At 45.2% G+C, this 143,044-nt stretch overlaps 2 protein-coding genes and 1 long non-coding RNA gene across 6 annotated transcripts; 1 reads left to right on the plus strand and 2 right to left on the minus strand.

Moving 5' to 3' along the window:
* Window positions 1–11,722: 11,722 nt before the first annotated feature.
* LOC109143756 lies at window positions 11,723–18,504 on the minus strand. Of its 2 annotated transcripts, XR_002044109.3 has the most exons (4): window positions 16,952–18,504; window positions 15,147–15,289; window positions 13,559–13,603; window positions 11,723–12,818 (listed from the first exon to the last, which is right to left on the minus strand). It is a non-coding gene; the product is annotated as an uncharacterized LOC109143756 (long non-coding RNA). The 2 variants fall into 2 exon arrangements; XR_002044108.3 differs by lacking the exon at window positions 16,952–18,504 and having other exon boundaries at window positions 15,147–15,584.
* A 109-nt stretch (window positions 18,505–18,613) lies between these two features.
* HPCAL1 (hippocalcin like 1) lies at window positions 18,614–84,923 on the plus strand. 2 transcript variants are annotated; one of them, XM_039569428.1, is made up of 5 exons: window positions 18,614–18,868; window positions 36,557–36,603; window positions 79,004–79,406; window positions 80,425–80,530; window positions 83,700–84,923. In XM_039569428.1, exons 3-5 carry the CDS (start codon window positions 79,029–79,031, stop codon window positions 83,795–83,797), a joined length of 582 nt encoding a protein of 193 aa, XP_039425362.1. In that variant the 5' UTR covers window positions 18,614–18,868; window positions 36,557–36,603; window positions 79,004–79,028; the 3' UTR covers window positions 83,798–84,923. The 2 variants fall into 2 exon arrangements, with proteins under 2 accessions (XP_039425362.1, XP_019137769.1); XM_019282224.3 differs by lacking the exons at window positions 18,614–18,868; window positions 36,557–36,603 and adding an exon at window positions 58,657–58,718.
* A 19,142-nt stretch (window positions 84,924–104,065) lies between these two features.
* Window positions 104,066–113,342, minus strand: ODC1 (ornithine decarboxylase 1). 2 transcript variants are annotated; one of them, XM_039569739.1, is made up of 11 exons: window positions 113,070–113,342; window positions 111,016–111,161; window positions 110,676–110,849; window positions 110,350–110,522; window positions 109,927–110,061; window positions 109,705–109,786; window positions 109,451–109,534; window positions 108,042–108,204; window positions 107,842–107,954; window positions 107,345–107,559; window positions 104,066–104,547 (listed from the first exon to the last, which is right to left on the minus strand). In XM_039569739.1, exons 2-11 carry the CDS (start codon window positions 111,115–111,117, stop codon window positions 104,406–104,408), a joined length of 1,383 nt encoding a protein of 460 aa, XP_039425673.1. In that variant the 5' UTR covers window positions 111,118–111,161; window positions 113,070–113,342; the 3' UTR covers window positions 104,066–104,405. The 2 variants fall into 2 exon arrangements, with proteins under 2 accessions (XP_039425673.1, XP_039425672.1); XM_039569738.1 differs by having other exon boundaries at window positions 111,016–111,164.
* Between the last annotated feature and the right edge of the window lie 29,702 nt (window positions 113,343–143,044).

A 143,044-nucleotide genomic window follows, 5' to 3' on the forward strand; every position in this document is an offset into this window, starting at 1 on the left:
AAATGGACAGAAATAGCATCAAGTAAAATGTGAATGTCCTATACAGAAGGCAAGGGTTTGCTCTCAACTCCATGAGCTGAGTTTGAAGGTATTCACAGATCAAAGCAGCCCAGGGGGGTAAGGACTGCTTTGGGGAGGAGTATAGAGGCAATTGAGGTGCCTCATACACACAAGAGACAACAGGCTAGCGCATGAGAGGGCAGCAGAAAAACGCTGGGACATGTCAGTGCGAGGTCTCCTCAGTCACTGTGTGGGACAAGCCACCACTGAGGAACACTGCTGCCACATTAAGCAGACTAGTCTCTGGTGATAGCGTTTGAACAATACCATCAAAATGCTGGCAGACATGTTTCAGAACACTCTAATACCTTATATAACATCAGCTAAGGGATGAATTGCTTTTCCAAGCTTCATCGAGAGAACTGGGACAGATTGGCAGAGCACATCATACTGCAGGATGCGTGACACTTCGAGGGAGAGAAGTACAGGAGACACTGAATTTAATACCTTTTGTATTAATGCTGACAGCAGAAAATAGAGCTCTGTATGTTTCTATGCTAAATCTGAAGTGATCCATTCACCATATATGGTAAACCCTAGCACTTATTGCCATCTGTGTTAAGGGTCTGCTTTTCTCCTCGAGGAAAGGACTGTGAAGCAGGGTTGATGTAGAGACACAATTAAAGGACAAGGCAGGTATTAAAATTAGTGCGTAGCCACAGGGCACTGATCGCAGGAAAGTGACAGTCCTACAGCTGGAGCACAGACTGAGTGTGATACCTTGGCTGGGAGAAGAAGTGAAAAACTGACTAAGTAGTGAGGGATGCAGCTGAGTCATGAAGGAAGGAGGATGGGGGGATGTGTGTGGGGTGCCTTGTGCTTCCATTCAGTGCCAGGGAGATGTGAGCGGCAGTATTTCAGTTGTGAATGACTGATGCAGGCTTGGTTTGAAGAAGCAGCCTTGAATCTCTGTGAAGTATTTGTTGGAGGTAATATTTGCAAGAGCAACACATTTCCAGTACGAGATCAGTGCTCTTGAATCCAGCTGAGGAGTCTTTTGTGAAAGATGATTCGTCTTGCAGGGAGATCAGGTGCACCTTTGTTGGGGAACGAGGGCCAGGAGACCACTGAGCAGTGTCAGCAGGCCCGCTGAGCAGCAGTCGAGGGGCTGTTGGCTCTCAGACCTCTCCTGAGTGCTGTCATGATATTCATACAAGGAAGGAACCTCCCCTGTGCTCCCAGTTACATCCTGAGTTTGACCACCTTGACGGGATGCAATATGGAGCATCCCATGGTCACTGAACGGTTGTTTGTAGACTGTTAGAAAAAAAATAATGAATTTGGAAGGGCAAACTCAGTTAATTGAACTTACTCATTTGGAAATTTTTCCTGAAGCCATGTTTGAGATCTGCATGCATTTAGCATATGCATGTCTTGTAATATGCCAGAAGAAATTGAATATGCAGGTCATGAAACAGACCTTTGGATGGCCCCTCAGGGAAATGCAGGGATATTTCAGACAAGACTGAAAAGTTTCCCTCCAGGGCAATGCTTTTCTCGTAGACATGGCCTAAACTGCCCTTTTTGATCACCGTATCAATACAAAGAAGTGTGCTGGGGCTCTTACTTTTAAAACTGGGCAGGTTTCAAAACTCTCAAATACTGGATTTAGCATAAACATGTAATTTAACGATTTCATGTTAAAAATATATTAATGTAAATTTCATATTGAGTGCTGCCTCACCTGCACTTGGACTGAGACTAAAATGGAGCAGTTCCTTTGCCCTGTCCCCTTCAGTCTCAGTCCCCAGGCTGGGGCCAAGCTCAGGGTTTCCCTCCTGCAGAGTGAAGGGAGAAGTTAGCATGGACCAGAGTCCTGACAGAGACCTGGACAATATCTTGGTCTCTCTACATCCAGCAGAGCCTAACAGATATTGTGTGTAGCACAACAGGCTGCTTCTTGCCTTGCAAAGGTCTGCATTAGAGAAACCAACCTTGAGACACATTTTCGGTGAAGGAATAATGTGCTTAACATGCTCAGAGAGCTTGGGATTCATACCTAAGTAACACTTTCCTGAAGACAGTTTCCACAGGACAGACTTTTCTGTGAGTACTAATGATCTACCTTGGAAATATGATTCTACAGATTTACTGATGTTCTTCATATAACTAAAAGAACATAAATTATGAGCTTCAGAGTGAGTCAGGGCAGACAGGTAACACTTGAGAGGGTTTGCAAACTGGTTCTGCTGGTGGCTGCATCCTATTTCTATAAATGCTGGTTTCAGTGCTGATACCATCAACATAGGCCTAATGAAGCAGCATTGTGTCTCCAGAAGGAAAAAAAAGAGAGAAGGAAAAAAAGCTTCAGTTTGAATATGAAATTTACTTTTCTTTCTTCTTCTAGGCTCATGGTTTTTGTATTACTCATTTAATTATGTGGTCACTTTTCAAGAGCTCCTGCAGGGGATTGTGCCTCCTCCTCTTCCCTGGGAAGAAGGTTATGTAGGAATTTTCCAGCTGTGTTCAAGTACTGAGCAAATATGAAATTTAAAAGTGAAAAATCTGTCTTTTTAAAAGGTGAGAGCCAGACATCTTTGCACAGAGTTGTAGAAAATGATGGATGAAGTTTGGAAGGTTGTTATGAACATGAGTGGTGCTGCTACCTGATCTATTTGTTATGTACTTAATTGTGCCTTAGGTTTAAATGAAGCTAAATGCCAGAGCTGTCAGTCTAACTCAGAAATGGTACAAAACTGGGAATTTGGTTGCAAAACTCCTGTTGCTCAAGGCAACCTGCATTAATAGTCTAAGGTAGCCCATCTTGCTTTTCCTGCAACACAGTCAGCCATTTGGGTGATGAATATGCTGCTGTCTACTGTAAGTGTTGGTGATACTTTCCGCATAGAAAATGTCATCAGTGTAACAGATATTCACTGCCAACACATCAAAATGGAAAGCCTGCTGCAATTCAAATGGAATATCCTGGGAGAAGCTCAGCTATGTTGAATTAAGGAAGGAATAATAGATCAAATGGTTTTTTCTAAGCTCAGTTAACTCCATGAGAACAGGACACAGCTGTGAGTCCCTTCAAGGCAGTACACATTGTCTGCCAAGTTGGAAGGCAATTATTCTTCACAAATCTGTCTTTTTAAATTCAAGCAGATCGATTGTCTCGTCCATCCTGTGCCTATGCAAGCACCCGGAAAGGCTCTTTTAGCATCACCTACGACTGAGCACCCCTCTTTTCAGGAGAGCCACACCATGGAGGGGATGGAAGCCCTGTCAGTCCTGCATATTCCTTTACAATGGTGGATGTAAAGGTACGTTCATTTTGGTCACATTTTCAGTGCTTTAATCAAGAATTCTCTGTGCTGGTTTTAAACATCATCTTGGCTTTAGATATCTGATGTCTATGCAAAGAAATAGAATACTCCTAAAAATTTATTGTCCAGCTAATAGGCAGAAAAGTGTTGCAAGAAGACAGGGTAATTTCTTTATGTATACTGTCATGGTTGCATCAGTGTAGAGCTTCCAGAGCTGCACTAAAATTGGCTTGGTTACAAGACAGTCATCTTCTAATAGCCCTATTTTGCCACATCACCCAGGCTCTGAAAGTCAAAATGGCTTTTGCCCTTCCTGGTGACCTGTAATTACAGATAGACATCCAGCAGATACAGTGAAGGCAAAAACTGTTTGGTGCAGTTGTGAGCAAAGCCTGCGTAAAAATATGTGCTCATTTTGATCTGAGTAACATGCTGGTGATATTCACTTTTTTTTTTTTTCTATTCTTTCAGGTAGGGAGAATGCTTTTCAGTATTTGCAAAGTGCATTTTGAGATTGTTCTGACTACAGCCATTACTGCTAAGGTGTGTCTTCTCTGGCTGACATTTGGTGGATTTACTGAGGCCCTAAAACCTCAACAAATGCTATAAGAAAGTGAGAGGAGATGGCATAAATTGTTCTCTCCCATGCTGCAGTGGCACACCAATAAAAGAAAGAGAGTTAATTTTTCTTTTCTTTAAATTTTATTTTAGAGACCACATAGACACACGTACCTCTTCCATTATCATGAAACAAAGCAAGCAAATGAGATGTTTGTGCTTATTAACAGGCCTCCAGACAAAATCCAGCAGGAGAAGTGAGCTGAGAAGAGATGAGGGATGGGATGTGGTGTGGAACAGACTGAGCAGCATGCCCTGGGTCGGCTGCTTGGTGGCCCTAGGTGTGACTGGGGCAGCCTGGAGACACACCCTAACCACTGGCAACTTATATACAGGGGAAAAGTATGTTCTGGGTATGAAAAAGTATGGGAAATTCTGCTGGCATTCAGGAAATTTCTGGTTTACCTCTGTTGGCATCATAGAACAGTCCTCTAGGTCTTAATCCCACTCTGATCACTATGACCAACTTCAAAGTTAGGTGAGATTGTCCACTCCCTCATTCCACTGAGTTTTGAAATTCCAGGATGGAGAAAACATTGCTTCCCTGGGTAACATATCCCATGCTTGACTATTCACCCTCATGATGAAAATGTCTTGCTTGATTCCCTTGCTGTGTCTCTGATCACTCTTCCTTGTCCTTTTGAGGTCCACATCTGTGAAGAGGTGAAGCACCTTTTGAGGTGCTTTGTCCTTCCCTGTAACCCACCATGCTATTAAGCAGCTTCCCTCAAAAATAGCAAATGAAGGAATTAGAACTGAGCCTATATATTCCTAATAGCTTCTGGGAGACTGAAAGGCCATGTGAATCTCAATTTATGAATCATTTCTGCTGCAAAAGCAGAACGAATCAAAAAAAAGTGAACAGCTTGGCATTGGCACTTCCAGGACAGGAATTTGAGGGGATTTTCTTTAACCATGACTTTGAAGAGACTTAGAGACTGATAAGGAATGATGGAAGAGAGAAGAGTTAAACAACCTGGAAGCTGAACTGAAACACTGCCCTTATTTTGACCCATCTGTAATTTGTTGTTGATATTTCAGTGCCATGAAAATGGAGAGAAAAGCCATGAGCATTCCTTTCTCAGCTCCAAAGGAGACCAGAGCAAAGCCTGCTGGTGGCTTCATGGGGGCTTTGCTCCAAAAGGGGTGAGGTGTCACTGGGCTTAGACAAGAGGTCTTCCACTTTCTCCTGGCATCTCCACTGCTGTGTTGGCCAGTGGAACTAGATTTTTAAACTGTAAAAATGTGGAAAACTGCAGCTGTGAATGCTCTGATAAATCACAGAAAAACAGGGCTAGAAAGATTCACAAGGGCTCATTTAATTTTTTCTCCAGCCTCAAGGCAGGCTGTACCTCTTTATCAATTCTAACCACCCCCGTCTGACCTGTTTGTAGGATGATGGAAATTTCAATCTCCCTAACTGCTGTCCTTACCTGCAGGATTTTTTTTCCCATGCATGTTCCGAATTTTACTTGCTTTAATTCAAGCTCATTGCTCCTGTTTATGGTAGACAATCCATTTATGACAACACTTCACATAGATGGAGGATTATGTTTCCCTACAGGCTTTACATACTATTCAGTCAGCCTCTGCTCCCAGGGTGTTTTCAGCCCCTGCTGAAGAGCAGCTGGGCTCTCTGCAAGCTCCACTCCTCAAGCCACAGCACATCACTCTGTCTGGTGTGGAAGGGTAATTTCCCATTGTATGGATTCTTCTCCTACTATATCCACACCAGAACATCTAGGCTCTGCACAACAATGAATCAACAATGTCATGTTCACTCTGCAATCCACAACCACCCTCTCATCTCTTTTTTTGGCAGCTGAACCCAGGCTGTGTTTGCACAGCTGATTGTTCCTGCCTACCTCACATGTGTCTCTACTGAACCGCATCCTTTTCCCAGGCCTTTTCCCCATCTTGTCATCATTGCTTCGAACTGTCATTCTGTCCTTATCCTGCCCACAGCTCCCACCTGCTTTGCTTTATCCATGAGCTGATAGACATACTCTCCATTTCTCCATCATCTGAACCCTTAACAGATGCTCTTCTCTTTAATTGACCCTAACGTTTTTGGACACAAGGGAAATACATGATGCTTTACTTGCTACCCACTTTAGAGCTCTAAAGAGCTGAGTTTCAGAGAAATGGATTTTGTTCCCCTTGAAGCAGGAACCCCACAGCAGAGCTGGATGCATTTTTGACTGATACAGTGATGCTTGCTTCCTCTCTCCAGTTGCTTTCATGTTGTGTCAAACAGCTCCTGCACTTGCAAATGAAGGAGAGGGTATCTGCTTAATAATACATACCCCTCTGATGCACACTCAATAGCAATGGCATATAGGAGAGCCTTTTGCTTTGGAAGATGCCAATGCTCTTAATAAATGAAGCCTCTAGAAAACCATAGTTCACCACTATGAAAAAAGCCCTTGTTTGATAGTGAGCTATGGCTGTGCCAAATAATTTCATACTGCTAATGAATAATGCCATAACAGGGAGCTAGTGGAAACAGGAGCTGACACAGGACAGACCCCCTCTGTCAATTCACATATGTCTTCAGTCAGGAAGTATGACTGGAAGTGCCTGGTCCTGTGCCAAACAGGACACTGGACATTAAAATAGCTCCTCTGAAGTAGTGATAATCTCCTTGTTGTCAGTAGCCTGCCACTTCTGTCTTGCATAAAACTGAATTCTCAGGTGATCCACTGCTGTTACTAAGAAAAAGCAATAAACTCCTGCCTCTCTGTGGGTATGCTCTTTTACCAGAAAACAACAAAGGCAGAGTTGGTCTGGGGGATCTTGTGCAGCGTCTTGTGGAGCCCTCTGAGATGCTGAGGGCACTGGGATTGCATGATGTCTTCCATAAACCAGTCGCCCAACACTGGCTCCTCCAGCACTCAATTAAAACATGCCCAGTACACAGCCTGACTGCATGTCTTAGCACATAAACTATAAAAATCCCACATGTCCCTGCCTGAGAGGGGTGAGTTAAATGGACAGTCCCAAGGATTCAACATCTAACTGGGCACAGTAATGACTGGCTTTAAACTTAGGAAAATGAAAGAAAACTGTGTTTGCTTGCTGGTGACTCAGGGCTCAGGGTTAATGTTTTCAAACTTGCCATGAAATATGACTAGAAATATGACTGGTTAGGAAATTGAAGGTCTGTGTCTGCAAGCAACACATGAATTCCAGCATCTGGGGCTTTGAAAAAAAGCCTAAATGTGATATGGTCTGCAAACAAACTGGGATTTTATGAACCAGTGGTAACACAGTAGACATGGCAGTGAAACCAAGATAGAAGGGAAACAGGTTAAACTAGCATAAACCAAAATATTTCAGAAAATATCACTCCCTATTTACACCTGGGGCATGAATGCTAACCTGAAACAATTGTACTCCTTTCTTTTATGCCTTCTCTACTAAGAGGGTTATTTTAGATTTCCAATCACTTTATCAAGTTATCTGTAGGGGCTGCTTTCTCTCCCTGGGCTGAATCCACCCCGGGAGGAGCTGTCTACAAGACAATGCAGTTCTGCCGAGTCTGAATTTGATCCACTATGCTCAGTTGTCCTACTAATGCATCTGTCTTGGGTCCAAGTGCTCTTCTGGTTTGAACTATAATTATCCTAAAACTAGATTTTTCTAAATTTCATTCCCTTGTAGCTTTTTATAGTTCTGTGAATTAATTATTCAGAGCTGTGGAGGTTCTCAGCAGTGCTTTTCCATAGCTTTTATGGACACGGATGCATTTCACTCATGTAGAGCAGAGCAGGCACTAGAACTTCAGATGGGGACAAGGGAAAGTCTGTCCAAATGTTAAACACGCTGAGTTCAGCGTATCCTCCTCTGACACCATCTTCTTGAATCTTTTGAGGCATACATAATCTCTGAGCCTAAAAGTGTCTGTATCCCCTCCCTGGCTTTTGTAGGCTTTAAAGCCTCTCTTTTCCTGTTACAGGTTGATGCCACCTGTAGCACTGTGGGGCCAGTGGGGCTGCTGCGAGCATGAGGACCAGTGTGGCTGCAGAGCTGAGCACTGCCAAAAATACCTCCACATTTTGGCTGGGATGGGGGTGAGGTGCAGCTGGGGTGCAGTGGAGACTGGAGGACACAGACTTCTAGTCTGGAACCTGAAGCTGGGGAGAAGTCAGCAATCTCATTTTCTGCTGGAAGCGAGCGGATGTACATTTGGGATGGCTGGGCTCTTGGGGACATGCGAGAGGGGTGTCCCTGTGATGCAGCCTGGGGAAGATGTGTCCAAATAAAGCATAAAGCTTTGTTTGAATTTCACTTGAGCTGGAAGTTAGTAGGAATATTTGGAGGGCATGGAGGTGCCAAATCACAGATCTATGGGGCTGCTATGGGCACAGCTCTTCTGGCTTGCTCAGCTGGGCCTGAGCAATCTCCAAAATAGGTGGGGGGGGGAAGATATCCACATTGAGATGTTGCTCCTGCCCTCACCAGACTCACCCCACCTTCCCAGGGAGTTACAGCCCCTTCTTTCACTGAAGCCTTTCCCCTGGAAAGGCCACTCATGCACTGGGGATTTCCATTACACAGAGCAGTGAAGGGAAAGGTCTGTGCTGCAGCTGCCAGGCTCTGAGTAGGACCCTGGTTCCCCTGCATTTGGCTCTGCAGAGGCAATACAGCAGCAGCAGCAAATGAGATTGAGCCTCTTCTGCCTCCCACATCCTCCTTTGGGTAAGTGCAGAGTGTGTACTTTAATTAGTGATGATACATGAGGGAGACAGGAGATGAAGCAACATTCAAATTAAGTATCTGCAGAGCTGGTAAGAAGGTAAATGAGCTCCCAGACGTGGGGGGATGTTTTTAGTCCATTGATTTGCAGCAACAGTTTGAGTTTTAATTCAAAAAGCAAACAAATCACTGTTGCAACGCTTTTTCCCACCAAAAGCCACCTTTGAGGTCCACTTTCACAGGCCTCTGAGCTTTATGGAACTGCTAAGGCCAGGGTGGGTTAGTGGGGCTCCCACTGTAGCTGGGGGCCAGGCCATTCCCAGGCACAGTGTTCCATCAGGCAAAGGGTTGTTGCTTCCACTCTGCAAACCCACAGTGAGGGTGGTGGACTGACACCCACACGATACCACAAATCCTCCTGCAGCAGATCACCCTTTGACAGAAGCAAACCACAGCAGGTTTGGAGTTTTTCCTCAGGAGTGGAGGCTTCAGTGACTTGCCAACTAGCCTGACTCCTCTCCCATCCCTTTGCACTGTCAGGGGGACTGTGAGGACACATCTGCCCCCACCCCTGCATGTATTTCTGCTCCCATGATCAGGAGTCACTGCTCACAGTTGTGTACTTTGTACTGCTGCTCATCCTGGGACATCTGAACAGCTCATACTTCACACTGAGCATCCTCTTTCCTGCTGTCATGGATGGGGCTTCAGACTGAAAGCAGGTGGGATGCTGAACACAAATATTACACATGTGCCAGAAGGATAAATGAAGGTTTATTGAAGAATAAATTAACCTTAAATTTAATTTTTTTTCCCTAAGTGCTAAACTTCCTCTGAGCCGTATATGACAGATTTTTGTTTGCTTTTGTAAATAAGACAGTATTTAATTATTGGACAAAGCACGCTTCATAGCAAAATATGGTTTTTAAAGCATTTTGAACTGATAAACGCCACATATTCACACCCCCTTTGCTACGATTTCACTTTAATAATGATTTTGGTGTTTCAGTATGAGTCAGGCAACAACAGAGGAATTGCTGAAGAAATTTTGCTAAAGACCTCTCTGAAAAAACAGTTATGAGTCAGAAGAAACACAACTGAATTTTACTGGTTCAGGACTGGCTTGGTTGGATCTGTAATTTCAGAAACCAAATTCCACATCTGGAATTGTCTACAGTTTCGCTATTAATAGGATGTCTGTGTTTTTATTTCAATGCCACCACTGCGAGATAGGACCTGCCCTGAGGAAGGGGTGGCTGCCAGTGGCCACCAATGCCTGGCAGAGGGAACCCTACTAGAACAGGGGATTTCCTGCAGTGATGACTCAAAAGAAGCAGCCTTTTTTCCAATGGAAAAATGCATTGTCAGTGTGAAAGAAAAACAATTAGCAGAAGCCAGGAAAGGAAGACACTGGAAAGACCCCAAAAACTCCAGAGTCCCTACTTTTGCTTTCTGTCCCTGCCAGTGTAATTTGTTTACCTATCTTTTTGTTACCAAAAATTAAATTTAAGTGCCATTAAAGGCTGGTTGTTCCTGACAGGATCTCAAAGAAAAGCAGCCGTTTTTTCATTCTTGGGAGTCCAGGTGTGGAAGGGCAGAAACATGCTGTTTGCAGGGTTGAAGCCAAACTGTACTTTAATTAATCAGTGCTGAAACTCTTACATGGAAGTAACCCAGTCCAGCATTTTTAGGAATACATCTGGTTTAGAAAATCATTGAGTGCTCTTTACTCTTTCTCAGTCTCTGTCAGCATAAAGGCACGTACCTAAAACCTCTGTCAGAATAAATTTTGCTCAGATACCACCAGCATGGAGTAAGTAACTGAATTTCTCTAAGTTGCCTGGATATAACTTGATATAAAACAGGACACCTGGTATCATGATAATATAAAAAATCTGGTGGTATTTGCATGGCAATCTGAGCTCAGACGAGTTGCTGTGGCTCAGATAAGCTGTGCCTTTGAACGCTGTCAGGAGGATCAGCTGAGTGTGGCCATACCTTGCCAGAACACCAATGGGATGCTGATAATAACACAGTGTCACACATTGTCCAGGATCCTGCTAGTGGGCTCTTTTATTGGATTATTGTCTGCTTGGAGAAGAGAATATGTCCTCTGCTTGAAGCAAATTGCCTCATGGTTTGTGTTGTGATAAAAGGTGATCAAACATCCATGGAAACTGTGAGCCTTTTTAGCTGCAAAGTTGCTGCCCCTCTCTCTGTTGGTTTTATAAAAAAAGTGTGTGTTTTGGTAGTGCTGTGGCAAAGGTAGCGCAGGATGCTTGGCAAGGCTGGAAAGCAGCCTGCCCTGGGGAGGACTCCTGCCATTCCAGCAGGAGTCCTCTACACTTGGCTGTGATATCCCACTGGGTGAGCAGCCACAGTCAGGGGATCTGCTCCCCGGTGTGCCTGCCACAAACTGGCCCCTGTGGCTTTGTGGGATCGCATGTTGGGTGCTCCAGTTTATGAGAAACACACATGGATTTTTCAGGCCAGTGAGTGACCATGGTTGTCTGTGTGCTTGGAATTAGGTGTGTTTTTCACTACTTGAAGTCAAAGCTTGAGGCAAGAGAATTGGGACATGCCTGCAAGAGCATGGAGGATCTGGTAATTATCTAAATGCATAATCAATATCCCCATTTACTTATTAGTGTGCATTTGTCAAATGTCCAACAGAGTGATTACACTATTTAAGTATTTTCTTCAGGCATAAAGCAGCCTTTCCAAAATTACTAACTTTTTTCTCATTGAAAATGTTGTTAATTAATACTTTTAGTGTCCTCCCCTGTGATTTGCTTTCTCTTAATTACCAACAGGAGCAATACAAGAGTGCTCCACTGCCAGTGCCAAAATTAAACTGACTTCCTCCAAATTGCACTGAATGAGACACATGGCTGTGCCTTCAGGTACTGAGCAGAAGACCTCAATCCTATGGGAAATGCTGCTTTATGAGGCACTCTGTTTTCAAAGAGCCACAGATTGATTTGGTTTGGAAGGGACCTTTAAAAGTCATCTAATCAAATCCTCTGCAATAAGCAGGGACATCTTCAACTAGCTCAGGTTGCTCAGAGCCCCATTCAACCTGCCCTTGAAAGTTTATTGGGATGGGGCATCCACCAGCTCTCTGGTGGATATTCCAGTGTTTCACCATTCTTGCTGTAAAACATGTTTTCCTTGTATCTAGTCTGAACATGCCCTCTCTTAGTTTAAAACCATTACCCCAACTCCTACTGCAACAGGCCCTGCTGAAAAGTGTCCCCATATTTCTATAAGTCCACTTTAAGGATGGAAATTAATTTCAATAAAAAGTATTTCAGGGTGGTTTCATGCAGATGAGAGCGGTATGGGGATGTGGGTGTCCCAGCAGTAAGGTTTGAGCCCTGGATGAGAAACGCAAACACGGTGCAAAGTCCCTTAACCCCAGGCTGCTGGGGAAGCAGCATCCTGATGCCAGTGTGTGGAGTACCCTGGCTTTTGCAGGGCTCTGGAAGGCATCCCAGAGCATGCAGGCTGCAAGAGCACTACAGTATCATCTTGTTGGCTCCAACATCCCAGGAAGCACTGTCAGATTTCTTTATCTTTCTCTTTTGTTCAGCCGTATGAAAAAAAGTGGTCTCAGCAAAACCGAAAGTTGCTGTGGGGGTATACCAGGCTTAGAATATTATTTTTCATTGCCCTTATTGAACAAAAACACTTGGCATTACAAAAGCTTTGCAAGGCAAAAACTGATTTTCATTTAGGCACACCAGTATTTTTTTCATACTGATTTTCTGACTTTTGCATTCTCCTGTCATGTTTCAGAATAGAAACAAGTAACAGCATTGATATTTTCTGCTGCACTGAAACACTTGAGTCTTCTTACTCTTTTCCCCTGTTCTCAGCATAAATTTGCCATGTTGAACCACAAAACCAGAGTTCACTCTGTTATATCTCACAGAAACGAGTTCTTCAATGGCTACTTCTCTCTGTGGGAACTCATCCGTTTCAAGGGCTCTCTGTTATTTTCTGCTCAGACAAATTAGACATACCATTTTGTGTTTTGAAATTGCTGCTGCTGCCAGCATGAGGAAATAACCTGGATGGGAATGCCAAGCCCAGGTGGGAATGCCACGGGATCACAGGCAGACACCCAAGGCCCTGCTGCTCTGCCCTGATGGTGGATATCCTTGTGCAGAGATCCTGTGGAACAAGAGGGTTATTGGTAGATGCAACTGGAAATAATCATGAGCAGGCTATAGAGTGTAAGAAATTCCATTTTTTTGCTAATAGATACAGCTAAAAATGCCCCTGGCCCCAAATATTGTTTGATGATGAATCTCAGCAAATGTCGTAGCAAACCCCAGAGTGAAAAACTATAGCAAAGCACCATAGAGAGAAATGAGGCTTTTAAATTTTCCTTATTTAGCAAAGTCTTTCTCTTTTTGCGTAAGAAACTTTAATATAAAAATCTTGTCTAAAACACCTAACTTTAGCATCTGACATAGCAACTGCAGCCTGGGAAGCAAAATCAGGTCCTTTTTAGGTTTCCATGTAATAAATGGGTAGACAACAGTAAATGAAATGAAAACGTGTCAGTTTAATTCATAAATTCTTCACCTCTGTCAAGCCTAATTTTTTTTTAATATCTCCACCCTCAGTCTTTCTATTATGGGAGAGAAAAACCACGCAGCCAATTTTCCTTTATGTTGCTTTAATTGTTGCTCCTTTTGACTTTGAAAAGGATACCAAGTGTTCTCATATATGTAAATGTGCCTGATGGCTTTGGCTGTTCAAATATTAAGGCCCCCCTGTAGGCACTGGGGTATCCCTGGGGCAACTTTAATACAAATGTAGGTAGAAAGTACATTTTTGTATTTGTCCAGCTGTATAGGCTCACATCTGCTGTTCTCAGGCTTGCTGCCAATCATTGCAGCTCTTACCATTTATTTTTCCTCACAGGGGAAGAAAGCACCCAAGACAATCTCCTGCTAAGAGAAAGAAGAGCAATCATGAAAAGGTGGACTATTTACACTATTTTTGTTACTTTCTTTTTTCATCTATCTGATGTTACTGGCACAGTGGCAGGCATAGCAAGTAGGTTGGAGATGAAAAACATGCAAAAATTACATTAAATATTGTGTTGTAGCTACATTCTCTGAACACTCATTTTCCCTTGCTCTATGTTACATTATTCAAAGTAGACAAAGAGCCTTTGGAGGTAGCTAGCAGATTCCCTCCTCCTGCCTCTCCCCATCTTACAAGGTCATCTAAAACAGGCCAGGGAAGTACACTAGAAAATACTGCAGGGAGCAATCTTGCTTTGGCAGGAAAATGCATTGTAAAAGTCTACCTGCTCTTTTTCACTTCCAGTTTCTGTGATCCAGATGACTGGCAAAACCCCTTGGCATATTTGGTTTGGTAGTACATTAAATACTAGGTCTGTCTGTTCAGGTGATGCTGCTTGCCCATAAGAACCATGGATGCAGCTGGAATTTCCCGAGTTCTGTTTGCCTGGTTAGTCTGACTTGGAAATGCAAAGGAGCGCAAAGAGGGGTTAAACCAATGCAGTCAAAGGTTCAAGCCCCAGCATCTGGTAGCAAAAATAGGAGGCTTTATAGATGAGCATCCAGAGGTTTATCACTGGAATTCAAAATTTAACAAAGAATATAGTTCTGATACATAATTTTCCCTCTTATTTCCCCAAGCACCTGCCAACCACCTTGGTTTTATCAAAGGCAAATAATACTGGCTCATGTCTCCATTACTGTTCTCATTTGAATTTCCCTAAAGTGATCCCTCATTGAGGGATTTCCAAAAACAAGATTAAAAGAGGATTTAAAAAAAAAAAATTACATTGTTTTTTGAAACATTGCTTTCTTCTTCATCAAATGTACATTGTGAGGAACCTCAGCAATGGAGGGGGTCTCAGGGGTGCTCCTCCACTCTCTCCTGCAGGGCTGTTCTGCAAATGGCCTGGCCAGGCAGGAGCTCCTTCTCAGGCAAAATTGCTGGCCACCAGCTTCCCTGGGGAAGGGCCAAGTGCCTCCAGGATGACAGTGTGGGGATGACCAGGATGACCATGGCCCAGCTCAAAGCCAGAAGGTGTGCTTTTGCTGTCACTGCTTGCAGAGGAGGCAAGTCCTGGCTCTTCTGGGAGAGTCAGATCAGAGCCAGCCTGACCCACAGCAATCTCCTTGCCAGACACCTGGCCTGGACTCGTCTGGAGCAATTGGTCACCTTCAAGGACCCCACCAGCACTTTCCATCACAACAATCTAGACAGATATCAGAAAACCAGTGGGGAAAGAGTGGCCTGAATACTTAATCCTTGCCAGAATTTTCTTCCTTTGTTTTTTGGTGCTGGGCTGGCCAGGTCAAGTCGATAAACTGCTCAAAAAAGGTAAATACCACTTTATTCTCTTCCTCCAGTTAATCATGGCAAACCACAGGAAGCCAGATAGTAATTCAAGATTAGCAATAGCCTTATGAAGCTCACATTATTACGGAAGAAATTTAAAAAGCCACACACCTCAAATACCTTCGTTTCCATCTAATCTCTTGATGATTAAACCCCAGACAGCAAAAGGAACTTCACACATTATCTTCAAATTCAGCATAGTTGGAATGATGCAGATGAATCTAATTTAATTCCTCTTTGTTTTGTACTCCTGACTACAGAACCAGAATGAAAAGCAGAAAGGAAAATCAAACAAAAGGTGAGATGCCAGAGTGGTTGTGGATTTAAGTTTGTGAAGGTCTGTGCTAGGTCATCATAGGATTATTACAGACAGGCTTAACAAACATACACCATCAAAAGGAGAACTTCCAATAAGCCAGATATACCCAGTGGGACCAATTTTGCAAACACCTTCATAGAATCAGAGGATCATTTATGTTAGAAAATACCTCTAAGATCATGAAGTACAACAATTAACCTAACCAGTGCCAAGTCCACCACTAAACCATGTCCCTAAGTGCTACATCTACGCATCTTTTAAATACCTCCAGGGATGGTGACTCCAACACTCCACCCAGGGCAGCCCATTCCAGTGCTTGACAATGCTTTGTGTGAAGAATTTTTTCCTAATATCCAATCTAAACCTTCCCTAGCACAGCTTGAGGCCATTTCCTCTTACCCTACCACTTGTTATCCTGGAGATCGACCTCCACCTGGCTACAACCTCCTTTCAGGTAGTTGCAGGAAGTGATAAGGTCCCCTGTGCCCTGTGATCCTCCTTTTCTCCAGGCTGAACACCTCCAGCTCCCTCAGCTGCTCCTCATAAGATATATTTTCTAGACCCTTCACCGGCTCCATTACCCATCTGGGAGGGGAGCAGCAGCCCTCACAAACGCATTGCAGGAGTGAATCTGCAGCCTCTTTTCATCTCAGATTGTTTGTGAGCAGTTGTCAGCTTTCTACATCCATTTTTCTTCATTTCCCCAGGGATTTCTGTAACTTAGGAATTGCTCATTAGTAAGCATTAGGACTCTAGATCATCTGACATCTTGGTGGTATTTCTCTGGTTGGCCATCTATCTGAATTGAACCATCTTGTATGCTGGAAAGGTGCATTTCTTGAAGAAAGAAGTTGGGCATAAATGACAGCAACACCTCATTTGGATCTTGTTGTGTGTTCCCCAATAACTGTTGAACACAGAACTATTTTCTGTGTTTATGCAATTTCTTGTGCGATAATACACAGAGTACTAGAGGGCTCAAAGAGAGCAGCAGCCACGGGCACTGCTCAAGTAAGTACCCACCGACCACAGAATGTCTCTGAGCCTCCCAACACAGGCAGTTCCGGACAGACACGTTCAGAGCCGTGCTGAGCAGGGCGCAGAGCAGCACAAAGAGACCCATCTGAGGATCACCCCAAACAGAACACAGTACTCACAGCTGCCAATCCTCACTGGAACCTGGGCATCCTGGAGACGAGCCACTGCAGCCTCAGAAACGGCTGCAGGTCTCATCTCAAAGCCTGTCCACCACAGGACACAGGGCAGTGCCGCTCAGAGGAAAACCTGCTGCTCTTGGGGCTACCAGGTGACAGCCACGTTAAAAATGAAAGTGGGGTTGAGTGCCATAAACTGTTTTCTCTCGCCAAACCTGAGCCCCGAGGGCTGTAAATCTTGGAGGAGGCCTAAAGTAGGTACTTGCTCTGTTGCCACCTATTCCTGGGCGGAGTGGTGCCGTCACCTGTGCCACCGCCCTCCCTGGCAGAGCAGCCGGAGAGGCACGGCGGGAGCCACAGCCCCATCCTTGCGTCCGGCCGCGCTTACGTCGGCAATGCTTACACAGGGAAGGATTAGCTGGGAAATCAAGGGGATTACTCACATATCTCCTGCCAGGAGAACCCGGCTTCAGGCAGGTGAAGTTGGCAGCGATGGTGGTTGCATAGAGTTTTCCATTATATGTTGTCCATTATATGTCCCTGGTTGAGTTGCTTCTAGTTTAAACTGTTCAGGTTGTTTATTTTCCAAGTTTGTTCTTTTCCTTGGGCTGATATTTTTATTAATTTCTTCTTAAGCTGGCAAAATGGTTCAACTATTTTTGAAGGGCCTTGGAGAAAGTGGCTATTGTTAAGTAACATTTTAAACTCAGTAACATTTTCTTCTCTTTGCATCAATGTATCCAGTTTCAAGGTATTACAGCTTTGGAGTACATGGGAAAGGTTTGGTTTCTCTGGTTTTGGTTTGTGGGGGTTTTTTTTGTTGTTTTGTTTTTGGGTTTTTTTGCTTGGTTGGTTTTTTTGGGTTTTTTTGTGGGTTGCTGTTGTTTTCTTTTTTTCCCTGTCCCTATGCAAATCTGTTGGACTTAATGCAGATAAGCTTTGAAAAACTGCTGCTTTGTTGGTGGTGAAATGTTTCTGTTTGTTTCCCCCCCCCCCCCAAGGTTTGTCGCTTAAATCTTTTAGTATATTTTTCCTGGTGTGGCCTTGATTTCAGCTCTATTCAGTTCTTATCTCACGACAGCACTGAATGTGCTCATGGAGTCTCCTATAAGGGGACGCAGAATGAAAGCTACCGATAAGGCACAGTGACAACTACATTAAATTCTCCATATATTTTTGACTTGAAAATGTGCTGGGCAGGAGCTGGGGGTAGGGGTGGGGAAGAATATCCTAACAGGAAGATTCACTTCTTTGTGCTACATGCCATATTTCTGAGCAACGCTTCCAATCATCTCCCTCAGGAAGCAGACTAGCATCAATCCGTAAATCCCCTCCATTTTGTGATGGGGTACGCGGAGAGGCTCTGCAAGTTCATATCTTGCGCAGAACAGTGAGCGAAGGGTGGGCGCCCGTCCACAGACTCAGCCGACGGCACCAAGTTCACCTGTGCCGCTCTCCGCCCTGCTGGGGGCCACTGCCGACACGGGACGAGGGCACTGCGGGTGGTAGGGGGGCTTGTCCCATTGCCCTCTTCAGAGGGAAGCGTGGGGTCCATGTGTTGGGAGGCGTCTGCTCTCGCTTCCAGCGGCCACTGCTGCCGCCGTCCTCCCTCCGTCCCCGCGCACCCAGCGCGGGGCACTTTCAGCCGCGCCAGCGGATGCGTGCAGGGCCTGGGGCGAGCTGAGGCCGCAGGAGAGGTCCCTGCCCGGCGTTCCCTTAGTTGTTTTGGAGGTAAAAACCACATACACAAACACACAAACAAAAAAAAAAAAAAAAGGAAAAATCCCCCAGCATCAAAAATCAGAACTTTTCCCGCCCCGCTACCCATGCACGCGCCCGCGGTGCCGGTGGGACCGGCAGCGAGTGCCAGCGGGGGAGGCGCAGCCCCTCGCGGGCGCGCAGCCCCGCGGAGCTGCTTCTCCGCGCTGCCCCCCCGGCCCCGCACTTCCTGCCCGCGGCGGCCCTGGCGGGGCCGGGCAGGGCGATACCAAGTGTCCGGCGCGGCGGGAGCGGCGGCGGCGGGCGGCCCCTGCGCGGGGCTCGGCGCTGCGCACGCCGCGGGGCGGCCGCGGAGCGGCGGTACGGTGCGCTCCGCCCCCCGGCGCGCCCGCTGCCCCGCCGGGGAAGTTGCGCTCTGTCCCTCGCTCTCCCTGGTCCCTCGGCGACGGCTCCTTCCTCCCCCTCCCTCCCTCCAATGCGCCTCCCGCTCATTTCCTCTTTTCCTCCCCGCTCGCCGCCGCTCCGCAGGCGCGCGGCTCGCCCGGGCGCCGCCGCGGAGTTGTAGCTCCCAGGAAGCCGCCGCGCCCCCGCGCAGCCGCCGCCGCTTCCAGGCCGCCCCGGGACCCCGCTCCACCAGCCGGGTAAGAAGCTGGAGCTCCTCCGCCGCCGCCCGCGGAGCGGCGCGGAAACTTCGGTGGGGCTGCGGGAGGTCCGCGCTCTCTCTCCTGCCGCGGGGGCTGTCGGAGAGCGAAGCTGGAGGGAGGGGGCAGATTTCTGGGTTTTGGCGGGGTATTTTTAGGGAGAGAGGGCTCAAAATATCCTGTCTGGATTGCGGGCGTGGAGTGCTCCGCGCATCTCTTACATCCCCGCGGGGCGCGGAGCCGAGGCGGCTGCTCCCTTCGCCGCCAGGGTATGCGGAGCGGATCCGGGTGCCCTCTTCGCGTCCGCGGGATGCGAGCGGATCCCCCCCTCTACCGCCGCGGGGCTGCGGTGTCAGCGCTCGCCTCGCCCCGAGCAGAGGGAATTGCCAGTGTTTCCCCTGCCCTCAGAAAACCCCAAGCTGTGTGTGCGTATCTGCGTCCTTGTATGTCTGTGCGTGTGTGGCTATCTGTACCTCTGTGTGTGCACATCCCCGTGCAGCCCGCGTGTGTTCGGGTGTGCGTGAGCCTCCCCGGTGGTGAGGGGCGTTTCGCAGCTCTGCTTTATGGTGGTTAATGGTTTACCCGGAGAAGTTCCCGCCGCATGAATGTTGCAGGGCGCTTTGAGTCAACTCCTACAGACCCGGACTTCCTATTGCCAACCTTCCCAAACGGCCTTTAATGGCGTTTGCCTCTGGTGAGTTGGCTTTTTTGGCTGTCTCCTCGCCTGGGAGATGTCTGGGGCTGTGCTGGAGGACGGATGGCTGCGGCCAAGGTCACCCTAGCTCCCTGAAAGCCGAGCAAGGGGGGACACCCTATTCCTGTGAGGTTGTGGCAGCAAAGGCGTCTGCCAGCCCTGATTTTCATCAGGCTGTTGGGGGACCTGCTGGAGCACATGGCTCCAGCACACACTAGCTGCCGAAGTAAGGAGAATTACAAGAAATAAGAAATAAAACAAGGCAAGTGTGTTTACAAGTAAGTTTCTATGTAAATAAGTTCCTGCTCGGTTTGGGAAAAGGTCATCTAGTGCATCATCGGGAACGAAAGGTTCGCTGAGAAAAACAGCTGGGTGCTCAGTAGGTCTGTGTCTCCTGCTCATAGCTGGGTGATTTATACCTATGTGACAAAATCCTGAGCTTTTTCACAGGAATACTTGTAGGCAAGCACTGTAGCTGAGCATTGTCCTGTAATCCCATTCACAAATGAAAATCTGGTAGGAAGATCAAATTTTCTCTGTGGGAGGAAGAAAGGAGGAAACAATCACTCCCTCCCCAAAATATTTCCCGTTTTTCCTAATGGGTGCTATTTGTCGTAGTTTCAGTTCAAAAGCTCTTCTTGCCTGCGATGAAATTTGAGCAAAGACTGGGGGACTATTTCAGCAGCCACTGATATCACTGGTATGATATGCGATGTTGCACAGGGTCCACCAGCATTGTTGGGTACTTTTGGCCAGGGAGCAGAGCCAGGAGGAGCATTGCTTGTTTCAGGGCCAAGTATCTGCCTCACTCCTGACCCCTCAATTCTTCTCAGGTGCTTGCATTGGGAACCCTTTGATTCAGGCAAAAGGATCTTAGAGCTGAGTGTGCGTGATTTCATGTAGTGTGGAGGGGCTCAGAGAAGAAGGCAGATAATCTCCTCACATTTTCCTTAGGTTAGATGAGGAGGTGCTGGCCAGCCAGCAGGACACGCATCACCTTGTCCTGACACCTATTCTCTGCATTTCTTTGTTTCTTGCCTTTCTCTGTGTTGGGGTGAAAGTGTAGGAAACTGTGAGGGGAAAAAAAGGGTGCCACTCTAGAGTGGCTGTCGCAACACTGTCAGGAGCTCTGCTGAGGAGTCAGCTCTGCTGGCAAAAAAAGTGCTTTTGTTGGCATAGCTTCATCTGTTCAGGGAATTGCAATGGTGCTGGAGTGGGGTTTGCTCTTGCAGCTGGCTGCTTGCACCGACAGGAACTTGTGTAGACAAACCTTTCTAGTTCTCAGATGAGGCTGTCGCTCTGTCGGTGCAGGCGATGCTTCGCTCACAGTGTGTTGCAGCTGGCACTGTGATGCCCCCATTCTACCACCCTAGCTCATGGGCATGGCAGTGACATGGGCCAGTTGTTGGGAGCTGGGGATAGAGATTAATTTGTAGCCTAAGCAACATTAAACTTGGATTATCACTCCACAAAAACAAAAAAAAAAAAGCATGTGATCTGGGTTTAGAAATGTTGCAATTAAAAATACTCATGCAATGTGATTTTATTTTTTTTTAGAAGCAAGGCAGCATTCTTTTGAGTATTGATTACTTTGACATGGGTGAGAAAAGAATGCTGGTAGACCAAGGGGCAGTGTGAATTAAAATTCTATATCATTGGGTTTTTTACTTCCTTTTAGTGATGTGAAACTGTCATCAGTGATGTTGTACAGTTTTCATGTGTAAGATGCACAGATACTCATGGGAAGACGATCTCACACATTTCCAAAGAACTGCTGGAATTTCCTTCAAGCATGACTTTTAGGTCAGATTCAGGAAAAAATGCTATGTCTTTTCCAGTTTATGGAAGAACTACAGAGGTTTTTTTTTTAGGTGTATTTTCCCTCATGTTCCTAGGATGCTTTCCATAATGTCTATATGTGGGATCAGTTTCTTTGTTCACTATCTGTATTAGAAAATTGTTTGTGTCCAACATCTACATCTTCATTGAGCTTAACTTGGGCTGAAGTTAAATTTCTTTTGGCAAGAGGTTTATCTTATCTTGTGTTAACTGTGTTACTGTATTGTGTGGGAACCTACCCATGGATAGTGAAAAGATTTGCTCTTGCAAAACTGTTGAAGTTTAGCTTTAATGAACAGAAATTGTTTTGAATCAGTGCCTGAAATTTCCATTGTTCCAATAATCCTCTACCAGCTGGAGAGTATAACAAATGCAGTTATCTTCATTTCATCAGTCTTTTGCTGTATAAAAGCTTCCACAAGTCGGTTTTGTTTTGCTAACCTGCTAATTAACCCATTGATTTCTGCATTTCTCGGCTTACCCAGATAAATATCCTCTGCCTGTTGTCATGCTCTGCTAGCAAAGTAATTGTGAATCCTTGAACAGTAGGGGCAAATACTACATGAGGAGCTCCTTACTTTACCTCTCAGAGTCTTTCAGTGGATAGGAGAGAATCTTCAGCTGAATCTCCTGGAAATATGACCTTTCTGGAAGTTTGGTGTTATGTTGCTTAATGACTGTGAGACCTACAGGGTCGACCACAGGATGAATTATGCATTCTCCTGCTCTGATTGTGCTGGAATTAGAAGGCAGGAACTGGGGGAGGGGGGGCCGGGGGGGAGGGGTGGGCAGGGCAGATCAGTCTTGTAATCTAAGAAATATTGCAGTTCTTCTGGATTGCACTGCATGAAAGATGCCTTTATTATTATTAAGAAATGCTGCTTATCATTTGCACAGTAGGTTTATAGACACCTGTGAGTAACTAGTGTGAAAGAAATGGCAGTGGTATTTGGGTTGTTTCAGTGTTTCTTGTCCTGTAGATGTGTATCTATTTCAAATCAGAGAAAGCAGCAAGTAGTTTAAAGAATTTTCCCTGGTGATCCATGTCAGTTGAGATACTTGGAAACCCATGCCAAGCAGCATTCTGTTCAAAAGATGCCAGTTACAACCTGGCCAGCCTTTTTCTTCCCTTGCATGCAACGTATTTCCCAGTGATTGAGCCGCTTGTCTCAAGCGGCACAATCTACTTAAGCAGCAAGAAAACTTAGACATAGCTGTAGTTACAAACAGTTCAGGCATCAGCCTTTGAGACCTTCTGACAGTTTTTTTGGTGACTCCTTCAAATATGTTTTAACCTTTTTTTCTTATTCTGCCCTCTGTTTTTAAAGGAAATCAGACTCTCTGATGGGGAAGAGTGCAGCTGCATTAATTGCACATTTAACAGCTGGTGGGGGGGAAAGAATGCTTGCTAGTATTTCAGTTGCTGTAATCTTAGTGTATTCAGAGAGGTGTTTGAGCTGATGGTATCCCTTTAAATATCCACTTGGGTTGAAAAACACTGGATTTGGTGACAGGGACACTCAGAGACTTTAAGGGTGGAAGGCATGGCTTGCATCTACAGAGATACTTGCTGAAAAACAGGCGTACTGAGATCCTGGTATGTTTGCCAAGAGCAACAGCTAAACTTGGGCAGCTGGTTTAGCAATTAAATAATGTTTTTGTTTTGGACAATGGGTTTATCATAATGAATTAACCGGTGGACTGGTCAGAGTGGCAAAGGGGTTTGTTTCTGATTCCCCAACCATGCAGCATACCAGCACCGGGGGACGTACTTCCCAGCAATGGAAGTGCAAGAAGCATTCCACACGAATTGTCTGGGAGTGGGAGCATGTACACTTGTGTCTCCCTTGTGTGTCCCTTGTATGCAAACACCAGATTCTTGTAATCTCTTGAAAATACAAACGTGATGGATGGTATAGCTTGGGCATGGAACAAGGAAATGCATGGTGCCTGTGCTTAGAAGTTGACGCGTGGCTCATGCAAAGTCGTTTTAGAATAGTCGGGGGCGGCGGTGGGAGGAGGGAGGAAAAGAAATGCCTTCAGGGGGCTGGGAGCCAGCGTGTGGGCGTGCTGCAAGCCGGCCTCGCCAGCCTTCCGCGCCGCGCTTCTCATTCACCTCTGCTCCACACAGCCTGGCCTGTCTGTGCAGAAAGCAGCTTTTCCTTGCTCGGAGGTTAGCAGGAATTTTTTTCAGGTTTCTTTTTTTCTTTCAAAAGGGTATTGTGCGCAGGATGCTCGGTTCTTGGCAGCTCGCCCACTGTGTGAGGGGAGAGAGCTCGCTGGTTAGGTCACAATGCAGATAGCCGCTGTCAAAGCCAGTTAGCATTTGCAGGGCATCCTTTCCTATTTCTCTTAAATAAAGAGGGGTTTTTTTAGCAGGTAAATTTTGTTTCTCCAAACACAGTCACTTTCTCTTTCTTAAAACTTATCTGGGGAGAAGCAGACTTTTCTTTGTAGAGCAGTTCAGGGCTGCTGGATGAAAGATGCTTGTGTGTGAGAGGAGAGTGGGAGTTACATGGGAAGATGTTGTGGATGCATAACCATTAACACCAACTTTAATTATGAAATGTGTGTTCAAGAAATAAAAGCAAGCATACTTTGCAGGGCTTAGGAAAGGGCCTAGAAGCAACATCTGTTCAATATGTTAGAAGACGCTTGAAAATCCTGTATTTCCCTCGCCAGAGCTGAAGGGAAGGCACCAGCTTGAAACCTAGGCTTGGGAGCAGGGGCCTGGCAGGAGCTGCCTGGCCGGTGGGTATCACAGGCAGCTGCCTTTTGTCGTCCTCTGCAGAGTGATCAAAGCACCGTCCTGGAACAAGTTGGGGTTTCTGCTCTTCCTTTTAGTTTCCAATTCAAGATTCTTTTTCAACAGTCAATACCCCTGTGTCTTGTGTCACCTCTCTGATCTCCCCTCCCTGGTGTCCATCCTCCTAAAGCTCTTGTACTGACAGAGCTGGAATCACTGTACAGAGGACGGGGGGAGGTAAGAAAGTGGGGTCAGCATATCATGGTTGATCTCCATGATTTTTGCTGGGCTGAGTTTTGTTGCTCTTGAAGCTCATGGATGTCAGCTTTGCTTCAGAGGGATTCTGGCAGGCTTTCCACAAAATGGGTGTTCCTGTGTGTAAGAGTTTATTAAAGGAGGCACTTTGCCAAATAAAACGTGGGCTGGAAGCACAGATATTTGACAGTTGTGGAATCACGTGTTTCTGAAAGTCAGAACCATTTAAATGGGAATGAGCATGTGCTTGTGTCCATCCTGTCTAGTGGCTTTGTGCAATGAACCATGTATGGTTGCATCCAGGTGGAGGATGCAGACCAAGACCACCCCCAGTGTAAGAAGCTTGATTCCCCCAAATCCCATGGCAAATTATTTCCCTTGGCTTAGGTTTGATGAGAAGCAAACCGACTGAAATACATTGTGGGAGACCTTTTCATGTCAGGTGGTTCCCCTGCTCATTGGCTGGGGATGGTTCACTGAGGGTGCTGCACTCCCAGTGATGGCTGAAGCCCCTGCTCTGGGTGTCAAGAGTTTGGTCACTGCACGTGCCTGTCCCTTCTGGGGAGCACAGTGTGAACCTGAGGTGCTACATTCCTCCATGCCAGGCTCGTCCCAGGAGCAGCAGCTCTGCCAGGACCAGTCAGGGTTTCTTCTAGGGTTGTCAGAAGATGCATCAAAAGATAATTTTTTTTAATGGAAATTAGATTTCATTCCAGCTGAGGGTAATTTGAGCTGTGGTAATGGTCTGAAAGTAAATGAGATTCAGCTCTGTAGACTGCAGCCACAACTTTCTGTTCTGCTCATGTCATGCTTCTTAAAATGGCATTCATTCCTAAATCTGGCCCTAAAGCTCTGTGTCCCAGGTTTGTCCTCATGGGAAGCTTCCTGAACCCGATGGGACTTGCAAGGGAGCAAAGAGTCCATTTCATCCTGTTCAGGTGGAACAGCCCTCCTAAGCAGCTTGCAGTTTCAGGGGGAATAATCTGTGGCTCCAGCAATGTGTCCCTACGAGTCACAAAGAAGAGAGGAATCTTTGCAGGGGAAAATTCCATTGCTGACACCTGATGAAGTACTGCTGGACTGTCCAGAGTGGAGGACGGATGCAATTGCTGAGCCTGTCACAGGAGGGGATCTCTCTGTCTCTCTTCTGACAAAACGTCTTGGTATACACAGGGTTTGCCAGATCTGATCTGCTCAGTCACGCCAACTGTGATCTCTCTTCTCTCAGATCTCCTGGTGTTTGACTCTGTCTTTCCTGGCCCCTGCTGGGGGCTGTTGGCAGGCTGTGCACATGGTGTGTGCTGTAGCTTTCCAGAAGCCCTGTCCCTTAAGTGAGGCAAGCTGTTCCGAACTGATAGCACCAGAAACAGCTGAATTTACTGAGTGCTTGCTTTTATTCAGAAGCCACAGTTTGGAAATGAAGGTGCACTTGCTGGCTATTTCCAGAGCTCTGATTTGTTGCAGGACACATTCAAGGATGATCTTCCTCAGCATTTGGCTGAGCCATCACCTTCTGGGCACCAGGGGCTTCACGGCCAGGCATTGGTTAATCCAATTTGTGTTGGGACATTTTGAATTAGCTGCACCTTGGTGCCGAGCTTTGTTTTCAGATGCTTGATGCCCGTTGCTGGTGCTGAGGTCTTGTATGAATCACTAATGGATTTGATGGCTTTTTATGCTTGATAGGGAGACATGTTTCTAACAAAAATGCTCTGCATTGCTTGCTCAGTTCCAGGAAAGCATTGCAAAAACATTTTGGTGGAAGTTTTGATATTCTTGAGCTGTATGCATGCAAAAGTCCAGGCTGACTATTGAATATTAATGGCTCTTCAGGGGCTTGTGAGAAGTGTGTCTTGAGGTGGAGTAGCCTTGACAGAAAGATGAACTGTCAGTGGCGTGTGAGTTCCACAAGGGGTTTAATGCTGTGCCCGCTGCTTTCCACACGAGTGCACTCCCTGTGTTGTGCCTGGTGTTCAAATGCAGCCGGGCCTGAGGAAGATGTGCAGGTGCTGGGTCAGAGCGGTGCCACAGGCTGAGCTACTCAAGGCTGGCCACCACTGCCATCTCTGTCTGTGACTGTGACAACCCTGTCCCAGGTTCTGTGTCTGTGGCTGGTGTGCCGTGGGGCTTGCAGGGTGCCCGTTTGTCATTACTTGTCTCCTGTCCTTACCCTGCTGCCCACATCAAGCCATGGAGATGCCAGGCAGCTGCTCGTGATATCAGCCTCCATTTAAACCCATTTCTTAATTGTTAGTCAGAAGTGGGTGAAAGAAGAGGGAAAAATCCCTAACTGGAGTAGCAACAGTGACAGGTCACAAAGACGTCAGGGTGGTCACCATCAGACTTCTCCAGGTGCTTGGTTTCTCTCAGGTCATGGCTCCCACCAAGTACAAAGACAAGGGCACTTCCAGCACTGTCACCCACGTGTCCCTGTGGCTCCTGAGGGAGAGCCAGCTGTGTTCCAGACAGCCCTGCTGCTGGCTGAACCCATCTGCACATGCTGTGGTTGTGTCGGGACAGCCTGTGCCAAGGTAAGCTGCAGGCGGGCTGCCTGTGAGGAAGTGGCAGCCTGTCCTGGCAGAGCAGGGAAGACCCCTCAGCTCAGAAAAATCTTTGTCACCTGAGGCTGATATTTTACAGCCTCTGAAGCCATGATTGATGTGTGCTGGAAGTTTTGCACTTAACATTGCTTTTCCAGATCTCTCGAGGTTAAAAAGACACTGGTGCATCTGGTTTTTGCTTCACTTCCAAGGTGGTTTTCCCCTAATAAAGATGAGAGTGTGTAGATTTTTCTAAATGAATAAATGATCTGCCCAGGAGCACTAGTTTGTGATAAACTTAATTTAAATGCAGCTGCATATTCTGCAGCTGGAGTGTGGTTTTACACAGCATAAAATAGCCTCAATATGCAGAGAGGATTAAGGCTATGTGAAGCACCTAGGCTCTGCCATAACAGCTTATATCACTATAATTTGGATTTTGAATTAATTCAGGCTTCATTCAGTCCTTGGAAAGTTTTTGAGCTATTTTAACTACTGCTCTCTTATGTCCCTCCATCTGGTAGCTTAGCTAATATAAATTACAGTCTCCTTTAATAAAAGGCAATTGACACTAGGTCCTGTGTAGCTGCTTAGCAAATCTTGTTTTAGCAGATACCTCCCTTCCCATGACCTTCCTCATTCATTCTATCCCTCCCAAATCTTTATTGTGTAACTTGAATGTAATGTTTAGTTTAGAGCATCCTGTGAAGCAGGGAAACACAACTGAAAAGGAGGCTAAAAAGGGGAAGAGAGAAACTTCCTGGCCAATGAATGTGTAATTGCACAATTTAGTTAATTGTATTGGAAAAAAGTTTAAGAGGAAATAGAGTAAATGACTGGCACTGTTCTGTCCCCACCTGCCAGTACCCTGTTTAGCTGTAGGCTGATTGCTTGTGTGCAAGTCAGACTAGGCAGTATGTGGCCTTTTTCAATAGTCTTCTTGGGGAAAAAAAACCAACCCAACATCCGAATAACTCTGCAATTCAGTAAGGGAAGTCGGGAGGGACAGGAGCCAAAACTGATACATAATGCAGAAATGCAATCTGGAACTTTGGGTTGGGGGAATTGCTTCTTCCTTCACCAAGATGCATCTGTGGTGGAGTAGCCCATGACGTATTTCATGAGAGGCCTGGTTGACATGCAGGTTTCTCCTTTGCACAAGCTTCTGGCTTCTGGTGATTTCCCTGCTGTTTCCCTGAATCTGGCAGGGATAATTGCTTGTTATGATAGCATCAGTCAGAGATAAGATTCTTGTACAGAAGGCTTCAGGCTGTCAATAGTTTAACTACCATGTTGCAGCCGTGTTCAGTAAATAAACCTTTGGGAATGCTCAGAATGCGGTTTTTGGAGGTGTGGAACAACAGCTAGTCACTGCAGACCTAAGCTACTAATGTTGATCCTACCTTTTTGGCGTGTACTCCAAGTGTTTCTGCGCTGTAAGGAGAGCTCCAGCACAGCATATATGCAAAGAACATGTACAGGGCAGCATGGAGCATTTTCTAAAATTCCACAGGAAAAATCTAAGGCAATAGATGTGTTCATTTGGTAGGCTTTCTATGGCTCCTGTGAGCCCAGCTCCAATGTCTCACAGCTAAGGCATGATGTTCCTGCTTGGGGAGGAGCATAAGTCATAGCCTTCCAGAAAAAGACATTGGTCTCTTATTCACTTGGAGAGTTTAATTTAAGCTCCCAGGTGAGTATCTTGTTGTGCTCTCAAGAACTTGCTGACTTCCCTGATAGACTGAGTGCCAAGGGAAACTGAAGGAAAACAGGGTAGAGATTATCCCACCATCCCTGCAACACCCAGCAAACCCACTCTCCTTTGTTTTAAACTGGGGGTTTTTTTGTAGAATGAGATTGTTTTGTTTGATTGTTTTTTCAATGGCACAATATGGGGTAATGGTTTTAAACCGAAGGAAGGTTGATTTAAACTAGATGTAAGGAAGAAGTTTTCTACTGTAAGAGTGGTGAAACACGGTTGCGCAGAGAGGTGATAGATGCCCCATCCCTGGGAACGCTCTGGGGGCTCTGAGCAACCCGATCTAGTTGAAGATATCCCTGCTCATTGCAGGGGTGTTGGACTATATCACCTTTAAAGGTGCCTTCCAACCTAAACTATTCTATGATGCTATATCCACAATTCTTTGTTCTTTCTTCCCTGCTGAGGGGAGAACATGGCTTTGCATTTCACTTCATTGTTAAAGGTTAAATTCACCAAGCACTGTTGGGGTGGCTTTGTGAGCAGATGTAAGTACCAGTGATACAGCAACAGGGTTCAGGTTGCAAAAATTTATGTTGGAAGGTTGTCTAAGTAAACTGCAGAAGGGAAACCCTGGAGGCGGAGAGCTGGCAGGAGTTGGACACCTTCTAAAAATGCAGGCTGCATTACAACATGTGAAATCAAAGCAGCCTGGGAGCCTGTTGAAGCTGCTCAGTCAATAGATGTAGAAGGTGTTCCAAATAAGCATACGTGGCCTCTGAGGAATGTTTTGAACTCCTCCCTGTTGCTGCTTCCTGATACTGTCAGTGCTTGGTGTTTCCTTTATGCTCTGGCATTATTACTATTATTGTAGGTATTAGGGGTGTTGCAAGCACATTGCTTAGGTGAAATGGTAACGGGAGAGGTGCCACTAGAGGAATCTGAGGAAGAAAAAGGAGGGGCAGCAGTTTATGCTGTGGACCCATCATCAATCTCTCTTAGCAGTACCAGCCTCTCAGGTGACGCACAGTCTGAGGTGTTTCTGCACTGCAGCCACAGCGGGCTATTGAGGAGAACACTTGAATTACCTTTTACATTAGCCAGTGTCTAATTTTCTAATTGTAGCACCCTGGAGGTCAGGAAGAGCTGGAAAACCTGCCCAGGAGCCTGTGCTGGGATGTGATGGCATCTGGGCTCTCTTGAGTCAGGTTAGCCGTGCTCTTAGGTAGTGCCCATCCTTTGATGGCCAGAGTGAACTGACCAACAGCTCTTCTGGAATGTGGGGACCTAGAGGCCTCTGGGAGTTTCCTTGCATTGTGGGTTGAATCATATGTCGAGATGGGCTCCAGGCATGGTGGCTTATGGGCCTGGTGTGAAAGATGGGGAGGAGAAGGGCACAAGAGGTGAGTGGGAAGAGACTGTGCATTAGAGGAAGGGGTGAGTGGACACAATCCAGAGCGGCCGGTCAGCCAGTACAAGTGTTGGCATGGCTGCCTGTGCTGTCTGGATGCATCCACAGGCATGTGCAGAAGTGAACAGCCAAAGCTGAGGTGCGTTGGTGGGTGATGAGTGAGCTGGCTGGGGGGGACTGGAGTAAATTTAGAATAGAGCAGTTGAGTTGTAAAGGTCCTACAGTGATCATTGAGCCCAACTGCAAAGAAAGTGACAGGACAATTAGTTCTTGGCTGTCTGTGGAGTATTGCTACCCACACGTGAAGGGGATGGCAAAATTGTGTGTCCTACAAGCCTTCATCAGTTCGCATTTGCAAGAAAAAGAGAAAAAAACCCCACCCCATATTTATAAAATGGCAGAGTCAAATTGAAAAAGGAATTGCAAATAAGGGAGTGGAGAGACTTAATGTAGTCCTGGGAGTATCTCCCCTGCTGCATGCTGCGTCTGCAGGCAGGTCACGCCATCTACAAATGTGGCAATATTAATAACAGTATTGATTTGTCTTAATGCAGTTATGAAAGCTGAACCTCAGAGGTGTAGGAGGGCCTTATTGGTAATTTGCATCGAGATTGATGAAGGATAGTATCAGCAAAAGGAGAGCAAATGGAGGCTAGAGCCGGGCAGGGTAAAATGGTGACCATTAAAGAAAGAAAAGTACCCACAGCACTTGAGGCTTCTCCATCAAATAGAAAGAAATATGTTGGGGTCTCCTCCCCTGCTGTGTAGCCCTGGGAGAGGGGCCCTGAGGGCACAGACACGGGGATTCCCTGCCCCTGCTCAGCCTCGTTCCCATGGGTTGGTTTGTGTTCCCTGCGCGGGCAGAAGGACCCTTGGTCCCGTGACTGGAACAGTTCCTCAGCAGAGCTCCGGCCATGCGGCTGGAGAAATAAACATCTCTGAAACAGCTAGCAAGAATCTGTCTGTCCATATATATTTCCTTTCCACGGGACTCCTGGTTTGGTATATGCGTGTTGCAGTATCCCCACTGCAACAAATGGTGGAGAATTGAGAGCAGAACGATCCCCGATCCCTAAGCGACTGATTTGTGTGAGTAAACCCTGGAAACTTTGGATTCCTCTTCTTGGTTTTGCTTTGCTATTCCGTATCTAAACTATGGAGGAACGGTGGGAAGACTCTTGGCTCTCAGAGCCGCATATGGACATTTATCTTAAACTTAAAATGATTCTTGAACAACGATTTGTAAATTTTAGCTTGATTCAAGCTCAAAAAGAACTGAAACAGTTCCTGGCATGGTTGTTTAAGAACTTTTTCTATGTTTCTTGGGATTTAATTCTTACCAAGGGCTTTTGGAAAACCGTTTGGACACAGTTAATACTGGAGTCAAAATATATGCCGATGGAAGAATATTTTCGTGAATATTACTTAATTACCGAGACTGTTGAGCAATGTCAGCTGTGTGCTGGCGAAGGGAAGCCTGGCGCAGGGACCGTGCGGCCCAGGCCACGTGCACCGAGCGCTCTGTGAGCAGCAGCGAGGCAGTTCCCGCGCGCAGGCGGAGCCACGCGAGCCGCAGTGTCGGTGGCGGAGCGAGGCGCGGCGGGACCCGGCGGGACCCGGCGGTGCCCGCCCGGCCCCGCGCAGTGTGTGGTGGAGTGAGCCCCGGGAACGCCCGACCGAGAGGGGCGGCGCGCGGGCGGCGGCAGGCGACGATGGCGGTGGAGCGGAGCCGCGCCCAGCCGAGACGCGCGCTGGAGCAGGGCGCGGGGGGGTCGTCGCTCAGGGGCCCGGCCGAGATGTGGGTGCAGCGCCTGGCATCGGCAGCGAAACTGCGACCAGAGGAGGCGACGCACGGAGAACTGAGCGGCGCAGCCCGGCCCGGCCCGCGCAGCCCCGAACACGACCCCGGGAAGAGCGCGCAGGCACCAGCAGCCCCAACAATTCCAACACGGGAGCGACCGAAGGAGAGAGCAAAGACGCAGCGAGACAGAAAACAGCAGCCACTCGGAAAAAGGAAAAGATCATAGTAACTAAGACCTTAGGGATAGTAAAATGGTATAATGTTAAGCAAAATTATGGTTTTATAACAAGGTGTGACAACCAGCAAGACATATTCGTGCATAGAACTGCTATTAAAAAGAATAACCCTGAAAAATGCATCCCAAGCTTGGGAGATGGAGAAGTCGTGGAATTCAAAATTATACGAGGTAGAAAAGGGTTACAAGCATCGCAGGTCTCTGGGCCTGATGGTGTTCCTGTAAAAGGCAGTATATATGCAAAAAATCGTAGTCATGTTAGACAGTATCTCTATTGTAAGTCCCCCCTACAGTCTCCCTTTCCTAATCCCACCTTTCCCTTTTACCCTATGTCCTATTACCCCCAGTGTATTCCCAATCCGTGTTTTCACCCATGGTTTCCCTCACAAAACCATGCTTTTGCCAATTGTTTCCCCAAAAATCCCTTTCCAATGCCGAGTGGGGGATGAAAAGGGGGAGGGAAGAAGTTAAACCCTCTCCTGCCTCAGTTTCCCACAAAGCATGCTCAGAGAGTTCTGTCTCCCTTCTGTCAGCCCTAAGATGTTCCACAGAATCTGATTGGACATTTAAAGACTCAGGAGGGTGGTTTGTTTTGTCTTGAAACTGTTCTTGTTATGTTTATCCAGTTGTTTTCATTCTCCTTTTATTAAAATAAAACGGGTGAGGTGTTGGGGTCCCTCCCCTGCCATGTATCCCTGGGAGAGGGGCCCTGAGGGCACAGACACGGGGTTTCCCTGCCCCTGCTCAGCCTCGTTCCCATGGGTTGGTTTGTGTTCCCTGCGCGGGCAGAAGGACCCTTGGTCCCGTGATTGAGCAGTTCCTTGGCAGAGCCCCGGCCATGCGGCTGGAGAAATAAACATCTCTGAAACATCTAGCAAGAATCTGTCTGTCCATATATATTTCCTTTCCACGGGACTCCTGGTTTGGTATATGCGTGTTGCAGTATCCCCACTGCAACAGAAATCTGCTTAAAATATAATGCCTATGACTCAAAGAAAAGGAATGGGGTTAAAATTGTTTGAAAAACAAGACAAAAGAAAAGTAAAGGTGTCTGCAATGTCTTTGCTGCAAGCCAAGGCCTGTCCAAGGACTCTGCAGGACGTGGCAGAGCTGCAATGCTTGCGGGGCAGGCAGGGGTGGGTGATGTCTAACCACTCAGGGGGAGTTTTACCCTTGTCAGATAGATCAAAATGGGGTCTGAAAAAATAATTTGTCACCTTAGTTTCTCTGGTGTCTCAATGAAGCTCTTTTTGTAAGTAGGATCTTTACACATGATTATTTGGAGCATGCATCTTAAGCTTTTTGCTAGCAGCTCTGAAAATAGTAGACTGATGCACTCACCTCTTCCCGCCCAGCCTCCAAAAGTTTCTGGCATCTCTTCCTTTAATTCTGCTTTGTAATTGAATTTCTGCCATGAGTTTCTTCTGCTAATTCTTTTATAGCACACTTTTAATTGTCAGTGAATTTGAATATTGCATGAACTGTAAACATAGAAATTAATGTGTGCTATCCAGTTACCCTCTACTCCTGCAGTTTGGAGCAAAGGTTTTGTATGATTTCAGACATCCCCAAAAGTCTTTTGGGATGCCAAAATCTAGCATCTGGACTGTGAAATTCCATTTACTTTGAGCATATAAATATGGCCTAATAATATTGCACTATTTGGTTTGTTGGATGGGGAAGGCACAACAGTTTTTTAGCAGCAACACAGAAGAGAAATTAAAACAGTTTGTGGGTTGTGTTTCCTATTTTGCCATTGACCAAGTTCAATCCTTACCTTGTCTTTCCATTGGGGTTCATTTGTTTTGCAGCTTGGAGAAATAACATCCATCACTCTGTATGATGAGGATACTAAGTTTTGTCATAAAAAGATGTTGAATCCAATACAATTTGCTTAAATGTTTTTGTTGCTGCCAGGTTGCAACATTTATGAGTGTCTGCCCAGGGATGTCAAGAGTAATAGAAAATTCCATGGTAACAGAAAATTTCTTGGAATTTACTTCCTGGGAGCAGAAGACTGATGTAGTTAAAACCTGCACTGATGAGGGAAGCTACCAGGATAAAATAAGAACGCGGTCATTTAGGGGGCACACACTTAAGGGGTTTTCTCTTTATTTTTCCTTCCAGGCTCTTCAGGCTTTAGGGAAGTTTGTTTGAAACTGCTTCCCAGATGATGGGAAGATGCATGTGGGAAGGTTGGTCTTCAGTAAAAGCCATTCAACCAGCATCACTCACCAGTGATCAGGGGAGAGGGCACCTTCAGGGGATGACTGGTGACCCCATGTCAGGGCAGGATACCCTGACCTCACTTCTGTGACACTTGTTTTGTTCTTGTGATTTGTAGAAGGAGCTGCATTTCAGCTGGCTGCTTGACTTCTTTTCAATTTCTTCTTGGTGTTTACTTCTGAAAACCTGTGGAGAATTTGTGAGGTTACCATAACAATCAAAAAGGAAAAAATATAGTACTAAATTTTTTGAAAGGAGGAGATGGAATTGCAGCACAATCAGTCAGACTTTTATTACAGTGTTTTTCTGGAAATTAATAAATTATTTCCCACCTAGTCATCTTCTGGATGCTTATGAGTAACTGTAAGCATGGGTTTGTTTGGAACAAATAATGTCAGACACCCTAATTACCCTCTGGAGCAGGGTAACAGGTCCTGTAGATAGAAAAAGAGCAGATTCTATGATTTACTCCAATCCTACTTAGGTTTTTGATGCTGTTTTGATACTAGTAGGAAAAAAAACTAAGGAAAGGAAATTTTTTTGAAACTTATGGATCGTGCAAGGTAAGTGCGCTGACCATGATCCAGACTTAGCTTCTGTGTGTGATCAAACTCAGAAGTAGTGTTGTGTGAGGATTTCCAAAAGTGGACCCTATGGCATGGGTCATTGTTATTGAGGCATTTGATAAAATGCTGGTTCTGACTCAACAAGTAGCACCAAACTAGGGGATGTTACAAGTGCTTGGGGGGAGAAAGGTATTAGATTTTCAAGTAGCTTTGGACAGAACCAGACGATGACCTTGGAAGGTCCATCGTTCTCACCAAAAGGCTTTAGTGCGGGCTTGCTGTTATCTTTGGTGGGTGGGTTGGCTGTACAGAATACTCGGGGATGGTTGGAGGGCCTCCACTGAAAAGTGTTGTGGGGTCGTGGTGAGTCATACACTGCTTTTCCAGCATCATCCTGTCTCAACATCAGCAGACTCATGCTTCCATAAACAGGAGGATGGACTTCATGTCCAGTGTTGGGATCTCCTGGTGCTTTGGCATTACTGGAGTACTAAAGCCTGCATGAGGAGTAAGGATGTTTGGTCTGGAGAGAAGGTGCAGGATTGGCCTGAGGAGTTTGCAGTGCCAGCAAACAGCGGCAGCTTGCTGTAAGGTGAAACCCCGTGTCTGTAGCGGTTAGGGCCAGTGGAAATGAATGTGAGTGGTATCATGAAAGGTAGAAACTCCTGCTTGTAGGGATGGTGAAGTGTCGAAGGAGACTGTTGGGAGGCTTTGTCTGGGATGTCCATGGCTTGGTTTTGGCATTGGGCAGACCAAATGTGTGTGTTAGGTGTGGGCTGGAGGCACCTGGGAGCTAGACACAGTGGGATTTTGTTTGCAGAAGTTACAGGGTTACTGGGTCAGACAGGGATCTGGCAGAAAAGAAGCCGGTGTGTTGGGTTGGAGAAGATGAATTCTTCCCAGCTGAGCTTCACCTTGTTGGTGGAGGAAAATTGTGGTCAGCTCTGTGAGAGAGGGAATCAGAGCAAGACACTTGCTTTCGATTTTCTAATCCACAGATTTTGAGAGATTAGGAATCACAGGAGGAGGTGAACTTGCTCCTGGTGCTCTTATCTGTGACTTTTTAAAGGCTGATGAACCCTCTGCATTCAGAGCTGACAGATGCTGATGGGATGCAAATTATTATACTCTTTTTTCCTTGAGAAACATGCTCAGTGGAAGAAAAGTGAGCGTGTTTCAGAGCAATGCTTAGTGGCTGCAGTAAACTTGGAACTGGCTCACTCGTATTTTTTGTTGATTTTGCTCCAGTTTTTACATATTGGTGTGGTAATATTCTGTGGTATGAGTCAAGCAAACCTTCTGAATCTGAACTTGATACTTGCTTATTTTGAAAGATAAATTTTTACAAAAAATATTTAAAGTTAGAAGGGTGACTTCAACAGATTATTGAATATGAGAAGAATTTTCTGTCTGAATTCAAGACAAATCTGTGCACTTTTCAACATGGAAATGTTTCTTTTTTCAGGCTAATAATAAAATGCAAATGCACAACAAAGCTATTCCCCATTGTAGGGTAAGAACTGGAGCAGCATTTTTGCATGCTTAGACTGATTCTGTTTAGGTTTTTTTTTCTACTGGGAATGGTAGCTTTTACAGAAGAGGCCAAGAGAGTGAAGATTGTTACTTAGAGAAAAGCTGTAATGTAAAGCATGTTTGGTTTGTGTCTTCTCTTCCAGGTTATCGAGCCCTGTGGACTTTCTCTGAAGAGATTCCAAAATAGGTGGTGAGTATTTTGCAGAGCCTGCTCCTTTCAAAGCACTCTTTGATTTAGTAATAGAAAAACTAAATAAGAAATAGAAAATGCAAGCATTGTTTTTTGTTCTTCATTGAGTGCAGAAGTTTGCATTTGCTGAGTTAATGGCATGCTTTAATTTTAAAGCTGGCAGGGCTAATCTTTGAGCAGGGGTTTGTCGTCAAAATGTTAAGCTTTACCTTTGCACTAAAAAAAATTTCTTGAGATTTCATAAGTGAACTGTTACATTTTGAAAAATACTTGACTTTAGGGAAAAGCTGAACAAATTACGTTGTATTTTTTACTAAAATCCTACACATCCTACTGTGGCGGTGTTTTCTGTGTCAGAAAGCAACCTTAGGGTTTTTTTCCCTTGTGTTCTGTCCAAAGGTGTTAATTTAAAGGAATGCAACTTCCAGAGAGTTAAATGAGCTGCATAACCTATTCTAATCTCTGCCACATATGACTGATTTTGTTCTGCCTGCACCCAAGACTTCCATGTATTTAATTTGTATGCACTTCCTTAGGTTCTTATTTGTAAGTGAAACATTAAATCAGGAGGATGAGATCGCTAAGAACTGCCAATGTGGTGCCATTGCAGGTGCAAAGGCACCTCTTACGCTGATGTAAATCAGTGCAATTTCTTTTCCTCTGCTGGAGGTGATCTCTCCAACGGTGCCAGCTGGGACTCTGCTCTGTAACACCCTTTGCTGTTTGTTTTTGTTGTTTCTAGAGAAATACATACACTGTTTCCTCTTTCAATTCTAGATTTCTTTCCCATGAGATTAACCAAATTATATAATTACCCATTAATTCCTCAGGAAGTTCATTCTTTCGTTGCATTTCCCCAGTGCACAGGATACAAGCTATTAGAGCTCTTGTGTATTCAGACTGACTAATGAACTATGGCGGGATGCCCCAAACCTCTAATGGACTTTTCTGTCTTCTAAGTCTGTGTATTTCCCATAGATCAGATGCCTTTTGATACATATGGTCCCAGGTTGATTTGAAGTGTCCGTGCAGCTGAAATGTAGCCATCTGCACTGGTATTTTCTCAGGGCAGGGGAGGATGATGGAGTTTGGTGTCCACCTAAATATGTGTTCATTGTGGCTAGAAAATGGTTATTTAACCATTTATAAGGGGCTTACTTAACACCCCTTAAATGCGTATGTTACCAACTACATCTTTCATCAATGAAAACATCCCTTACTTAGTAAGCTCTGTTATCCTTATTTTCTGTATTGAGGCTTATGTTCCTAAAACTTGAGTTTTACAAGGCCAAATCGTGAATCCCATATGCCTTTCACCAAAATGCTCTTGTGAGCAGTAGCTTGTGAACCCCTCCTCTGCCCCAGCCCTGCAGCTATGATGGGGTCTGTATTGAAAAGTTGCATGGTTTGTACTGCTGATTTCTGTACTGGGACCTGAATATTCAGCGGATCTTTTTTGAGAGGTTGAAAAAAGAAACAAAATTCTTCTTCTGAGGACAGGGGAGTATGAGATGGATGACATTAATACCATGTGTGTAAAATCCAGGTAATTTAAAACTGTCTCTTTAAATTGAATTAAAATAGGATTTTCTTGTTTCAGGTAACACCTGAACAGGGTATGAGTAAAAAACCACTTGTTGATACTCCAGACTGTTTGCCACAGTTAATATGTCTTTCTCCTGGATAGTCTCTTTGGGCAGTGCTTTCTAAAGCATGGAGCTCCTGTGGTCTTTCAGGGGAGCTTGGGCTCCTGATGCACTTTAGCTAACAGAGATTAGAGTTGTTGGGTGTTTGTACATCACATTGATGCTTTAATGGTCTATATTCCTTGCCTTTTCAAGTTCAGGTGTGTCCATGATTTCAATTTGTGAATTTATATGATCCATGCCAGAAGAAGGTACATCTCTAGAGCATAACAGCTCCTGTATGGAGCTTTACGGTGGTCTGGCTGTGTCAGTTCATGTTTAACATGTAGGAAGAGACAGGCTTGAAGGCAGACTAGTGCTGAGCCTGATGGGCATTTTGCAAAATGTAATGTGTGGCCAATGGCACATGGATGGCTTCAGAATAAAGTACGAAACTAAAATGTGTATGAATGTGCCTAAAAGTAGCTTGACTTTTACCCCAGCTGAGCACATCTGGAAGTGAAGGTGCTGGCCAGGGAAGGGGGAAATTGGCATTTGGGTGCTCTCTTGCTGGGATACCACAGGCTCTGATGCAGCAAGCTGCTTACCTGTGTTTCTGCCTGTAAGCACATAAGCAGCTCTGGGCAGGGAAGACCAGGGAGCCAGACACATGACAAGAGATGCGTCTGTCAGGGCCACCCTGGGCAGGACACCTGAATGGACAGCTGTGTCGGGGGGCCTTGTGCCTCGGTGTGTTTCAGGGTGCTGCTGGAGTGACTGTGCTGGGAGGTTGGAGCTGGGATGTGGGCAGGAGGGCTGTCTCTGTCCCAGGTGCAATGCAGGGGGCTGTGATGGTGGCATTGCTGTAACCTCTGTGCTGTTCTGGAGGAGCACATAAGTGGCTGTGACCCATGGCCAGGGAAGGCAGAGCATGGGACATGAAATGGTGTGAACATCATTTCCGAAACTGCCTGTTGCTTGCATGGGCATAGGGCTCTGAGTCTGGAGCAGGGCCCCTTGCTTCTCTGGTCCAGAGCTGGTATGTTTGATGCAACGTGAAAGCGAAACTTTTTGCGGCCAGATCAATAGATCTGTCCTGCCAAACTGGCTTTGAGAAACATTCTATTTTTAAACAGAAAGCTGAGTTTAAATCTCTGCAGAGATTTGTGGGAAGGAGGGTCCCCTTGAATGGGAGGTTGCAAGCAGTACTGGAGGGCTGAGTTTCTGAACATATCTCAGGATTACCTGTGGCAAGATGTGGAAATCAGGAAATGTTCTTGCCATTGGTGTTGGTATATTTGTTGGAAATACGCTCTATGTTCTGTGCACAGAGCCAGGCCATGGGCATCTCCCCATGATGTGGCTCTGGGATCTTCTCCATCACTAGAACATACCCCCTCCCCAGGATCTCGTCACCCCTGAGTCCTGGTGCCTTCTAGCACGGCTCTGTGTCTACTGCCCTTGTCAGCATTTCCTTGTCTTCTCTGTAGCCCACCTGTGTCCCCATATCCAGAGTTCCATGGGGTCACCATTCCTGTGAATATTCAGGCTCTGCAAGCAGAAAAAAAGCCAGTAGCAGTGCCAGGCTGAGCACCATGGCAGAGAAGGAGAAGGGAGCAGGCAAGCCAAGTGGGAATTTGGGGCTGTTTTCTCCTTCCCCTGAGCATCATCTGCACTACAGCCTTGAAAATCTGCCTTGTTTCAGAACTCGAAGTCAAGTCCTCTTGGGGAAAGAGAGACTTTTCAGTTCTGTTAACTTTTCCTGTTACCTTTCCCTGCTGTCTGGAGGGAGCCGTGAGGGCCAGATACCTGCCATACATAAAACTATACCGTGGGTGCAGGGAGGGGAGATGGAAATGCAATTAATGGAAAATGTGTCTTAAAAAAGAACAAATGGGGAGCACAATAGCAAATGAAGTATCTTTTCTGAGTAACTTATGTAACAAAGTAATTAAAAATAATTCATTATGGTTTAATGTGTCCTTAATCAAAGCTTCCAATTTTTTCCTTAACGACCTTTAAAAATTGCTATTTGAGTGTTTGTCTTTTACATTCTCATTATAAATAGGTTTTACTGATGTTTTCTCTGTTGAGAATTTTCTATGTTGTACTGCACATTTGCTTTCCATATACACTGTTTGCTCATTCAAGGATGTTAAGAAAAAAACCCCAGAATGAATGTGGAGCACTGCTGTTTGTCTGTGTTTTTTTTTATGAATGAATCTTCTGCATGAGTGTTCACAGGATTTGGGATTGCTCACTTTTCAAAAACTTCTAAAATTCAAACTTTTTCCTTAATTCTTTACTGTGATGGGGAAAAATTAAAGCAGGCTTTCATTTTCAAAAAGTAAACTATTAGCCAAGATTTCCAAGCTGGAAGATAGTGGGGCCCTATAATTGCCCTGTGTTCCCCATTGTGCTCCCCCAAACACCACCTGCCTTCTCCATTTTGTAGAGATGTTGCTATATGGCATGAAAAAGTAGTGTCTCCTAATGCAAGTATCTCGTGTTGATTCACTGCTATACAACGGTTCATCCCCTAAGAGTGTGGGATTACAAAGTATTATCATGCTCAGATTGACTCAGGTAGTGCTATTTTTATTTAAGCTGTATTAAGGTATCGTTGTGAATCTTTGGTCTTGCAGCATGGGTGTAATACGATTAACTATTTTTGTAAAAAATCAACATGGGTGTACAAATCCTGTCCATGTCAAGAGCTGCAAAGATTAGTCATTTTTTTTCCCCCCTCTCCTTTACAGTGAGTTGTTACATTTTTAATTTTCCTGTGACTTCCATCATGTGGGGCAGGCTTGGAATAAAATAAGAAGGTGCCTCAGGTCTCAGGGACTTGGTACTTGCTGGGAGAAGCTTTGGTACAAGAGGGGGGCTTTGGTGTAAAAGGGAGCAAGGTTTGGGGATGCTCAGTGGGATTACCTGGGCAGTCACCAAGGGAGTGCAGTGGGTTTCACCCACCTGAATCTTTGAGGAGCCATCTAATTCAAGCAAATGAGACCTCCCCTGACCAGCAGTTCTGTCCCTCCACCTTGCTGGCTTTTATATCAGGCCCTACCAGTCTTAATAAAATGGTAATTTGGAGTGGATTCTTGCTCAGCTCCTTCTCATTAACCTGTAGCAGCTTGATATCCTGGTAATGCAAAGATAAACATGCATCCTAGGGCTGAGGTAGGCTAAGGGATGCAGTCAGAAATATCCACAGACAGCATGTCTGTCCAGGTAGATCCCTGCAGGTTGGATAGACTGCCAACCATTGTGTTTCCAGAGGGGAAGGAAAAAAATCATGGCCTTTCTTGAAAAGGGAATGCAATGAGATGAGGTGTGATTTTCCTCAGTTGGGACAAATATGAAGTTGATTAAAATAAGTTCCTTTGCAATAGGTCTGAGTGGAGTTACCACTATAAGTCAGCATGGTTTGCAAAGATGGTGGGTGTAAAAACTACTTGACAACATTGCTTTGGTGATCTAGGAATTGCGTAGCAGAGTTACAGCAGCCCAGGGGATGCTTCCTGTAAGCTGCTTGGATGCAGCTCCCTTTCTGGGGAACTCAGCAGAAAGGACATTGCCCCTCCTAAACTTCCCACCTCCCAGATGCACTGGGATGGGGGGCTGGTCCAGGGCAGGGAATGCAGCACTGTCTCCTGAGGAGGAGTTTCTAGGAATCTTTCTGGCCTTCATCAGCATTTGGAAGGAGAGGTGAGGGGGAGAGAGGATGAATGTGGGCATCCTCCTGGGTTCTTTATCCTGGGACAGCCTGTTTGACGAGGAGCTTAACTGCTGTAACTGGCTCATGGCACCCAAAGGCAGCAGGATCCTGGTGGGAATGCTACCACAAGCAGCCATGGCTGTCTTGAGTGTGGTCTGCAGTTGTGTGAGTACAAACAGAGAGAGAGAATGAGCATTTCCGTCCCCATCAAGCCTTCATTTGAAATGAAGGAGGCATTTAATATATGGATTTTTACACCCTTCTCCTTAATTACCAGCAATGCAGAACAACATTCAATAACTGCTTGGCTACTACTGTAAATAGAAAAGATCCCTGTGGTAGTGGCTGGGTGCTCCATGTTTCGGTGTGGGCAGCACAGAATGTCCAGTGGATGGGTGAGAAGATGCTGTGGGTTTGCCAGTGCAGCTTCACAGCCAGGTTCTTGCACAGTCCTGTTCCCAGCTGACCACGAGCTGTTGCATTAGGTGTGAAAATCAGCTGGTGAAGTCTTATCTCTGTTACACTAGGGTAGAGGAAGATAAATTGCCAATTTTTCCATAATAAAATATGTAGATAACTTTGACATAGGATGCACATTGCTTTGTTAATGGTTTTGTTTGGCAGGCTTGGTTTGGGACTTTTCTGGGAGGGGAGCAGTTCCCACAACACCACCAAGTGTTGCATGTACATCTGCTGTCATGTCCAGACATTGCCCTCCTCCTGCATGGTGTTCTGGTGAAGTTCCAGCAGAGCATCAGTGGGGTTGGTGGGGTGGAAACTTTATTGTGTGAACAAAGAGAGTCTCAGTTAAGCTGGGCAGTTTTGTTTCCTTCTCCCTAGGTGTTTGGTATTTATAAATATCACCCTTGGGTTACCATAAAATCTGGTTTCTCAGCAGTAAAAATCCTAATTGTTGCTTTCCAGAGAGCTGACATGAATTCCCAGGAAAAGCAGACATGGCCATCAGTCCCTTGTCTAGATTTTTTTGTTGTCTGGAAAGAAGCTTCGGGATCTGCAGTTGGACTAGATGATCACTCTGGGTCTTTTTCCAACTAAACTACTCTGTTCTATTCCAGTGCAGACAGGATTGGAAAGCTGGAAGAAGACTGGGCTGTAGATCCCAGCTGTAGCTGTGCTTCTGCTTTGGTGCAGGAGTGGTGGGATGGATTTTCTTTGCTAGGTGCTTGCTGGCTGGCTATATCTCACACCCTAAAGCCCAAGAATTAATTGTCTCAATATTGATTTCATCAGTAAATGGAGTGTAGTAAATCTGTTACAGTAAAAATGAAGTGGATTAAACTGCAGAATTTTTCATTTCACCAAAAAAATCGTATTTGGCCTTCACTGAATTTCAAAGGGAATATAATTCGTCATTTTATTAAATGAAATGCTATGGGAAAAAAAATTTCGGAAAAATACTACGTTTTGTAATTTGGGGAGGAAATTTGATTTTAGGTATTTACCATCAAAAAATTATTTTGTGGCTCATCAGTATTAAGACATATATTCTTATGGGTGTATATCATGTCTCTTTGCTTGGTATTTACCATTACTGCCTATTTGTCAAAATAATTAATTATCTAGTTCTGATAATTTATATTGGAATCACTAAGGCAGGTTGGTTTTTTTCTAGGTAAAAATACCTTATCTCTGAATGATGGGTGAAATATTTTAACTTTGTAACAAGGAACACAGTAGATAGGTATGTTAATACAAGTTCCTGAAAATAGAAACTTGAGAATGTAAAACCTTGTGCTTATTGGTTTCAGAATATGCCAGGAATACCTTCTCTGAGTTTTCATGTGTTTTCTAACTGTTTTGCATCTGAAAAAAAGAGCTTTTTTCCTTTTGTTTTGGTTGGTTATTTGTTTTAAGTTTGACCACGTGTAGTGCATAGACTGCTCCTCAGTCACAGAGTGTGGTGAGAGGATTGAATGGTCCCTGTTCTCCACTATAAAGATAGTGGGATATGAATTTACCTGCAAGGTGGCAGCTGAGTGGAGGGCTGATAGAAGATAGGAGGTGCAAAAGGCATTTCACAGCAAGCAGGTACTAAATTACATATTTTGTGTGTGTCCTCCTGAACCAGTGTGTTTTAAAGATCATAGCCTGGGACTCTAGGAAAAGGGGTTTTGTTTTGCAGGTTATCTGGTTCTTCAGTTGTTTCCAGATGTTTAACAACTTTGTGGTAGTGTTCCCCTCCAGCCACAGGTTTTCTCTGCACCCTGGATAAAGTGTGACTTAGTAGGAGACTGGGCCTTATATGCTTTCCACCCCTTCTGAATCCTTCCCAGGATGATAAAGGATATTGAAAAAAATTTAAAAGTTTTATTTTATTTCTCATTACATCTCAAGCATCCTTCTCCCAAGCTCTGCAAGATGCCCCACTCAGGGATGATAATGTCTCTGCCTGGACAGCCAGGGATCCTAGGGGAATGGAGCAGCATCCACCTCCATGACAGCACCCACGCAGAACACAGGATTTGTTACGCCTAAACACAAGTCAAAACTTGTAAGAAGTGGTTTTATAATGGGAATATGCAGACCCCTGAGTATAATGCTGCTGCTATACGCTTTCATAAATCTTAAGGTTTAGGGATGACAGTTATGATGCATGGCATTGGGAGTCTGTGAAACAGCAGTCATTAAACAAAAATGGGCTTTTAAACTAATGACAGCTGCCTAAATGGCTTAGCAGTGAAACAGATTCCCTGAGGCAACCATTCTTCAAATAATACAGGTCCTATTGACTTTAAAAAACGCAGGAAAATATTTTGGTTTGCTGCTGTAGTACTGCTTTTGCATTCATCCCAAAGGTCAAGCTGTGAAGCGTTTGCGAGTCTTTAAACTGAAGGTGTTAGAAAATAATGAATGGCAATCTTTCCAGTAATTCATTCACTGTTATTCCCCTGAATTAAGCCACGTGTAATACCAAGGATTCACACCTGTTCCAAGATGGGTTTACAAGTGAGTATGGGGAAACTTTTCTCCATCTAAACTCAGCTTAGTGTTTAACCTAGTAGGTAGTTTTGCACAATATCTCTGTTGTACAGAATTTTATCCAAATGTCTTCATCAAAACCTGTTCCAACTCCTGCTGGTTTAAAATTACGCACAGTAAAGCAGAATGTTGCCTTGTCTCCTTTGAGGATGTCATTCCCAGCCTAAAGCCAAAGCTGTAAATATGCATGTTTTTCCTTTTCCTTCATGCCAGAGGTCCTGACAGACAAGGGCTACCTGTATCTGAAAGACATTGGCCAGTTTCCTTGAAGACACATTTTAAGCAGGTTGATGGTTGCAGAAGAGCAACCTATTCTCAGTCAACCACTTTCACATCTTTTTAACTTTTGCTTTTCCCCTGCCCAAGTTTGGTTTCTTCCTGAAAGTTCTTGTTTGGCTTCTGTCTTCCTGACCCCCTCATTCTTCATCTTTATCAGGACTCATGGTTTTTTTGTTCCTCCTTATACTACCAGAGGACAGAATAACCCAGACTGTGAAAGGATGTCAGACAGCTGAATTTGGTTGTTTTGCATCATGTCTCTTCATACCATACGCAACTTGGAGCCCACTTCTTGCTCTAAAAACCCAGCTTCAGCCTGGGTCTGGCCTTGCTTGCTGAGTAACTCCAGATAATTCCCATTTTTTTATAAAGCAAGCAGTTCCACTACTAATGTATGTGAAAGCTGTTGAGAGCAGTCATATTTCACTTTCTCCCTGTCATGAGATGTCATTTAAAAGCTGAATGTTGAAATGCTTTCTAATATTTCTAGGAGCCCTATGAGACTAAGCAGAGGTTAGGAAGGATGTGATGGAGGGTGGGCTGGAGGTCCAGAGGTCTCCTGACAAGTCAGGGATGTAGAGCACAGCTTTCAGAACCTGACAAATTCTCTTGCGAACATCACCAGCAATCCTGGCTCTCTGCAGGCTTTGGCTCTTCTGTGAGACCTCCATAACACAGTACTCTTTCCACCACTTTTCTTGTTTGCCTCCATAGTCCTAACCACAAATGTGCCTTCTGTGGGCAGTTCTTTGTGGAAGAAGAGGGCTGTCTAGCTGTGGTGACTTCAGCCATATTATCCTCTTCCTAGGGAGTCATATTCTCTTCTTCCTAGGGAGTATGCTTGAGTCAGGAGAGAAGAGTGGAAGAAGGGTTATATTAACTAAAACATGAACATGTGAACAGATGGCTGACCTCTGTAACACCAAGAACTGTTTAATTTTAGAAATTTGCAGGCTGTTTCAAGTTTGTTGTGCTCCTTACAACCATCTGAGCATAGATGCACAATGATTTATTAGCTTACTGCAAAGTTTGTTGTTTAATTTCCCTGCCTGTTTAATTTTTAATTTGAAATACTGAGCTTTAGGTGGAATAAGCAGGATCCTGGATCATCAATGTGATTGGCTCCCTTTGTGACAACTTCCTTTAAAGCACTGGAAGGTGAGGGAGAAGAGATGTTCCCAGTCATGGTGGAAGGAGCTCAGCTCCTCTGCTTTTCTCACTTCCCCAGCATGCTCAGCCCTAGCACAGACAGGGACCATGGAACAGTTAATTGTGGGCAGGGAGGAGACAGATGATCATCCTGGCCCAAATCACTTAAACATCTTAAGAGTCTACCCTTGCCTGTCTGAACGAGCCAACTAATCTTTCAGTGAGCTGCACAACTGAGCACTGAGTTATATATGGTACAAAGAGAGAGATGACACAGAGTGATCAAATTCCCCTATCCTACCTCTACCACAGCAAAAGCTGTGCACCATTTGCTTGCTTAATGGTAGAAGAACATCACCATTGGAAGAAAATTGTTTCTGGCTATGGGGGTTCTCATCCTCTGGAGGCTTTTAGGTCAGGGTTATCTATCTTTTGAAAACAAGTGATACAGGCCAAATGGGTGGTGGCTGGCTGCCAAAATTCTTGGAGAAATTATTTGAATGAAAAGGTATTGGACTAGATCAGTGGTTCTCAATGCTTTCTGGGAGATCTCAGCAAATTCCCAGGAACTGTGCTTCTGACACTTGTGTGGCAATTTGAAAGAGCAGTATCTGCATGGTGACCACACATGAAGTCTGGTGCTGTCCTGGAGACCTGATGGGATGAGTGATGCCAAGGGTCCCATCTGGGATTCAGAGAGTCAACACTGGAGTAATAAGTGTGAAGCACTTGAAAAATGTCTTTATAAGGAGTGTACCATGTTAGTCTACCAAAAAGTGAAAGAAAAAATAAATCTATATTAGTGCAGCATGTATTTCTTTTATAGACATCTGGCTTATCACTGTGGTTGGCTTTTCTTAATTACTGCTAATGCTTCTGAAGGCTGTGCAGTTGGAGATGGAATGTGGCTGGCCCAGAGTCAGGGCACAGCAGCTTTTATTGGGGCCGCTTGGAGACAGACCATCTGCAAAATGTATTTATTTTTTTCCTTGGTTGTCTTCTCTAAATAAAAATGTGATGCTGTGAGAACGTCCGTTCCATCCTATTGCTACGCTGCACCAAAGATGCCATTTTCTGACAAATTGTTTTTGAAAGTTATATTTGGCAAATGTCTGTTTACTTAATTCCTGTCCTGTCATTCCTGCTTGTCCGTGAAAGCCGAATCTCTTTGCATGCAAACTCAGCTGTAGCTCAGTTCAGAGCATTCTTTAAACTGTAGTTGCTTTTTACTCATTTGCTTTTTTTTAGCTCTCTTCCTCTGGCAATGGGGGAACTGCAGGTACTTCACGTCTGATGGAGGCAAATCCAGCGCCTGCCGAGCCGAGGGCTGTTAGAGAAGGTGTGACTGTTGTGTGGTCAGGGTTCCTTGCCACCGCAAGTGTTGGAGCTTCAGCACCCTTGGCACCCTGTAGCTATCACACAGGAGTGTAACCAGGATTAGCTTTGCAGGAGTGAGTATCTTCTGCCTGCAGAAAACCACGTGAAAGTCCTGCTGGCTTAGGTCTTTAGCCAGCAAAGGAGACTTCATCCTTACCTTCAACAAAATTGGCTTGTCAGGAGAGCGCTTGGAAGAAGTAGCTTTTTTTCTTTTTCTTTTTTTAAGAAAAGTAATTTCCTTGGGCTTGGTGCCCTCTCTGAAGTGAACTTAGCTGCTCGGGACATTGGGTTTTGTTCTAGAAATAAAATAGTCCTTCATCATAGAGCTCTATTCAATACTGTGCTGTTCAAATCACTGGGGAAAAAGGGATAGTCCCTCTGTGACACTGATTTTATAACTTTTTTTTTTAAACTGATAAACTTAAGGCTTTCCCTGAAAAAAGTGAGCTTAAGCAAGGCATAACATGTTTTCCCCATAGTTACAGTGATGTAATCCAGCTTTGGTCACCCTTGCCTAGCAGTGGGTGTTTCTGGAGGAAGGTAGAGCATAGGGACTGCAGTTAGAAAGGCAAATGCAATTACAAGAGCAAACAGTTGTTAATATTCTATAAAATTGGTACTCATTGCTCTCAGGTTCACCTTCCTTGCCTTAAGGTTTTCTCTTTAGAAGCAGTTTCTGTAAATACCATCTCTTCCTTTTCCCTTGGAGAGATCTCAAATATCTGGGCTGGAATAAGTGTCTGGGTAATCAATAAATTTTAATCTACATGATGGGGATTTTCTCCTTTAAGTTGGTTCTTTCTGTGCTGGAGAAAACATGTCTAAAGCAAATGTAAAATGAAGAAGGGTTAGATTTGACTTGACTTGCTGTTACTATATGCGCTTATAATTTTGCAATATGAATGTCTTCCAAAACAATTATAGTTATTACAAGATTGACACTCAGTGATTAATCTACTACCAGACAGCCAGTGCAGTAGTGTCTTTGAAACAATTTTTGAGCCTCTTCCCTGCTGTTCTTTCCCTGCAAATCTGATTTCAAGATAAGCCAATGACCATAAAATGTGATGTGTGGCCTGGCTCTTTTTCAATCTCCTCCTTTGCTTCAGCGTTGTGCTTCTGTCTTGCACTGAAAAGTATGTAATGAAAGTATCTGAAGTCTGCCCTCTGCCAGAACATCCAGTCTTGTATTTCATTTGAGGCATATGCTTAAATTATCTTGGGGCTGGCTGGATTTATTTGTACACTTAAGTGCATGCTTAATCTGGGTGAATAATGATACTTGAAAGATTTTGTTGATGGGAGTCACAAGTGGTTTGGTTTGTGTTAGTGGCATAGGTGCAGAGCATGTGAAAATATTCATTGATCATCTCATTGTCTGGAGCAGTCCTTGTAATGGGAATACCTGCTTATATCCTGGTTTTCTTCTCAGAAGGTCTCTGCTTTTGGCTATGTAGTGTAGAGGGAGAGCTTCCCATGCTTAGTTGAGCTGAATCTGCAGCTGAATTTAGGGAGGTGACAAAACACTGTAAAATCCAATAGTTTGTGAGAGAAAAGGCAAGACCACAGAAAAGATTCCAGTTTGGTTCTTCATGCATTCTGTAAACTTGTACATTTTTAACGTTTTTACAGCTACAAGTCATAACACTTGCGTGTTGTGCTGCATCAAGACTGACTCAGAGGAGTCCTCCAACACCTGTTGATGGTGTGGACCTGCTTATGTGCTAGTTCTGGTTTTAATTGTCTTGCTGTTTAAAGAGATGTCCTCAAACGTGACCTGAGGTTAGAGGTTAAGCTGTTCCTCATTACTCTGAATAGCAATGATACATTTGGTTGTATGCCCTGTTGAGCCGACTTGGAGCCGATGAGCAGAAGTGGCGCTGGGCATAAGTCATGGAGTTACTCACAGCTTCTTAATCTTTTCCTTAAGTTGTTTTGTTTAATAATACAATGTAATAATAATTCTGGACAATAATAGGTTTGCTTCTCTGGCTTGTGTGGTGCCAATTCTGTTGTTGCAGAGGTTTTGTGTTTGCTCTCGATAAACATCAGGCACAAAGGCAGTTGTTGTGTGCATGGTTGACCATGACTTGATGAAGCTATAGCAGATTTTGTCTGCACTTGGAAATATTTTCTTGTCCCTTAAAGGCAACTCTGTGCTCTGACAGCAACGCTTTCATTGGAGAATGAGAAAATTTTAACACTGGCTCCTACTGCTCAGCTTTCTCAGGTACATGAATCACCTTTCTTAATTCCATATAGTGGAAGAAACAGTCCCGAAGTGCTTATAAATGATGTTGTTTGCATTTGCTCAGGATGCTGAAGTTTGGGAGCGAGCTCCCAAAGAGATCTGTGCTATGTTAAGGTTATTCAGAGTAAAGCTTCTTTTTGGTCTTAATGCGTTTGCTACTGAATTTTAGTATGTAAACGTGAGACAGACTGCTCCAACCCAGCAACAGATTATTATTGTTTTGGTGGGATAACTTTGGTGCCTCTTCAAAAATGACTCAAATGACGAGTGCTTATAAATAAGCAGTCTCCCCTCCTCTCAACCTTCAAGTGTGGGAGACCAGTGCTGAAGTCAAAAAAGGGATGCAAGGGGAGAACCAAGAGCACCCTTGTCTCTGGATGCTGTGGGATGAGGCTATACATGGCAATTGATACCATTTAATCTTATTTTTAAGATATTTTTCTACACACATCATGACACTCTCTCATCATCCTGTTGTTTAGGTTGTTCTGTGAACTGGTTGTGGTCACCATGTTTCAAAATAGCAGATTTCATGAGGCTGTGTTGATTGCAAGGCACTATCTCCTGTTGTTGCAGCGAGCAGAAAGTAGACTTCAGTCCAAATAAACTGCTCCCCTCTTGGGTGCTTGCCCCTTGGGCTGTTCACACCACCTTGACTAGAAACTGCCACACTCAGTTTCAACTTGACCACGGGTGTTTAATAGTTTGAAGGGGTTTTTGTCAGTGCTGTGGGTTTATTTTTTCCATCTGCTGTTCCCCATCCTGATGCAGTACAGTATAAGCTCCTCTCCCTTCTTGTGCTTTTAAGATACATCAGCCAAGTGCTACTAGTTTCCACTTTCCTTACTCTTTTTTTAAAATTTGCATCATTGAAGAGCATTTTGATCTTTGCTCTTTACTTTTATTTGCATGATCTAATTCACTTTGACTTGGGCAATTTCTCTTTACCCCTTTGTTTCCTGACCTCTGACACAGCTCTGTCTTTGATGAGCAGCTCTTCCTTTCTATTCCTTGCATACACTCTGCTTAGTCCTAAAAACCCCCTTTTTAGTGATTTTTTTTTTCTGTAGTTGATTGGGACTCATTCTGCAGATATCTCCCCTACTTTGTTTGGGGTTGATCAGTACAATTTTTTTTTTTTTTTCATCTTTGCCATACAGATATTCTAAGGTTCTCACAAGCGTGTTCTTGAGCACCTTCTTCCAGTTGGCTTCCATGTCGAGTTCCTTAGAGTCCTCAAAGCTTATGGGAAATTGACAAGATGAGTTTTTGTGTTTCCCTAAATCACCTCCCCATGATTACAATCGCCTCCAGAGTTGCTTTCACTGAGCACTTATAGCTACTTACAGTGTCTAAATTAGAATTGCCCTTTTCTAGTTCAGCAGCTGGAGGATTATAATTGTTGTCTTCTGCTTCCAGGAATATCTGTGGTCAGCTCTTTACGTTAATAGTGGGTTCTTCAGTTGAGTATTTTGGGAAGTTGCAGTCCCACAGTAAGATAAGCCCTGCTGGCACTTCTGTCTTGCTGTGGACCTTGCAGTCTGCACTGCACTGCCATGCAGACTCTATAGGGTGTAGGATAACCTGTGCTGTTGTCCCTCCTTCTTCCAAGCAGTGTTGACCCCATACCACTGCTGTCCTTTGGAGTTTCTTATTCTGCTCCGTGAGTTTTCTCTTGCAGTGCCCTTTCTCCTGGTATCAGTATGTTAATCCGTGCTCTTGTTTCTTATTCATCATCTGTGAATTCTGGCTAATTGTCTAACATCCTATCTAACTGCTGCTATTAGTGTTCATATGCTCTTTACTCTCCTAAGTTTGGATAATATGTGCTTTTTTTGTCCACATTTACCAATCCCCCTATTTGTTTATTAAAACCAGATGTGGGAATTAAATTATTTTCCTGATTATCCTGTCTCTAGAGGTATTTTTTTTCTGTAGGTTAAAGCTCCTGGCTGTGCCTGCTGTGATCACAGAAGGACGTGCCTCATCTACAGAGAAATGTGCTTTTTTCCCATGAATGCCTTCTGGTGGTGAAACACCCTAAAACTTCCCTTCCAGTATCAGCTCTTGAACCATATGGATGACATTAACTTGTAATAGCTTTTCCTTCCTGTTGTAGCATCAAAAGTCCTCAGGGATGGTGCTCAGAGTCTAAGCCTGGTCTCCTCAGACTCTCTCTATAGCCTAGAGGGAGGTAGACACCACCAGAGAGCATCTAAAATAGGCTCCTGCTCCAAGTTGCTTTCCTGGTCTACTGGCAGAAAGACTATCCTCTTCTGGGCTAAATTTAGTCCTGAGCCTGGTTCATGCCTGTGGCTGAGTTTTTCATCTGCCCACTGAGACCAAGAGCCCTTTTCTTACTGGAAGGCCAGAGATAAATCTCTGAGGGAAAAAGAAACTAGAATACTCGTAATTAGAAGAATCAAATGAAGTGATGTAAATATACAGAGAGCTGAGGACAGTACAGTGGAGCAACCAGGGGACACAGGATGGAAAAGGAGATGGGGAAGTGGAATATGAGGAAGAAGAATCAGGTCTCCAACAGGCTGTGGCCTTGCAATCAGAAGCAGCTGAAAGACTTTGCTGGTGCAAAGACATCTTGCATCATCTCTCCAAACAGGAAAAATGAAGTCCAGATTGCTGTGTCTAAAGAATTATTTTTTTATTTGCCATTAAGAGGGTAGACACAAAATCAGATTTCCACTCCGAGTTGTCTTGTATTTTTAGCCTGTGATTGGATTGCAAATGCACACTGGATATTTACATTTCTGGAAGCAGACTCTGGTGCTGTTGTCTTAACCAGGATCCAAGTTAATTTGCTGAGCTTCCAGATGGGAGCCATTCGTTTCTCTATTACACATTTGCAGGAATGCTTAATTTAATCTAGATTTTCTAGCTCAGTAATTTGCCTATTTTAACATTCAAGCACTTTCCCTATCTCTCCTTCTGGTTTTTTTTTCCTTACCCTTGAGCTGAATTATCCACTGTGCAGAATAAAGAAACTGAGTTTTCCAAAAGGATCCACCTGTCCATCATCCATCCAGTGTGGAAGCTCTTGGGAAGATGATTGTCCTTCCATCTCCTACAAAAGGTTTCCTAAGAGGTGACTAAGTGCAAGACATAGCTGGTAGAGCCTCTTAGCCCTGTTTCGCTTGGTTTGTTGAGGTTCATTACATTTTGCTATCTTCTTTGTTTTAAACTATTTAATGATCACCTTATTCTGGTCTAGTCCTTGTGCTGAATATAGATATTGCTACACTATTGGCTCTTTCTCTGTTGTGGGTAGATAAGGATATTTGCAGGAGGAGGTTCATAATTTTCCTTAGCAACATTCAGCCTCCAGTGCATTGAGTGGTTTGTGATTGTATTATAGCCATTTCTTTAATGAAATTTTGAACTACATGTCTCTCTTGCAATCACTTCTGCCTGGGGTTCTTAGATAGCTATGCAAGCACTATGTGCATCACTGCCGTGGTGTACAGAGCATACTGAAGGAGCAGATGAGGTGCAGACAAGTTATGTTAGCTCATGAACCAGCTCTTTTCTTCACTGCTGCATTTTCCATAACAGCTAAGACTGGTAGGAAAAAATGATGCACTATGTTCTAGCTACTTTAGTTTCAGAATGAGTGTATTGAACCAGTTTGAGGTCAACTTTATTATTTCTTCTTCTTGTGTTACAAATTCCCAGTGCTCCAAATAGCCAAATGTCATTCCAGAAAAACACAGAAGTGCTGCACGGAGAGTTTGCATCCCTAAGCCCTGGAGACACAGCATGCCCAGGGTGACAGGCACAAATGAGAGCTCATCTTGAGCAGGTCGGGTCAGCACTGTGCAATACTTAGCACGTGGATGGACAGGTACAATTGCCCTGCGTGGTTCCTGTGTTGCTTGTAGTGATGGTGCAGTTGAAAGAAGCTGGGGTTGGCAGGAAATATGCAATAGGCAACTGTCCTATGTCATTCCTTGCTGGGGAAAGTTGCCTGTGAGGCAGTGATGATGGGAATGACATGTTCTTCATCTGTATGACATAAAGTTTTGCTGCCTCCTGGTCTGGGACTCAGGCCCCAAGGTGCTGGGATAATGTTTTCAGCCAGGTGGTGCCCAGCCCTTGCAACTTCGGGGCAAAGTGGGGTAGCTGGCTATGCAGTCAGGTACTTAACTGGGGTCCTTGGTACGAGTACCTTTTGGGCGTGAAAGGATCAATATTGGCTTTCTCCATAGCAGATCACTGGACAGGTTTTGGAGTGCTTTATCAGGTGATGGAAGTGATGAGGCAGGGCTGGGTGAAGCAATACTGTGGTTGTACCATAGAAAGGCGGGCATAGGCTCGGCAGCGCAGCCCATCCTTGGATCCAAGGACAGGGCATACATCTTGTACAGGCTCAAAGGGTCAGGGCAAAACCTGGACATGATTCCAGCACCAGTGGCAAGCTGTTAAGCACCATAAAGGCAAAGATAATGTAGTGGAAATGTTACAGTAAAAGATTATTTGGTTAACAGTTTTCAGGTTAGCCTGTTAGGTTAACAGACAGTAACCCAAACAGGGTGGGCTTTCTTTAGGAGGAATAAAGTAGCATAAGAGATGTTTAAATTCTTGTCTTACATATTTGTTTGAAGACAATAATGAGCCATTAGTGGGAGAACTGGTTTAATTTACTTACAGGAACTGAAATGACATGATATTCTTGAGTAGGAAAATAGTATTTTACATTATTTGATATAAAAATGATATTATATATTTTATTAGAGCATTGTTTTTTACCTTTCTCTACCACTGTAAAAAGGATGAATATAAAAAAGAAAGAAATTGAGTTTGTAATAAGTTCTGAAATGCAGCTGGGAGGTAAGCTTGTTGTGTCTAAAAGGCCATCCTGGAAGTTTTCTCCCTATTGTGGTGTGCATGCAAACTCATTCTGACCCTCTAGGAGTTTCTCAGAGTCTTTTCCTGCCTTAGTGTGATCAGGACACTGAAACACGGGATTATCCCCTATGCTCCCCCCAGTCACAGTGGTATGCGTGTGTTGTGAAAATGGCTCAGCAAGGCTGCCCTGCAGCAGCCCAAGCTGGTTCAGGCTACCTAGGAAATCCTATTAACTCAGCAGTGTCAATACAGTGTGCACAACTTTGGTGCAGAGGGGACTATTTATAGCTTCAGTAAGAGTATTGTGTGCACAGGGTTTTTCTTTCACACCTAATAAAGGGACCTTGACAGATTCACTGTCCTCTTTACCTGCTCAGCAGCTCGGGTGCCAGACCTCTGAGAGCACCAGTGTTTTTGCTGGAAATCCTGGTCATATTCTAAGACCAGCTGAGGGCCACTGTGGAGGAGGAGGTCGTGATTTTCCACCTGCCTCTCTGCACAACATCTCCTCTTCTCCTGACTCACTGGGTTCAGCCGTTTGACTCCTGGGCATGCAGTGCCCTGCTGTCACCATGAGCCTTACTGTGGGAAGAGGAGGGGTGCCATATGTATATGTCAGTGATGTCATTAAATTTCTGAAGCTCTTCTCCATGATGAGTGAGCTTTGTGGGGTAAAGTGTGTAGGATCAGGAGGTTGGAGGGACAGAATGTGGCAGAGCTTTAGGGTCAGTTAACAAGGCAAGGTACTTAGTCTTCATGGGAAAGATGATTTATGCACCCCATCAGCAATGTCAGTTCATGGATTTTTCAGGTCTGCCTGGGGCGATAGGAAGGATTCACCTATAAGAAGTTTCTGGGCTGGGATAATCCAGCAGTGGAGCAAGAACCTTCTTTGTGAGTGTGTGTTCACACTGCAGTTTGAAGCTTTGGCATTTGGCAAGCACAGTAAAGGTATGTCAAGGAATTTCCATTAATTAGTTTTAAAATAACATAGCATTGAGTGGAGCACAAAGAACAAAGATGAACATGTTGCTTCCAGCAGCTGGCCTGGGCTGGGGTCCCCCCACTGCTTCCAGCCCCCCAAGATCCTGCCACAAAGTGCAGTCCAATGTGTTAACAAAGTATATGAGCTTCCTACAGGCTTACTGCATCACATCAAGTGAGTTGATTAGAGAGACTCTTGATTTTACTGGGTTTTTATATTCTTATTGGGAGCCATTTGTCAGTCTGCACAGAAATCTGATTAGCTGAGAATTGCTGTCTCTCTGGTATATGTTGAGCCATAAAGTGAAGGATGCAGCAATAAACACAGTCAGCTGGGCTGCTGGAGAAATCTGTAGGATTCTTTGGAGGCTGGGAAAGAGAGGTCTTGACACTTAAATGCTTTTCCTTTGGGAACTTGACAGTGTTTGGCATGAGGGTTCTGTGCCAGCATTCCTTGAGGCGGCTGGCAGCCTGTTTCAGCCCTCTGGTGCTGCTCTGTGGGGTGTCTGTGCCCACCCCTGTGGTGAGACAAGAGGGAGCTGCCTTGTTATGGGTGGTCTTGTGTGGGAAGGGAGCAGGGGGCTGCTGTTACTGCAGTTTCAAATCCACCCCGTTGGCAGGGAGGTGAGGCAGAGCCTCTGGCAGTGGGAAGGGGAATATGCTGCTTCTGCAGAGCAAGGAAATTGTAGCTGGCTGTGGTGCTTCTGCAATGCTTCCTAGCAATAAGCACACTGCTCCTTGCACAGTGTGGTTGGCTAATTAAGTAGCTTTAAATTCAAGTCCCCTTCAGGAAATGGGGCACAAGATAAGGCTTTCCCTTCGCCCAGCAAATACACCTCCCCATCGCTCTGTGTAAAATAACCTGCAGTTCTTCAACAAGGGAAAAATTAAACTTGGTACCAGGCACCTTGGTGCATTTTCAGAGGGTGTTCATTGGGCACTGTAAATAATTGGATAAAGCATGAACAAGGTGGCTAATGACACCTGCAACAACCAAAAGTGAGCTGTTTTGAAAACCAGTTTGGCTGGTTGAGATGGGCCAAGAGGGCTGAGCAAGAGTGAAGCAAGGGATGGTTGTTAGCTAACGTAATCTGCTGTCCTAAAGCCAACATCTTACCATGTGTTTGTTAGGCTGGACTGGGAGAAGACGTTCCACTTCAGCTCTGCTTCCTAAAATATACAAAAAAATGTTTGCCAGGTTTTCCAGAAGGTTTTTGAATTAATTAATGTATCTGCAGGGCTGCATTGAATCTACTTTTCATCCTAGTTTAGAAGAACACGTAGTAGTTGGAGTGACCCAACCATCTTAGCTTCCACCTTTTTATATTCACAAACATATTTTTCTTGTTGAGGTTGTGGAGCAAAGCTTGTATCTTCAAGTCTTGTAATGCTTGAAGATGTCCAGTCCATCCTTGAGCTGCTGTGCAAACTCACGAAATTCTTCTTGTCGTGGAGGTAAAAGTCAGTGCGGAAATATTAAAATTGAGGCAGATGCCTTCTTATTGATTTCCAGTGCCTTATTTTATCTCTCAAGTTTGCTTTCATCAAAACAAATGGCTTACACTTGCTGTCCAAGCAGTATGGTATCCAGCAGCAGTGAGGACATTTTTCTGCCTAGGATGAGGCACTGCCAGCAATGTCAGGGTGGTGCAGAGCGGGTGTGGCATTTGCAAATGATCACTCATAGAGCCGGTGCTGTGATTAATTAGTGTCTTCAGAGCTCTGAAACAGGCATTTTTGTACTAATAATGTTCATGTCTAAGTGGCACTCTGCTGGTATGGAGTTGCTCTTTGCACAGGAGTTGAAAACAGGTAATTTTGCTATTAGAGCCTGAATGTGTAGCCTCATCAGACTGTGGGCACAAACTGGGTCTTGTGTTAATGTATTTGCTTCTTGAAGGTTTTTGTCTCTTTGATTCAGAGGTCTTGCTGCTCAAGGTGTAGGTATGTGTGTACTGACCTAGTGCCCCCCTTCCTTTTAAAGAAAGTGAAATTTCAATAGACATTTTGGAAAAAACAGGGGATCTTTCAACTTTTTATTTTAACTTTGAGGGAAGCTTAAGTGCTGTACCAAAAGTTCCCATGGTGAATGGGTAGTCTCCTACTAGCTCCAAAAATTCAACCTGTAGACTGCAAAACTACCAGCTGCTGGGAAACCCTTTAACTCTTTCCACCTGCCTGCACCTCTGAAACTAAAATTTGGGGCGTCACTTGAGATCCTGTAACTTATTTATATGATGTTACAAGCAATGATGTCTGAGGAGCTGCAGAAGGGAAGCAAGAGCCAACTTCTGGTTAGTAGGGATTCAGAGCTGTGCTTTAACTTGTGGGAGGGGTCTCATAATCCCACACTAGCTCTTCTTTCTCCAAAGCTTTGGAAGTGTGAGCTGCAACTTCTGCCAGTGCTCCTGGATGTCCTGGATGGTTTTGGGGAGGGAGGGAAAGGGGGAGACAGGCTGAGAGCAGAGTCACCCTCACTGAGCTCTCTCTTCAGGCTTTGCCTGCTTTGTGGAGAGACTTAATTCAGAGTTATTTTGCCAGTGTAGGAACAGGGATACTGAGGGGTGTAATGGAAATCTGTGGGGTGATGTCTGCTCTACATCATTGCCCAGGAATTTTGAGTGTTGGAAGGATGCAAAATGTAAAACCCGTCACTGGGTGGAGTTAGTGCGAACATGTGGTTTATGCATGTGGTTTAGCTTTTTATTTACGGGAGGAAAAAAAAGTTAAAAATAAACTGCTGGCTCGCCTCTACTTCCTGGTTCACACAGGGCTGTGAAGGAGCGGCTGAAGGGATGGGGTGGCCAGTCCAGCCTGGAGACCCCCCTGCCTGAGCCCAGGGCATCTGGAGGGGTGAGGTGAGGGGGTGAGTACAGGGCAGCCAGTGAGGAGTGGGGCTGGTGATGTGGGGCTGTCCCTTCTCTGGGTTCCGGGGGGTGACACTGCAGTCAGCTGGTGTCTGTCTTGCTTGGGGTGCTGCGCGAAGTCCCTCTACACCCATAAATATTTGTTGTGGGGCAAAGGTTTAGGTCCTCCATCAGTCCCAAGTGTATGTTTTGTCAGTGAGGGAAGGGGTTGGCTTTAAACCCTAAATCCCAGAGAGTAGTTAGGAGGTCTGGAATGGCTTAAAGGTCTAGGTGAAATGGGTGAACAAGCAGGGAAATAGTGAAGCCATCAAAAATGTATAATGTGATGGCAGCCCCTTGTGCTGATGCAGCAGTGTGGCAGTAGGGTGGTGTAACTGGCACCAAAACTGGGCCTGAGAGCCACTGGGCACTGTGTGGCACCAGCTGTGCCAGCTGCACAGGGCTTCGCTCTCCCAGCAGGGAGGAACAGTGGGTGCTGGGGTGGTTTGCTGAGCCATTTCTGGGAGAGCTGCAGGGAAGGGAGAAAGACATCTCCTGGCTGAAGGGATGGTGGAGCTGTGCTTGTCAAGAGCTGCCCTGGGAGTTTATTTTTGCATGAAGGATACTACATTTTTTTTGTTTTGTTTGTTTTGAAAGAAAACCTAACGATACGGTGTAGGCAATGCACAGGTGATTAAAATGTTCATAATACTAAAACATTTATGAATAAGTTGACGAAAGCAATAGGAAATTGCATCATTTTCTCTGCTCTTTAGAGGCAGGATTGAAATTCCCTGAGGTTGTGGTCAGTAAGGTGTTGTGGAGCCTGGTTCTGGTCCAAGCTGCCAGCAGGGACATTTATGTTATCCACGTGAGCTAAATTTGCTTTACTCTACCTTGTTTGAGCCTCCACGAACCTGCCTCACTTGTCTTAAATCCAGAAGCTAATGATTTGGAAAGATTGGTCTGACAATCCTAAATTTTATCAGTGATTTCATGTCATTAGTCCTATCAATGTCTCTGTATTTACATTGTGTATTTATACTTCACAGCTTGGTAGTTCTCAGAGGCTTAGAAACCTCCTGGAAAAATTTGCACCAAGCAGTGAAGCAACCTGATGGGGGAATCAGTGGCTTTGGTCCTTTGTGATCTCAGTTTTCTGGCCTGTTTCAATGTATTTTTCCACAGCTTGCAGGAGCTTGCAGGTTCAGCTATGGGCTGGTGGAGTAGTATCAGGAAGGTGTGGGCTTGCCAAGTAGTGGCTTGCACATCTGGGGTGGCTAATGAGAAGCATTTTAAAGACATTATAGGATAATGGATATTACATCTGTGTGTAAAAGGTACTTTAAACAGTGCCTGGAGGGGTTGCAAGTTGCCCATCTAGCTGGCAAACCAGCTGAATGTCAGAGCTGCATGGGGAAGCATCTTGCCATGCTTGGGACTTTTCTGAGAAAGAATAAAGTTGATGGATGTAACTTTGTGGAAAGAGAAACGTGGCTGGTGTGGTGCAATTAGGCAATCTGGGTTTCTTTCCACCTACTTTTTCCCAAAAGAGAGTACCAGCCCTGGTGGCTCTGTCTCTGCTGTAAGGCCCTGGGCTGTGGCCATTGAGCACCAAAGCTCCCAGGGAAGAGATGCTCCAAGGGAAGAGGTGCTCCTGCATTGACTGGAACGGTGGCATGAGGGCCGGGTGTTTGTTTAGCAAGGGCTGCCATCACCTCATCCTTGCTGCTGTTGCAGCCCAGGGATGGCTTATGGCTTTTTGTGATCTGCAGGTTGTCCATCTGCTTGGTTTGCCTCAGGGGAAAGAACTGGTTCTAGCACAGGGATGCTCTTTGGTGTATCTGGCAGTTTTAACTCCCCTTGAATTTTGTGACTAATTGCTGCAGCAACTGAATTTGGTGTCTGGAGGCAGCACTGCAGTCATGCATGATGGGAGGGGACAAAACTAATTTTTCTGTTTAGCTCCCTTGAACACTTCTTTTAATCTGGCTCGTTTGGCCAGTTTTGTTGTTGGATGTTTGGTTGGGTTTTTGATATTTTGAGCTGTGTATGTGTTTGTGGCTTTGTTGTTCTTAGGAAAAAATAATAATCTTTTGTCTCTTTAATGTAATGTAATTAGATGGCAGAGCAAGCTATTGAATGGCTCTGGCTAAAGCTGTGAAAAAGTATTTTTAACTTCATGCTGTTGTATGAAGGGTTTTCCTTCTTCTGCCTTTATGATGCTGACTGCCCTTTTATATTTTAGCATCTGTTCCTATAAGAATGTGGAAGGAAATGAGCTGGCTCAGCAGAAACTGAAACCCAAACTAATCTCACGCTGTAGTAAATGCTCAATAGTCTCATTGTCCGTGGGCACTTCAGCAGCGAATCCAGGGGGGAAAAAAGCAAAACCAGCATTAAAACCTGAAATAGATGGCAGAGAAAGCACCAAAGCCCTGTTGTTGTTTTCCCCAGCATCCCACGGGCTCCACTCTTGTGCCCCATGAGCAGAAAGCCCAGCAGCAAAGCACTGCGTCTGTGGCTCGGGTGTGGGGCTGGGTCCTGCCGCCTGGGTGCTGGAGCCTGGCTTGTGTCACCTGCCCCAGCAGCGGGGCAGCCGGCTCCTGCAAAGCTTATGAGCTTTGCCAGGCTGGCTGCCACGCGTCCCGCAGAGTCCTTCCGTCCTTTCACCCCGTGCTTCCCCGCTTACATAACTGGCTTAGGTATTACACTCCCTGCCCTCCTTGCCACTCCTGCACCACTCAGCCTCTTTGTTCCAATAAATAGCTCTTCAGCCAAGTCACTCCTTAGGTGAGGCTGGAAGTGTTTTGAGGCAGAGGCACCAAGTTTACATTCTTGCCTATTTAATTTTGCAGATCTGTTTCATACCTAAACTCACTGGGATTATTTAATGAAAGTATATGGAGAATAACATTTCTCATTAAAAAAAATCCTGATAGCTTGTGAACCCATGGTGCTTTCTCTGGTCAGAACTGAAAGTGAAATGGATTTTTTTTAATTGCTTTATCAGACTGAGAGAAGTGTAGAGATTAGTAGAGCATACACAGAAGGAAGTAAAGCAGCTCTTGAGTGTTTTAATAATCTGAGTAGTTAATATGTTTAGTATGAGTTGTCACTGAACCTTCAGTTTGGCACTTAGGGTTTTAGTTTGTTAAATACAAATAATAAAGCATGGAAATGGAGTTTCTAACTATTGTGGTCCATAGCTGTGCATGCATTCTTCATTCCCTCAGGCAGGATTGCTCAACCCATGTTGGTATTCCTCAGCTGGGCTTTTCCATGCAAGGTGTTGACATGTATGAGGGAGGTGTTCCTGCCCCTCTACTCTGATGAGACCTCACCTGGCCACTGTGTCCAGCTCAGGAGCGTTCAGCACAGGAAAGGACATGGACCTGTTGGAGCGAGTGCAGAGGGGGTCATGAAGATGGTCACAGGGATGGAGCTCCTCTCCTATGAGGAAAGGCTGAAAGAGTTGGAGTTGTTCAGCCTGGAGAAGGCTCCAAGGAGACCTCATTGCAGTCTTTCAATACAAAGGGGCTTATAAAAGAGATGGAGAAAGGTGGGGTATTTTCAGGGGCCTGTAGTGACAAGACAAGGGGTGATGGCTTTAGACTGAAAGTGGATAAGTTTAGATTGGATATAAGGAAGAAATTTACTGTCAGGGTGGTGAGAACCTGGAAGAGGTTGCCCAGAGTTGTGGATACCCCATCGCTTGAAATGTTCAAGGCCATGTTGGATAGAGCTTTGAGCAACCTTGTCTGGTGTAAGGTGTCCCTGACCATGGCAGGGGGTTGAACTGGGTGATCTGTAAAGGTCCCTTCTGACTCACACCGTTCTGTGATTATGTGATTATTTCATTGTGATCTGGTGCCAAAATTTGCATTTGTTTACTGGCAAGGGCTGATATTTATACTGTACTTTAACAATTGTTGGCACTACTGCTTGATGAAGGTAAGCAAAATTCCTCTGAGTGGAAAAAATGTTCTTGCAAGTTTAAGACATGAGACCTCTAATATTTTCAGTCAGGGTGAATTTAATGATATTTAATGGACTGGGAGGCAGCAGTAGGAAAAAGGACCATAACCTTTTGAGAGAGAGGAAGCACATATTTTTTGGTTTTGGCTTGCCAAGCACTGCCATTTATCAGGCAGCTCCTCTGTCTCTAGCCCATCTTTAGACCTGCTAAGGACTGACTTGAAAGGACTCTCCATCTCATCGGTGCCGGGTGATGTTTGCTGCTGCAAAATGTGTTTCTGCAGCCAGCTGCCTGGCAAAGCAGGGAAGTCCCATCATCTACCTTTCAGCTTAAATTACCCACTTTTTGGCGCAGCAACAGGCTCTTTTTGGCCCCGTCCATGGTGCCTGGCACAGCAGAAGCAAGATCTCAGCTGCCACTTCTCTGCATCACAGCAGGAGCCCTCCAGCATCCTGCTTTTTTGTTGGGGCAGCCACTGTCAGGTGTGATCCCCCTTGCAGTGCTGGAGCAGCAGGCTTTGCCACTGGTTAACCTTAATTTGTACTAGCCTAAGATGTGCTCCTAGTGAAAAAATGGGAGCTCCCACTGCTTCTATGGATGCTTGAAACCAGGCTACTCTTGTCAAATGTAGCACGGTCTGGTGTGTGTGCATGCCATGGATTTCTCCTGGAAAGCTGCAGGCTTGGAAATGCTGGTAGCAACAGCAGCAGCAAGAAATTGGATGTGTTTTAGTGGGGTTATTTGTGGGTAGAGAGTGGCGCTCTGTTTTTGAGGAGCTCTGTAAGCTTTGCCTGAGGTGCTCCCAGCAGCCCCTGGGGGTTCGTGGTGCAGCCTCCAGGAATGTGCTGCTGCAACTTCCTCCCTGCTGGAAAGGGCAGTGTTGGTGGAGAAGCAGTCGCTTTCCATAGGAAAAGCCAATATATGGGGTGTTTTATGTGCACACACAAGTTTTATTCAGTGGCATGCTGAGACATGTTTCACGACTCACATGTCAGCAGTGATGGGCCCTCGGAGTGAGTGCCCCGCTGCGCAGACCTGTGCCTGGCCACGGCTGCCTGCATGCCCCAGTGTGCATCCAAACGCCATTATGGCATAGCCCAAAGTTCTGGCAAACTTGGGGTATTTTTGCACAGTTTCTCCCCATCCATTGGCTTGCACAGTGATCCAGTCCAGAGGTTTCTGGTTTGCAGAAGGTCATGTTGTGTTGCTCTGGTGCGAGTGCTGCTTGAAGCTAGGGGAAGGATTGTGCTCGATCCCTGTGGGCTCACCCATGGGTTAGAGCAGCAAAGACACACTTCTTTTGATGTAAAATTTCTTTAAAAAGGGAAAAAAAGTGCTTTTCTCAGCAGCAAATCTGTCTTTGACTACAGGCACCCAGTGTGCATGAACATTTGCTGAACTCCTTCCACTGCCCCTTCAGTGGATCCCGAGGCTCCTCACACTCCAAGTGGGCTGCAGCCCGCTTGTAGCATTCAAGGGTGTTTTCAGTCACCTTTTTTACTGCTTAGTAAAGGGGATTTTTTTACTGTATTTTCAGGGCAAACTGCCTGATGGCCTTTTTGTTTGTTTCAGCTGTCCCTCTGACGTGCCAGATCTGAATCTCACCCTTTATGAGGAAAAAACCCCAACTTTATTTTGAGTAAAATAGAAATACACGTATGTAGTAGACATATCCTACTGAATAGCAAATAGAGAGTGATTGTGGTCTCCCCTAGTTGAGGGTGTGGTAACATTTGGTTGGTTGGCTTTGTACAACCCTACTGTTTTGTTTATAAAACAAATAGGTTATTATTCCCTGTTCACGCACTGGATGAGTGGTAGAAATGGTCCTCCTCATTCACCTGACACTGAGAGCTGGAGAAGAAACTGGAAAAATCCTTGTATGACTTGTAGTACTAGATTTTATACATGGAGATGTTCCAGTAATGTGCTGGATCGCTTACTTCTTGACATTATTTTTCCTCTGAGTTTTACATCTCATCCATTAGACCTTCTCAGTGGATGGGTTTTGAAGCTCCACATTTGGGGAAGCACAGGTAATGTATCTGGTGCCGTGACACTGCCATTTGCCATCAGCATGGAAGATAGGGACATCATTCTGAGAGAGCAGGGTATCCCTGAGGATGGCAGGCACAGAAAAGGCGTGAAACATAGGGAAAGTCTGTCCCTGAACAGGAGAGAAGCTGCTCACTGGAAGTGTGGAGGAGAGCCCAGGCAGAGCTGAACACAGATTGACCCAAGGCACTAAGGTCAAAAGGCAAATCCCCTTCTTGGATGAGTTCCCAGTGCAGATAAGGAAACTTGGTGTTGAGATGGTGCATGCGGTGCCGAGGTCAGGAGGCTGTCACTGCACTAAGTGCAGGGGAGGATTTCTGTGACGCGGGGAAAGGACACTGTGTGTCTGAGAGGAGGCAAGAAGAACCTGGTCAGTTAAGGCAGGGAAGCCAAGGCTGATGTGGGACTGATGGCCTTCTATCCATGTGTGTAGCAGAGGGGAAGTTCCAGAGAAGACGGTGTTGGGACCAGGGCAGATGTGGTCGCCAGCACTGAATACATTTGAGCTCAAGTTAGAAGATGATTTTGAGCCAGTACAGGAATGAGGCCTTGACTGGGGTGGTGGGAGCAAAGCCTGTCTGGCTTTTGGGATAAATCTCAGGAAGAAAGTCAGTGAGTGATGCTACATCTGCCATATCAGGGCCTGAACATAGTTTTACCTAAAGGAGCAGCTCATCTTCAGGAATATTGAAAATAATGAGTATTGACTGCATTAAAGTACAAGTATATTAAGATACATCCACTCTGACATAGCTCTGTACAGAAGCCATTAGGACAAAGCTGAGTAACAAAAGCTGATAGGACATTAGGATAGCTTGGAAACAAGAAGTAGAGAAATAAACTATAATTGCCATGTTGAATTTGCAGGAACAGTGGCATTCAGCATCTTTGCTTCAGTGCATGCCAGTGGTGGATATGCCACTCCTCCAGGGCTGGCACTTGAGCAGGTTTGCCCCTCTCACTCTTGACTGCAAATTTGGTGTTGGCATGGGCTGCTTCTTACTGCACTTTGCCTTATTTCAGCCCAACAGAGTCACCTCAGCTGGGTGCTCACCAGATTGCCATGGGGTATGAATTAGTAGAGAAAATCCAGGAACTTTTTAAGAACAGTACATTTATTGAGAGTAGTTTGCTGTCCAGTGAAGCCAGATCCTGGCAGATAATTGCTACAAGAAATAGTTTTGACTCTTTCACTCCTTTGTAAAGCAGGACAGGAGTTGATAACTTTTTCTCCCAAATTTGGACCAAGTGCAGTTTCAATGGTTGTCTCAGCAGGTCAATATCACAGATGTTCCAAACTGGTGGGTAATTTCTTTGTGACAAGCCATTGATGAAATAATTTTTTCCTCCAGGAATGTGAAGTTTGCTTATTTGATCCCATTTCAGAGCAATGCCATTTCTTACTGTAGCAGAAATGTGTGCACAACTCACTTCTTTCTGACCTGCCTATAGCTCTGTTTTTGTTTTTGTTTTGAGAATGTAAGTTGGAGTATATTTTTTCCACATTGCTTCTTAATCTGTCGAGCCTGATATTTTCCAAACCTGTGGTTTCCTTCCTTCTCTCCCTTATTTTCTGTTATTAAGTCTTCCAGACCATTAAAAATATATGAGATGTAAATTTTAGCAATTTTGGCACAGCACAAGTCGTCTTCTTTTGGGTTGTAAGCAATGGGCGCTCTAGTAGACTAAGGACAGGTTGAAAAACAACAAGCAGGCTTCTTGCTGTGGGCCAGTGCTCAGGGTGGAGAACAGGGAAGATGAGGGTTATTATAACTGAATATGTACACTAAAATGGATGGATAAGATAATTCATGTGGTATTGTACAGAGGAAAGATCTGGATGCTTTAGAAGTATGTATTACTGTATTTAGGATCTGATTCTGTTACATCCAGGCAGAGTAAATATTCCATTGGTATTTGTTAGGAGGGGGGTGATTTTTTGTCAGTGCCAGTCATTTGCTCATCAGTACTGTTGCCCAACCTACAGCCCAACCCTGGATCCCATGTTCATGGTCTAAGTGTGGGACCATGTGAGAGGCAGGAAGGAGGCAAGGGGGGAAGATCCCATGTGGCTGCAGAGGTGGGCAGGGTAGGAAAGAGCTGGGGGGAATGGAGCAGGTTGAATGTCTCTGTCCATCAGAATAAAGGTGCTGGTGCAGCCCTATAGGCCATACAAGAAAGGGCTAGAAGGTAAATGGGTCTGAGAAATAGCATGATGTTGAAATGGCATTGTAAAGTGTGAATGTACACTTTTATTTACCTTTTTCATCAAAAGATGCGCTTGAGGGACAAGTCTGGCTCTGCAGCTTTGGTGGCAGAGCTGAGAGCCCTGTCTTGAGGTTTTACAGGCTTTTTTGTCTAGATGATACCGGTCACAATGAGACTGTGGGCAGCCCAGGCCTCCCCCTCTTGCCACCAGCATGTTGGGAACTGCAGCAGAGCGGCTGCATTCCCTGGGGGAGAGCCTCATCAGCCTTCAGCCGGGTCCCAGCCAGACAGGACTTTCTTCCAGCAGCAACCCTTTTGGTTTTCAGCAGAGCTCAGGAGTAGGTTTATTTAAAGCCCTGGTCCTTTCTGTGGAGGAAGTAGGAAGTGCTTCCTCCCTGTAGATCTCTATCCAAAACTTTTGTCCACTTTTTTACAGTCCCACCCTGCTTGGAGTCGCTCCAAAACCCAGCACTCCAGGGCTGTGTGCTATTGTTCAGCGGGGTCATCCTTAGCTGCGGCTCCTCTCCTCTTCCAAAACACAGAGTTTCAGCACCAAAATGCTGAAGAGCTCTGTCCTGGGCTATGGGATATATAAATGGCCATCTGTCTACCCTGCCCCACCATCCCTCCTGCAGTTGGAAATGTCAGTGTTGCAGAGGAAATACGAGGGTCGACCTTTCTTTGGTAGTCTGTCTGATTCTTGCCACTGAGTTTTAGTTGTGAAACTTAAAGGAGGTCTCAAAATAGGTCTGACAAGTCATAATCTCTGCAATAGAGGGTCAAGAGGCTAAAAAAATAGTGTTAACCACAAAAATGCGAGAGCCTAAAATGCTTTTAAGGTACTACTGCCTACTTCAGAGCAGGGGTGGGGAAATGTGGGATTATTTCTGTTATGCTGCGTTTATCACAGAGAAGTCCAGCAGCAGGATCATGCCTGTGTTTGCAGGGGGAAGAAGAGTCTGAATGGCAGGCTCAGTCAGGGCAGGTGCCAGTTGGAGGATTTACCTGGTTCTTCCATGGTCCAGACTGCCTTCAGCTGAACAGATCAAACTTCATCTTCCTCTGGCAGGAACCTCTTCCCCAATGCCAGTGTGACTCCAAACATCTATATCAGCTGTAGAACTGACTCCTCTGACCCTAAGGGTGGTACATTTGCTGGCCTTTGCTTTTCAACATATGTAGTGCCAACAAAGAGCTGTTAGCAGACTTGAAGGCAAAGGGACGCGGCCTTGCTGTTGTGTGCTGAAAGATGATATGTGCACACTCCAGGAGAAAGCATCACTTCAGAAACTTTCAATTCCTGCACCATCCTCCACCATCGGAGCTCTCCTTTTAACCACTGCCGCAGCCTTTAAACACTTTTTTCCTGTTCCTTTCAAGAGGAAAAATAAATGATAAATTATTGTGTTGATCTTACGCAAATGTTGCATTTACAGAAAGATCTTGTTGACACGGTTTCTTGCACAGGATACCTTTTTCTCCTGCAGAAAAGTTGCTGAAAGTTTCCAGAAAAATAGATAATGTTATCCTTGGGGAAGGGAAATTAAAAGGAAAAAAACCCAAAATGCCCGCCTGGTGTGGATGTTGCGTGGATCTTGGTTTGCAAAAGATGCAGAATTTGGTTTAGTAGGATTTTTTTAGCCCTTTTAGAAGTGGAGCAGACTAGTAGTTGATACCAGGTGTAGTTTAGGGTCTTTGCAGAGACCAGAGTGATAAATTAGGGGGTTACAAAGTGGCTGAGGTCAGTATCCTGGTGTGGCCATAGCCAGGAAAGCTTATCTGTCTATGGCTTGATATAGTAAAACCTTATAGATTAGGTGCTCTTTTTAGCATTTGCTGAAATGAAGTTCATGAACATCTGTTCATCTGAGAGAGTGATTTTAAAGGGGGTATCAGGAGTAGGTTTTCTCCCCCATCCCCTTCTCCTCATGTGAACATGAATGTCCATCTTCAACATCACTGTTGAGAGAAGGCACATTTCCTGTTTTTGCAATCGAGACCTTCACCAATGCGGCACCAAGGCGGTGGGACAGGATGTGCCCCATATGTGGTCTCAGGTGGAGGTCAGCTGTCCTCATCCCACGCCTGTTGGGATGCTTCCTGCTTCAAAACCATCACATCTCCTTCCTGTTACTATACCCAGTTAGGGAGGAAAATGCACCCATTTGGCGACTACTGGCATCACTTAGATATAAAATTCAGCGTGATTTGATTTTCCATTTGCTTCTTACCCAGCCTGCTAACAGAGGCTCAGCTCCAGGCAGCCCTCACCCGCAGCGCTCAGAAAAGCACATTTGGTGTGGGTATTGCTGGGGATGGAGCCCTGTGGTGGAGGTTAATGAGAAAAATGATGTCTTGAGTGCAGATTGCATGGTTTGCTTCCAAGATGATTTGCATTGAAGTGTTTAATCCTACACAGAAATGCCAGGAGAGAAAGGATTTTCATAGGGCTGTTCTTGGTGCCCTTAAAAATACTATTGTCTCTTCTTTCTCCTCTGATATGGAACACTCCCTTTCTTGGAGACAGAGTGTCATATTGTTCTTCTGCATAATTTATAGTGAATGCACTTAAGAGCAAATCAAACTCTTGAGTGTTCAGGATTAATGGAAGTTGCAGCCACTAAGTGTACGGGCTGGGAGTGGGAGTGTCCTGCCCATGCTGCTGCACCAGCCTCCTCTTGGTCTTGACTGCTGGGAGAGTCCTGCCTGTGCTGTCTCTGTCTTCTGGGTCTCACCCATGAAGGGGTGGTGCCCATTTTTGTATGGATTTTAGAGGAACTAGTCATAAAATCATATGGTTTCGTCTGCTGGTTTCTTGAGATAATTCTCCCATTTTTAATGATAGAAGCTGAGGTGAGAGAAGGTATTACTGTATCCCTGAGCATCATGCACAGCCAGAGAAATGGTCTGTCATATCCCTGCTGGCCAAAATGGCCCTCTGCGTTCAGGATTCACCTAACAGGAACACCACTGCTCTGCTCATCCCTGTGATCAGTTTGTCTGGAGTTCACACCATTGAGTCACTGCCTTGGGCAAAAGCCCACAGCTGCCCTCGCAGGTGGTTGCCTGTGGGGAGCCACCAGCCCAGGTGTGCCTTGGCATGGGCAGTCCTTGCCACCCGGGGAGGACAGCAAGACGTTGCAGGATAGCTGACTGTCCACATACCAGCATAAATGTTGCTGTAATCCAACACAAGGTGCTTTCCATTGTGTTCTCAAGGCACGAAGGCTGCCCTGATAATAACCTGAACACAAGCCTTGTGTCATGTTCCTGGTGTGATGCTTTTGTCCTGGGTGTGTCCTGGGGCCATGGCTTTCCTGCACAGGCTAGTAGTCACTGCAATTTTGGCTCCTTGATTCTAAAAATTAATTTTTAAAAAACCCTGTGAGATTGGTACACTTGCATGCATGAACCTGAGTAGTATCCTTAGCTATTGTAGAGCTTGGGCTGATTCCTACCAGCAGAAAATTTGGTCTTCTGCTCCTTGAATTGCTACATCCAGCAGAACCGGGTTCCTTCCTTATGGATGGGAGGCTGTTCTCATGTACTTATTTCAGTCTCAGTTTTTAATTCACATCTTTGTAAGGAAAAAGTCCAGAAAAGTTAAACTCTAGGTTTGCTATTAGATTTGAAACTTCAGTGGTTTTTTTCATTCAACAAACAGGAAAATAAAGGTGTGAAACAATTTGATTACTATTATTAGTGTTTACCACTGAAGGGAAAATAGAACACTGTTTCAAGAAAAATTTTGGTTTAGTGGTGTGTATTTTTACGAGGAATTTAACTAGTGGCTTTTGTGCTATTTTGAAGTGATAATAATTTTTTTAAAAAAAGATACTTTAGAAATCTAGGTTAATAAAATAAATGGATGCATTTATATTAGATTTAATATTTTCGGAACAGAAAACCCTCATGTATTAGTAGTAGAAATTGTTAGCAATAGCTATATATTTGGAGGTTGAACATGTTGGTGACAAAGAATCTTTCTCTTTTGGTGATTGTTTTTTTTTTCCTGCAGTGTATCTTAGTACTTCTAGTTAATGTTGAATTTTTGTTAAAGGTAGCTGGTTGGCATATCTCCAAAGCCACATTTTGGAGCATCTTTTTACTAAGGATACGCCTGCTAAAGAATGCTTTTTTAATTAAATAAAAAGGTTTATTTTCACTCTTTGAAACCAAAACCAGCTCTCTTCCCTGCTCTGTTTCAAATTAGCTACCCTGAAATCCCCATAATTCCTCTAAGCCCTTATCTCAGCACAGTACCTGCAGCTGGGGAATGGAAGGATGTCAGATCTTTTCTTTGTTTTTTATTTAGGCATCATTAGCAGTGAGGATGGTCTTGCAGACCATGCCTGAGGGCTGGTTATCATCTGTCATTGTCTGGTTAGCTGGTGGCATTGTCCCCAAACTCTCCATCTTCTCCACAGGAGTGGCTCTGATGCTGTGGAATTTGCTCAGGTGCCATTGGCTGGCTCTTGTTACTGCCAGAGTTTGACTAATTCTTCTGAAATTTAATCTGGGTTCCTTTCTCTCAGGGCTGTGATTATTCTGTAGAGAATTTTTCTGTGATTTACCTTCATCAATTAAATAAAGGCATCATAGGAAACTTTTAAAATCTAATGACAAAACCGCCCAACTGTGCTACTTCTGTGGTTTTAATTATATTAAAAACACAGTGCCTTGTGCTAATTTTCATCACTTTTCTTCCCTTTTTCTAAAAATGTTCTCTCTGATTTCCCAGTTCCCATCAGGCACCTTCCCCTATCCTCCAGGCCAGCACTCACTGAGTTTTATTAAAAATTATGTATCACAGTAGTATATTCAGTGAGCATGACGTGGGTTTTTCCTCATGCAACCGAACTGTCTCAGAAAAAGACCTTGTGCACTAAGACTTTGTGAAGACAGGATTTCCTTGATCTGCAATATTGTGTAAACAAACTGTAATTTTTTTAAGCCTTACCAACTTTGCACAGCATCTGAAAAAATCGGACTGGCTGCTTCTCCCTTGGTTTTGTTTAAAAAAAAAGGACAAAGGGAGGAGATGAGGAAAATCCACTCATGATTTTCTTTTCCTGTCTGCAATCACAAGCTGCATTACTGCCTAAACTGCTCCCACCCAAATTAACCCAATTTCCTAATTTACTTGAAATATTTCTGTGCTTTTCTTACTGCATTGGGAATATATGCCCTTTACAGTAATAAACTCTCCTCCCTGAGCTGGAGAACATCATGGAGAGCTCCCCAAGGAACTGCCACTCTTCTGGTCCCAACATGGGTCTCATTTCTTACTCATTAGCAGCAATTCATGAATATTTGGGGATAGTTTGTGCTTCTTTTGCTTCTTTTCAGTAGTTTGTAGCCATGCCATCCATGGCAAACTTTCCTCTGCTGATGGGGGTCAGTGTTGGTGGGCACTGCAGGTAGCAATGGCTGCAGCAGGTGTCAGTACCCCATGGCTCCTTGCTGTGACTCCAGCACCTGGAAAGATCCTGCCACTGTGATCTGCAAATGCCTCTTCACCACACTCTTATGATCTGAACGTAAAATAGTTCTCAGGTTAATGTACTGATGCTCTATGTCAGTGACTAATTTTTTCCTGTATATCGGGAATATAATCCTGAATAAAGTGACTTCAATAGATGGGAGCAATCCAGACACCTGTAAGGGAATTTCTTATGTTTCAGCCTTTGCAGCTGACTCCATGAAATGAACATGCCAGCCTGGAAATATTAATCTCACACAGTCATTTGCAGGGTTAGGGTCTTTGTAATCATATCTTTCTTTGGCAAGGTAGGGGGTAGGTGATTATTTAGAATGGATTGTCATCCCAGACATGGAATCAGGTTTTCAAGACCACACAGCTCCTGGGTATGTGTTTATGGATAAACTTCCACAGTAAGGTGGCTCAAGGTCTCTTTAGCAATTCACTCCACCTTCCAGAAGGACATTCAATGGACATATGTGAGTTGTTACTGAGTTTTCTGAAACTGAAATGTGGGTGGTACGCAGGGTGGTCCTTCCCCTTCACCCACTATTTTTAATAAACTTCTGGAAAGGATTGAACTTGAAAGGAAGTTGCAAATAAGCAATGTTTCTTATATAAATAAAAGCATAGATGGTCACTGAAAGTAAATAATTTAGAAAGACCATTATTTATTTATTTAAAGTGGTCTTTTCTTCACTTGGCAGGTTTTGTTTCTCCTGTTTCCCTGAAGGCAGCAGCAGAAGCAACTTCAGCCCCTCTTGACACCAGCCTTTTGCATTTCAAACCCTGCTGGGTTTGAATTTTTCGAGGCATTATTGATTAATATTTTTCTTTTATCTCACTGCTTCTATTAGTAGCTTTTCAAGACGTGAAGATACTCCTTTTTGCAACTGAGACTTTGTCTAAAGGTGTTACTTTTGGCCCTGTGTCTGCAGCCTGGGAAAACGAGACAGGTGCTGCAGTGGTTGGTATGTGGGTGTCAGCTTTTGCCGCAGGGCAGGAAAGAAGTTCACATGAGTTTACCAGGCAGGACCAGATATCTATAGCAACGTATTTGTATATCCTGTGCCTTCTCTGTTGCAACGTTCGTTGCTTAGGATACTGACATTAAAACATGTAACAAAATCTGCTCTTCACTCTGGAGTTCATTATCTGTCCCAGCCCATGTAACTGCGCATTTCCCCCCCCAGCTCAGATGAGAAGCACTGACCAGCCCTCGGCAGTGCATCGTCCAGAGGATGTTGTTATAATCCTGTTTTGCAGCCTGTTGCTACATGATCATTTTTTACCTAAACATTTGTCACTAGATGGGGTGTCTGGGAACTCATCTCCCTCTTGCAGGTTGGCCCACGGGAGCCGGAGGCTTCTTAGACACATCTGTGTTGGCTGAGTTGGTGTGAGCTGGTGCTACCGATGCATGAAATGTATTCTCGAGGGTGTGTTCATGAACTGCGGTAACACCGAACTTTAGTGGCTGAACCTTGCATTTGGACTACCTGTGGGGAGTTTTTTGTGGGGTTTTGGTTGGTTGGTTGGTTTTGTTGTTTCTTTACAGGTTTTTGTTTGGGTTTTTGTTTGGTTTTTTTAATACAAGGATCAGAATTTTAAAAATAGAATCTCAGTGACAGAGCTCTTTTTTTACAAAAATCTTCCACCCCTGTTGAAATGGTTCTTGCATTTCAGACCAGCCCAGACCAGTGTTTGCTGCCTGGCTTAGGCTGTTCATTTTCTTTGGGCTCCTGCCGTCTTGGAGGCTCTGTGCTACAGCTCCATGACTTTAACAGATTTGACACAGTTATTCTGCTATATAAGTGAGCATTGCAAGAGAAACGGTGCTACACTCCCCCCTCCCCCCCCCCCTCAAAGCAGATAGCTCAGATAATATGAAGAGTATTCCTTCTGTTTCTCTGTGCACTGTCTTTCTCAGCTGGAGAGCACCTCTGTCCTATAGAGAGGCATTTCATCAATTTTCCTCTTTTTATTAGCACTAAATTAGTGTCTAAGGGGGTTTGCACAAGGAAATACATCTCTAAGGAGTTATTCCTCCTTTTGCGGTCATGACTGATTCACTAAGAGGATCCCATAATGAGCTCATTTCAAGGGGTGGGTTTTGCTTTCACAGGCTTTGCAGTAAAAAGCTGGTTTGGTCTCTGGCTCTCTGGGTTACATGATCACAGCATGCTTCTACTGGCTGTAACTGGTGGTTGACAGAGAGTTCTTGTGAAAGTGGGATGCACTGAGCTTTGTTACGAGCACTTCAAATACTTCAGTGCGTGGATGCTGATGGCCAGTCCATCTGTTGGTAAAAACACAGAATTGCTACTTTAGCTGTTTCAGACTTTTCTAGTTACTCACCCCAGTGATGCATAACCCTGAGTTGTGGTTTAACTCCAGCCCCCAGTGGGATGAGGAGGAGAACTGGGGGGAAAAAAAGGTGAAATCCGTGGGTTGAGATAAGAACAGTTTAATAACTGAAATAAAATAGAATTTTATTGTAATAATGATGCTAATAATTGTAATGAAAAGAGAGATAATAAAAAGAGAGAGAGATATAACGCCCAAGAGAAACAAGGGAAGCACAGTACAATTGCTCACCAGCTGCTGACCAGAGCCCAGTGCATCCCTGAGTGGTGATCAGCCCCCTCCCCAGACAATCCCCCCCAGTTTATAGTCTGATAGTATGGAGTATCTCTTTGTTCAGTTCAGGTCACCTGCCCTGGCTGTGCTCCCTCCAAATGTCTTGTGCACCTCCTCACTGGTAGAGCATGGGAAGCTGAAAAGTCTTTGACTTGGGGTGAGCACTGCTCAGCAACAGCTTAAACTTCAGTGTGTTATCAACATTATTCCCATTAAATCCAAAGCACAGCACTGTGCCAGCTACTAGGAAGAAAATGAACACTGCCCCAGCTGAAACCAGGACACCAGTGTGTGTCTTGGCCTCCGTAAAAGACCTTTTTGCTCATTGCTAGGCTTTTGCCGTGAGATTATTGCTGATTTTTTGTAAGCCTAGAAGGACAGAGGTTACTTTCAGGTGGGAGTTCTCTGGCAGCTCAGTTTTGAGCCTGGCTAGAATTAAAGGCAGGCAGCAGCACCACATAATTTTAACAAAAATTTTGGTGTGAAACTGGAACAAAAGTGCATCTGCATTTTCTGCTGTTTAAGCCTTACATGGCTGAGCATCTCTTTCATGAGCAGTTATTGACTTGCAAAGTCCTCAGCTCTGCATTTAGACTACCAAGCTTTTCCTTATCTGATCACCTCAAGGGCATTCCTGTGATTGTTTTTCTTACTGCTGTGATAGCGCCAGATGCTCTGAGGGCTTTTGCTCATCAAGGTAAGCAGGGACAGACCTTGCTGCGGTGTACGTGGCATTGCTTCCTTGGATTTCACCCTGGTGTGATGGAAAATGAGGGAAAGGCAGGCTGTGCCAGAATTAGGTCTCTGCTAACTGCCCAGGGCAACGTTGGGTGCAAGGATGTCTCTCCTGTCTTGCCTTCTACACCCACTGCAACAAGTGACTTAGCCGGTTAAAAAAAAAAAAAAACCAACAAAACACAGCCCTAATCACAGGACTGACCAGACCATCCCAGCCCTGCTCCCTGTGATTTCCATTAGCAGCCATCCTCTGAGTGGTCTTGTGGCTAAATCAGCTGCTGAGCCTCTGGAAAGTGATTTGATGAAAGCATTTTATAGCAATCGAATGAAATGTCAGTTGGATGCCAGCAGCAGGGGTTGCTGTCATGATTAATGAGATATTTAGGCATTTCATTTTGAAGGAGCTACCTGCAAGACAATTTACATCAAAGCTGTTTTTTTAGATGGGCTTTAATAAATTAATGTTAATGTTGGTTATTTAATTATTCACATCAAATTGGTTACAACTGGAGGATTGCATTTGGGCTGAGCAAGTTATGAAGCCTTTCAGAAAGCTCATATGCAAAAAAAGGTTGTGTTCAGAGCATTGTACATTTTCTGCTACAACACGATGTGAAAGAGGAGGAAGGGTTGAAATAGCCAGTAATCTTTTGAATGCAAAGGTTGCTTGAGTATAAAGCTTTTGAAGCTGATATTTAATGAGCATCTCTTCAAACAGGATGAATCTACCACTAGGAGAAGCAGTGAAATGTAGTAAGTGGAATTATCACCTTATCTCTTTGTTGTCTAGGGGTCTCTACTTTTAAGGCAACAGAAATAATAAAGGTATTACAGGAACAGGGAGAAATTACATTAAACCTTCTCAAACCTCTTTTAACTACCAGTTGAAAGTTTTGCAGTCCTTAACCCTGCACGTCAGTAAAGCTGAGGTAATTTCTGCTTAAAGCCCAGCTCCTGCATTAAGTGGGCTCTACTGTTCCTCCTGTCCCTCTCTCAGGGAATTCTGTGGCAGTGGTTGGTGAGGCAGGGACTGCTTTTCGACCCAGACACTAGTTCTTACAAAGCACCTGGGAATCATGGAGTGAAGGGGTTTACTGAAGGAGTTCAGTGGAAACTGAAGGCACCTCCTCACCCAAGGGCAGGAACATACTGTTATGATTTCTGCTCTTTAAAAAGAAGGACCACATCTGATCCATTATTTGCTCCAAGCTGCTCTTTTCTGCAAATTGACTTCAGCAGAGTAGAATATTGTGTTTTCCACCCTCAGCACTACTGCATGGATGACTATCTGGAGCAGAGAAGATTCAAAGATGGAAAGGCTGTGGCAGTAGCTTAGAGTTAGTGGTTTAACTGGAGGGCAGCCTGATGTTCTCCTAGGGGTGATGCTGGCAGGGACCAGGAGCTGTAGCATCCCTGCGTGTTGGGGGCAAGCAGAGGTATGTCAGGTATGTCGAGAAAACTCTGCAGTATAATGGACAAAAAGAAAGCTTTGGAGTTGAAATATTGGCAGCTTTTCTTGCAAACAGAAGTGCTAATGATAGCAGAGTTTTCCGTTAAGCCCAATGCACTGAACTAACGAGCAGCTGGCTGGGTTTTGTCTCCGAGCATTAAGCCACAGAGCAGGATGTGGATTTTTTACATTGCTGAGGCAGTGCACAGACTAAGTGGAATACAAATAAAACAAGCTTACATTCTGCTGTAGAGCAACTTATTTTTTGCTGACCTTTAGCATTTTAAATTTTTTTTGGGTTCTTATGCATGCCTGGAATTTTTACTCTCTGGGAAGTGCTTAGCCCATTTTTCCTGGTCTCTGCATGCTTTGCTGCTCAGCTCTTGCAGTTTCCAGGTAGTCTGCAGTGCTGGCCTGTTACTAACCTGTCTTCTGAGCGAACCCAACAGGCACAACAGTCTGTGCAGAGTAATATCATTTATGCAAACCAGTCACAGAGGTTTGGATGTGACTTTGTGCACACTTGTGAATAAACTTCTTGAATTTGGGGAAGGACAAGCAGCTCAGCCTCTAGCTTGGCAGCACAGTTTGATATTGCTAGGTAGCCATGAAAGACTGCAAGGGATAAAAGCCAGAAATTACCAAGGTTTTGGTTTTTTCCTGTTGTTGCTTAAGTGCGGACTGACCATCTTTCATTTTGCCGAAGGAGCTCTCCTGTTGCTGGGCAGTCTCACCTTGAGTGGCACAACGTGGGTATTGTCAAGGGAGAGGACAGACCCAGCCTTCTCCTGACATCCTGATGAAATCCTGAATTTAAATGCATTTTCGCCCTTGTGGCAGAATATTGAACCTACTGAATAAGCTTCTCTAAAAGCATAAACCCCAGTAAACCTGACAAGAGTTGTTCTGCTAAACATTTTTCTTTAGAAAGCCCTGCTCTCTGATTGTCTGGGAAGGCTGGAAAGCACCTTGTGCTGGTGCTGCTGTCACAGTGATCCATCTGCTCATGCTGCCTCCACAGTTGGAACAAAGAGGGAGAAGTCTTTTGGGGTGCCGCTGTTGAGCATGGGCTGTGCTGAGCTTACCCTTGCTGCACCCTTCTGTGACCCTCAGGTGCCACAAGGAGCACCAGCCAAGCCCCACCACACAGGGGCAAGCCCCCACTGCTGTGGGGCAAGGGATACAGGGAGGGAGGAGAAGCTGTGTAAGCCAAAGAGTTTCAAAGAACATCCGGACAATGCAAACGTGACTGGCACGGAGCCACCTGCCCTTCCTGCTTCTTGTTCAGCTGCATTTACTTTCACTTTTGAATAGATGAATTTTTCTTTGCTGCTGCTGTCTGCTGCTGTCCCTGCCTGCTCCCGCTCAGTCATCGCAGCAGATCAGCCTGTGGAGGAATCCAGAGCTGGGCATCGCAAGCCATGTGATGGAGGGGTGGGGTTGTAGCAGAGAAATAAAATACAGATCTTTATTATTTCCCATATAAAAAGGATTAATAATAAAAATTAATATTTCTCAAATAGTTCCTCCCAAACTACCCTCCCTTCCACAGCATATTAATCACTGGGAGAGCCTAGAGGAGAGGAAAGGAAGCCAAATTAAATGAGGTTTTCCCTGGTGATTTATAGCATCCTTTTTCTCCTCTTTCCCCCTTTCCCCAGGGGGTCTGTGTTTCTCACAGGGTTCTACCTCTCCCCAGCCCCTCTCTGCCCAGTGGGGCTGGAGTTCAGGCAGATTTTCTCTTGCTTTGCAGCTGCTGAACCCGGACCCAGAAGAGGATGGGGAAGCAGAACAGCAAGCTGCGCCCCGAGGTGCTCCAGGACCTGCGTGAGAACACTGAGTTCACAGACCATGAGCTGCAGGAGTGGTACAAGGGCTTCCTAAAAGATTGCCCCACGGGCCATTTGACTGTTGAAGAGTTTAAAAAAATATATGCAAATTTTTTTCCCTATGGCGATGCGTCGAAGTTTGCGGAGCACGTCTTCCGCACCTTTGACACTAACGGCGACGGGACAATTGACTTTAGGGAATTCATCATCGCCCTGAGCGTCACCTCCCGGGGCAAGCTGGAACAGAAGCTGAAGTGGGCGTTCAGTATGTATGACCTGGATGGCAATGGGTACATCAGCCGTGGGGAAATGCTAGAAATAGTGCAGGTGAGGCATTATCTCTATTGGACATCTTATTTGTGTTGCTGTAACCGCTTCGCCGTCAGACAGCTGGAGCTGGAGATGAGGGATCTGCTGAGCTGGCTCACTCCTGCCCCAGGCAGGTTCCTGAGCCCATTGTACCCAAAGAGACAGATGGTGGGACCTACAAGATGCAGATGAGGAAAGGGCCTGAGACATGAACAAAGCACTTGTGCAGCTGGCCTGCAGCCAAAATTCTGCAGCTCTCCCTGGGGGTTTCTTAGTGTGATGTTCATGGGATCAAAAAACCCTAAATGCCAATTCTACTGACCTGATTAATCTCAAAATTAGTGCTTTTAATCTTCAAATCTGAGTCAATGTGAACTCTGGATGAAAGGCTGTAGTGTGTCTGTCTCCTGAAGGCAGAGGACACACTGTGCAGCTGAGATGTGTGTCCTGTGCAGTGCAAGGGAGTCATGCATCAGCCAGTGCCCTGACACTTGGTCCTCCTGGCTGAGGTGGGATAATTTAGGTGGAAGGGTAGGACTGCAGACACTCTAAAGAGGTCTCATCATTATTCATGTTCTTGTAAATCTGAAGATGCATTTCCTTACCCATCCATGAAGAAAAAACACATCTATTGCTCTATATTCATATTCACCATAATCCATGTAACACCCCACATGCATACCTGTAACTGGGTGGATGGTGATGGCTCAGCCCAGCTGCAGAAGAGAGGGTTGCACACCATTGCCTCTTGTATTTTAGCCCAGTCTTGCTCATACATTAATCTAGACCCTGACTTTCAGTTAAACTGACCCAGCGCTTCTTTTGAAGTATGAATGAGTACAAGAAAGGAGAATAAAAAGCTGCAGTCAGAAATTCCCATTCATTTTGGTTTATAAGGTTCTGCAGCTGCCTGCCAGGGTCAGCTGTCTTTTTTTACTGCTACAGGCTTAAATTCTTTTTCTCTGTCCCATGCTTTATCATTTGGGTTGTGTTTTTCTTATATCTCTTTTCTTTTAACATTTTTTTTAATACTCAGGCAATTTACAAAATGGTTTCATCAGTAATGAAAATGCCAGAGGATGAATCCACTCCTGAGAAGCGAACAGACAAGATCTTCAGACAGATGGACACAAACAATGACGGTAGGATTGCCACTGGCACCCCTCCCTAGGCTCTAGAAACAGAGGTTTTCTAGCCCAGCCTTGGTAGATGGCAGAATTTGGGGAGAGGGGAGAGAGGGCAGGGATGTCCCCACTGGTGCCTTTGGTCTCTGCCTGACCTCGTTGAGCATCTTTGGTCCATGGCAAATAGGGTGAATAACTGAGCAATGAGCACAGGGTGACTTTTCCTGCTGGGGGGCTGGGAGGGGACCAGTCCTTCCCTAACATTTTATGGGTGAATCCCCTTCTGCAAAGGCTCCTCTGAAATTCCCTAGTCCATTGTCTTTGGGTTATTTTCTTTGGGCATAGCACAAACTTGGCGCAAGGTTTTGCTCCCATTGCCCTTGATAGAGTTGCACTCCTGGGCCTGTCATCAGTAACACGGCTCCTGAATGTGGGCACCTGAAAACAAAAATTCCCATGGGTCCATAATACTTATTTTCTCTGCATGTTTATGGCATATATACATATGTATATGTTCACACACCTCTGTTGCACTATGAGCGTCAGGGGGATGTAGCAGCTCCCAAGACAGGTTGTGGAGCTCCTTGATAAATTACTGACAGTGTACCTGTCACAACCCCTCCACCTGAGCTGGCTCATTTCCTTGGGCTTGAAAAATACTGGCAAAAAATGATCAATTTCCTCTGCTCATCAGCCTGATGACATGTTTCCTCTATTCCCAGTTGAGGTGGAGTTTTCCCTGGGAATTACCCTGTCAGCGGCTGAGGTGGCAACTGCTCACATCAAAATCAGGAGCTGTGTCCTAATGATATGCTCTGTGAGAGCAAAGATTTGGTTCTAGCACTGAGATATGGAGACCTAAAAAATGCTATCTTATGTTCAGAAGGATTTTTATTTAAGAGACTTTTATGGCTGCATTTTGGTGTCTGTTGCTGCAGTCCCCAGGGCAAATTCCTGGCCTTGCTGAAATCCTCAAGTATTTTACCTTTGACTTCATCCAAACTAGCACTTCATCCCCTGGCTTGACGTGTGGAGGGCCCTAAAATAACATGATTAAAATATTTTTGGTCTGCGGAAAGTAGCAGTGTGTGCAGATGCATAACAGAGTAGTGGACACAAAATCTGCTATATATCTATACATCCTCCATCTGTTGCACTTTGTTGCTGAAATAAAATCATCCTATTCCCAGTAAAATACCAGCCCTGCAAGACATGCAGTGCCAAGGAATAACATCTGCACATGTGTGTCTGGTGGCTAGAAAAATTTTCTTCCCTGACTGTTGAGCATTGCAGATGGATTATGATTTGGGCTTTGCTTTTAAATAATGCAAGGAAAGGGACAAACTAATAAATATCCTGATAGTTAGGAGAGCTCTTTTTTGTTAAAGACTCTTGGTTTGGGAACATTAGCTCAAAAGCCAGAAATTAGTGTGCCACAGGTTTTCGAGCTCCTGTAATTTCTGCAAGAGGAAGGCTTGCTCATTCATGGAATCACAGAATCTTTTGGGTTGGAAAAGACCTCTACGATCATCTAGTCAAGTTGTTAACCCAAAATGGCCAAACCCACCACTAAACCATGTCCCTAAGTGCCACATCTACATGTCTTTTAAATGCCCTGGGCAGTCTGTTCCAATACTTGAGAACCCTTTTGGTAAAGAAGTTTTTCCTAATATCCAATCTAAACCTTCCTTGGTGCAACTTGAGGCCATTTCCTCTCACCCTCTTGCTTACTTGGGAAAGGAGTTCCTCCGTGTTCAACCCGTTTTGGGTGCTGGCCACCACGGTCATTCCTCTTCTGTCCCCACAACAAGCTGGTAGCATCCTGGGGCTGGTGAAAACTGGCGCAGTGAGCTGGTGCCTCTCTCTCTTTGGATGCATGTGGCCGAAAGTGGCAGCAGGCACCTCCCAAGTGCAAGATGTGGGTCCTGTCTCAAGCACGGCAGGTTGGGGTGGGTAAGGATGGCCCTGGGGTGTTGTGTGAGGGTAGGGTACGTTGTGCTGAATGCACAAGCTACATGGGAGATCACTAGACGTGATGTCAGGGATACAGAATGCCTGTGTCCTCCTCTTCATAGGGAAAATTGTTTCATTTTTCACTAATATTGCCATGTCCTATTTCTGCCATGGTTCAGAGTGCTGGAGCTGGAGGGTATTGGTGGTAGCAGGCAAGACAGAGGCTGCTCATGGGCTCCTGATGGTATTTGTGCAGGGGAGTGGTCCTGAGCTTGGGAAAAATCTGCCAGGGTGACCCGAGGATGAGGTCTGAAAGACCAGATGGAATATTTCCTCCTTGCTGTACCACGCTGTGTCATGCCATTCCATGGGACTGTTGGAGGCAGGGGACGCTGGGGTGGTTGCTCCTCCAGAGGTCATTTTTCAGACCCTCAGACTGTTACAGGGTCCATGCAAGTTGGCTCCTCTGGCCTAAACTGAAGATGTATAAACCAGAAGTGCCCAGGAGGAACACATAGCAGTAGGTGGCAAGCCCCCCCAGGGCTAGCTTTTCTTGAAAAAAAAAAGAAAAAACAAAACCTGTCCTGTTCCTGTACACCCAGCAGGGCACAGCAACTGACTTGCAGAGTCATGGAATCATGGAATAGTTAGGGTTGGAAGGGCCCGTCAAAGGTCATCTGGCCCAACACCCCTGCAATGAGCAGGGAGATGTTGAACTAGATCAGGTTGCTCAGAACCCCGTCCAACCTTGTAGGTGCCAGAGAAGCCATCACTGCTCAGCCCTATGTGTCACAAGAAACAAGAGGACAAAGTAGGGATATTTGGAATATTTAGGTTTAAAATGTTGTAGTAATACAAGCATCATTTCAAAGCATACATGTGTTCAGGTACCATAATTGTGTTTGTGTGTCATGTCATTTGTATAGTCTGGTTCTGAGCAAAAAGCTGCCAAATGATACCAGAACAGTTATTTTTCGATTTGGGACTGTCTTTTTAAATAAAGAAATAGCAATTATTATGCTGGATTGTTTTGCAGAAGAAAAATGCATTTGGGCTTAAAGGCTTGAGTAGGATTTAGCTGCTGTGCATTGCACTAAATTCCCCTCAATGCCTTTGCGATAGATTAAATAGATGTTATATTGCCTCTGTGAGGAGGGGTTCTTTGCTACAGCAATAGTGGCAGCAACAACTGACTTTAAAAAATTGCTTCCATTTTGGTTTTCCTCCCCGCCAGGTAAGCTGTCGCTGGAAGAGTTCATCAAAGGTGCCAAGAGCGATCCCTCCATCGTGCGGTTGTTACAGTGCGACCCCAGTAGCGCGAGTCAATTCTGATGAAAGTGGACAGTGTGCTCAGAGAATCTCGGCTTGTGTCCTTCAAGCTTTGCTCGCAAACGGATGCCTTCTCAACCATCCCTCCACACTTTGCGGATAAGATCCCGTTGCCAGATTGTGTGTGTGTGTGTGTGTCCGAGCGAACCAGCCCTCGCTCCCCCCACTGACACCAGTGCAGTTCTCCTGCGGCAGCTCCGTTTCTGCTTCCCCGTAATGTTACAATTCACTCTGCACATTTTAAACATTAATTGAAAGGTATGTTTACATGCAGCTACGAGAGAGTTCGATGGCTGGTGAGATACCACTTCACTTAGTCCATAAGAAAGGTGATGTTCCCGTAGTTCCCAAGAAGATGCTAGGTAGGACTTTTACCCAAAATAGCAGACGGTAGATAATTTATTTTGCTTCAGAAATTACTATGATGAAAAAAAAAAAAAGGAAAAAAAGTGGACTGAATGGAGCAGAAAGTTTAAAAAAAAAAAAAAAAAAACAAGAAAAAGAAAAAAGAAAAAAAAAAAAAAAGCAGCTTTCCTGGGCATGGTTCCAATTTTCTTTTTGAGGAAAATTGCTTGCACTTATCTAATGGTCTTTACTTTCTTTTAATATATATATAAATTATATATATATGGTGAAGTAAAATTTTAAATATTTAGGTCATCTATTTAAGGCATAAAATAGAATTCAAGCTTTGTTTCTTCTAGTCGTCTGTGATTTATTCAAATCTTGGAGATTGTTTTTTTGTGATATTTATGCATTAGCAAATTGCTGTTCCAAAAGAAATGCATGACTAGCAGTTTGTGGATATTTCACTCTGTTTAATTCCTGAATGGAAATATTTGTTCATTTTTACTGTCAGTCATTCCAGCATTACTGTCTTAACAAAAGACCTGAAAGGAGTTCATCCTCATTTTGTATTTCTCAGTGGAGTCCTACTTTATGGTGGTTGCTGCATTAAATGGCTTTTGAGTGCCCCGAGGTGACGTGACTGGCACTGCTGTTCTCGACTTGGCTACACCTCCTCCCTTTTGCTGTCGATATGTTAATAGTCTTGTGCATTCCAGTGTTATTTAATATCTGCCTAATGCCAAGAAATATTAATTGAAATAAAAGACTACTTTTCTTGTCACTGCCTGTCTTGGTCTAAACCATGCACCAAGTTCCTAGTGTCAGGTATTTGGGGAAGGGCATGGATGGCTCTCTGCCCAGCGTCTCCCAGTCTTGTCCAAGACATGTTGCCTAGTAAGTATGTAGGGATTTTGGGAACCGACTGTTGTGGCTGGGTTAATGCTGTGGTGTTAGTGCCTGTGGGATCCAGCTCCATCCCAGCTGAATCCAGGGTAAAGACAGCTCAATTTCTGCTGGATGTGGAGCAGCTCAAGGCAATGAAGGAAAAACTGCTGACCCTGTTGGCTGGGCTACTGTGACCACAGCTTTACAAAATAAAACTCCTGACAGGTACCAGGTACTTGCTGTTGGACTAACGTTTGACACTGGTAGCACGGGAAGCAGTTTTCTCCACTTTGATCAGGTCTGCAAGCAGCTGCATAAGCCTGCCCTCTCTGCAAAATGAAGTATCAACAAATTATTTGGCCTGAGGTTAATGCTGAGCATGTAATGAAGGGATTTTTGCTGTGTAGAATGTTCTAGTAGTGGTTACATGATTAAAATATTAAGAGACAGGAATGGTTGCAATATCCAAGTGGAAATACATTTAGTCGGACTTGGTTCTACTAAACAAACTTGTGTCAGTGCTGCCAAGCAAAAGAGTGTGTTCTTTTTTTTCCCCCTGGAAATTAAAATTTGAGCAATTAAACCAACAGTCCTTTCAACCAAAACACCCTAAGAGGGATGTTAATCAGAAGCTTGCCTGCTTTCTCAGGGCGAGCCCAGCTATTGAAAAAAATGTAATTCCATGGTTGCTGATAGCCTGTATCCAGCCTGTTTGTGTTCATGCTGTCAGTCTGTCTGCCAGAAGATGCTGTGGTGTTAGAGATGCTGCAGATGTTCTTACGCTAGTGACTCTTCTTGCATGGGCTGGGTCCAAAAGCAGCTGTTCAGATGTGAATTGGCCACCATGGGCTTTATCATTTCTGTATTCAGGAGAGTGTGAAAAAATGTGTCTGACCTTGTCCCGGGATGGTACCTCTGAGGTGGACCACAACATTTGAATCTTGTTTGTGCAATCTTAAATGAGTCAGGCATATTTCCAGTCAAGCATTGCATGATATCCTGGGTACCAAAGATGTAAAAACTCTTTTGCTGTAGCATTCATAAATGCAGCACTTCCTCTGTCATCATTCATTTGCTCCTCTAAGTGGAAATATTACTGCCTTTTCCTGGCATCTCACTTCTTCTGGTTTCCACTGCTGTCTGTAGTGAATAGCATGTTTAAGTAGCTGATTAACAAAGCCCAAAGTCTTCTCATTTGGGGTGAAAAAAAATCTCCTTACAGAAGCTTATTTTGACCTTGTTTTTGCAGAAAGAAAGTGAAAGAATCTGAATTTTAGAGGACAGAAAGTTCCCCTTTCTTTGATGTTATAATTTTTTCTCTGAAATGGGCCAGGGTATCCATGATGCAGTTTGCTGCCTACCATGGTCTGACAAGCCCCTGCACAGCCCTGTGCAGACACCAGGATTGTGTCCTGCTTCATCGGACCCAATTTCTTCCATCTTTGCCTCTTTAAATTTTCCAATCCCAGATTTGTGGGTTTTGGTTTGTTTTTTTGTTTGTTTGTTTGGTTTTTTTTTTGTTATCCTCACTGTTTTCATAGCTTTTAGGGAGTTTCTTCTCTTCAGGGGAGGATGATATTATTTCACACTGGGACTGGCACAAATTATGTGAGTAAGATGCTCCCAGCTTGCCTTTCAGGAAGAAGTGAAGGAAGATGCCCAGGAAAGGTGGTCATGCATGGCATTCCGGGGAAAATGAGAGATGCTCTGAAGCCCAACCAGGCTGAGCTTTTTAAAGGCGGCTTCTGATATGGGGAATCTTTTAATTAAAAGGCCATCTAAGTACTGGAAAGGATTTTATCTGCTGCTGCCAAGCAGCTCTCTTAAAATCAGACCTGCTTCAGAGGCTGAGGTTGTGCATCCACAGTCACTGGGTAACTTTGATCATCTTGGCTTGAAGGATGTCTCTGCTTTCCTTACCGGTAACGAGGACTCAGAGGGGAGAGCAATTTCCAGGCTCCTTCTCCAGAATGTCATTTGAATATTGATACAGGCAGAGTTCAAAACTGATGCAGTAATCAATGAAAAGCTAAGAGAGCTTTACTGCTTGTTGGGCTCCCAGGAATGTCTTTCGTAGAGGGACTGTTGTGTAGAGGGGTTAATCACTTGGGAAATGAAGTCCAAGTGATTAATAGAAAATTTCAACTCATTAAGTGACTTAAGTGTTTTTGTGAATTGTATTTTTAGTCAAAAATGGAGTCTAACTTAGCAAAAGTAATTTAACACAAAAAAAACTCACCACTGTGTCCATTTTTACCTCACTTTAATAACCTATGTGATTATTTTCTTGCCATGGAGATATCTAATGCTCTGAAAGCTCTGGCTAATTGCTACATAAATTCAGGTTTTTCTGTATGAATTGCAGGTCTTGTTAAACTAATTCAAAATTATGTCACTGCCTTTCAGATTAAGTTAAAAGCTGTCTGGTTGCAGCCTAACTCCAGTGTGGGTGATGGAGGTGCTTGGGTTCAGTCTTTTGTGTCTCCCTTGCCAAGTTTGAATTGGCCATTTGTTTTTAAAACAGGTCCTTTGCAATATATTTTTAGCATTGGCCTCTGAGTAATAAACTCTTGTGAAGAACAACGTGAGCATTTCTGCAAGCACGGGGCAGATGGTCTCCATGGATAGTCCTCGATCCATTATGCAGGGCACCCTCTATTCATATTTAAAGGTTAGGAACAGCCGTTGACTTTAATGGTCCAGTGGGCAGACTGGCATTTTGAGCTCCCCAGGCTGCACCATGGCAGATACAGTGCTGATGAACCTGATAATTGCTGTTATCTCTTTTGGGAGGAGAGATGCTTTATTGAAAAGAAGGAAAAGGGTGGGAGAGGAGAGCAGAGCATCTCTTTGTAGGAGCTTTGGAGACGTGCCTGTATCGCTGGGAGCAGTGTGCCTGCAAGCAGACCTTAGCTGTTGCCCACCTGTACCCAGTGTGATGGTTTGGAGGCAGACACACTTCCAAACACTCTCGTGTTCACTGTGGCTAAAGGGCAACCAGTGCATCACCAGAGGGTTGGGTTAATCCCAGGCTTTCAACCATGTCACACGAGTCAGAAGCCACTGCCAGAAGGAGGCAAGGAGCTGTCATGGCAGCTGCTTGATGTCTTCGAGGACAGACGGGCAAGGTCACGACCGCCAGTTGGGTGGGTTATTTTAAGAGCAAGCTGGCTCTTCCTGATGGAGGAACAATTTATCATAAACAAAATCTGTATCGATTGGGCTGTCACTAGAGGGAATTGTCTCTCACGTGAAGGTAAGAAGCAGGATCCCCTCCTTGCTCCTCTCCACGCATATTCCCACACCTTTGTGTTTGGAGCTGCTGGTGCTTGGGCGGGTTGGGACTGACACCATGGATAACGGTCAGCTCCCTCAAACCCTCCCTGCCTGTGGGACTGTAGCTTTGAACACATCTTTAGTGTCTTCTCTACCTTGTACCTGGCACTGGGAGCTGCATCACTAAACCTCTGCTCACAGCTGTGCTACCAGGGCTCTCACCCCACCATTTTTTTACCTTTCCAAAACAGAGCAACTGTTTTGCTTCCTTTGCCTTAACTTCTTTTTTCCTTTGCATAAACTGTTCCATGCAGCAATATGGGAACTTAGTGCAGAAGGCAGGTCACACTCTAAAATCCAAGTTGGTCACAGATATATTACAGCAAAGATGACAAATTACACCCTGGGTGAAATTTGCCTCTGCAGTGTCACCCAGGCCGTTCTGCAGGAAATGAGGTGTGAGCAAGGGAGCCTGTTTTTCCTTGGCACTTGGCTGTGCCTGCTCTTTCCCAGCCCTGGGGATGGGGTTGCACTGCAGCAGAGAACAGGAGCAGGGACAAGTCCTGCCCTAAGGGCCCTGCCATGTCAAAGTCACCCACAGCGTGACTTTGTTTTTCCCAGGTCAGGACACAGCGTTCTTTCCAGTCACTATTTCCATTTTGCTTTTTAGTTTCCAAGTGAAATAAATATTATCCTTAAAGCCTAATGTGGTTATATATACATCGACACAGGATTGAATCCAGATTTTCTTCAGCAACATCTGGAGAAAAGTAGCCTGAGAGGAGATTTTATTGCTCTCTACAACTACCTGAAAGGAGGTTGTAGCCAGGTGGGGAGGAGTAACAAGTGACGGGATGAGAGGAAATGGCCTCAAGTTGCACCAGGGGAGGCTTAGATAGAGTATTAGGAAAAATTTCTTCGCTGAAAAGGTTATCAAGCATTGGAACAGGCTGCCCAGGGAAATGGTTGAGTCATCATCCCTGGAGGTATTAAAACAAAATGTAGATGTGGCTATGTTTAGTGGTGGACTCTACGATCTTACAGGTCTTTTCCAACCTAAATGATTGCATAATTCTGTGACTATGCTATGGCTGTGTGTGGTTCTGCTCAGGCCTGTCCTTACTGACAAGAGCAGCCAGCAGGCCACGTTCCTTCCTGTTGGGGAAGATGAAACAGGAAAGCCTTGGAAATATGATTGCCTGACAAAAGATTTTGGGAATATGAAAACTACAGGCAACATCGAAATGAAAGCCACTTTTGAAATACCAGGTCTTAGTTACTGAACAACTAGAAAACAATGGTATGGCCAACTGAAGTAATCCCCTTTTGATTGAACAATACCCTCTGCTAGCAGGCAGGTCCAAGGGTCAGAGCAGACCCTACTAGCTCAGCAGAAGGGGTCCAAAGAGTAGTTTTTAGAAGTTAAGATGTAACACTCTATGGTAATATAAGAACTCTTATAGGCTGTATGTAAATGCTATAGGATTTGTATCTTGTATTAGATTGGTTAGTGACAATTAGAATATTCAGTACAGAAGATGATTTATTGTATTGTAACCAGGACTTCAGACATTCTCATTCTCTCTTCACTTCTACTTCAGACTTTCTCATACTTCTCTCTTCCACTTCTACTCTTGCTCTTACTCTTGCTCTTACACTCTCACCCGTTCACTCTCTTGCTCTCTTGGGCCTGCTCAGAGCTGAGTCTACCAGCTCTGAGCAGTGCCCCAATACCCACGCCCTTTACAATAAACTGGCTGTGTCCCGAGACCTGCCTATAGAGATCTCTCGTCTCCATCCATTACCGTCTACGTCCGGCCGTCCCGACTGGACCCCAGAACCCCCGAAACCTACAGCAGCCGTGTATTTCTTCTATGTACTAAAGCACCTCTAATTCTTCCTTGACTTGTTTGCACAAGAAGAAGATGCAAACTGCCATGTCTCACTGGTGTCTCCGTTGTGGGTACGTGTAAGAAGAAACACCTTGTTCCTCCCATGTGAGGTTTGGGTTGTAACCAGTACTGTGCTGAGCCTGCACCAGTGGTCGTGAACTCCAAAGGAGGTATCTGGCAGGCAACCTCTTTCTCTGATAAGAGAAATCAGGCTTGTTTGAAGAAACACGGAGAAGCCCAGGCTCAGAGGAGAGTGCCAGCTAACTCACTAGGATATTGGCCCATCTCCTCTTGTGGAGAAACAGAACTGGGTTAGGGAGAAACAAAACAGGTACAGATAATTCTCTGCCTGAAGCTGGAATTTGTCTTCCACTGGAGTCATTCAGGAGCAAGATGTCGTTGTGAATGGTTTTTAAATTGTTTTGGGAGCAGCCAGGGGAAATGGTGAGTGTTGAGCATCACAACATGGAGCTGGGGAGCATCATCCTCTTGGGGACACTGAGCCCTCATTTCCTGCAGCTGGCAGGAGCAGCAAGCTTCCTGTCTCCAGCTCCCTCTGGGTTGTGCTGTGGGACCATCATGCCCCCTGGTCTAGTGCAAAGGTGCAGTGGCCAAACGGGAGTGGGAGAAGAGACCTCTCCTCCTCCCACCAGACCCAGCTGGTGTGAGCAAACACCCCACTCTTGCGGCTGCAGCAATAACTGAACACATATATTTTTCCCCTTTATTCTTTTTTTTAATAATTTCCTGGACCCTTTTCAGGACAAATTCCACTGCTGAGCGGATGCCATGGGCAGCAGGCGCAGTGCTGGCAGCTGGTTCCTCAAGGAAAACGTGAGTGCACCGACTATGCCTTAATACACCATTAATGATCAGGAACAAAACACAAACATTACGGACACTTTCCTTGGAGAAAATAAAATAAACTCAGCTAATTCAGATGTTGGTGTTGCACAGTCATGGTTATTCCTTTGCTGCTTTCCTTATGAATTATTAATACATGTGAGGCTCACGACAGGCAGGTTTGATGCCTGCTAAAGGACACAGGTAGTGCCATTGCATGTGTGTGGTGGCACCGAGGAGCAGGGCTGCCTGCATGCTGCAGACAGTGCCAGTGCTCGAAGTGGGTTTCAGGTGCCAGGGTTTACCCCACACTGCGCCATCCTCCATCTCACCAGCATCGTGTGCAGTGATGCCTGAGGGAGCTGCTGCTGCCAGACACCCTGACCACACTGGAGAAATGTGGTCTTTGTGGAAACTGGCTTTCGTAGCCCTGCCATGCCCCACCTGGGGAGCCCTGGGGACTAAAGATAATCGTGTGTAAGAAAAGAACTTCACTTTTATGCGGGAGTGGCTTAAGTCAGCTTTAAAAGCAGCTGCTGAATCCTTCTGAACTACTTGGCAGGGAATTCCACATCCACTTCTCATTGAGCTGCTCGTGCTATCTGCCACCTTTCAGGCATGTCACCACCAGTCCCCTGTGGGACCTGCTGACAGCTGCAGTGTATAGCAAGGCTCCCCCAGCAGGCCCCTGTGGAGCTCCAGCTCTCCCATGAGGATCCCAATGTCTTTTGGGACTAAGGCATCATGAGCCACATTGGTGAAGCCTCCAGGACTGCTCAACTGATGAAAATCACCAACTCCAAGTCTGCTCAGACCTTTAGTAACTGCCAGCACTGCTGCTAGAAGCTGTGGGAAAAAGGTCTTTTCCCTTTTTTCCTTTGAGTGTGATGCTTTCCTGTGGTGCCTGTGAGGGAGATGCTGGCCACCCTGGCTGCACCTCCATGTGGCCCCTCCTGTGCCCACCACATTGTACCCAGCTGATGCTTTCCACACACCAGAGGCCAGGGCCACCTCAGTTGCCATGGCAACACAAAAAAAAGGAGCCAGGAGTTTAATTTTTTTTTTCTTCCAAAGTAAAGCCACTTGCTTGAAACCTCACCTTCCATTTTGGGTGATTTTGCAGCCCCCCCATGTTCACCTTCTCTGCACAGTTCACAGCACCCACACTGGGCAGGATGCTTGAAAGGAACAATATCCTTGCCCAGCAGCATGAGTGCAACCACGGGATGGTCTGGTGAGGAGGCAGTGGAAGGGACCCAAGTCTTCTCTTTCTCTGCTCCGTTCTAGCAGTTGTCTAGCAAAGTTACACTCAAGGCACTTATGCTTTGCTCTCCCCTGCATTTTTTGGTGGAATCTGGCATCGCCTAGAATATGGGGAAAGGGACAGAGTGGACTGTGAAGGACAATTATGATGAATTTCCATATTCTGGTAGCTGATTCCCAAAGCAAAGCTCACACCACCAAGCCTGACAGAGTTCAAGAAGCATTTGGACAATGCAGTTGAGCACATGGTGTGACTCTTGGGAATGGTCCTGTACAAGACTGGGAGTGGGACTTGAGGATCCTTGTGGGTCCCTTGCAGCTCAGGATATTCTGTGATTCTGTGATCAACCAGCAAGGTTTGTGCTGTTTCTTGCATTTACACCATCATTTTTCTAGTTGTAGTTTCTTCTGTGCCAGCTGCCTTTGTTAGGCTCTTCCACCCAGCTACAAGTTTCAGTGCTTTTATGTGGCATGTGTTTCTAAACTTCGTTTTCACGCTTGAGCCAGCACCAATTGACAAAGCAGCCCATGCTTGGTTGCTTTGCATGCCCACAAATCTCAGCAAGCCTCCTTGCAGCTGCACATGTGGGCAGGCAGCAGCCACTGGTAGCAAGGGGATTTTCTTGCAAATGTCCACCTCTTGGCTGATGCCGCCAGCGGTGCACAAAGCTGATGGCACTGGTAGTGTGGTTCCTTGCTGCATTGCTTTATACTCACAAGCATTTCCTAAGAATAAAGCTAAATGTCCTGCCTCTGGGTTTGCCTTGTTCTTCCCTAGGATGAGCAATTCCCATCTCTGTCCTGAAGTCTGAGTCAAATCAAAATTTTCACCTCAATCAGCAGCACAGCTCTGTCTTAAAGGCTTTTGCTGAAGCTACACTGCTGAAGTTGATTCCCTCCTCAGTAATGTGATTTAAATCACCCTTCAATCACTAGTCATTTCCTCACCTTGTGGCAATAAGGACAAATTAGCACCTTAAATAAGAGAAACATGCTTCTAGGAAATGGGTTTAATTTCTAGTGGGTTTTTGAGAAGTGGCTGCCAAGCTTGGATCAGCTGGTTTCTCTGCTGTGGGTGTAGGAAGGAAAAGGGCACAAACAGGAAAAAGTTGTCATGTTGTGCATGACAATGATACAGAAGGAAAGAGTTTCTGAGTGCTGTAGGGGGCCATTACCAGAGCACTGTAGTCATCTCCACCTGCATCCTCTCTTCACCTGCACCAGAAGCTCATGGCCACAATGGGTAGATTTTTCTGGATGGCCCAGCACCTTCTGGAACTCAGAGATTTCAGTGCTTAATTGAAAGGTAGCCCTGAAGGGTGAGGGAGTCTGTCCTGCTGATGGTATGTAGCCATCCGTATTGTTGAACAGCAGTGAGATTTACCCTCCAGCTTGCCTCCAGGTCATGCCTTTTCCTTAAAAATAAGAAAGTTATTTTTAACGTGAAAAAGAGTGATGTTGGGAGGTGTTAAGACCCAGCTGCAGGGGTTGGCATGGTGGGCTTGCCTCTGGAAATAAAGCTCAAAGTTCACATGTTCTGCCCATGGGATTGAGAGGATTGTTGGTACTTCAGAGAATTGATACAGCCTTACCAGGCTGGCTGGTCACTTGGATGACTGATTAGTGATTTACAACGAGTTGGAGCCCACAGGCACCCCCTGTTGTGTCCTGGAAGAGAGGATGGAGTTGCACAGTGAGTACCTGGGTAAGCTGGGGTTTCATACAGATGAGAAGAGCTGAAATGAATGTATTTGACTCAGGCTTGTTTTTACCTTTATCCATGTATATTAAAGTAGCAAGCATTTTTTTTATTCATCCCAGAATAGCGATATTTTACTGTTTATGCCACAAGCATGGCAGTGAGAACCAAGCTATTTAATTTCTTTTCCTTAATCAAAAGCTGCAACCGCTGCTACTGGTGACCGCAACCCAGGCTGAGGAGCTGCTGCCACCTGAAATGCCACAGAAGAGGCTTTCCAACAGCCTGCTAAAATGAACAGAAAGAAATTGCTTGGATCAGGTGGTAGCCACCTGAGTGCACCCAAAGAACAGATAAATGTTCCTTAAATCAGCCTCAGGCAAACACGATACCAAATTATTAGCTGGGGTTTTTTTTTAATGATTCCAGGGCATGGTCTAAGGAACTCCAAATCAGTAAGCCTCATGTCTGAACCAGAAAAAAATCTGTAGAAACAGCTTTTATACAGCAAAGTACAGACATTGAAGATGCTAGGATAAATGTGATGCATAAAGGGAAGAGATAAAATGAGCTCTTACAAATGGAAGTTGTGCCTGATAAATCTGTGATCTCTGCAGGAATGAAGAGGTAACACATTCTTAAATGGTCTGAAAAGGGGTGGATGTGTGGATGGATGGATGGATAGATAGATAGATAGATATAAAGAAGTTTGCTGGTGGTACAGGATTGTTTAGGATCATTAGAGATTAGGCAAAATATTGCAGAATTTTTTCTCTGTATTGATTTTGAGGCAGCAAAATTACCCATTAATTAAAACTTAGTTTAGTTACCTAATATTAACTAAAAGAGAACAAGGAGTCTAAAAAACAGTAGTTCTAACCATTCAAAGACTTTGAGGTCCGAATTTAAAAGGTATTTGTATCACTTTGGATAGAGGTCTGAAAATATCAGCTCAGTGCTCACCTTAAAAGACAAAGCAGCTTTTGGGGAGCCTTACAGTTTAGGATGTTAGTGACCTGGGTAAAATGGTTCCTTGGGCATCACACTCGTCATGTGGGGTTACACTGGCCTCCAGAACCTGCCACCTCTGCTCTGGCACAGCATGTCCCCCCTGTGCAGCCTCCGTGCCCATGTTTCTGTGCCCTTAGCTCCTTGCCTGACAATTTAAACTCTCTACTTGGCAGCTGGTACCTGGTTAAATCATGTACAGTGTCAGCCATACCCATGCTGAGCAGTGGCAAGTGGCTTCCCAGCTGTCTAATGAGGGCAGGGAACATTTTGATCAGCCCCTCTTGACCCCACAGCTAATGCAGGCCAGCGAATTTGCCTTGGCAATTTGTGCACCAGGCACAAAATTGTACCTTTGGCCTGAGGCTGGAGACGATGCTAAACATCTGCCGCTGGACTCCTGAGAGTGACGTCAATACTCTTTTGTCCCAAGTCTCGTACTGGCTCAGCTGCATCCATCTCTCCCAAAGATAAATTGTACTTTATTGCATGGTATTGCTCAGCACAGAAAAAAACTCTCATTAGGCACCAGCAATTCAGCACTTAATGCTCATAGTAATAAATAACTTGACCAGGGTAGCTTTTTTCCCCTTTTCATTTCATCTTTCCTTTTCCCCTTTCTGCCTATGCACAGGCTCTCAGAAAGCAGAGAGGGGCTGGCAGGATGGCAGAGGATGGTTGCAGAGTGTCCCTGTGCATTTCTGGGGACAGAATCAGGAAGCCAGGGCAGCAGAGACGTGCTCTGCCTTGCTGCAGTCCCACTGGTATCCTCTGCCCAAGCAGGGTGGTTTCTGCAGGAGACAACAAGCAGTGCAAGAAACTCAGGGCCTCTCCCAGGGCATGTCTTGGGGTGGATCTAAGGACACACCCAGATAAATCTGCCCAGCCCTGGGTAAGGGGTGACCTCTACCTCCCACATGCAATAGGCACTGTAAGACACCTGTCTCCAGTCCTCCTTGAGCCATGGGACGCTTGTCTGGTCAGGAGTGCAGGGAGCTGGGTACAGCTGGGCTCATCTCCTGCAGAGGTTTTTTTAGGGAACCCTCACTCTACCAGCCTGCCCTTATCTCTCATCAGCTGCAGACACTTCAGGGAGTCTCTGTTGTGTCCCACAAACCCCTGGACTTGGTGGCATCGGGCAGAAGGATGCCAGGAGCTGCTGGCAACCCACCTGGAGGGACGCACCCTGGGCAGTGTATACTGTGCCTCTCTGCTCTGACCTCTTCTCACCATCTTCCCTCCCCACCATCCTTCCTCAAGCTCAAAAGCCAAACATTTAAGGAATTATATTAGCAAGCCGTTTCCCTCTCAGCTTGCCTCAGGGCCAGTCAATTTATTTGCTGGTTATAGAGAAATTTCCTCTCTCCTCCCAAAAATGTAGTGTGCGGGCAGTAACCACAGCCTTGGGAAGGTCCCGGAGCTGCTGAGGAGCAGGTGGCAGCAGACAGACTCGCAGTTCGGGGATGGATGCAGCAGGGTGCGGGAGAAGCGGGGCCCTAGCGCGGGCTGCTGCTGCCATCTAGCCATGCCCGCCGCCGCTCAGCCCTCACCCACGCCACCTTCTCCGGCTATGTTCTGTCTACATCGCTGCTTTTCTGTGGCTTTCCTCTTCTGAGCCACAAAGAAGAAGGTATCTTTTAAGGTCTCTTCGTTTAGCCCGCGCTTTCCAAGGCTGCTGCCATAGCGGCTGCAGGGCCGGCCGGGCGGCAGCTCGGGGGTCACAGCCGTGCCGCTCACTCTGCCCTGCTCCCCGCGGGCTGCTGCACCGCATCCTTTCTCATGAGAGCCATCTCTCCTGGAGGAGGACACTCCGCGTCTCCTGGTGTTGGCATGGTTATTGGATCCAGCGGCCCTCCCACCACCCTGTCCTAAGGACAACACCAGTGTCCTAAACCTGAGGCTGGCAATGGGTCTCTGCTTTTGAAGCCATTTGCTCCCTCCAGTGTCTGTCGCTCTCCCAGGAGGAGAAGCAAACAGAAATCAGCATATTCAGCCGGTGAACAGGAAAACTGCTTCATGAAGGTGAGAAGCCACTCAGGGCTCTCCTGGGTGAGGAATCTTCTTCATGCCACGGAGCAAGATGAGGCTCTTACCTTTGTTCCAACAGCCGGACTGTGGCTTTGGTTTAGCATCTATTACCAGTTCTTCCCCACTACTTTTTAACTTTTTTGAGGCAGGAGTGGGTCCTCTCCCTTCAGCAGCTCCTCAGAGGCTGCTGCCCCTTTAGATCCATTTTAGCACTGGAGCATGAGCCCTCACCATGCAGAGCCCCATAGAGGGGAAGGCAGCCAAGGAAGTGGTAGTGTTGGAAAACCCCATTGCTGAACTGAGGGAACTGTGCTGCAGGGCTCAGACCCATGGCACTGCCGGACCCACTAGGGAGCAGGGTGATGACAGACACACTAGGATTGGAAGGGACTTCAGGAGGTCTCTAGCCGAGGCTTCTGCTCCAAGCAGGATCAATTGCAAGATCAGTTCACGGCTGCTCAAGACCTTGACCTGTCAGGTCTCAAAAGCCTCTGGAGATGGAGCCTGGCCAATCCCACTAGTCCTGGCTGTCCCCACGAAGCAAGTTGCTCCTTGCATCCAGACTGACTCCCCGGTTTCAGCTTGTGTCCACTGACATTTGACATCAGCAATCCTGCAAATCTGCTCTACAGAAGGCAGCATAAATCAGTTCCATGCAGTTACTCAAAAAACCCCCCAAAAACTCTGGCAATGGCAAACTTAAATTAACCCCAGGAGCAAGAGAGAAGAATAAAAAACATCACAGTAATAGCTACTGAAAGAGCCAAGCCTCAGACTGGGCACCAAGCAGGAAACTGGAAGCTGACAGGACATTTGAGGTAACAGCCTTAATAAATAATTAAAGAAAACCCCAGCTCTTTTTGAAGCTTTCCTAGTATTAAAACCCTCACATCCTCTGTTTCCCATGTCTGTGAATGGATGGGATGAGAGCATTGTTTGGTTGGGGTTTTTTTGAGCTGTGCAATATCTTAATTATTACTTTGTACATACTTTTTCCTTGTAGTTTCTTATTTGCATTTGTTCTCTCTAATAACATCTCACTTATGCTATGGTCTAACATCGGGAATGTGGGATTCATTTGAAAGCTTTCCGTTTCACTCCTTTCCTCCTCCTGCCCTGGCTCTGACCGACACGGTTTCTTGGATGCATTTTTTTTGAGCTGAGCTCCATCTTGTGGGCTTTTGCGCGGCTAATTAGTCACCACATCCTTATCTCTGGGAGGATCTCCCTTGGACCCGGTCAGAGGAACACGCCCCACTTTGCTTGCAGTCAGGTATAATCATAGAATCAATCACAGAGACAGAATGGCTTGGGACCCTTAAAGACAACTAGTTCCAACATCCTGCCCCTGGAAAGACACCTTCCACTAGACCAAGCTGCCCAAATAACCCACTGAGGAATGAAACCCAGATGGCAGAAGCAGGTGAGTCCCATAGCACCTAACTGCTGGGGAGTTTGGGAACCATCCCATGGGGTGCAGGAGGAATCTCTCTTCCCTAAATCAGCAGTCTCTGGCGAGTTGGATTTTCTTTTGCTTTTCAGTCAGATGCTGTAATTGTTTAATGTGTGTTTTGACTGCAGAAAAATGGGACAACCATCGCTGAGAAATGTTTATTGAGCTGTTACAGTGCAATGCTGTTGCTACTGATGAACTGTAGTTAACAGCAAGTAAATGGAGTTCTTAAGCAGGATTTTTTAAATCTAAAAATGTGGTAGATGATTTTCTTCTTACCCTCACAGTAAGGGCAGCAGCACCTCTGTTCTTACTGAAAAATGCATCCATGTTATCCTGTTCAAGCACTGCAACCCTGTGCTTTGCAAGATTGCCAGCTAGTGAGCTTAGTAGCCAGATATAAAAGGGTGATGCTTAAGACAACTGAATGTCCAAATCCTGTACTCACACTGTAGGCAACTGCTATCTCAGGGTGGATTAAATAATACCTGTAAAATACTTTGGGAATTCTTTGTACTGAGCTGCTGCAGTTGCCCTTTCTCAGCTCCTATGCACTACTTGCTGAGTTCTCAAGGTACTCTGAGCCTCCACATCCCTAGCAGTGATAAGGTGTTGGTAACAACCCAGCTGGGAGCACTGGTCTCTGCATCGCTGCTCTGAAAGTCTCTGCCTTTCTCTCCCTCCCTGAATCACCGCACAGCCTTGCTGTCTTCCGGCTGCTTTCTGGACTGGAACATGGCAGTTGGCTTTGTACCAGGAAAGCAGGGTGAACCAATTAGTCCTTTGCAAAGCACTCCAAGAGCATGAACTGAGGAGACTATAACTGGAAGGCACTTCTTTTTTGTGGGAATACTGTGGGTAAGACTGGGACCAGCTCCCTAAAATGAGTGAGAAAAAGAAGGGTTGGATTCAGCATGCTAATGCTTTTGTCTTCAGGCAAAGACTAACAGATGGAGGAAAATTGTTGCTACAGTGTAAGCATCAAGAAACACATGCAAATAAGGGTCTAATATTTATGGGACTGTAACAATACTTGCAAGTCTACATGGACACACAGGACTGCAGTGTGCTCCCTTGAGGGCGCTCCCTTCATTTGCCAGTGGTTTCCCTGTAACGCTTGTGGCTTCCCCATGCCAAAGTGGAGGGGACTCAAGGCGCCAGTGTTGTTCATGCCCAAAGCAGTCACCTTCACCCTCAGACTCACCATGTGAAGGACAACATCATCTTGGTGGCTGTGCCCCTCTGGGTGCTCATCATCAGCTTTCCAAAAGTGGCACCACTGTGGCTGAGTTGGTCTAAACACCTCCTGTACTGAGAACTACAAAACCAACTGAAGAGCAAGAGCAAGGCTTGACAAAACCAGTCCCAGCCCCATATATGCTCCCTACTCTCAGTGTATTTTTGGGGTGGTCAAATACAGTGTTTTAATGAGCTAAAGACAAATTTGAATTGGAGGCATTTGTGACATGGGTACTGAAACCAGACCAAGGCCATGCCTTCAAACTGTATAGAAAATCAGGTGATGCATATCAAAACCAGGGACACTTCTCCAAAGCAAGTTACTTCTTTTTGGTACCGATCAGTGCCTCTTTCAAGAGAAAATAAAAAATAATAATTGTTGCAATGAATGCTGATCTTTTACTTTTTGCCAATTAAATAATATGCATCTAAGCTCCTCTTGCAATACTTGTGGATAATGATTTTTTTTACTTTTTTTGTGGAAGATGGTTGGTTTTGATTTGGAAAGCAAGCTGTCCAATCTTTTTTCTGCAAATTGATGCTGTGTTTAGCTATAAAATACCTATTTAAAGGATAGTAGTTGCTGGGGATGAGGTCTGTGGCAGAAGAGCTCCTTCTAGCTCCAGGTTTGTTCCTGCTCCTGCAGGTGGAGTCATGGGGTCCCTGCTAAGTGCTGCTCCCAGCTCTGGGTTTCTCTGCTGGTGAAGTGGCAGAATTGACTCTTCCACCTGGAATTGAGCACTGACACTTTGTCTGCAAGACCTATGTGGTAGCCTAGAAGTCAGCAGCCTAAAAATGAAAACATGAGTTAAACAGTCATGTGGTAAGACAAGGGCTATCTGCCCCAGGGTATGTTGTCATCAGCAACTTCCCCTCGTCCCTTACTTCCTCCCACTCAGCCTCAGTATTCTCCAACCTCTCCTAAAACATTTCCACCTTTGATTTTCCATCTGATGTAGTTCCAGAGGATGTGTTTCTCAGCTGATTTTGGTATACTACCTTTGCACCAAAGAATGTCAGCTGAATTCCAGGACAGGCCACGTATGGCCACATGGGGACTAAAAATAAGGTCTCAGCTAGACCTCAAACTGGATCTCAAAGTGGCTTCACTGTTCAGAAAAGAGAAATGGCATGATGAGAAAGCATCACAGGCAGATGTCCTGGTATTTGCCTCAGATATTACTTTCTTTTTACAAGTGTGATCTCAAGAGAATCAACATCACCATCACCGGTGCCAGCGAGTGGAGTGAGCACCAGGACCATTTATAGCAGGGATGCCACAGCCCCTGCTAATGTGCCAGCAAAGCCCACAGTGGGACAGACAGAGCACCATACAGAGCAAGGCTAGCAAGGAGCAAGCTGAAAGGTATAGGCTATTCTTGGCTCCAACTTCAATATTTGTTGAGCTAATTACATCAGACAGATGCAGCTGATCTTAATTTTTCTGCAGCTCCTCCCTTCTTCCTGTATCAGACAAACTTGCCCCAGGGAGGAATAATTAAGATGTGCAGTTAGAACAACTGTATTTGATCAATAAACGTGGCACAACAGAGCAAAGGCTTTAATGTCCCAAAAGGCCATCAAGGAGAGGTCAAACTAAACCATATGAGCTCACTGCTTATTTTGTTACACTTTTGCTGTCCTACATGATCTTCACTCCAGCTTCCAGTAGAAAACATATTTCCCTAGTGTGGATTCTAGGGAATCCCCACAGTCACCCTGTAGGTACAAAAATGCTGTGAGCAAGGATTTTCTTGTTATTTTCTAAGTCCGTGAGAGACTCTTCTCTGTCACAGAAGAGGCAGCAGGGAATGTAAACAACCAAGCCACCTGCAACCTTGGAAGGTCTTGTTTATGGTATAGTAGAAAATATTTTGACAATGGATGTTTTAGGATTTTGGCCAATCACCCCCAAGGGGTGGCTGATCCTTGGTCCAATTAGACTATGAAGAAAAAAGTCTATAAAAGAGTTTGTAAAATAATTAAATAAATCAAGCTTGCTGCACAATTCTTGCCTGCTGGATCTTCTCCTCCTCCTCCTCCCTATGGCTGGGGGACACAGTGATATACCGTAGGAACCAGGCCGGCGGTAATATCACCCTATGACCAAATGCTGTCACTTGGGGTGTTTTAAAATCAATTAACAAATGGGCAACTGTGGAAGCCAGGAGCCAGGCATCTGTGAGATGAAGTATCCCAAAACCCAGAACATCTGTTCAGCATAACCCAACTTGAGAAAGTCAAGTCTTGCTTAAAGACACACCAGCACTACTGTAAACACTTATTACTCCCAGAAAGTACTAAAAGACCCTTAGCAAAATCCACTGGGTTTTTTTTACACAGAAGATGCTTCAGATTAGCAGTTTTTAAGCACCTGACACACTTGTTAGACATGGCTTAGAGAGCACCAGCCAAGTCTATGACATACCTGCCATAGGAGAGAAAGGTAAAGAACTACAGTCAGCCACATCTCCTTTGGGGAGCACCACGTTGATCAAACGCTGGTTCGCGTGTTTCCACAGTCCTGGCCTCCAGCAGAGATGTAAATTTTGGATTTTGGAGACAAAACCCAGTGAAATAGCCAAAATAACCAATCAAGGTAAATTTAGATGAAGAAATTAATTGGCAACCTGCCAACTTCCTCTCAGTGAAGCTCACTAATTCATTTCCATAAGTGATTGCCTTCAAAGTACCTGCTGGAGATGGTCTCCACGGGCTGTGAGTAGAGGAAGGCATACTGTGCCACTTGCCCAGCAGGGCACGAGGTGTTAGTGCAGGTATCACGTAAGGTCTCACTAAGCTGAACTGCCTTCTCACTCAAACAGCTCCAGCCTTCAAACAGGCACTTTGAAAAAGTAGCTACATCATCTCCTTTAGTCAACTGCAGCTTCTCAGAGACTTTCTTCTGCATACCTGTTCAAATGTTAAGAGTAAGATTTAGATGTGGAATTGTTACAGTATTAATATTTGGTTACTATTCACTATCTCTGCTTTCATTTAAGAACCATTTAGTTTCCAGATGAAGTTGGAGAAGCTAAATGAAACCCTGGTTTGGATGCAGAGAGTTTCTATGAGATTAAGACTATGGCTCCACTATGTGTATGTACTGAAGTTCGCCACATGCATAAGAATAAAGGCAAGTGCTATTTCAATCACAAGCTTGAAGCTGGGAATAAAACAAGTAAAAACATCACTTGGGATGCTTCAAGAGAGTCAGGAATGAGATACCATCACTCTTGTTTACCCTACTAGTTCATCTAATGGACAATTTCTGCTGAAGGCACAGAATGGAGGTTAAACATTACCTTTCAGAGCTGCTTATAGGAAAACTGCTTTATTTCTCATCTTGCTAGAGCCACTGTTTCTATCAGCAATGCCAACCTTTGGACAACCCTTTAAATTTTAACACTTACTCCAAGTTAGCTTAAGCTTTACATTTTTATTTGATACATTAAGATCTTTATCTTTCTCAGCTCTCTCAGGCATTTGCTATGGCATGCCCACAGTCCAGGACCTTCTGGCAAACAGATCAAATCCAGCTCTAGGACCAATTAGTTTATCAGAAACATTTTCCAATTTTAGTGCAGTAAGTGGCAGCAAACTAGCATCAGGTTAAACGTAAGTCAGAATGCTTTGATTCAATAAGCAGACTATTTTATCACCAACACCCCTGTATTAGCTCCTAGTATTTACTACTTAGTGTCATCTATCACATTTAATCCAAAGCCAGAAGGGTAGCACGTCTTTTCATAATATTAAGGGCCTCTAGTCATATCGCAAAGAAAAAGATGTCAAGTCCCATTTCTTATCTCTTTTATATCAAAGGCCTGGGCAGCACAGGTCAGAGAGCCTGTCAGACACATAGTTTCAGCTTCCTGGGTTTTCCCACAACATATTTTAGTTCTCACACACATAACAAGCAGTGTGGCAGCCATGGAGCCTGTGCTGTATTCTCTCATGTACCACTAGATGTGTTTATAAACAGCCTTCAGTCCTGGCCACAGCACCAATAGACTAACTTGCAGAAAACCAGCACTGCATTGAACTTGCAATATACAACTTGTCAAGCTCATGTTCAGTAGTGAAAAACAAATGGGAATTCACAAGAATTCACACAGTATTCAATTTGTTTACAGTCAACCCTTTTCTAATCACATATGAAAAAAGGCAATTCAGTTTCCCTACCCATTGAGGGTTTCTTTCAGTTGGGAGGGCAAGGGTAGGGGAGATGGCATTTATTAATAAGTTCTGGGCTTGCAGCCTCTGGTCTGCCCTCGTATATGCTGTAAGAGCCATCCACAACACATTAAATTTCTACATATTAACCAAACACAGGACCAGTTATTTCAATATACTTTATTTTAAAACAGGTAGGTCACAAAGCACTAAGCTTAGCCCGTTCTGCCATACACAAGCTACAAATACTTGTTTGACAGTTGAGGGTCAGTCTTTAGTAGCATACATGAAAAGTGAATAAAAATCCATATAAAACAATATTCAAATAGTTTCCATAGGAACACAGATAATTGTGACCCATCTCCTAGTCATTTTTCTTGCATTTATGCCAAACCTAAATGTTAAAAAAACCACTTAAAAATTCTACCAAGAATTAAGTTAACAGTCCCCCAAATGCCCTAAATTCAATGACTAACCTTGCACTTAGTTACTAAATATTACCTATACATTAATACTAGCTGAAGCACAAGTTGCTGGATATTCAATTCCGCTTTCCCAGGCACAAGAGACTGGCAGACTAGCAACATCCTGCTCCTCCACTTCAGCTAGGAACCCTTGCTCCTTGATCTGCTGCATTAGTTGCCTAGAAAAAAAAAAAAAGTAAGTCAAAAACTGTTTCACTGCAATCTACCTAAAAATGTAAGTAAGGTACAATTTTTTTAATTGCCAGTGAATATAAAATAAACTCTTTACGCATAACTGCAATCCAGACATTATTATCATAGGGGGGAAAAGTAAAAATAGTAAAAGCAGAATCCATGCAGGTCACCTGTGGCTGGCTAGGCTTTAGGGTAAGTGCCAATACAAAGCTGGTTTTACCATTCTGTGTAGGATTTAGATCTGCAAAGATGCACCTATATACGTGTAGCTACATCTGTACACCTCATCCTATACAGATTTACTGACTTAGTACTCAATAGTTCAGAATTTCAGATGTGAAAATCCCTGACAACTTGACTGTCACTTATCCCACACTCTCACATTCCTGGGTAACTTGAATTAAGAAAAAGTATGGATGACAGACTAGGAGTATAAAGGAGCTGACCAGACCAGTGAGAAACATGCAACTCCTTCCATACTCAGACAGGAGTTGTACTAAAACAACCTCAGAAGAACTTCAGTTGACTGTGTTTTTGGACTTAGTTCATGGATTCATAGAATGGTTTGGGTTGGCAGGAGACCTTCAAGTCTTAGTTCTAACCCCCCCTGACAGGGGCAGGGACACCTTCAACTAGACCAGGTTGCTCAGAGGCACATCCAACCTGGCCTTGAACACTTCCAGGGATGGGGCATCTCTTTTAATTTGAAGCCATTACTCCTTATCCTGTTACTACGTGCTTTTGTTAACAGTCTTGTCCCATCTTTCCTGTAAGTCCTCCTCAGGTACTGGAAGGCTGCAATAAGGTCACCCCAAGGCCTTCTCTTCTCCAGGCTGAACAATCCCAGTTCTCTCAGCTTTTCCTCACAGCAGAGGTGCTTCATTCCTCTGATCAACTCAGCGACCTTCTCTGGACTTGCTCCAATAGGTCCATGTCCTTCCTGTGCTGGGGACCCCAGAGCTGGATGCAGCACTGCACGTGGGGTCTCACCAGACCAGAGAGGCAGAATCCCCTCCCTCACCTGCTGCCCATGCTGCTTTGGATGCAGCCCAGGACACATTTTGCTTTCTAGGCTGCAAGGGCACATGGCTGGATCATGTCCAGGCTCTCACCCAACAGCACCCCCAAGTCCTTCTGGGCAAGGCTGCTCAGGATCTGTTCATCCCCCAGCCTGGATTGATACGAGGGATTGCCCTGACCCAGGTGCAGCACCTTGCACAAGTTAAACCTCATGAGATTCCCATGAGGGCCACTTCTTGAGCCTGTCCAGGTCCCTCTGGATGGCGTCCCATCCCTCAGGTGTGCCAACAGCAAGACTCAGCTTGGTGTCCCTCTTATAGTTCCTAGTTATCTTAGGTATGCAAGGCAAACAGTTGTACCACTACATGGCTCCTCCTGTATTACTAGTGTTTACTTAGACACATGTAATTGTCTTGTCTTTTACCTTTCAGTTTCTAGCCACAAATTTAGTTGTACACCTTTGTAATATGTAGACGACATTCCAAAAGACTTTTGCCTGTCCTAAGAAGATCTGCACCATAATGTCATTGATATATCCCTCTCAGTTAAGGGCCAGCAATTATCACAGTATTCTCTTGCCAAAAACAGAAAACAGACATAGGGCTGAAAGAGGGCTGTGCTGTGGCCTTGGACAACAGTTGTGTCTGCATAATTAAGCTCAGCATGCCTCAGACCAAGTATTAAATTTTAACAGCAACCTAGTGATACAGTGAAAAAGCTAATTATTCTCCTGCAGAGCCATTTTTAGTTCAATTAGACACAGTTTTGATGTCTTAAGGGAAGTCTATAAGCTTCATGTGGTTTGAGAAATGCGTCAATTGACAGGTTTCACTAAGGGGAAGAAACAATACAAGCCTTGCTTACACCAGCAGAGTTAGTAAAAGAATGGAGGAAGCTTCCTCTTACTTTTATGGCAGGAACTCCCCTGAACTTAAAGATTTTCAAAAAATTTGAAAACAGCCCAACAGCAGAGCTAATAATGCTTTAGGGTAACACTTCTGCCCAAAAACCCTTTGCCAGTTCAGTAGGCAGATGTCAGTAGAGAGGTAAGGGCTTGCTCTTACAGGAAACCCCACTTTTATAGAAGGTACAATCCATTAACATGTGTTGCACTGAAGAGCACCCAGGTAACTTCAAACTGCTGTTCAAGTTGTAGTTTCACAGCATCCTTGCACTTAAAATGTTGTCCTGCTTTCTTTGCTTACCTGTTTAATAACTTCCCATGGAGATCTAGCACTCTGCACTGAGCACTGAGCCAGAGCTCAACCTAAACCAAGGAATAGCTCTCAAACAAACAGAGAACATACTGTGAAGCAACACTGTTGAAAGTCCCTGCATCCTACAGTCAGGATTTAGTAAGCTACTAGTTTAGAAGACAACATATTAATAGAACTGTGATTGACTGGTCTCTGATTACTAGGCACAGAAGCTAAACGTAAAGAATTCATAATGATTCTGTAATGTTGTACAGAAGTAAAAACACTAGCTAGAATCCAGATTAATGAAGACTCCCAACATTACCCCTTAAAAAGGGCCTCTCCTGTAAGTGTGTACAACAGGAAAGTAATTAGTAGCATCAGCATTGTTCTAAGCACACAGCAAAAACCTTCAGAGGCACTGCCTTCTTCCATACAAGAAGTTTTTACAAGAGCTGTGGCATGAAAGCTATAGCCCTGCTTGTCAAGGGGTAGCCAACTGATATGAGCTATTCATTACAGTGATCTCAAATGTACTGATGGATCAAGATATTTAGTTACTAACCATGCTGGTCTTGACATCACATAGTGTATTGTTGGCCTCTGGAATCCATTGAAAGTAGAAGCCGCTGCAACAGTATAGGCACCCATGTTTTCAAACAGGATCCAGTCACCAACTTGCAACTCTGGCATATTAAAACGCTCAACAATCCGATCTAAGCCATCACAGGTTGGTCCCCAAATGCTGCAGAAGTAGCAGCTGTCATCTGGCTTAGGCCGCTAAAGAAAAGAGTGAGGTATAATTATTTGACTATCAAAACAGAACTTCCAGAAGTAGTATCATAGTTGGTGTAACATTCCACCTCTGAAGAGAAGGAAGAGCTGCTTGCAGGTTCTTCTTCACTTCTGGCTTTGAGTTAATTCCACTGCATGCTTCATAAATTAAATTAAATAAGTCCAGCAACATGAAGGGAGCAGTGAACTGAGAAGTGACTGTTGTGACAAGAATTCTCCTACATCCATGATACATGACCAGTATGTGGTACTCCTGAACAGGCTTACCTTTTGCAGGACTGGCTTAACATGTGCATGATCATACAAGATGCAGTTGAATGATCCATAGACTCCATCATTCACATAGTACATAAGAGTTTTGTCATTTGCATCATCTTCATCTGGAAGAAGTTGAGACACCAGTGAGAAAATGCTTGGAAAGAAACACACAGTTGGCTAGAACTAAGACTAAGTCTAGATTTACATACCATCAGAACCTGTTTGCTCCTTTAACACAATTTTCTTTGCAATGATGTTGACTGCCAGTGTGAACGCTGATGCAACATAGTACCTTCCTGGCTCTGCAATAATATTTATTCCAGAATCTGAAGGGAAGTATTTATCCAGTGCTGGGTTGATTACACTTGTGATCTAAGGAAAAATTAGATGCCAGTGTTGTAATTTCAGCAGCTACTCAAGTGCTACTTTAGAAGTCTGAGATGAGGTAAGACCCTCAAGTTCAAAATTATATACTAGTGAAACACATAACATCTATTAACATCTATTGTAATTTCTATTGACTGCTCTTTTTTTCCTCATTCAAAGTCTTGTGTGCAATTAAATTTATACAAAGCAACAAAAGCAGACATCGCTTGCACCTTAAAGTTTAAGTAACAAAACAGGTCATGTTTGAGGCTGTAGGAAATCACCACTCCTAGGCTCATTAAAGCAATATTAATGCCCTGCAAGTCACCACACTTCAAATTTGATTTGTGGTCCACTTGTAGTGCTGCTACTCATGCACTATTCCACAGCTTACTGAATCCTAAAGATGTCATCTTATGGGATCATAAGAATACAGAGGGCTTTACTATCATACTTAAAATTCAGTTGCCTTAATGAACAGCTATTTACAAGTTCTGAAGTTATCATTAAGCTGCCTCCTACTGCAATATGACTGTATCATGCCATGGAGCCCAATGACATCATTTGCTCTTGATGCCTCACCTATGCCCCCATACTGCACTATGAGAAGACACACTTCATTAGGAGGTACCAGAAGTGCTACAATGTTAGCTCACACTATTACAAGAAAACTCTTTATGTAACTTACTGTCTCCTCGTGTTAATATGTAACAACATTCAACACCTCCTTGGACTAGAAGACAAGGTGCTCTGACAGCACTGCTTTAAGTAGAAGTCCTATAAATATCCAGCCCCCTTGTCTCTTCTGAAAGCAGAGCTACTTAAAAAATCACCCAAAAGCTAGTTCTAAATCAAATCAAACACTGACCTAGTATGCTGCCACCCCTAAGGACAGTATGGGTTCAGGACTACCCTTTCACCCTATTTGGGAGCAGCGCCAATCCACTCAGTCTGAAGAACAGCATCAATGGAAGACATCCATGCCAGTAAGAATCAAGCCTCTAGTTTAAACCTGCTTTACTTGTTTGAGACCGCTGCATGCTTGTGCAGTCATTTAGCTACGTATCTAATGAGCTCATCTAATTTTTAGTTTTCTGATTAATTCCTCTTTTCCTCTTAATTACATTTCTGACCAAGCAGACACATTTTTGCAAATGTGTCTGCATATAAACAGAAAAAGCGAGATTTTATTCAATACAGATCAACACTCAAACAGATGCTACAACCTGACAAGTTCTTAGCAAACCTATACCTCTTCAAATTTAAGCTTGACATCTTCAGAGCCAGGGAAGCCACCACCAATATCAAGCAGATACATACTGAAGCCAAGTTCAGCCTAAAATGAGATTAGCAACAATACTGTCAAAAAATCAGTTTATAATTTATCATTTTAGCTTAAAAAGTAATGTTAAGTCATTTTGTTAACACTTGAAACAGAGCTAACTCATGTTCAATTAACAGTCATTTGAGTTGCCAATTTTAGTGCAAAAGTAGAACTAGACTTACTCCCATATCGAACACACAGCGGGCATCAGAAATAGCTTGAACAAAGGTCTCTGGGTCTGTACATCCACTTCCAACATGGAAACTACAAAAAGACACAAATTATCAGTTGCTATTTGGCAAATTAGTCAAGAAGTCTTGTATAAACTCATGCCACCACAAGCAAAGGCATCTCTATTGTTAAAACTTATTTAATATGACTGTGTTTTGATACTGTCAGCTCACCTAACTCCAACAATGGCAAGGTCAAGTTCTTTTGCACGCTCCAGAAGAAGCCTGCTAGTCTTAAGTGTAGCTCCAAATTTAACACTCAGACGACAGACTGCTTTGGAGTCATCAGTGGTAATGCGCAAGACTAACCTAGAAACAGGAAAAAATGAGGAGTTAAGTTCAGTATAACAGACATCATCATCAGGCAGGTATGACCTCAGAATGAGACTGAGCTTAAAGATACAAGTTCCTCTGTGTATTTCTTCCTAAAGTGCCAGTAAGCTCTACAAGATTAGATTTCACTGGATAAAAGTATGTTTATTACTTCACAAATTTGCAGAGTATCTTAATCTAATGAAGAACAAGTTTCAGATAAAGCAGGTATTTCTGTATCTTGGGAACCCAAGGAAGAATTATAGAACAATTAGCATTACTTACTTGGCTTTCGGATGGGCCCTTGCAACTTTCATTAGCTCTACTTCACTATCAAATGTCATCATCTGTACACCACTGCTGGCAGCATGTTTGATTTGAGATACTTGTTTGCAGGGATTTGCATATATTATTCGCTCAGGAGGCACACCAATGCTCTGTACCAGCTGTATTTCCGTCTGAAGAAAGAAAAGACTACACTTGTAAAAGATATTTCTAGATGGATGATTAATGTAATCAGAACAACAGAAAATGCTTAATTTTATATATACATGTCTTGTAAAGCTGAACAGATACTAATGTCACAGACCAGAAGATGGTCAAGATCTCACCTTACTGGCGCAATCAAATCCTGCCCCAAGAACAGCAAGAGTCTTCACAACAGCTTTGCTGTCGTTACATTTTACAGCATAGAAGGGCGTCACCCGAGGAAGGGCCTTATGCCACCGCATGTGCTTCTTCACAATGTCCCCAAGGTCAGCAACATAGAAGGCATCTTTATCATCCTAGAGCAAACATACATCTTAACATTACAAACAACAGATAACAGGATAAGCCTAGAGGTCAGCATTCAAGGGGGCTGTCTTGCAGATCATTTGCAAGGACAACTTGTTCTATTAGTTTACAAGTTTGTAGCATCATGAAACGTACTGGTTTTCCCTTCATACTTACAGAAGATGACACTTCATTTATTTTTTGGTCAAGGATATCCTTGGCAGTAAAGCCTTCATCAAGGAAGGTCAACTCAAATTCTTCTTTGCTGAAGTTGCTCATGACTTCCAAGATGTCAGGTTTATGTAAAAGGACTCGAGTATGAACTGCTGAAAAAAAAAAAAAGTTAATTATTTAATTTGAATTCATATAGTTGACATTCAATACTTCACTTGGATTCATATAGTCAGTAGACTCCCTGGAAGTCAGTTTGGCTCCCTGGAAGTTTCTGCTGTCTTTTCCTTCACCTCCATATCAAAGCTATTAATATTATGGCTAGTGTCTACTTACCACTTTTTTTTTTTAAGAAAACTCTTAAGCACTATTTTAGCTCATCAGTTTCAGAAGAAAGGGTCTACTTGTTATTACCAACAGAATCCAAGACTGTTACTGACTTCTGAGTAGTAACAACATGCAGACAAAGTCTTAACAGTGATCCCAATTAGCATTTTAGAACAGGATTTTACAGCAGTCCATTACAAATCTTCACTGCTAACAGAAATCTACCTGCCAAGTAGAAAGTCCCTTGAGAACCCGAACTAAAGAGCACACTACTCTACCATCCATGACCCATGAAGTCCAAGGGCCATCCTTTTACTGAGTAAATACAGAATACAGCATTCTTTTACTGACCAAGTACAGAATGACAGCATTCTCCATCAAGCTGTTAAGCAGAGTGTCTGGCTATAAGCCAATTTTAAAAGGATGTTTTATAGCTGTTACAGATTAAGCTTTGATTCTAATAAACCCGAAAATCCATTGAACCTCATTCTCCCCCTGCTCTCATTCACGTGCAGGATAATTCTCCCACAATCTGGATTAAAGTCTTCTCTTAAAAAGCCTCTTTGAAAGGACCATAAGAAGCAGCAAATTAAACACTTCTCAGGAAGGTGTTTGTTACTAAGGAGAAGTTGCATCTCATCACTGACTTGCAGCTTTGCAGAAAGCAGTTCAGCGACTTCAGCTGTGGTTAAGAGAAGTGAACACAATCAGAAAGAATTTAGTTTAACCTCTCCTCTGCAGAGCACTGCGTGAAAATCACTTTTCCTATTAACATGTAAAAGGGAAATTACTTTTACTAGCCACAACAGATTTTCTTAAGCAGTTCTTGCAAGCTTTACATCTATGTTTCTATTTGGACTGTGTGCAAAGTGTCTGCAGCTCCCCAAAGAAAGCAGCTGTATTTAGACAAAGCTGAGTCACAGGCTCAGCCTGCAGGCTCCGTACTCAAACAGCCAAGCTGCGTCTAGAAAAGGTGACCGAGGCGCCCCTGACTCCGGAGCCTGCCGAGCGGTGCGGGCTGCGGTGCGCCCGGACGGGGCCGGCTGCCCTGCGCTCACCGACGCCCTTCTTCGCCCGGCTGGGGCTGCGCTGCCCGACTCGGCAGCGGGGCACTGCACGCCCAGCCTCACACTGCGGCTTCCCGAGGAGGCGCCTGTCAGCCCCGGGCGCACCTTTATTACAGCTCACATCACCCTGCAGTCCGGTCTAGTGAAGGTGTGCCTGTCGTAGGCAGAGCTGGAACTAGATGGTCTTTAGTGTCCCTTCCAACCCAAACTACTCTGTGATTCTCTGATTCGCTCCTGCCCCAGGCCAGTGCCCGCCGGGTGTGCAGGAGGGCAGGGCCCCGCGCCCCGGCGCCGCTCGGCCCAAGGGCGAGCCCGGGCGCCCCGAGCCCTGTTCCTGCCACGCACCTGCCTTTCCCCACCCCGGAAACAGCCCGGCGGCCACGTCGGGGCCGTCCCTTCCCCCGCTGCCGAGACGCGCAGCCAACATTCCCCAAGCGAGCCGGCGAGTTGATCTGGCCCGCTCGCAGCCGCCCGGAGCCTCCCGGCTTCCCGCCGGGGCCGGGGATTCCCCGTGCCCGGCGGCAGCACCGGCGCCCAGCCCAGGCCGCGCCGCTTGGCAGCGGCCCCGCAGACACGTGGCTCTGCGCCGGCCGCTTCCGCCGCGGCCCCGCCGCCCGCCCCGGTCCGCTCCCGGCACAGCCCGGCACATCCCACCGCCCGCCTCACCTCGCCTCGGGCAGCGGTGGCGGACCTGATGTCAAGCCCCGGTGGCAGCCGATCCCCTCGCTCCGAGCCGCCTCCCCCTCCTCCTGCGAGCCGGGCGCGGTGCGCGGAGCCGGGCGGGAGCACCGGGCCGGCTGAGGAGGAGCGGGGCCGGCGGGGCAGGCAGGGCGCCGCGGCTGACAAAGCTTCGCCACGGCCGCCGCGCTCCTATTTATAGCGCCGCGGCGTCGCTGTGGCAACGCACCAGCTCAAACCAGCCGCGATCGGCTGGGACCGGGCGCGCTCCCACCGCCGCTATTGTGACGTACGGCTGAACATGCGCACGGCGCGGCGCGCCCCCCCGCCTGGCGCGGCCCGGCCCGACCCGGCCCTGCCCCTGCCCGGCCCCTGCTGTGCGCCGGGCATGCCGAGCCTCTGCGCGGGCTGTGTCCCCCTGGAGCCCGTTTCCTCGTGCGGCCGCCCGGGACGGGATCCACCTGCGGGGTGATGTGCGCGCCCCCAGCGCTGCCCGCTGCCAGCAGGTGCACGGCCCGCGCCGCCCCCGCCGCCGGGTCGGTACCCCCGGGTCGGTACCACAGCCTTAGCGTGAAAAAGCGGCCGCAGGAGGCCGGAAGGCTGCGGCTGCAAGCGATGCCTTTGGCAGATGCTGGAGGAAAGCACTACTGAGCCAGGGGAGCTGGAGTGTGTCGCACCCGGCGTGTCGGTGGGGTGACACTCTGGAAGCATTTGTTCCGCCCAGAGCCATCCAGTTTGCGCGGCCCTCGCAGCCGCTGTGCTCGGCGCGCCGGCACTGGCTGCTGTCCGCAGCGGTGCTGCTCCTGCCTCCATCCCTGACCACCGAGGTTGTTACCCAAAACACTTCCCGTAACACTGACCACCGTTTTTCCATCCGCTCTTGCTCTGACACTGGTCGCCGTTTCCACTGTAAGGTTATTTTGTATTGCTGGCTTGTTTTAAAAATGGGCTTTGATGGAAGGTGTAAGAAGCACAATCAATTGATCCTTTCAATCCACATTTAGTTTAGCCCTGGAACGACTGGGCTTCCTGCCCCTCTCCCCCTCTCTTTCAACACTTCGAGCCTCACCCATGGTAGATGCAATCCCCTACGGTCTGAGTCCCTGCCCTGTCAATGTTGTGGGAGGATGGAGCTTGCCCTTGCCATGCTGAAAAGGGGATTTTTACACTCTGCCGCCTCTGGAGCATTTATAAGAGCGGCAAGGAACCTTTCTGCAGCCCAAGCTCCAGGACAGAGCTCAGGGTGCTCCTGCTCCCCATGTCCAAGCCACCGAAGGCTATTTTAATGGCTATCTGAAGGTAGACATCTGGGCAGCCCCTGCCCTCCTGCAGAGCTGGCGAGTGAGCAGTGCAACATGGAGAAAACACTCTGTCCTGCATGGGGAAAAGTGATGGGAAATGCTGGCTGCTGTGGGATGTGGGGTGCTCTCATTGAGGTACCCAAAGCAAAAGGCTGTGCTCACTGGGCTCAGAGGTCCCATCCTCCCAGCTCTTCCACCAAGCTCAGGTGGAAAATCCACTGTATTTCAGGCAAAAGCAGATCAATGGGATGTCCTTGTTCACCCCACAGCCCCTGGCTTCTGGAGATGGGTTGGGGGTGGAGGGCGCCAGGCTGGGGCTGCAAAAGAATCCCTTGAAGGATCCCTTGAAATAAAGGAAAACAGCAGGATCAAGCAGATAATAAACAAAAGCTGAATTGGGACACAGCCAAAAGAAATATCAGGGGATAGAGCTGCTGGTTTTGGCTAAAATAATTTAATGAAAGAAGGAAAAAAATATCCTAAAATATTTTAAATATATATATATATTTGGGGTGTGTGTATGTCATCACATATCCAGGCATGAATTACAGAAGGTTTTCTAAATAACAGCAAGCAGTCAGTGGGGAAAACTGTCCCAGTGTGTAGCACCCACATCAGCTGGTCCTCAGGACACTACCTGCCCTCAACAGCAATACCTGTCACTGCACAAGCATTGTCTTTGCTAAGACAACTCATCAAAATCCCTGAGGAATTTCACACCACCTCCCCTGCCAGTTAACAGGGCAAATAATGGGGTTCACATGCCTCTATATTTGGCTCTGTGGGCAGCAGATATAATTTAATTTCATTTTTCTTCTGCTGACTATGAACAAACAGGGATCACAGAATCACAGAATAGTCTGTGTTGGAATTAGGCACTGGAAAAGCAGACGGAGAGGGAAGGGAAGGGCTGTGCCACCACCGCAGGAGCCAGCTGCTCACTGAGCTGGCTCAAAAGCAAGGGCTGTGGTCTGGATAGGGACAATGGCCATCACCTGGCCCCAGCACTCCAATACATCCCTGGTACCAGCTGTTCCCTCTTCACCTCCTCCCCTCTGGCTGGGGCTGGAGAAGAGCCTGCAGCTGTCCCCAGCAGTGTCCAGGCTGACTGACCTTGGCTGGGGCAGGAGGGCAGGGGCCAGTGGGTAGGCACTGCTCTGGTGTGAGACAACATGGAACAATACTTGAGGGTGGGGAGCAAAGGCTGGACTGCTCCAAGGGAACGGGTAACAAAAATGACCAGAGGATGCAATTACCTGAGGAACTGATGCATTTGTTAGCTGTTTGCAGATGCTTAATAGCAATGTTTTATCAGCTCCTCAAAAGGATGGGATTACCAAAATATTTCATTCTCCTCCCAGTTCTTGTCTCTGGAGAATCCTTGAGAGCTGCTGGTGACAAGGGCTGGCTTTGAGGAGCATAGTGTTTACAGGAGGTGCTCCAGTTCAGGACCCCAGGGTCAATCAGGGGCAGCTTTCAGGCATATCAGGTACAAAAAAGGAAGCATTCCTTTGCTTTCTGTATTTTGGCTAGTGCCCTGAGGGTCTGGCCAAGCTGTTCTGAAGGGCATGAGCAGCTGCACAGGTCCACCAGTCCCAGGGGCAGAGCAGATCCTGAGTGTGAAGAGCTGCGGGATGCTCCTACAGCTCTTGGCAAGCCACCACCAGTCTCAGACTACCTTTTATGAAGCAGTTGCTTGGGCCAAAAATGTTTTCCAGAAGAGGGCACTGGAAAAGCATTTGTTGGTAGGAGACTGTGGCCATATCTTCCTGATGTTTCCCCTCCTCATTTTCTCTCCCTTGCTGCTGTGGAGGGACAGGGGATGGAGAGGGCTGTCTGACTTCCCCATAGCTGTCAGTGTCTCCTATATCTTGCAGCACAGCAGCAGCAGCCTGGTGGTCCCTCACCCTGCTGAATGATGGGTGTCCTAGCTCTTACGGACCCCCAAATTTGGGAGGAGCTGGAGCCAAACCCCAGGTTCCTTCAGCTTTGGCCAGGTGGGGAGAGCTGCCCAATGGGAGAGGGATGAGCTGGCCAGCATCACCACAGCAGCTGGAGGAAACCTCAAGGTAATGCCTGGCATTTCTCAACTGCTTTCCTTCCCTCTATCCAAGGACTTGGCGCTTAAGAAATTAAGCCCTGTGACAGCTCATGGAGGCTGGTAAATAGTACTTCCACTTTATGGATGAAAAAGTGACTCAGAGGAAGATTCAGTGACTTACCAAGGATTGCAGAGAGTAAATTCCAGATAGGGGTATGCTGAGCTGTGGGCCTGTGCAAGGTGGAGGTCCTCTGTGGGCTGTGGGATGCAGGATATGTGCATGGGGGAATCTCATGGGGCTGCCTCCAGCTCACCTGGGGCAGCAGCTCTTTGTTCCCTTTCAGTTCATTGACCATTGCACAGAGAAAAGAAAACCTACCAATTATCCTTGTCATCCAGCAAACACCACTAAAGAAAACAGTGTTTCCAGGATCCATTTTTGTCATCTTTTATTACACATGTTCTAGGCATTTGAATACAGTTTCTTGCCACTTAGTGCTACAAATCTGATGTTGCATCATTTTGAGTCAGAGCACAAACTAAAATAACTATTGCAGTGGCTAAACCAGAGGAGATAGAGTAACCAATATTCTTGTGAAGTGACTGAAAAGCTTTGCTTTGCAGCTCAGCTCCAGAAATGCTTATGGATCTGTTTTCTGACTTGCCTTTTTTGGGCTTAGTAGCACAGTATGGTTAAAAATTAGTTCAAAACCTCACATGCCATGAGGTGAAGCACATAACTCTGACATTACAGCACCAGTTCTGTGCCTGAGCCATGTCTAATCCTTCATAGTTACATATTTGAGATATATATATAGATATAAAATTACAAGTCAGTGCTCTCATATGCATGTTGCTAGATATACTTGATACATCAAGGTGTTTGAGTATCATCATCCTCTGTAAGAGCTCAGCACCCACCAGAAGTGAGCCAAATAATGAGATTTGACTCTAGCATTGTTATAGTTAATACATGGATTCTGTAGGCAATATATGATGGTTTAGCAGAGTTTTTGAACACTTTGTATTTTAATAGACTTCTCATCTTGCTCTCAGCAAAGACAATGTCAAAATTCTCTGAGAGTCAGGAAGAAACAGAAGAGCACTTGCAAGCTGTTGAACATTAGCTTGAAAAGCAGAGGTCACCCTGTTCTGTGGGATCAATGGAAAGGGAGTCATGGAAGTGACAGGCAGATGCTGTGAGTGCAGCCAGCAAGCGGGGAGGCAACAGCCAGTCCTGTTGGCACAGCACTGCAGTGCTCAGCCCGTACACTGCATCTCTCTCTCATGTAAAGAACTGTCTGCTGCCACAGTGAAGACATTGCTGGGGCCACAGGGCATTGCTGTCACACATAACTCACAGCCAGCTTCTGAGCCAACCCTGCTCCAGCTGACTTACTCCAGAAACAGCCTGGAAGTTTGAGCAGTTTTGAGAGAAGAAACACTTGGTGCTTGTACGCCCATTGAGTATCACAATCAAATGATGACCATTGATGTGTCAGTGTGGGATCTGACCCCGGTATGTGTCTTCTTTGGCACGTACTGCAATGGCCACTCAGAAAGGAGAATGCTGTCAGATGAGAGCAGCAGCAGGATCTGAATATGCCACAATTTGTGGAAATTAACACTTTGCAGATTTAAATCTTAAAATCTCTCCCATGGATTAAATCTTCAGGTGTTGTGCAAACGCAGTGAGATTACAGACTGCTCCAGCAAACTACAGTTGCTGGTGGGGAACTCACTGCATGGTGTGAAGAGACAGGGAACAACGGTGGCCCATGGTATGTATTGGTGAGCAGAGCCCAGCCCTGTTGGGCTTCGTGTGTGCATGTTGCTCATACTGACCTTTGCTCACGAAGGTTTGTCTTCTGCATAATGTATGTCCCAGTGCAGAGCTCTGAGTACACACCAGTGATTTGCAGTAAAAGTAAGGACAGCTGTAAAGCTTAGTGTCTTGGTTTTCCCCACAGCCTTCCTCTGATTTTAGCTGTCTTCAGATAGGTGTAGGACACATTTTTTCTCTTCGGGCAGTGGAAAATTTAAGAAGCCCATCAGAAGTCAGCATGGTTTCCTGGGTTTGTGGCAATATTAGTCTTTGGTTATCACCTTTGATAGGAAGAATTGATGATGTGAATGGTAGAAGTGAATATACTGAATAGTGCATCAAACCTGTGACAGGGCTCTGAACATTTGGGGGGAAAAAAGAGACAAGTGTAAAATTCAGGAGATTATAAATTCTGGATATGTTAAACATAACAAGTATTCATTCTCTTTTGTGATAATTCTAGGTGTATATCATGTAGCAGACAGCTTCCCATACTCAGAACTGCTGAAGGTTTTCATGTCAGGGGAAGGGAATAATACATTTCTTTATCATACCTTCCACTCCTGAAAAGGCTCTCAACAGAAATCTTTTGAGACTATACAATGAATGATACAAGACTTTGAAGGGGTAGAGTTCCTTACTTTTATTTCATATTCAGGGAATGTACGAGTTATAACATTACCTACACACTAGCCAGTGCAAACATGAGGTAACATCTCATACTGAAAGCCTCACATTTTGGATTAAGATTGGAGTTTAATTTGGGACTAGTTTAATCTGGTGAAGAGCAGTTTAAGAGGTGATTGTCTGAAGGATAGCTACAAAGATGGTGCAAAATTCTCAGTGTTGTCAGATATTGTAGGGAGGAGCAATGGCCATAAGTTGTGCCTTGGCAGTTCTGGTTGGATATCAGGAGAAACTTCTTCTCCAGGAGAGTGGTGCAACCCTGAGACAGAGGTGGAGTGGCCACCCTTGGAGGTTTTCAAGCTTAAGCGAAACAAAGCCATGGCTGATCTGATCTGGTGCCTGCTGATAGTCCTACTTGGGGTGTGAGGTTGGGTAGGAGACTTCTTTTTCAGCTGGTATTTCTGGGACTGTGTTCTGCATTCAGATAAACCCATGGGTGATGCAGACAACCCTCATGACATTTTTCTGACCCAGCCCTTTAATGGTGTGAGTTGAGGTGTCTGTGTGCCAGAGATGTGGCAAGGAAGGCACAGAAGCATGTTGTGGTGGAAGATGGGTGACCACTTCTCCCAGGAACCTGCTTCCAGTCTGTTGCACAGCCCCTGTGTTGGACCAGTGCTTCAGACAAGGACATTGACCAGGATGGTCAAATGGCCCTTGCAGGCAGGGGATGGGCAGCGTGGTGCTCCAAGCCTGTGCAAGGGGGAAGGAAAAGCAGAGAGAGGCCTTTGGGAGGGGGACATGGGTCTGCCAAGCTTGTGCAGCTGTGGCCTTGCTCCCTGCAAGGGGTTGTCCTTTGGCAACTTATGCCTGAAAATGTTTGCCTGCCAACGCACACAGTGGGACGGGCCAAACAGGCACGTCTTATGTGTCAGGAATGACATTCGGCCACGCTGATGGGATCCTATATCCATTAGTGGGCTTTTACCTCCCTTATTCTCTAACAGGTCAAATAAAGCTCTGAAAATCCGAATTCTGAGACAGTCAAAATTCAGATCCAGATTTTGTCATCTGTTCAGTCCTTTCATTAATAAGATGGAATAACTACTGACAGCAGTAGTGGTTTTATGGAGTGAGACAGAAAGTTATGTGTCTCAATGCAAAGCCCGGAGGCACACAATGGTCTTTTCCTAAACAAATTGAATCCTGCAATTGTCCCATGGATGGGACCTGCCTGAAGTCAAGGGCAGCTCTATGCATGAAGTGATAGAGCAGTAGGAAGGATCAGGCCTTTAGAGGTACATTTTCATCATAATGTTTGAAGATTTACGTGTATAACTACGCAACTCAGGGTGAGACTGTGCCTCTAAGGCAAAACATATGAGCTCATATAAAGAATTTATCATTATAATAACAATTTGCATTTCTATAGAACCTTTAATCTTAGGATCTCAAAGTGCTTAACAAACACAAATTAATTAATCCTCACAACTCTCCTGCAAGGTAGACATGTATTATGGAGAGTTGCTAGCAGCTAGCTTTCCATTATAAGACTCATTTTAACTACCTCCTAACTTTGCCAAAACTAAACCAATACACACAAAAATTTCACAAGAATGATCTTGTCCTGGAGTAGGATCTTTTTAGAAATTGTGGGGCAAATAGGATAAGATAGTTTAAGATAAGTAGGTTAAATGGGGAAACCAGAAAGACATCTGTGAATGAACTAATGCACATACTCCATCAGTCCAGAGTGGAGGGACATGCAGAATTTGGGACACACACTTCTCCATAACTTGCTGGAATCGAGATTCCAGGGTGATAAATGATTATTGATTATTCACTCTATTATTTATTAAACTGGTGAACTAGACAAGTTCAGGAAGTGACCTGCTTTTTTAAATGGAAGAATCCTTCACCAGGAGCTTCACTCATCCCCAGCTATGAAGAGGAAATCACTGGGAACCACTTTGGAGCCTCCTTTGGAGAGTTATTCTGTAAAACCTCTGGGAAAAGGCTGGGTGAGCAGACCTAGCAATGGTCTGGTGTTGCAGATGGAATATTACCTTTAAGGAGAAGATGCCAAAACCAGCTTGAGAGCCAGTGTCTGGCAGCACGCCCACACATGGATGGAGAACAAGAACAAATTCTTCCTTCTGAACGCAAAAAAAAAATCCCAAACAACCTAAATAGGAGGAAGAAAACCATCCTGGGAAAAACACCTCTGACAACTCAGAGCTGCTCAGACCTGGGGCTCAGGCGTGGAGGAGAGGGCCAAAGCCTTTCCTGTTCCCTTCCTTCCAAAACAGGAGCGTGAGGTGTAGGTGGACAATAGGGTGGAGCCTTGTCCCTTGGCCTCTGATTGGGGTTTGCTCTGGCAGGATTACACGGATAGCAAATTGCTGCCACTCCCAGGAGGAAGGAGGAGGACAGGGGATTATGACTCAGGTGTTTGTAGGGTGGTACAGCCTCCAGGGATGCTTCCTCAGCCAGGGTGCCCCCACGCTTGCTCTGGGGCTCCACTCAGCACCTCGTCCCCACGGAGCAATCGGTGCAGCACTGTGCCTTGTACTCCTTCCCGGCTACACCTTTCCCCCCGCCTTCGGGCATGCAGGAATGACTCAGACGCCCCGTGTCACTCACTTGTACCCACGCCATGCCATGCCGCCGCCCTCGGCTGGGATCCCGTGCCTTGGCCCGCTGTGCACAACTGCCTGGCTCAGCAGGTGCTGTGTTTTGGTGACTCTTCTTAAGCTGCACTTCAGAAAAATAAAGCAAAGTCTGAAAATAACTCAGGTTTTGTAAAATCTGTGATGAACTGGTTGTTGGAGCATTTTTCAAGAGTGTGTGGTTGGAATGTATGGCAGATAGTACCTGTAATGTTTAAAGCATTTGATGTAGAGCCATCAAGGAGATCCAGTGGTAATTTTTTATTAAAAAAATGAGATTTTACTCAAAATGGGGAGCCAGACAGACTCTGCTCCTAGTATAGTCTTTTGGATATAGATAAGAGGAAGAATCCTCTTTGCAAAAGCCATCCAAGAAGGGAGAGAGAGGTGGAAAAGAAAGTACAGTCTGCCTTTTGCAGGCAGGTGGGTCCCGTGGCCCAAGCAGACCTGGAGCACTGCAGGGGCCATGCAGGCAGTCCTCAGCAATGCCAGCAGCAGTGGCCGCTGCCAAAGCAGAGCCTGGGTGCCAGGCCAGGGTCAGCCTGGGGCACCCCAGATCAGCACTGCCTCCCTTTCACCACTGGCAGATTGCACAGATCAACTAATTGATATCAAGAAGAGCTCTGGAGGTGCAGAGATAATAATTATTTATGACTAAACACAATAGACCAATGGCATTTGTTTTGTAGCAGTTCATAGTCCAATGCCAGGACTTGGCTGTTATCAGGCCACTCATTTAGCCAAACTCTTGGCATGTTTTCTTCTACTAACTGTGATCAAATGACCTTGTCCTTGCGTAGGTAGGTAACATTTGGCCTTTGTTTTCACTGCATTCATAGCTGCGCAACAGGTACAGCACATGGCCTGTTGTTATCAGCCTTGTTACAATGCTGTTATCAAGAGAGAGCAGAACTGCACTTCACTATGAGACCAAAGTATTTTGTATCCTGAGGAATGAAGACCTTGATTCCCCTTCTCTTACCCATATCAAATTGTATCTTGCTCTTCAGACAACCTTCTGGGTTTCAAAAGGATGAGAAGATAATCTAAATATTTAATCTTAATGAAATTTAAATATCCTTCAACAGTTGCTTAATTTTTCATATGCATGTGCTATTTCACACAAAAGGGCATGGAGTGAACAAAAAACAGAATAAAAATGAAACGTGGTTTATTCTCTAGTAGCCCTTCTGGTCAGTATTGCAGTCCTCTGCAAAGCTGCACACATCTGGCCCTGGGCAGTGGCCTTCACTGCATGCTGTTGTTAACAAGTGCTCTGAATACAGCCTCAGATAGAGAGTGGCACAGGAGAAATGCCTTGAGTTTTAATCCATGAGTACCAACCTATTGAAGCAAGAAGTATGAAAGAATTGATCAGTATAAGCAGCTTGCTCTGTACCGGTAAACCATACTGCAGTTATCTAGTTGCTGTTATTTTCTTGAGTCTTTCCATGGGTGACAGCAAATTAAATTGACTACTGTGGTAAAGTCTTGGATTTACCTTCAATTTTTTCTTTAATTTGAGAGCGTTTTGAGAGTTTGCTTCCCAATCCAACCTCCTGCTCAAAGTAGGCTGAGTGATAGTGGTATTTTGTTAGAGGTTTGGTTTTCCCTGTCCCCAAACCATGAGATGAATGCCCTGATCACAAGCCAGAGTCAGGCTTTCCTTCCTGCTTTCCCTGCTCTCACATTTGGTTGCACAGTGACTCCGCCTCATCCAGCACATGGGTGTTCCCAGGTGAGATAGCAACAGCAGCGCTCTCTTATGGCACAGCATCAGAGTCCTCCTTCACAACTTCTGCTCCACTTGGCTGGTGTGCTGGAGAACACTGTGCTGTCACTACCCATCTGGCTTCTGAGGAGTCTCCCAAATTAACTCATCTTGGATTCAGGTCACATGCACAGATGGACTCAGCACTATCAAAAAGTGAGAGCTCTCCAAACCAGATATGGACATCCAGACAGCTGTCAGACCAAGCATGGATGTGCCCAGTGAATTTACCTGTCTATAGGGTTACCCAGTCCAGAAACCAGACAGAGAGTCTTACTGTCTACAAGGCAAGTGGGTTTCACAACACAAGTCCCAACTTTGGGGGCATCTTATCAGGTTGGATGCCCTTCAGTGTGCATAAATGCACAGCAGCTTCAACGCACAGCACCTCTCTGCAGGTGGGTTGTGAGAATCGTTTGTGTATTTTAGTTGCCTACATTACCATTTGTATTAACACATTGACACTAATGCTAGTATGTGTGTGTGGAATTATATTAATAACTTCACTGTTTTCTCTATTGTAAGTATCATGTTTCTTAAATATTTCCTGTGTGGAAGTTGCAGTATTTAAAAGGTACTTGTGATAGATTTTATCAGGAGAATTACAGTGTAATGAAGGCCCAGGAAGGAAAAGCATATCAGAAACACACAGGGAAAACCACCAGATCAGCCTGTGCTGTGGGTGAAATCAATGGTAATAATGCTGACACCATCCACTGTGAAAGAAAAAAAAAAGGCAATTGGAGAAACTGTGGTGATGTTAGGATTACTTTCACAATGGAAGACATTAATTCAAGGACATTTCCACAGCCAAAGACAGTCACACTTCATGATTCATGACCAGCAGCTGATTCGCAGTGTTCTTGGTGGAAGCAGAGCAGGCTATCAGCTGGGTGATTTTTTTGTCATGACTGGCTGCTGTGTGTTACAGCAGGGATACTGTAACACGTGTATGAAACAACGAGGCCTGTGGAAAAGAAATATATATGGACCGATTCTTGATAGATGTTTCAGAGAGATGTTTATTTCTCCAGCCACATGGCCGGGGCTCTGCCGAGGAACTGCTCAATCACAGGACCCGAGGGTCCTTCTGCCCGCTCAGGGGAACACAAACCAACCAATGGGGAACGAGGCTGAGCAGGGACAGGGAAACCCCGTGCCTCCCCCCAGGGCCCATCTCCAAGGGCTACATGGCAGGGGGAGGGCCCCAACATTTCACCTGTTTATTTTTAACAAAAAGAGATTTAAAACTTAACATTGAAAACAACTGGATAAACATAACAAGAACAGTTTCAAAACAAAAGCCACCCTCCTGAGTCTTTAAATGTCCAAACAGATTCTCTGGAACATCTTAAGGCTGACAGAAGGGCGACAGAACTCTCTGAGCATGCTTTGTGGGGAAACTGAGGCAGGAGAGGGTTTAATTTCTTCCCTCCCCCTTTTCATCCCCCCCCTTGGCATCGGAGAGGAATTGTAGGGAAATGGAATTGTATAGGGAAGCCATGGGGTGAAAAATGGATTAGGAATAAACTGGGGATGGGGTAAACTTAGGAAAGGGATCATATTGGGTATAGGGTAAGAGGGGAAAGGTGGGATTAGGAAAGGGAGACTGTAGGGGGCGCTTATAATGGAGATATTGTCTAACATGACTACGCTTTTTAGCATATATACTGCCTTTTACAGGAACACCATCAGGCCCAGTAACATTTGCTGCTTGTAACCCTTTTTTAACTTGCACAATTTTGAATTCCACCACCTCTCCGTCTCCCAAGCTTGGGATGCATTTTTCAGGGTTATTCTTTTTAATAGCAGTTCTATGAATGAATATGTCTTCTTGGTTGTCACATCTTGTTATAAAACCATAATTTTGTTTAACATTATACCATTTTACTATTCCTAAAACCTTAGCTACGGTGATTTTTTTCCTTTTTCCGAGTGGCTGCTGTTTTCTGTCTCGCTGCGTTTTTGCTTTCTCTTTCGCTTGCTCCCACATTGGAGCCGTCAGGGCTGCTCGTGCCTGCGCACTCTTCCCGGGGTCGCATTTGGGGCCATGCGGGCCGGGCCGGGCTGCACCGCTCAGCTTTCTGTGCTCTGCTGCCTCTGCTCTCAGCTGTGCTGCCACTGCCTGGGGCCGCACCCATGTCTTGGCCGGGTCCCCGAGCTATGACCCCCGCCATGTCCTGCTCCAGCACGCATCTCGGCTGGGCGCAGTTCCGCTCTACCACCACTGCCGCCAGCCACCGCCCGCTCACCGCCCCTCTCGGTCGGGCGTTCACGGGGCTCGCTCCACCACACACTGTGCGGGGCCAGGCGGGCACCGCTGTGTTGCCCCGCTCCCGCCACGCCTGGCTCTGCTGCCAACACTGCAGCTTGCGCTGCTCCGCCCACGCATGGGAATCGCCTTGCTGCTGCTGGAAGAGGGTTCGGTCCACGTGGCCTGGGTCGCACGGACTCTGAGGCACGCTTCCCCTCGCCAGGACACAGCTGACATTGCTCAACAGTCTCGGTAATTAAATAATATTCATGAAAATATTCTTCCATCAGCACATATTTTGACTCAGAAATTAACTGTGTCCAAATGGTGTTCCAAAAGTCTTTGGTAAGAATCAGATCCCAAGAAGTGTAGAAAAAGTTCTTAAACAACCATGCCAGGAAGTGTTTCAGTTCCTTTTGAGCTTGAATTAAGCTAAAATTTACAAATCGTTGTTCAAGCCAAGAGTCTTTCTACAGTTCCTCCATAGTTTAGATACGGAATAGCAAAACAAAAGCAAGAAGAGAAATCCAGAGTTTCCAGAGTTTACTCACAAATCAGTCGCTGTCCTTAGGGATCGGGGATCGTTCTGCTCACAATTCTCTACCATTTGTTACAGTGAGGATACTGTAACACACGTATCAGACAACAAGGCCTGTGGAAAAGAAATACATATATGGACCGATTCTTGATAGATGTTTCAGAGAGATGTTTATTTCTCCAGCCACATGGCCGGGGCTCTGCCGAGGAACTGCTCAATCCCGGGACCCGAGGGTCCTTCTGCCCGCGCAGGGGAACACAAACCAACCAATGGGGAACGAGGCTGAGCAGGGGCAGGGAAACCCCGTGCCTCCCCCCCAGGGCCCCTCTCCCAGGACCACATGGCAGGGGAGGGCCCCAACAGCTGTGGATCTGCAACAGGAGCATGCTGGTTAGTTCTTCTTCCACCTTACTTCCCCCACAGAGCCATGGCCAGACGTAAGACAGCTGTGGGAAGATCAGGTTTCTCAGATAAACTACTTCACACAGTTTGGATGTTCAGGAAAGCAGGGCTGCAGAGTACGTTGAGTGCACATTTCTTTCAGTAATTTATCTACTATATCATCAGGCATGGGCAGACAAAAATTGCTCTACCACAAATCCAGCATTAAATCTCGTCTACACAAGGACCTGTGTGTTGTGGTTTAACCCCCAACAGCAGCCAAGGTCCACGCAGCTCCTTGCTCACTTCCCCACCAGCAGGACTGGGGAGGGAATCAGAAAGGTAGAAACTGGAAAACCCATGCATTGAGATAAAGGCAGTTAAGTTGGGAAAGCTATGCACACAAGCAAAGCAACAAGGAATTGAATCACCTCTTCCTAAGGTCTGGCAGATGTTCAGCCATCTCCAGGAGAGCAGGGCCCCATCACACATAACAGTGACTTGGGAAGACAAACACCATCACTTCACAGATCTCCCCCTTCCTCCTTCTTCTCCCCCCCCTTTATATACTGAGCATGATGTCCTATAGTATGGAATCTCCCTTTGGTCAGTTTGGGTCACCTGTCCTGGCTGTCTTTCTGACTAACTTCTCATGCACCCCCAGTCTCCTTGCCAGTGCGGCAGTATGAAAAGCAGAAAAGAGCTTGCCTTTGTGCAAGCCCTGCTCAGGGAGAAAAAAAAAAATAATCTCTATATTATCAACCTTGTGTTCAGCACAAATCCAAAACACAGCCCCATACCAGCCACTGCAAAGAAAATTAACTCTACCCAAGCCAAAAGCAGCACAGCATGCTAGCCTGGCAGCAGGGGTAATGCTGGAAGCACACCGTTGTCATTATTTCAGAAAGGGAGAGGGGGGACAGAGAATGAGGGTGGGAATCAGGAGCTGGGCTCTGTTTCATTCTCTGTTGTTGAATGAGTAGAAACCAGACACAAATGGTCAGGCTCTAATTCACCCCCCAGACTTTAGTTTTCTGACAGCAAGACATCAGGTGACTCCTGGGTAGGAGGGAGTCACAGAGAGGACTTGTCCTTTTCAAAAAGCAACTCAGATCTCCTTGCATATGTCTATCTTGCTGTCTTCCTTCATTGACGGCAGAAGGATCCTAGACGCCTAAAGCTAGAAGGAACAGCTTGGCCTTTGTCTCTTTTCCCCTGCCATAAAGGGAGGATAATGATGATGACCTTTTTAAAGAGCTTCTGACATCCAGAGATGAAAAAATTAAACTTGTAAGGGATTATTATTATTATTGTTATATATCTTTGGACAGAGGGAGCAATGACGTTTCTATGACATTTTATAATCCACATGAAATGCTGCCATAATAAAGATAATGATATGTGTGATGGTCAAAGTATGCTTAGTTGTGGTATTTGGCAGTAATCATTTGGCTTATTTCTTTTCCTATGCATTTTATGTAGAAAAGAAAAAGAAGAAAGAACATTAGAAGACACCTCTTGCAAATCCTGCTAAAATCAAAACTCTGCTGAATTGAATGAATACGGAACTCTTTCAGGCTTTAGAGAAAATACACAAATGAAGCTATTTTAGAATCATGTATTTGAAAATGGAATTGTTGATCTCTGTGGATGGCACTGTTATTACACTGGTAAGAACACTGACTTTCCTGAAGCTGACCCTCCTGCAGGATCTGGGCATGAGAACTGTGCTCAGCTGTAGGGGATGCTCGTTCTTGACTCCAGGTGTGATATTTTGCAATCTGCCTTTGAGTAGGTTGGGCACAGCAGAGGCCTCTCAGGAACAGCCTGGGCTCTGCTTTGCCTTGTGTCTCCTTCCCATATGCACATGAAGCAGACACTGACAGAAGGGGTGAAAGGACTTTAGAGAGGACCTGAAGTGTTAGACCAGTGAACCACACAGGCAGTAGCCAGGGTCTGAGGACAGCAGCAGGAGATGCTATTTAAGGAGAGCATATGAGCATGGTCACCTTCTTGGTCAACTGCGACATTCAAGCCTGCAACCCCATCCAGCCGTTTTAGTCCATTTTTAGGTCCATCTATGGACATCTCACCATGAGTTCATCAACTCCCATTTTGACCCTGTGGCCACTATCTCTACAGCTCCCTATGACAGCACAAGAAGTGAGTCTGTGGATTAAACATGGTAAAACCCTGGCACAGGTTTCCCAGAGAGGTGGTGGGTGTCCCATCTCTGGAAACATTCAAGGTCAGGTTGGGTGGGGCTCTGAGCAACCTGATCTAGTTACTCTCCCTGCTTATTGCAAAGGGATTGGATTAGATGACCTTTAAAGGCCTCTTCCAACCCAAACCATTCTGTGATTCTATTATTGGTCCATGGCTACTAATAATAAGGTTTCAGTTTTCATTCCTTTCCTAGGAGTTTTTATTGGCTGTCTTCACTCCCTCATTTTTCAGAGCAAGCTTAGCCAGGCTGATTGAAGTGGTAAAGTGAACCATGATGTAATCAGATCTTGAGATCCCTTGCAACTGACTCCACTAATGAGGTTGAATGTTGTACATGGCCACCAATTCTGTGGCTGGAGAGAAGTGACTACAACTATGACACATCCCCATTTAATAATAAAATGGAATAAAAATCTTCTTTCCCCAAGACTATTTGGCAGAAGCTTCCAGGAAATAGAAGACAGAGGAAGACCACTGGATGAACTAAATACAAAGTTTAAAATTCATGTAAAAGGCTCAGTAATACTCACTGACCTTTGGGGTGAACACTGTCAGAATGAATCAGAAAGAGTTTTGAGGCTAAATATTGCAAGAAAAGCTTGCATGAAAATCATTGTCCTCAAGCTAAGAAAAACTTTGATTTATCCCCTGGCTTAATCACTGAGTCCTAGCCTTAACCTAATCTGTGTTTGGATTTATGTATCTGGCCCACTTCCAGCCATAGCAAGACTTGGAAAGAGGCAGCCCACTGCTCTATAGAATGAAATATTCCAAAGGTTTGGCAAAAAAGCACTTCACCACCAGACATTCTGAAAACCATACTAAAACTTCTCCACTCATGGAACCAGACAGTCAAGAACTAGGGTAGGGGGAGCACAAAGGAATGAACCTTTCCTCTGCAGAAGCATCCGCAACACCTGCACTGGCAAACAAATTGGGTTGTGGGTTTTTTGGTCGTGAGGCCAACAGAGGGCAAAACAACTCAAATCTCTGAAACTGAGGGTCAGGTTGACCTTGAGAGATCTGCTGTTGGTAGCCCTTGACCCACACTATCCTCTGGGCCACTGTTTGGGACATTACTTGAGTCTCTACCAAAACCACTCCAGGGACTGTGCCAACTGCATCAGCAATCCTATGCCAAAGCCCAGACCTGTCCCCTGCTTCTGTTCCCTTTCCTGAGATAATTGTGACATCTTTCCCACCGTTTGGGAACATTCCTGCCTCAAGGGATGGCCTTTGGAGGAGCTACAATGGGGCAGAACAAGAGGGCAACTGCAGCTGACAGGCGTGATGTTGCAGTGGGGATACTGCAACACGCATATATCAAACCAGGAGTCCCGTGGAAAGGAAATATATATGGACAGACAGATTCTTGATAGCTGTTTCAGAGAGATGTTTATTTCTCCAGCCGCATGGCCGGAGCTCTGCCCCGGAACTGTTCCAGTCATGGGACCAAGGGTCCTTCTGCCCGCGCAGGGAACACAAACCAGCCAATGGGAACGAGGCTGAGCAGGGGCAGAGAAACCCCGTGTCTGTGCCCTCAGGGCCCCTCTCCCAGGGCTACACGGCAGGGGAGGGACCCCAACACCTCACCCGTTTTATTTTAATAAAAGGAGAATGAAAACAACTGGATAAACATAACAAGAACCATTTCAAAACAAAACAAACCACCCTCCTGAGTCTTTAAATGTCCAATCAGATTCTGTGAAACATCTTAGGGCTGACAGAAGGGAGACAGGACTCTCTGAGCATGCTTTGTGGGGAAACTGAGGCAGGAGAGGGTTTAACTTCTTCCCTCCCCCTTTTCATCCTCCACTTGGCATTGGAAAGGGATTTTTGGGGAAACAGTTGGCAAAAGCATGGTTTTGTGAGGGAAACCATGGATGAAAAAACGGATTGGGAATACACTGGGGGTAATAGGACATAGGGTAAAAGGGAAAGGTGGGATTAGGAAAGGGAGACTGTAGGGGGGGCTTACAATGGAGATATTGTCTAACATGACTACGATTTTTTGCATATATACTGCCTTTTACAGGAACACCATCAGGCCCAGTGACCTGCGATGCTTGTAACCCTTTTCTCCCTAGAACAATTTTGAATTCCACGACTTCTCCATCTCCCAAGCTTGGGATGCATTTTTCAGGGTTATTCTTTTTAATAGCAGTTCTATGCACGAATATGTCTTGCTGGTTGTCACACCTTGTTATAAAACCATAATTTTGCTTAACATTATACCATTTTACTATCCCTAAGGTCTTAGTTACTATGATCTTTTCCTTTTTCCGAGTGGCTGCTGTTTTCTGTCTCGCTGCGTCTTTGCTCTCTCCTTCGGTCGCTCCCGTGTTGGAATTGTCGGGGCTGCTGGTGCCTGCGCGCTCTTCCCAGGGTCGCGTTTGGGGCCGCGCGGGCCGGGCCAGGCCGCGCCCCCGAGCGATGACTCCCCCGCGCTCTGCTCCAGCGCGCGTCTCGGCTGGGCGCGGCTCCGCTCCACCGCCATCGCCGCCCGCCGCCGCCAGCGCGCCGCCCCTCTCGGTCGGGTGTTCACAGGGCTCGCTCCACCACGCTCTGTGCTGCGCCGTGCGGGCACCGCCGGGTCCCGCCGCTCCCGCCGCGCCTCGCTCCGCCACCGACACTGCGGCTCGCGTGGCTCCGCCCGCACGCGGGAACTGCCTCGCTGCTGCTCGCAGAGCGCTCGGTGCACGTGGCCTGGGCTGCACGGTCCCTGCGCCAGGCTTCCCTTCGCCAGCACACAGCTGACATTGCTCAACAGTCTCGGTAACTAAATAATATTCACGAAAATATTCTTCCATCGGCATATATTTTGACTCCAGTATTAACTGTGTCCAAACGGTTTTCCAAAAGCCCTTGGTAAGAATTAAATCCCAAGAAACATAGAAAAAGTTCTTAAACAACCATGCCAGGAAGTGTTTCAGTTCTTTTTGAGCTTGAATCAAGCTAAAATTTACAAATCGTTGTTCAAGAATCATTTTAAGTTTAAGATAAATGTCCATATGCGGCTCTGAGAGCCAAGAGTCTTCCCACCGTTCCTCCATAGTTTAGATACGGAATAGCAAAGCAAAACCAAGAAGAGGAATCCAAAGTTTCCAGGGTTTACTCACACAAATCAGTCGCTTAGGGATCGGGGATCGTTCTGCTCTCAATTCTCCACCATTTGTTGCAGTGGGGATACTGCAACACGCATATACCAAACCAGGAGTCCCGTGGAAAGGAAATATATATGGACAGACAGATTCTTGATAGCTGTTTCAGCGTGACTCAGGTAAAACAGTTGACCCTCCCATAGCTCACCTCTCAGTGCTCAGCTGCTCGTGAGAGGGTTTGTGGGGAAAAGGAGAAACAAAAGGATACTGGCAGTTTTGCTTCTTCCTAAAGTCTTCTTCCTGCTGGGCTAGCCACTCAGCTGACGAAAATGCCTTTGCAGTGACTCATCCCCAAAGCTTCGGGAATCCTGAGCACAAGTTCGAGCCACTACGAGGCTGCTGGAGGGAGGTTTGGATCTGCGGGTGCTGCTCCACGTTACAGAATTTCTGGCTGCGAAGCTTCCCTGGGAAATGTTGTCCTCGTTAAAGTCATGGCTCTGTTGTGCTCCAGCACTGCTGCTTTCTGCCTTTTCAGATGAGCCACCGTAAATGTCTCTCAGGTGATCCACAGGGATTGGAAGAAAGAAAGCAACCTTTCTTTCTTTGGAGAAAAAGAGGCAGCTGGTTGAAACAATCTTTCATTTTTTCTACCTCTTTGAAGATCACAGCGCAGTATCTGCCATGTACAAATTAATCCTCAATTTCTAGAAATTATCTAATAAATAATTTCATCTTTTAGTCTTACTGTGTCCCCAAGAGCTTTTGGTATGATATCAGTAGCTGGTAACTCATTTCAGTGCAGCTCATGTGAGCACCACTGATATCAGTGACTATAAAAGCAGTAGCCTCCTGACACCCACCCATGATTTTCACCTCAAAATAACAGAATCACCAGGGTTGGTTGAAACCTTCTAGATCATCTAGTACCATAAACCCAGCACCACCATAATCATCCTTAAACCATGTCCCCAAGTGCCAAATCCAGACACCACTTGAACACTTCCAGAGATGGTGACTCAACCACTGCCCTGGGCAACTTATTCCGATGCCTGACCCCTATTTCAGTGGAAAAAAAAAATTCCTAATATCTAATCTGAACTTCTCCAGGCATGATTTAAGGCAATTTCCTCTCATCCTTTCACTTCAGATGTGGCAGAAGAAACCAATCCCCACCTCACCAACCTCCTTTCAAGCAGTTGTAGAAAGCAGTAAGGTCCACCCTGAGTCTCCTCCTCTGCAGAATAAACAACCCCAGTTTTCTCAGCTGCTCCCCATAGGACTTTATTTCTGGACCCTTCACCAGCTTCATTGCCCTTCTTTGGACATAAAGGCTTTCACTGAGATCCGTCCTGCCCAAATATTTGGGCACCATCTGTAAAGCCATAGTCTTGGTACAGAAAAGGACTTCATCACATGTTCAAATTTAACCTTGAGTTCAAGTCCTGCAATCTACAGTCCTTTAGCACACTTCTGAATGCTGGTTTGAACTGGGGCCTGAGATCTGAGCCTAGGAGACATTGGAGAAGGTTACCTTCATGATGGCTTCATCAATCTTTGAAACCTTCCTTGCTGCCCAGTCTGCTGGCAGAGTCAAATTAATCAAAGCTGATCCTTCAGGGGAGCCAGAGTAAGCATGCACCAGTGAGGCTGTCTGAGTTGGATCTCTGGATGGACATCAGTACTACCTTCTTTCCACCTCCTCCTGACAGCTGTCTGACAGCTTTGCTTTACAGGAGATCTAAATCCTCCTTGGTCTGGCAGCCAGAAGTTCAGGAAAGGTTCTGCATCTGTGCAAGTCCCTTCACACGGCCAGGGGATCTCCCCAGAGCATGACTGTACACATGCACAAAGCCAGGTGCCTAATCTGGACTATACATTGCAAGGTGCAGTGACCTTGTTATTGGGGAATTCTGTTTCCCCCTCAAACATCTACAGGATCAGGGCCCCTAAAGTGCAGGGGAGATTAGGATCTGGTTCTGTGTGGTGTTGCTTGCAGGGCTGTGCCCAACTCAAATTGCACCTACTGTTGTGAACTATGCACTCACCAAAGGGAAATGCCTGTCTTGAAATGAGCTCATGCTGCTGCACTGTGTTCTGTGCCTGTCAGCACTTTTGTGGACTCTCATGTTTGCAGATATATTAATTATCCCTTGGCAGATGGCTGGTTTCACCATCTTCTATTCACATATGTGCTTAAAGTGAATATAAAATTGTATTCATTGTAAGCTTTTCATTCATAGTCTTATTATTTAGATGGATAAGAAAAGAGCTTTCTATGTGTGCACGTTGTCAGCCCCAGCAAATCATTCTGCTGGGCAGCATCATTGAAAAGGGACTAGGTGATCTTCTGGGGTTTCTCCAGCCTTTAAATTCTCTGAAAAGACCATGGGCAAATCTGATCTCATGGTAGGTTAAGTAATCACAGTGTTTCTATTATATTGACTCCTAATTGTGTAAATTAGACATCTCTTCATACTTATTTTTCATATTCCATGTAAAAAAAGCACAAATATCATCTATCTTCTTACACAGATGTCTGTAGCTGAAAGCAAACACAATCAGTAAGTTGAAATCCTACCACTTCTTAATTCTGCTTCTGTGTATGACTTGAGCAGGGATAATTCACTTGTTTTATTTACCACAGGCTATAAATATATTTTTAATATTTATTTATGTATTTATTTGTGTGTATAAGGCAGAATCACTTCTGGAGCCTGGATTTGCCTCCCACTTCGGCCGTAGCCTGACTTTATGCTACCTGAGCATGCACAGGATCCTTGCTCCCCCCTTGTGCCCAACTCTGCTCAGGGCTGTGGGGGAACTAAGCTTTTTCCCTACATGCAGGCCATGCTACCCTACCCTAGGTTTGCAGCTCTGCCTGTGAACAGACAGGATTCACAGGGGCAGGACACTCTGGCAGTGACAAGAGGTAGTAGGTACAAGTGAATAGAGTGATAGAATCATTAAGGTTGGAAAAGACCTCCAAGATCATCAAGTCCAACCATTAACCTCACACTGACAGGTCCACCACTAAACCATGTCCCCAAGCACCACATCTGTGCAACTTTTAAATAATACCTGCAGAGATGATGATTCCACCACTTCCCTGGGTAGCTGGTTCTAAAGCTTGGCCACCTTTTCCATGAAGAAATTTTTCTTAATATCCAATCTAAACCTCCCCTTGTGCAACTTGAGGCCATTTCCTCTTGTCTAACACTTGTTCCCTGTGAAAGAGAACTGACCCTCACCTGGCTACAGTCTCTTTTCAGGTAATTCTAGGGAGTGATAAGGTCCCCCCTGAGCCCTCTTTCCTCCAAACTGGATGACCCCATCTCCCTCAGCCTCTCCTACAGGTCTGTAGCCTTGCTGCTGGGTCCTCCACAGTGCAGGTTACGCAGTGGCATAGGGTGCATTCGCTAGCAGGAAATGAGCCCCAGCTGGCCCCCGAGGCACCTGGGGTGCGTGCAGGCTCCTGGCTGCGCCCGCACCGTGCACAGGCAGACGGCACAGCACACACCCAGCAGTGTCTCGCCGAGCCCATTAAACTGTTTAACGGGGGAAACAAAAGCCTTTCAAACATGATGCACTAATAAGAGATTAATCCACCCAAGAGAACAGTCATAAACTCAAATGGCTTATAAAATAAAACACATCATTAAGTACAATTGAGGTATTAAGTAATAAAGGTTGAAATACAGGATGAAATTTCTTCTTGTGTGCCGGGTCAGTGAGTGCCCCTTTGCTCCACACTGGGGTTGGCAAGCAGACCAGGAGGAGGTTTTGACCTGGTCAAAGGGCTTCACACCCCAAATGTCCCTTGGAACAGCAATGACCATTCTCTTGTCACTGAGTTTTGACACAGCACCAACTCTCCTAAAAATTCTGTTTGCAACAACATGAGCAGGTCTGTGGTGAACAAGTGGCCAGACCACCATTTTCTGCCAGGGTCCAGTCCATGGTGTCTCTTCAGGGGATCACGGTGCAGGAAAGGTGATTGTATAGTGGCAGTGTTCAGGAAAAGCAGCCCTCTCTTAGACAGACACCCCCAATCGTGTTACTGGTGATGATGTATTTGGCAATGACAACCCAGCTGAGCTATAGGAAGCTAAGTCGGGTGCGCTGGGAAGGTTCTAGCAGATAACACCACTTGTAAACGTAAACCCAAGCAAACTGGTGAAGTCATTGAGACCTCTTGAGTGAACACTCCTGAAACCCTCCAGCTTTTTAGGGCTGTACCTAGATAAGAGCTGTATGTGTTTGACTGGTTCTTGCTATAGACATGTATTTACCCTTCCCTAAGATAATTCTATTTCACCTTCTTTTCCTGACACTCTTCAGGCAAGTAGGCAAAAGACCAAAAAGGCTACGCCTTGCAAAATAAAATAAATTTGACTTTTTTTTTTTTCTTTTCTTCTTAAAAGATATCTATCCCTAATTCTAGGTGCCCTGGAAAATACTAAAAACACAGAGTGGGATTTTCAGAAATGTTCTGAACTGCTTGTCGAGTTCCAACCAATGACATCTACTTGAGTTTTTTTGCTTTCTGCTTGTGATTCCTTATGTCTCACCTGATTTCAGAAGCAAACAGACAGTGAGCCACCATGCATAAACTCCTCCAAAAGTCTCCAGACCTCAGAATAATGGTGAAGCTAGGGAACACAGTAAATCTCACTTTATAAAACCAGACATTCAGCAAGGAATCGGCCTTACCTGCATCACTCAGTTTTTGTGGTATCCTAAATCCTAAATTATGGGCTTTGCAGAAGGCTAAAGGGCAGAACAAGAGGCTTACCAGGTATGAATGAAGAAAGGGATGGGTGCTCCCTCACACACCTCCCCTTTCAAGTGGAAATTTTAATTGATGGACCCTTGTTTGATGGATCACCTTGACAGGGAGGAGAAGCAAGGCAGAATGCAGTTATGAATCAGCTGGCAGGTCTGTGAATGCAAAAAGGGTGGAATAGTGTGAGTCATCATCAAATCTATTTCTCAGCTCTTCTGTAATCAATCTTTTTGTCTCTTGCAGGCTCGTCAATGACTCATTCTTTGACATGCCTATATAGAGCTGCTAAGTGTACAGCTTGCCAGCCTCTCTGGTGCTGCTCAGTTTATCTGCTGCACAGTGCCAGCAGAGGTTAAAAAATGGAACACCTGATTGCTGCAGGCTGACTCCAAGAAACAGAGCAAATGGCTCCTGTGATAATGTAGGTAGGGAGCATGGTGGGAGAAGGACTTGAAAAGTACTTGATGCAATTCTAATAGATTTCTAAAATGTTCATAAAGTGTCCTCTCCTTGAGCACAGCAGGGGGGAAGATGACAAGTGTTGAATCCCCCAAGCTCTGTGGCCCAAGAAGCTCCGCTTCCTGCTCTGCAAGGCCTTGCTGTTCACCCCTGAACTCTGGGCACTTTGCGCCAACTGTGTTTTGCCACCCTCCCCGGTTTCTGGCTGAGCTCCGCCCAGGCACTGCTGTGCTTCAGGCTGTGCCTTTTATTGATACAGTGTGTTCTGTGCTGTGCTCCTTTGACCCATCCTTAAAGAAGTCTGCTTGGCATTGGAAGTGGTGTTAAACAGGTCTGAGACTGCAAATGGCCTTGATTGTAACATTATTAATCATAATGACACATTCAGTATAGACTTCTCTGGACTGGAGCTGATCTGAGACTTTCCACCAGTCAAGGTAAAACTGAACTCTATGTCCCTGTGGATGAAGTCTCAGGGTTTGGCTGCTCTGGCCATGGCACAGGAAGGCCCAGTGAAGGTCCTGGCCAAAGAGAGCCATGGGGCTCACCTGTCCCTTGCTGCTAAGTACCCTGATACAAGCCAAGGAGGATCACAGACATTTGTATACCACTTCTCTGAAGTCTACTCCCCCTCTGGTGCTACCTCCCAAGCTAGACCCAGGGCAGCCTTGTCTTAAACTCCTCTTCCAGCCACCCCACAGTGACCATTCCCACGGTCAAGTCATCTCAGGGGTGTTTCAACTGCAATTTTCTTCTCCATTTCTTTCCACTTTCCTTGGTTTCCATAATCTCACTGCAAAGAGTGACAGACCTGCCCAGGGGCTGTTTATCTATCTCTTATCTTTAAACCGAGGCTGAGATCAGAAAATGAAAACTGACATCATCCTGTTCATCAGGTCTTCTCTACAAGGGCCATTCTCAAGCCAAAATAAATGTTTACATCGCTTTTCATCTGGGTAATGTGGCAAATCCAACATAGTCAAGACAGAGTAAGTGGATTTAGCTCTTGAAGAATCACTTGTTCCTTTGTCACTAGAGACAAAGAGAGACTCTTTAGAAATGCGAATCTAACCAGCTTGCAGAAATGGCTGAAGGGAAAAGTGCTTTTTTATTACATTTGCAAATTTGCAAATTAAACTTGGTCTTGGGTGTGTACTTTTCTGCACCTAGGATAACCATCGTGTTTTACTAATACACTGGATTTTTGCCATTCCTGCTGCAGTCATTGATAAGGATATTAAGTATTTCCCATCTGAATTCTCATCCTCTGCAGAGGAACTTCTCCTTCAAGCCCATCAGCTTCCCACTGGACACATCTATCTGCCATCCTCTTTTTAACCAGCTCTTTCTCATCCTATTGTATCTATCTCATTTGGTACAATAACAAAGACCTTATTGAAGTCCAAGTAGACTAGATCTGTTGCAGTTTCCTAAGGTATCATTTGTCTAGAAATGTGTTAATTCTATGATCTTCATCTTTAGATAAATCTCTATAGCATTTTTTCATTTCCATTTACCTACATGACTTTAATTAGCTTTTCAGCCACACTTTTTTTAAAAAAAGTATTTATTTCAGTGTCAGACTAATGGCTCAAGGTTTCCACATGGCTTTTCATCTACCTGTCAAAGCACTATGACTGCAACCCTACAGCCAGAACATACCAAGCTGGATTTGGTAGCCTGACTCCTTGCTGTAACTGCAATTTCACCTAGAAGCTCTTTAATATTGACAGAAAAATACAGTCAGCTTCCTTTGGTGTGTACACAGTGAACCCTCTGGGTTTTGCTTCCACCACAACTGCTGTAGTTTTCATTTACATAGAGACTCTCTCAATAGACAAGGTGTTTTTGCATACAGGTTTTACCATGGTGTCCTAATGACAATCTCTAGTGAAGTACTCACTCAGTTTTGGAGCCAAACCTATATTATCTTTAATCTCTGCTGCTTTTCACTGCAAAGCAGAACCACTTCCTCTTCCTTTTCTCCTTTAATTTATAGAGCAAAGAAGTCTGCCATTTGTTATGATCCGTTTTACAAGGCTGAAATTGGTTGGGTTTTGGCAGTTGTCCAGACACCATTTTCCTTGCTAATCCATGCTTTCTTCCATGCTTTGCAGGCTTACTGCTAACTCCTACCACCATGTATCTCATCTAGTCTGGCATTACGCTTGACAGGTCTGCAGTTTACTCTGGCCATCTGTTAAAAGTGGTTGTCAAATTGACTCCCAGAACAATTTATGTGGCAAGCCAGGATACTTTGTTGTTCTCTGCAAACATGAGGACAATCAGAACAGAGATTCTTCTTGATCAGCAATGCCCATTTGTACAGACCTTCCTTTTGCCTGCCCACATAAGTCCTAGGTTTTTGATATCTTTTTATTCTTCCTTCTATCTACGGATGACTCGTAATTCCTTTGTCTGTTATGCTGGTGTTAGTACATTTTTCTCAACTCTTTTCCTCTTTTACTGCCTGGTGTCTTTTTCTTGCCTTTATTATTCACATGTCCTTGTCAAAGAGTTGGACCTGGACAAGGAGGATATATGCAACACCACCACATATGGAAAAATCTATCTTGTGTGAAAGATCTCTTTAGGATGAAAGACAACTACTGAGGTAGATTTAGAAATGGACCAAGAAAGCAAGGTGATCAAGATGAAAATCACATCTTCAGATTCTTGTCCCAATTCCGTCCTTGTCTGCAAGTGTCCATGTATCCAAAAGGTCTCCTCTTCCACTGACTTTATCAAGCAGTATCTAGACAGTTTTGCTTGTTTAAGCACAATATGCAGAGAGAAGGTTCTGTATCTAGCCAACTTCATTGTTTTCTGTCTTTCTAGGGTCCCTTTTAAGACTGCCTCAGTAGTTGCCATCAATTTTTACTGAATGAGATGGTTGTCCCCTTTATTTTTTGTATTGCTCATCCTAATGGCTATGATAACATATTCAATACAAGAAAAAGGTATGTAAAGCTCCACTGTACTATGCAAAAAGCATTTGTGGGACATAAATGTGTCTTCTATGTAATGGTGGAAACATCCCGGTTTAGGGTGATTCCTAGCAGGAAAGAGACAACACCAGAATTCAGCAGACTTTCAAACAGGAATAACAGAGCAATGACATCAGTGGAAATCCCAGCACACTACAGCAAATTGCTGCTTTTAATTAGGCTGTCAGCACCAGGCCTATAGGAGTGCAAGACCATTACAGACCCAGTTACAACAAAGGTTAGCAGGCATCACCCCTGCTGACCTTCTGCTGACTTCAGTGCACAGACAAACACCAGTTTATTGAGGCAGATACCATCTCACTAGGCAAGGATCACACCCTGAGACACTGAGGGAAGATTGCAAAGGAACTTCCTTTGGGATAAAGGTATTTTTGATGGGGGATGGTGGGCACTTGACAGGCATGAGTGGGAGGCTGCTCTAGGAAAAAAGGCAAGATGAAGCATGGTGCCAAGTCAGCAGTGAGACAAAAAGCCAAGGGAGCGGTTAAAGCAAACACGAGGAACAGGTGAGTGTGAGGAAACAGGATCAGGCAAGATCGTGTGCCAGTGCTGATCCCCTTGACAAGGACTGATGGTTGACTCAGAATTCAGTACTTGACTGACTCCTTACATTCAGACTTGAAAAGAAGTGGAGCAAAAAGTCAGTTCTGAAGCACCTGATTTTGTATTTTTCCGAACAGAATGTGTTTGTGGATGAAATGAAGCGCTCACAGCACCAAGGATGCATGAAGAATTGTTACAGAAGTTGCAGGTGCTCTTTCCATTTCCACTTGCCTTTTGTCCTTGGGAACTGTGGGCCAGATTTGCACAGGTACTTTAGCACCAAAAGGTGCAAGTGGAAAACTAATGATAGTTTCAAAACCAGCAGCCTAACCTCAGTAGAAGGTTACAAAAGGTCAGTATTCAGCAATCTATTTCTTAGCTACCTAAATAACTGGGAAATGGCTTCAGGACTTCATTTTAGACACTCACAACTGAAAAAAGAAATACTGAAAAATTCCTTGAGATTTATTTCACTAACAAATGAGGAGTTTTTTGGGTTGTGAAATAATATCCCAGCAGTATCTGAGAAGAAGCTTCAGTGAGGTCCTACTCCCAAAAAGTAAAACTCAATTAAACATTCTTTCCCAGTTGCCTCTGGATAAAAGGGCTCAGACAGGGCATTTTCCTTCTGGAAAGATGCTATTTTGCTTTGAATATCACAGTCTACCTTAATCCAGATAAACTCCCTCTTCAGTATGACTTTTAGGATATTAATTTCTAAGGCAGTGGCAGTTATCCCATTGTTTTTAATGGGGACAAGATTGGGCCATCATAAGCACTTCCACTGGAATGAACATGGCTGCAGGGGACAAGGGAAAACAGGGAAAGGCCAGGGAATGGTTGAGTAATTAATGCAAACTTTGACTTTGCACTTTGGGATCAATTCAGGAGAGCATGGGGGTTGGCATACATCCCATAAGTTTCAGCAAAATTGATGATAGATATCAGAACAATGATTCTCAGTGAATAATTACCAGAAATGGTCTTGACACTACCCCTGTACTTCAGTGACTATATGGCAGAGATAGGTGAGCTCCCTGTTTGATGTCATGGTCGAGGAATAAGAAGTCACCGGTTCTGCACAGCCCAAATGACACATGGCCTTACCAACAGCCATAGCAGATGGGTGACATCAGAGCTTTTCCAAAGTAGTCTGTGAGGATTTTCCCAGCTGATCTGCAGAAGACATACAGGAAATCTGCAGAAGAGCAGAACCAAACATCCTTTCCTCTCTAAGCATCTGCCCCATGCACCCATCTCTTCATGTGTCTGTAGGAACCTACTGCTGTGACTCCCAGAATGGCAAAGCCTGTGGAGATGCTGTGCATCCCAAAGCAGTTTTAATCTATGCACCTTTATTCTGTAATCACAAGGCATGAAGCAACACAATGCCCAAAAAAAGTGCTTTATTTGCATCTCTATATGAATACAACCTATGGCAGATACTCAGTTCTTGTAATCTGCCAGAAACATCAAACCTTGAAGGCAAGCTCAGATAGGAAATGGGTCATTGACTCACCCTTCTGGCTTGATAATAACAATACTTAGCATTTATTTAATTCTTTACACAAATTAAACAATAAATCAATCTTCACTACATGACTGTAAAACCAACAGACATCCCAGTTTTAGAGATAGAAGAGCTGAAGAAGAGGAGTTCAGTGCTTTGTCCAGCAAAGTTGCTAATGATTCTACAACTAGCATTCCTGTTTCCCTGGTCCCATGTGAATTTGGGGGCTTAGAGAAGTCTCAGAAGCATTAATTATTTAGAGCTGGTGCTCACACTGGGAGAAAGGCCATTCCACAGTCGTGGATAGTCCTGACACTGCATTTATCATTTGTTTAAATAATCTAAACTCTAAATAAAGTTGCCTGGCATTGAGAATTCACTGTCTGTTTTTCACAGCAGGGGAGAAGAGGCAGAACAGTTAACTTAATTATGCCATACTCTAGAGAGACTCAGCATCTGAACCAGAAGAGCTGAGAGGCTCTTCCCTTCTTTTGGTGACTGAATTCTGAACGAAATCCCCACCCACTCCAACCTCTTCTATAAAAATACAATCTTTTGAAGCATTTGTTCTTATTTCCCAGCAGTTTATATAAGGGGTGACCTCTGAGGCCGATGTACCACGTACATCTCCTCCAGAAAGGAGAGACCAGAGAGTGAGTGCATGTGTAGTTTGTGCATGTGCCGAGCTCTAATGGAAGGTGTCTCCAGCCAGACATCAGCACACTCTTACAAAGCACCAGAAGGCTCCTTGTTCTGGCTGTGCCATGCCCTGGGGCTCAGCTGTCTCAGCCCACTGTGGCTGGGGCTCATCTGAGGCTTTCTTGGGCAGAGCAGCCAGCTCAAGGCTCTCTGTTCTGGCTTTGGGGGAGATGCTGTCTATTTCCCATGTGTCCTCTGGGATAACCTCCCCCATAAGGCTCCCCACA

Source organism: Corvus cornix, chromosome 3 (genome assembly GCF_000738735.6).
Source record: "Corvus cornix cornix isolate S_Up_H32 chromosome 3, ASM73873v5, whole genome shotgun sequence".
Lineage (NCBI taxonomy): Eukaryota > Metazoa > Chordata > Aves > Passeriformes > Corvidae > Corvus > Corvus cornix.

Bases quoted from the DNA above. Each gene is read 5' to 3' on its own strand.
- HPCAL1 (XM_039569428.1), top strand. From the start codon at position 79,029: ATGGGGAAGCAGAACAGCAAGCTGCGCCCCGAGGTGCTCCAGGACCTG. The intron at 79,407-80,424 runs GTGAGGCATTAT...TTTAATACTCAG, and splicing joins AAATGCTAGAAATAGTGCAG to GCAATTTACAAAATGGTTTC. The intron at 80,531-83,699 runs GTAGGATTGCCA...CCTCCCCGCCAG, and splicing joins GATGGACACAAACAATGACG to GTAAGCTGTCGCTGGAAGAG.
- ODC1 (XM_039569739.1), bottom strand. From the start codon at position 111,117: ATGAGCAACTTCAGCAAAGAAGAATTTGAGTTGACCTTCCTTGATGAA. The intron at 107,955-108,041 runs GTATGTAAATCT...AACTTCTTCCAG, and splicing joins GGAGCAAACAGGTTCTGATG to ATGAAGATGATGCAAATGAC. The intron at 104,548-107,344 runs GTTAGTAACTAA...TTTTTTTTCTAG, and splicing joins GTGATGTCAAGACCAGCATG to GCAACTAATGCAGCAGATCA.